At 45.8% G+C, this 111,138-nt stretch overlaps 1 protein-coding gene across 1 annotated transcript; it reads right to left on the reverse strand.

Annotated features, from left to right (window-relative positions):
• Window positions 1–12,449: 12,449 nt before the first annotated feature.
• FBLN5 (fibulin 5) lies at window positions 12,450–102,707 on the reverse strand. The gene is made up of 11 exons (XM_068991014.1): window positions 102,272–102,707; window positions 98,309–98,363; window positions 95,908–95,959; window positions 91,797–92,051; window positions 47,871–47,993; window positions 43,280–43,396; window positions 39,126–39,245; window positions 33,136–33,258; window positions 31,965–32,091; window positions 28,006–28,201; window positions 12,450–17,790 (listed from the first exon to the last, which is right to left on the reverse strand). The coding sequence occupies exons 1-11, from the start codon at window positions 102,286–102,288 to the stop codon at window positions 17,629–17,631; spliced, it is 1,347 nt and encodes a 448-aa protein (XP_068847115.1). The 5' UTR covers window positions 102,289–102,707; the 3' UTR covers window positions 12,450–17,628.
• Between the last annotated feature and the right edge of the window lie 8,431 nt (window positions 102,708–111,138).

Here is a 111,138-nt window from a genome sequence, read left to right on the forward strand (position 1 = left end):
GGCTAGAAATCTGGTCTTAAAAACACAGAGCAGTGTCTAAAAGGAATCAAACTGACATATCCAGAGCTCTCATTCCAACAAGAAAATGGCTAGGGCTTCCCTAGTGGCTCAGATGGTAAAGAATCTGCCTGCAATGCAGGAGACTTAGGTTCGTTCCCTGGGTCAGGAAGATCCCCTGAAAAAGGTCATGGCAACTCACTTCAGCATTCTTGCCTGGAGAATTCCATGGACAGAGGAGCCTGGCAGGCTTCAGTCCATGGAGTTGCAAAGAGTCGGACACGACTGAGTGGCTAACACATACACAGTCTAAATTAGGTGGATTTTTCCAGGCTAAGGCTCCAATTCACAACCACTTGAAGAAAGGCCATGACATTGGCAGGAAGGGCACTGGTCTGTGGTTTTGGGCAAGTTCTGTCACTTAAACACAGATGATCTTAGGCAATTTACTTTACTTCTAGGCTTGATTTTCCTTATATCCTATAAAAAATGAAGAGAACCACCACCCCACGGGTCTTAGAAATTTACAAGCATTTAAAAAAAATGAATAATAAGGGCGACAGAACATGTGAAAGCACTATTCCTATAGAAACATGGGAGAAGAGGAAATACATAGAGAGGAGGAGGAAATAGAATGCAAAATTATCATTAGAAGATGGGAGAGATCGAACAAGTTGAACAAAGCTTTTAAAGAAGAAAAGCCAAGCTTGGTCTTCCAGATTATTCTTCAGGGTGGGCTTGAATTCTTTTAGCATTTCCCCAAAGTGCCCAGGGCTTCCCTGGTGGCTTAGACAGTAAAGAATCCACCTGCAATGCAGGAGATCTGGGTTCAATTCCTGGGTTGGGAAGATCCCCTGGAGGAGGGTATGGCAACCCACTCTAGTATTCTGGCCTGGAGAGTCTCCATGGAAGAGGAGCCTGGTGGGCTATAATCCATGGGGTCGCAAAGAGTCAGACACTACTGAGCAACTTAGCGCAAACTGCCAAGGGCAGCAGCCACTGATGATAGATGTAACCATCCCTCTCAACGTTCACAGTCCATGAAGTGAAGTGAAGTGAAGTCACTCAGTCGTATCTGCCTCTTTGCAACCCCGTGGACTGTCCATGGGATTCTCCAGGCAAGAATACTGGAGTGGGTTACCATTTCCTTCTCCAGGGAATCTTCCCAACCCAGGGATTGAACCCAGGTCTCCCGCATCGGAGGCAGATGCTTTAACCTCTGAGCCACCAGGGAAGCCCATTCACAGTCCATACTCTGAGCATACTAAAGGGTGGGGTGAGGGTTAAGGCTGACAGGCTTAACCACCGGGTCTAACAGGCTGAAGGACAGGAAGTAAAGAAGAAACATGTCTTCTTAAAGGCGCACAGAAATCATTTTCAAAATCCACCTCTTTCTTCTAAGAGGGGCCAGTAGTCCCTACAAAGTGCTTTGTGCTGCTGAGCATTTGGAGGGGTTTCAGCCTGAATGGTGGGCTGGGAACTGAGCTTGAGAGTAAGCGTTCTATATCTTAGAGCAAGATGAATTTGGAATTTGTGGACTTTTTGGGAAGGAGGGACAAGGAACAAGTTGAACAGAAGAGAAAGAAGGCAGAGCGGGTGGGGTGGGGATGGGAGATGGCAGAGGAGCTTGTGAAACAGCAGAAATGGAGAACTGAAATGTAAATTACTCTCTGTCCTACCCTCTATTCTCAGATCCTCAGTAAAACTGACTACCTACCCAGTCACCACAAACTGGGTGGGTTAAAACAACAGAAATTTGTTCTCTCCCATTCTGGAGGATAGAATCCCCAAGCAAGGTGTCAGCAGGACTGTGAGCCCTCTGTGGCTCTGGGAAAGTAGCCTTCCTTGCCTTCACCCAGCTTCTGGAGGCTCCTGGAGTAGTATGATCTCAGCTTGATTGATTATATGTGCCAAGACCCTATTTCCAAAGAAGGTGAACTCAGATGTTCTGGGCAGATATGAATTTGGGGGGACACTATTCAATCCACTACCATGTTGTTTCATCTTTTTTTGTGTGTGAAAATCAAGTGCAAGGCAGTTTTATGTCAGAATCAACTGGCAAGGGACTGAGGGTTGGGGCGGGTGGGGGGGCATGTTGGTGGTCAAATGGCCTATGCACCAAGTGAATTAATTCAGAAAAGTTCAGAGTTTGAAGTTGGAGGTGACCACCTCCCACAAGAACATTCAGAAATCTAGAAAGACTTTGGAATTTTATAGGACATGAAATGAGGAGTTCCAGCCAGTATTACCTAGACCTCATGGGCCAGGAGACCACAGCTAACTTCTCTGCTTTAGTCCTTCAGTCATGTCCAACTCTTTGTGACCCCATGGACTGTAGCCTACCAGGCTCCTCTGTCCATGGGGTTTCTTCAGGCAACAATCCTGGAGTGGGTTGCCATGCACTCCTCCTGGACCCTTCCCAACCCAGAGATTGAACTCAAGTCTTCTGCATTGCAGGCAGATTCTTTACCATCTGAGCCCACCAGGGAAGCCCAAGAATACTGGAGTGCGTAGCCTATCCCTTCTCCAGCAGATCTTCCCAACCCAGGAATCAAACCGAGGTCTTGTGCATTACAGGTGGATTATTTATCAGCTGAGCTACCAGGGAAGCCCTCTGATTACCAATAAAAGAAAAAGGTCTGGAGCAGGGGAAGACAGAGAGGTAAAGAAGAAGAACAAAAGCAAAAAGGTGGGGAGATGAATAAGAAAGACGTACGAGTTTTTAAAGGGAGACCAAGGAAAAAGAAAGCAGGGTTAAGAATCTAAGGCAAGACCTGGCATATTTAAAGTGCCTAAGAGAAGTTTAGAGAAGAAAGAGAGGGAGGGAAGGTTAGGTGTGTGGGTAGCCTATCCTCTTCCTTATGTAATGTCACCAAAAGTTGCCTCCACAGTTACCCAGAGCTGTCCATACCACGGCGATGTGCTCATAACCTTGATCAGTTTCAAAGACCAGAGTGACATGTGGAAACCCTAGTTAGTTGCTTCTCTGTCTGTATCCGTGTTCTGTGGACTAAAGAGGCCAAAGTCCATTTTCCACCCAAGGCCCCTGACATCTTTTCTTTTCTGATGATGTATATTCTATTTCAACTCTAGTTTGAGGTACCGCATACTTCTTGTCTCTTTGTGGTTCTTGCTGTCCCTCACTGTGCCAGAGTTTATCTTACTGAATTCATGAAAGGACATACCACTGCTGCTGCTGCTAAGTTGCTTCAGTCGTGTCTGACTCTGTGCGACCCCATAGACGGCAGCCCACTAGGCTCCCCTGTCCCTGGGATTCTCCAGGCAAGAACACTGGAGTGGGTTGCCATTTCCTTCTCCGATGTGTGAAAGTGAAAGTGAAGTCCCTCAGTCATGTCCGACTCCCAGCAACCCCATGGACTGCAGCCTACCAGGCTCCTCCATCCATGGGATTTTCCAGGCAGGTGTATGACAATGGTCTAAATTAGTGAATGTCTTTCAGCACAGAAGGGCAAGGAGAACCCTTGTGGATTAAGCAAATAGCTTTCAGATCACTTGAGACACAGTTGAAATAGTTCAGGACAACAAAGATTCTGTGATTTGGGGAAAAGAGAACTACTAGACCTGGAATCAGGAGACCTCTATGCCAGTATACCACCAGGTTACCTGAAGGAAGTAAATCCCCTATTCCTAGCCTTGGATTCCTTATTGATGTCATGGCATGATTTCTAGATCCTTTTGGCTGTCATTGTTTGTGTAGAGGCATTATTAATAAATTTCAATTAAAATGACCTCCCTAGGACATCCATGGTGTATTGGGAGAATGAAGATGTTGCTAAAACCACATTCCCACTTGTAGAAAGTGAAGATGAAATGGACCTGATTTCAAGTCACAGAGTGAAATGAAATGCAATGGGATGAGAAGGAGACTGCTGAGCATATGCCAAGGGAAGTGAGGGCACTTCGGTCCTTCAAGTTCCGGGAACTGTTTATAAACTGAGTTATCACTTGGGTAAATGACTTGGATATTTGGAATATCTGAGGTGAAGAAAGTCAAGGGGCAGTTGCTTTTCTGCTAGGACAGTAGAGAAGAAAAACAGCAAGAATTTCTGCACACATCATCTTGTTTCTCAAAACAAGGAGGTGTCATTATCTCCATTTCATAGATGAGGAAACTAAGACTCAAAGAACCTAGGCAACTTATTCCAGGTTACAAACTAGTAAGTGGCAGAATAGGACCCAAATCCAGGTCCATTCAACTCCAATCCCAGTGTTCCCTCTGCCTCCCCAGATGGATGCTATTATACCCAGTTGTCTGAGTCAAAAAAAAAAAAATCCTATAAAGAAACTGAGGGGTGCATATCTCCCATTTTCATCCTGTAGCATAAAGAACTGGAGAAGGCGATGGCACCCCACTCCAGTCCTCTTGCCTGGAAAATTCCATGGATGGAGGAGCCTGGTGGGCTGCAGTCCATGGGTTCACAAAGAGTCAGACACAACTGAGCGACTTCACTTTCACTTTTCACCTTCATGCATTGGAGAAGGAAATGGCAACCCACTCCAGTGTTCTTGCCTGTAGAATCCCAGGGACGAGGAGCCTGGTGGGCTGCCGTCTATGGGGTCGCACAGAGTCGGACACGACTGAAGCGACTTCGCAGCAGCAGCAGCAGCAGCAGCAGAAAGAACATAGGCATGCTTTCGAATTGAGAGTGATGGCTAGCAGGTCAAAGCCAAGAACAAAGTAGAAACTTGAAACATATTTGTTGAGTTAAGTGAATACTGAGTTCAGAGTTAACCTTTTTTGCAGGTTACAAGAAAAATCTGAGATTCAGAGAGGCCAAGTGTCTTGCCTTAGGTCAAGAGACCTAGAAAAGTTCTCTCTTTTTCCAGAGAGAGCTGAGAAAGGAACCAAAGACGTCTAGACTTCCAGACTCAAGATATGCCTACCATATCACCATAACTCCTAAGGCCAATAGAATTTTTCTTACACGTTTAATTAAATACAGTATACTTTAGGAGGAAATGAATGCTAACCTCCAATCAAGAATATTTACTTGCCTAACGGGTTAATAAGAAAATGACTCTGCTGTTTCAGAAGCTAATAGATGGTATGGTTAGTATAATTTTCAGTTTTGATATGGGCTATGAGTCATCTTTGTTTTATCTTAGCATTTTTTCCTCAGGTGTGGTATGTACTGACCATAATTACTGGAAATAGGAGGCCTGTCACTCACTCAGAAAGTAATTGACAGACTTGCAGTGAGTGGATGACTGTTTTCATGAGTGTGTTTGGTCATTTAAGTCAAAAACTGGGTCCTTGGGGGATTTTGCTAGTCAGGTGGTTGACTGCACTTTCACTGCAGGGGATGCGGGTTCAACCCCTGGTTGGGGAACTAAGATTCCACATGCCACTAGCCAAAAAAGGAGGGGGGCAGTCCTCCAGAGTTTCTCCAATGAGCCACCTCATCTGCATCCCCAAGACCACATTGCAAAGGACCCCCAGAACTCAATCTCTAGGATGAAACTCTCTTGTCCAACACACACTTCTGAGCATCTTCAGAAGACCTGCACCTGGATGTGTCATAGACACCTCAAATTCAGCAGAGTCTACCTGTCCAAGGGTATCTAACTGTGGAATTAAGATATAGGCACTTCCCTGTATGTAAATTGTATGCCACAGAGAAATAAAAATAAAGAAGCAAGTTTAAAATGGAGTTCATCTTCCCCCATTCCCCAAACTCTCCTCCTGAGGTATTCCTTGACTTGGGTCAGGGTGTGCCTTAGTTCCATAAGCCTCCACACCCAGTAAGTCACCAAGACATATTGATTCCATCTACTACAGAGAACAAGGCTTCCCTTGTGGCTCAGCTGGTAAAGAATCTGCCCACAATGCGGGAGACCTGAGTTCGATCCCTGGGTTGGGAAGATCCCCTGGAGAAGGAAAAGGCTACCCACTCCAGTATTCTGGCCTGGAGAATTCCATGGACAGTATAGTCCATGGGTTCGCAAAGAGTTGGGCACAACTGAGCGACTTTCACTTCACTTCACTTCACTACAGTTCTCTATACTCTTTCCCCTCCTCTCCATTTTCTCTTGTCAATTCCCATCATCATATTCACCTGAATGACCCTGACCCCCTACTTTGGGCCAGACAGACACTATGCTAGCCCTTATGTCTATAATGACAAGCAACATGCATATCGTGTCTTGAAGGAGTTTGCATTTTAGAACTCCATGTGGGAATCACAACCACAGAAACACAGATAACACAGAAGGAGCATTCCATCTTACAAAGGAGTAGGGGTCAGAGTGAGCAGTGCAGTTCCAGGGCTTCAGGGATGGGTCTGGAAAGCTCAGAGAGGAGTTGACCTCTTAGGAGAAAACTGAGAGATGAATAGGCATCCAGCAAGTGGACAAAGAGAAGCGCTGCCAATGAGAAGAGCTCTAGCAAGAACAGCTGGAGGGAACATTTAAGCCTTTCAGGTTGGCTAAAGAAGTGGGGACATTGAGAATTTATTACAAATGAGAGGAAAGTGATAGGAGATGGAGCCCAACAGGTGGGCAGGAACCAGATCATTGGAAAGCTTTGTCAATTACATTTAAGAGTTTGAACTTTATTCTATGGAAAGAGGGTGGTCAGTAAAGACTTTTAAGCAATGGACTAAACAGCCTTCTCTCTAGAAAGATCAATTTAGATATAATGATCTCTTATGTGAACAACTCAGTATTTTTCTTGATGCCCATTTCTCTCATCTCCATAGACAACTTCCAAAGTGATCTTCCTAAAAATAAGACCATGTCCCTTCCCTAATTAAAAAGCAAAACAAAATAAACTAAAAACCCTACCATAGCTTCCTATAGCAGATGGCAGCAATTCCCAAACTCTAAGGAAAATTATCCCTGCAGATGTTGATGTTCTGGGGAAAAAACACAATTCCCTTGGAAATAAGTTTCATTCACTTTTATACAATAATTAAACAGTTGTCCTTTTCATTGTAGGGCTTCTCAGAGGCTTTAATTTTCAAGTGTCCATTGTGAATCTTTCTAAAAGGGATTCAGAATTCAGATTCCCAAATCTATTAAGCAGGCGATCTCTTCAGTCTTGGAGCTCTATTGGCATCTCCATGGACTGGTGTTCTGTGAAATTCTGGCCTCTACATAAAGTCTAAATTTATTTAGATGAGCAAGGCCATCAATGATGTAAAAAATTTCATAGCTGTCTGCCATACTGACACCCCTGAATCCTCTGCCCCAGCCACATTGGTCTTTTCAGTGTCCTTTCCTTCCTATGCTTGGGGATTTCTTGGTCATCCTTTATGCTGTTCAGCCCCTGAGTCACGTCTGGCTCTTTGCAATCCCCTAAACCACAACATGCCAGACTTCTCTGTCCTCCACAATCTGGAGTTTGCTCAAATTCATGTTGATTGAGTCAGTGATGCTAATCTAACCATCTCATCCTCTGCTGCTCCCTTCTCCTTTGGCCTTCAATCTTTCCTAGCATCAAGGTCTTTTCCAATGAGTCAGATCTTTGCATGAGATGGCCAAAGTATTGAAGCTTCAACTTCAGCATCAATCCTTCCAATGAATATTCAGGGTTGATTTCCTTTAGGACTGACTGGTTTGATCTCCTTGTAGTCCAAGGGATTCTCAAGGGTCTTCTCCAGCAACGCAATTTGTAAACATCAATTCTTTAGTGCTCAGTCTTTAGGGTCCAACTGTCACATCCATACATGACTACTGGAAAAACTATAACTTTGATTATACAGACCTTTGTCAACAAAGTGATGTCTCTGCTTTTTTAATATGTTGTCAAAGTTCATCAGAGCTTTCCTTGCAAGGAGTAAGTGTCTTTTAATTTCATGGCTGCAGTCACCATCCACAGTGATTTTGGAACCTAAGAAAAGAAAATCTGTCACTGCTTCCACTTTTCCCCCTTCTATTTACCATGAAGTGATGGGACCAGATGCCATGATCTTAGTTTTTTTTTAACTTGAATTTCAAGCCAGCTTTTTCGCTCTTGTCATTCACCTTAATCAAGAGAATCTTTAGTTCCTCTTCACTTTCTGCCATTAGAGTGGTATTATCTGCACGTCTGAGGTTGTTGGTATTTCTCCTGGAAATCTTAATTCTAGCTTGTGATTCATCCAGCCCAGCATTTCACACGATGTACTCAATATAGAAGTTAAATAAGCAGGTGAAAACATTCAGCCTTGATGTTACTTCTTTCCCAGTTTTGCACCAGTCTGTTGTTCCATGCCCGACTAGTTCTGACTGTTGCTTCTTGACCTGCATACAGGTTTCTCAGGAGACAGGTAAAGTAATCTGGTACTCCCATCTCTTAAGAATTTTCCACAGTTTGTTGTGATCCACACAGTCAAAGGCTTTAGCATAGTCAATGAAGCAGATGCTTTTCTGGAACTTCCCTTGCTTTCTCTATGATACAATGAATGTTGGCAATTTGATCTCTGGTTCCTCTGCCTTTTCTAAACCCAGTTTGTACATCTGGAAGTTCTTGGTTTGCATGTTGCTGAAGCCTAGCTTGAAGGATTTTGACCATAACCTTGCTAGCATATAAAATGAATGAAATTGGATGGCAGTTTGAACATTCTTTGGCATTGCCCTTCTTTAGGATTGCAATGAAAAACTGACCTTTTCCAGTTCTGTGGCCACTGCTGAGTTTTGCAAATTTGCCAACACATTGAGTGCAACACTTAAACAGCATTATCTTTTAGGATTTGAAATAGTTCAGATAGAATTCTGTCACCTCCACTAGCTTTGTTCATAATAATGCTTCCTAAGGTCAGGCTCTAGGTGAGTGACCATACTATCATAGTTATCCAGGTCATTAAGATATTTTTTGCATAGTTCTTTTATGTATTCCTGCCACCTTATTCTCTTCTGCTTCTGTTAGGTCCTTGACATTTCTGTCCTTTATTGTGCGCATCCTTGCATGAAATGTTCCCTTGATGTCTCCAGTTTTCTTGAAGAGATCTCTAGTCTTTCCCATTCTATTTTCCTCTATTTCTTTGCATTGTTCATTTAACAAGGCTACCTTATCTCTCCTTGCCATTCTCTGGAACTCTGCATTCAGTTGGATATATCTTTCCCTTTCTCCCTTGCCTTTTGCTTCTCTTCTTTACTCAGTTATTTGTAAAGCCTCTTCAGACAACCATTTTTCCTTCTTGCATTTCTATTTCTTTGGAATGGTTTTGGTTACTGCCTCCTGTACAATGTTACAAACTTGCATCCATAGTTCTTCCAGCACTCTATCAGATCTAATCCCTTGAATCTATTTGTCACTTTCACTGTATAATCATAAGGGATTTGATTTAGGTCATACCTAAATAGTCTAGTGGTTTCCCCTACTTTCTTCAACTTAAGCCTGAATTTTGCAATAAGGAGTTCATGATCTGGGCCACAGTCAGCTCCTGGTCTTGTTTTTGCTGACTGTATAGAGCTTCTCCATCTTCAGTTGCAAAGAACATAATCAATATGATTTTGGTATTGACCATCTGGTGATGTCCATGTGCAGAGTGGTCTCTCGGATTGTTGGGAAAGGGTATTTGCTATGACCAGCATGTTTTCTCAATAAAACTTTCCATTTTGTATGCCAAGGACAAACTTGCTTGTTATTCTGGGTATCTCTTGACTTCCTATTTTTGCATTCCTGTCCTCTATGGTGAAAAGGACATCTTTTGTCAGTGTTAGTTCTAGACGGTGTTGTGTGTCTTCATGTGTGTGTGTGTTAGTCATCCAGTTGTGTCTGACTCTTTGTGACCCCATGGACTGTAGCTCATCAGGCTCCTCTGTCCACAGAATTCTCCAGGCAAGAATACTGGAATGAGTACCCATTCTCTTCTCCAGGAGATCTTCCCGACCCAGGGGTTGAACCCAGGTCTCTCGCATTGCAGGCAGATTCTTCACCACCTGAGCCATTAGCAAAGTCCTGTAGGTCTTTGTAGAACCAGTCTTCTTTGGCATCGATGGCTTGGGTGTAGACTTGGATTACTGTGATGCTGAATGGTTTGCCTTGGAAGCAAGCCAAGATCATTTTGTCATTTTTGAGGTTGCACCAAGTACTGCATTTTGGACTCTTTTGTTGACTATGAGGGCTACTCCATTTCTTCCAAGGGATTCTTGCCCACAGTAGTAGATATAATGGTCATCTGAATTAAATTCACCCATTCCCTTCCGTTTTAGTTTACTGATTCCTAAGATGTCAGTGTTCACTCTTGCCATCTCCTGGGTGACTGTATCGAACTTACCTTGATTCATGGACCCAGCGTTCTTGGTTTTGATGCAGTATTGTTTTTTATAGCACTGGAGTTTACTTTTACCACCAGACACATCCACAGCTGAGAGTTGTTTCCACTTTGACCCAGATACTTCATTCTTTCTGGAGCTATTAGTAATTGCCTCCTGCTCATACTCAGTGATGTACTGGACACCTTCCATTCTGGGGGGCTCATCTTTCAGCTTCATATATTTTTGCCTTTTCATACTTTTCATGGGGTTCTCACAGCAAGAATACTGGAGTGTGTTGCCATTTCCTCTTCCAGTGGACCACGATTTGTCAGAACTCTTCGCTATGACCCATCCATCTTGGGTGGCCCTGCATGGCATGGCTCATAGCTTCATTGAGTTACACAAGCTCCTTCGCCATGACAAGGCTGTGATCCATGAAGGAGGTCCTCCTTTAAATCGCAGCTAAGTCTCAATCCACTGTGAAAAGGGGGTGTATGAGAAAAGTTTGCCAAGATATAGGTGGATCTGAGTAAAGGTTAGTGTCCATAAAACCACAGTATGTTCTTTATGAGAATAGTTTGGATGAATAATTCTATAAATTGTGAATCTATGAAAAGTGCTAAACTACATTTTACAAAGAATGTTGAGTTATTTGTTATGGGCGAAGAAACTCTGGTCTTTAGAGACAGTGCATTGTCCCGTGTTTAAACAGACTCCAGTTTTTCCCAGCCTCTGCTCCTGACTACATGAAGAATATAGGCACCATGACAAGATGGACTAGGGACAAAGAGAGTGCTGGAAAGATTTTTTTAAGTGAATTTCTGGGAATGAGTAGGGGTAGCCTGGCTCCTGACCAAGGGGTGTTGTTGGAATGAAGGAAGTCAAGCCTGGAAGGGAGAAACTGGAGGTCAGAAAAGATCCTGAGAATGACTCCTCATGAAGAACATCCACAGGGAAGACCCAGAATCAAATCACTGGATAAAAATTCTTTCTATTTTGAGCAGGGAAGACAGGAGAAAAACAAGCAAAGGGAAATCGTGGCTTTGCTCAGGAAAGGATGTTCCAGAGACTGGAGAGAGGTTCTGTGTGCTTGGGAGAGAAAAGGAAGGGAGGTGGACACAGAAGACGTCAAACTATATCCGTCATTTTATACTTTGCTGCTCGGACCCAGCTCTGCTTTCACTGGACAGGACCCTACAACCAACTTCCAACTTTGGGATGGAGATCAAGGGGTGGGAGTTAGGGGACAGTGTGGAAAAAGAAAGAACAGAGGGAAGAGAATAAAGAGAAGAAATGAGAGGAGAAGGAGGAGGGGAATGAAGGATTCTCCCAACCCCAAGCCCACAACCTTACTCAGAACTAAAACAAAGAAACGGAGTTCTTATTTGGGAGGAGGAACAAGAGAAGCCCCATCCTTGTCTCCATCCTTGCCCTCTTCTTCCCATCTCCCAGCCTTCAGCAGGTTGTTGAGGAATCAACAAAGGAGTGGAGCAGAGCTGAGTGAAATCTGGTGAAAGTTACAAACCAGAGCAGCCTTGAGGCAATCTCCCAAGATGGAAGCTTGCAGCTGGAGGGAGTGAGTATGACGAGCAGAGTATTTATTAGCTGAGTATTAGCAGTATGCTGGCTCGGGATTAGCTGGAAGAAGGAACTTACCTGCCCTTCCAGAGCCTACCCCATCTCTCCAGCTGCTCCAGAGGAGCAAACCGCTGCTTTTCCACGTGCCTTATAGTCACAAATTCTTGCAGCACACCTGCAAGCTCTTCACCACTTACTTGAGAAAAGTCCTGGCTTTTTATGATGGAAAATGATGCCATGAGTCTTTAAAAGTGGTACTGAGGGCTCTGAGAAGGTTATACATTCCAAATTTCCAACAGGAAAAAAGCAGGAAGCAAGACGGGCTAGCTCTCCCCACTCTGGCTAGATTCTGAGCTGAAAGGATCCTCTGGACTAACTGTGGTTTTACTGAAAAATGCCAAATATGATTTCAATAGTGCCTTTGCACATAAAAACGCTGCCTTTGCTGCAGTGTTACTGGCCCACAGCTCTGCTTTTCAGAAAGACTGGGAGGATACTCTGTGGAAATGCCCAGCTTGGAGTGGACACTTCTGTGGGGTCTCTTTCAATGTGGAACTAGAAGGAAACGAGACAAAGTAAGACAACAGAAAAATGTAAGGCTACAGGATCACTGTAAAGAGCTAATTTATTTGCAAATACCACAGCTTGGTTTAAATGATGGGTACTTTCTTGGTAAAAATTGTTATGAGCAGAGAATGAAGACTGTAAGAGCGATCTGTGCTCCTCTTTACCACAGGGGGTTCAACCTGGTGCGGCGCTCTGTGACAACCTAGGGGGTGGGGTGGGGTGGGGCAGGAGGGAGGCTCACAGGGGCGGGGATATACGTATAGCTATGACTGATTTGCGTTGTTGTACAGCAGAAACCAACACAACATTATAAAGCACTTATCCTCCAATGAAAAATAAACTTAAAAAAGAAAGGGGCAATCCAAAATAGGGTAAGTTATAAATGGTTTGTACATTAAAGCTCAGAACTCAAGGCACGTGTTTGAAAGTATAGTAGCTATCTTGTGATAGAAGCCAGTTCTGCGACATCAAATGTATTCTCAGTAGAAAGTAGGAGAGCAAGAATTAGAAAAAAGGCTCGGTTGAAACCAAAACAACCCTCCCCAAACAAAAATTACTTTAAAATGACATTCAGCAATCCAGTGACTCTCTGGTGGTCTTAAATCAGATTAATAAATTACCAACTTAAATCTTGATAGATATCATAAGGATCTTAATATTTGCATCTATGCACAATTTACACCTACATTCACCTTACATTATTGCTCAAGAATATTTCAAATTCCTGGGAAAAAAAGGACTGCTAGTCACCCCCTGTCAACATGTCTTTCCCTCTTTGAGAGGACACCAACAACAAAATAATAGATCATTCCTGTGTTGACACCTGTTTTCTCACCCCAACGATCAATTTCACTGATGGAAGCTGGCAAAAGCTCCTCACCAGGAATTATTAGCAAATCAAAGATTCTAACTAGATGCTGTCATTCCCCCACCCAGGGCCAAAAAAAAGAACAAAACACTACCAAAGTAATAAATCTTGTCTCAGTGCACTCCCTTTTGTCCTGAAGCTTCTTGGTTATTATTTTTTTTTTCTTATAAAACTTCTTTTAGTTATTTATGTCAGGGATTGTAATGAAGCTATCAGTGATCTGTTAAGTAAAGGCACTAAGAAATTTGAGAACAAAAACATCAACAAGAAGGAACAATGTGTATATCTGTGACAGGTGATGGGTATTGGCCAATTTCAAAACAATGCAGAGCTTTACTAAAAGTCTGCTTTTTTTCCCCTAGAGATGAAAACATTGCATTTCAAAGTGCATACCCACAGTATGTACCTCATATCCTAGAGAGAGAAAAAATCCATTCTCAGTATCCTAGAGAGAGAAAAATTTCAGCTAACATTGATTTTGTGTTTCCTTTCAGTGTATTTAGTAACTCCTAAGCAGAGGCTTTTGAACTGTGGTGTTGGAGAAGACCCTTGAGAGTCCCTTGGACTGCAAGGAGATCCAAGCAGTCCATCCTAAAGGAGATCAGTCCTGGGTGTTCATTGGAAGGACTCATGCTGAGGCTGAAACTCCAATACTTTGGCCACCTCATGCAAAGAGTTGGCTCATTGGAAAAGACCCTGATGCTGGGAGGGATTGGGGGCATGAAGAGAAGGGGATGACAGAGGATGAGATGGCTGGATGGCATCACCGACTCGATGGACATGAGTTTGGGTAAACTCCGGGAGTTGGTGATGGACAGGGAGGCCTGGTGTGCTGTGATTCATGGAGTCGCAAAGAGTCGGACACAACTGAGCGACTGAACTGAAGCAGAGGCATCTTAGTCTAAATTTTAAACATGTGCCTGAGGATGTTCATAAGAATTTTTGTTGTATGAAACAGGAATGTCTTAATAATTATGAAAATCTAATCCAAATCATTTTGTTCACAGCTAAACTGCATCCACCACGATGTATTTCAGTTAGTTTTGTCTTGGAGGCTGCATCAATCCTTAGATATTCATAAATTTCTTATCAGGACCTCTGTCTATCTTATTCATCTCTCTGAATCCAGAAACTGGCCCAACCCAAGTGGACTGGGTGGATGCTTAACCAAACTGTGTTCTCCTCTTACAATGAAGACTTTTTACAAACAAGATTTCAAGTGTTGAGAGGGGGAAAAAGAATAGTTGCTCTTCGGTCATGTCATCTCTTTCTGGGGGACCCTCAGGCCACCCTCTTGGGTTACGCAGATGAAGAGTTTGTACATATTACAGTAAACAATCAGTACACAAAAATACATTGAAACCACCAAATAAACGAAGTAATCAGACCAGCTGAAACATTTTCACCATCTGGGAAAATAACACTCCAAGCACCAAGACAGTTACCTAAGAAAATTTTTAAGTACATTACTCAGGCCTGAGAGGCAACAGGTAGGTGGATTCCATGCCAATTAGAAAGTGTTATGATTGGCAAACCGCTGTAAAACTCTAAAACTGCAGTTTAATGGAAACACTGGCTGTCATCCCCAAAGTACATTTCAAGGAATCGCAGAACTTTAGAATTAAAGGCAGCTGAATGGAAGTTTTCATCCATATTGAACCCAGAAGATCAGGTGGCAACACGAGAACTTTTACAGGTGTCCCAGTTCTTAATCTGGCATTTCTTCCACCACATAACCCTTCACTCTTCTGACAGAGCAGGGTTCATGTGCCAAGCTACCAGCCCAGCTGAGATCGGGTAGAGCTGATGGGGTAGAGGGTGGGGGGAACAGGCATGGAATGCCCTGATACCTCAAGGTCCAAGGGAACAGCTAGCCCCTGCAAACTCGAGCAGAGGGGGGCACAGTGCTGAGATTCGAAGAGCAGACTTAACTCCTAGTCTTGTGAAAACAGTAACACCCAACTATTCTCAAAGGGTGGCCGAAACCAACAGCTTTTTGGGTTCTGGGAGCCTCTGAAACTGTTTCCCAAATGTTTGGGGTTTAGCCCTACAGTACATACACGCTTTGCCCCAAGGCATCTTTCCCTTAATTTTTAGGCCCCAGTGTATTTTAAGGTAAATTGATCCCACATGCTTCTGATTCATTTACACTGAACTCATCAGGCTATGTTTGGAAAGAGCAATCGGAAGGCCAAGAAGCCCTTTGAGACTGCTTTTATGTGCCTTTTTTCTTAGAAACAGGAAGCCACATCTTGACATGAACAAATAGAATGCAAGTCCTTGAGACTCAGATCTGGTTCCAAAGGTGGCCCCTCTGAAACCCAAGGGTCCTCAAATCATCAAGACAAGGCTGCCCCTCCTACTTTTTCAGAAGTTAAAGGAAACCTTACCCTCGTGGTGTTATGAGCCTGAATCAGTCCATTCGGAGTGGCTTGGCGCAGAGCTCACGTAAGCCTTTGGTGTTCTAACTTCACACCCATTCCTGACACCTAGGACTCCAACATGCAAGGGGAGCCCCAGGCCCAGGGCCACCTCCTCTCTCTGCTCTGCGGAGCTGGGCCTGCAACCTGGCAAGTCGATAGGAAATTGCTCTTTTTATCTGAGCTGCAAAACTGGGCCGTTCAGTTGTTGATTTGTTGCTGGCATTACTGTTAACATCACTTGAACCTGACAGAAGGGGCACAGTGGGAAATGGTTCGGAAAGGGCTCCTTTTAGGGAGGAAGAAATTAACATATCCCCTCCAGCGGCTGACCAGAACCAGGAAATGTTTGACTTTGCTTCCTCTGCTTTTAGTATATAAGAAGCCTGAGGTCTAAGTCAGGCAAGATGGGTTTTGGGATACGTGTCAGAAGTCTCAGCCTGCAGACTTTTGAACAAAGTCGTCGTTCTTTGCCCCAACAATTGGTCTCTCAATTTACTGACCTGTAGTGAGGCCAGCAGTGTGAGCTTGGACTCGGTAACAAGTTTGACCTCTGGGATGGGACACAAAGGCAGCTGTCCCGGTCCGTCCTCCCATCTGTGACCTGCTCTGTTGACTCCCTTTAATCCTGCCTGGGGTTCCAAGACTGAAAGGAATCCAGGTCACTGACTAGGAAAAAGGCAACAAACTGTACAAGTAACTGAAAAGATGTTGAAGATAAAGTGGCCAGGGCTTCGTCCCATTTGTCTCCCTCTCTCTATACAATGCACTCTCAACTGCACCTACTCATGAAGTTTTTAAAATTCTTAGGCCCTACCTAAGAACAAGTAAATCAGAATCTCTGGGGGTAAGGCCCAGGAAGTCAAGTTTTTGTCTTGAAAACCCCACTGGTTATCCTACTACGCCGTCAGGGGTGCGGGCCACCGATTTAAAGCAACTTGAATACTTTCCTGTTCTGGAAAAGTACCTGGAAATAATCCACATCACAGAGGGTTTGATCATTGTCTTCTAATGAAATGAGCTAGGATTTGGGGTTGATGCTCTCCTCTCCCTCACTCCCATTTTGTTTATAATGATGATCATGCTCTCTGGAGAGCTTTTCAAGCCAGTACCCAATAAACTAAAGAGAATTAGAACCAACCCCAAAGGCTGAATCATCTCTCATGTCAAAATGAACCAAACACAAGATCTCTTCAAATATTTAATCAGTTTGGAGACCTCTGCCTTCCAACCCAGTTGGGTAAAAATTCAAAAGAAAGCATGATGAAGGGGTCTTCAAAGAAAACACTGGACTAAAATGGAGAGGAAGCTGGGTTTGGGAAGACAGAATATAACATGTGCCTTATGACCTTTTGAAGGCATTCTACCATGGATTAAAAATACTAATCATCATCAAAATGAACAAGAAAGGATTAAACAGTTATACAAATTTAAGGACAACTAAAACTTCTCTTATGGCTGAAAATACCAGACATGGCTTTGAAATAGACTCTTTAAAAACCTTTAGATCATTCTGTGGTTTCTTTCTATAGCCTTCTGTACATGCAAGAAGCAAGCTAGCTACACCTAGCATCCCCGGGAGCTTTGGGGGGCCTTGGCAAAGAAACAATCAGCGAGAGATAGAGAGAAGGCCTGGAGGAAGTGAGAGGAAGTGGTTCACAGTTTTTGAACGTGGACTCAGACCCCGCAAACCTAATCTATTTTCTTTGAAAACTATGGAAATAAACTGAAGGCCTTGAAAAACACCGTCGATCTCAGGTCAGTGTGCCAATGATAATGCTTTTCGATAACTGTGTCGTAGAAACTGGGGAAGTATGTCCTTCAAAGTGATGGGTCTGTAATAATAGAGGCGTGGTTGGGACTCATGCTGACTCCTCAGGAGACGTTCAGCCGAAAAGGCCTCCCATCTGTCTCACTCTCGAGCTCTCTCTGGTTTCTCCGCTTCTCTGTCCCTCGGTGCAGTTGGAGGCAGTGTCAGAGGCTGCGGCCCGGCGCTCAGAATGGGTACTGGGACACATATATCCGCAGTCGAATCACAGAGCTGCCTCTGAAGTTGATGACGGTGTTGACCGTGATCATTTCCAAGTCCAGTTGTATGTCCCGGGGCCCTTTGATGGGGCGAGTCATCACCAGGGTGGCACTGATGGGGCCCGTTTGCTGTGGATGGAACCGGGTATACTAGTTAGAGAAGGTCTGACTGGCTGAAGGAGCCAAGGGTAAGCTTGACTCTGGAAGCTGTCAAACAGCAGCAAATGGTACAGGTGAGCCTGTTTGCAGGAACAGAAATAGAGACGCAGAGGGTGGACACAGAGCGGGGAAGGGAGCCTGGGAGAAGTACTGATATATATATAGTATCATGTGTAGAATAGATAGCGAGAGGCTACTGTGTAGCACAGGGAACTCAGCTCGGTGCTCTGTGATGAACACCAAGGGTGCTCATGAGGGTGGTGGGAGGGAGGCTTGAGAGGGAGGGGATATATGTATACATAAAGCTGAATCATGTTGTACAGCAGAAACTAACACATTGTAAAGCAATTATACGCCAATAATAAAATTTTTAGAAAAAGAAAACAAATAATGGTAGAAAGAGTGAGGAAAGCCTTCAGGTGACATGGCCTCTGGGACAGTCACCAAAGCCAAAGGTCACTTCCTCAGAGGAGCTTCTCTGCTCTTCCCAATTTAATTCAGGTCCCTGTGACCCTCTGCCAGTACACCCCCTACTTTACCAAGGAAGAAGAGTGTTCATTATCATGCATCATCATCCACGCTGTTTACCAGGTCCATGTCTGATGTCTAGGTCCATGCTAGACTGGGGGTAGGTTTTCCACCGCTGAGCCCTCCAGAGCCCAGAATAATGCCTGGCACATGGTAAATGTTTAGCGACTGTGTCTTGAATGAAAGAACAAACAGTTGCCCGAACTATGTGACTCCAGGCTGTCATTTCACCTCTCTGGACCTCCTCTCTAAAAGGAGAGTTTGCACCAGATCAGTAGTTGCCAAGTAAACAGCTCCATAGCACCTGGGACACTTTTTAAACTAACAATTCCAGGGGCCCATTCCAAGATTTTCTGCTGTAGTGGATTTTTTTTGATGCTGCCTGGGAAAGTGTGACTTGTTTACCAGCCTCCAGGTGGTTCCGAGTGCAGCCTCGGCTGGAGCTTCTGGCTGTACACACCACACCCCCTGCCCTGCAGCTTCATCACTCTGTGAATCTCTCTCTGTCATCCTGATAACTTCATGTGAGCTTTTTTCCTCCACTGAATCTTTTCCTAAAGTTTTGAAGGTGGTGAGGAGAGAAGACTGACATAAATGAGCTTCTGCTATGTGTGAGCACTCTTCTGGCCACTTTTATGTACGTATTCTGATTTAATCACTATAAAAGCTCTGAAAGGCCTGGCTACTCAAAGTGTGGTCCTTGGACTAGCAGTATCAGCATCACCCAGGTACTTATGACCTCAGCACCCACCTAAGGCATACTAAGCCAGAATGTGTATCTTAATACAATCTGCAGGTGATCCATGGGCACATCAACAATTAAGGGGTGCTCATCTAAAAGCACAGGACCCAGTCTAGGGACCCTCGCTGTCATACTAAAGGTATGTCTCGTTATCCCCTTGTTTTGTTGTTCCTTGTGAACTGAGTCTCCGTAAGTTAAGTCACTGCTTAGGGTCACTAGACCACTTACGGGCAGGGACATGGGGTTGCATTCCAATGCTTTTGACCACAAACTCGAGGCCTTTTTCACTGTACAACAATCATCAGAAAAGACTGATATGTGTTTTATTTCGCCCTAGCACTGCCTTAAGGACAAATACTCAGAGGGCCAGTGCAATGGCCAGAGAGTAGGTCCCTGGGAAGGAAATAGCATAAGGGAACAGGACATGCTGGACAATCCCTTCCTACATGTTGCAGAGCCCAGCGCTATGTCCAGAAACAAAGCAACAAGCTCTGCAAGATCAAGAAACTTGGCTTGTTGAAATTTTATCTGTCTCCATGAAGGGAGAGCTCCCCATAAAGTTCTGGACATCCCCAAGAGCTGCCACAGGTATGACAAGGGCAGGGCAGGCAGACAGGTGCCACTCAGGTAGTGGGACCTCCCCTGTCCTCTGGGCTATCAGCAGCCTGACACCACACAACTTCCTCTTGGCATCAGCTCCCTCTGTTCCCATCAGCATCCGTGCAATTGGCACCCTCTCATACAGAGGATCGTTCCGACTTCCTTGTCAACTCTTGCAAAACCTTGGAGCCCTGGGCTAGGACTTCAGAGGGTTCAGCCATACAGGGAAATGCCCAGGGCATGTACAGATCTAAGTATCTCACCAGCTTTCACTGTTTGCACAAACAAAGGCCAGGGGTTGAGGACCCTGAGCTGTGGGCAGGCTTGGGCAAGCTGCAGAGAGTTGCAGAGCCAGGGACAGGGAGTGGGACAGCTGGAAACTTCCCAGTTGTTCTTTTGGACTGTCCTTGTAAATGTCTCCAGAGTGTGAGAGCATCACTGCCTCTTCTATTTGGAAGTAGTCTTAGAGGTCAACCAGTCTGATCCCCAGCAGGGTCAGATCTGCAGTAGCCTGAGAAAGGCCCACCCACAAGCATACGGAGGACTCAAGTGCCTGCCAAGTTTGCTGAGGACAGATATCACCACTCCTCACTAGGCTTTTAGGGCAGACCCAGGGCATTCATGAAATGGGCCCCCTTGAGAGGCTCTGGTCATTAGTGGACTTGGTGATCACTTGGTACAAAATGATGATGGTGATGGTGGTCATGGTTGATACTCAGCATTTGGCTAAGACTTGGGCTTCCCCGGTGGCTCAGATGGTAAAGACTCTGCCTGCAATGTGGAAGACTCAGGTTTGATCTCTGGGTCAGGAAGATTCCTTGGAGAGGGGAAGGGCTACCCACGTCAGCATTCTTGCCTGGAGAATCCCCTGGACAGAGGAGCCTGGTGAGCTACAGTCCATGGGATCGCAAAGAGTCAGACATGAGTGAGTGACTGACACTTTCCCTTTCTTTTGCATACATCTCCTTTTTAATCTTTATAACCCTACAAAGTAAGTAGGTTAAGTACATTAGCACATGGTACTAGAGCATCTGACTCCAAAAATCAAGCTTCTAGCCATTAAACTCAGGTAAGTTCTCAGTATCTCTCCATTTCCAGACCATCCCAGACACTTAGTCTACTTGAGAATCACTCCTTTGAATTGTAAATGTTTGCCTGGTTGTTTTTCCCTCCCCTCATAATGTGGATTCCTTAGGGCAGAAGCCAAGTGTTCCTAAACTCTCAGAGCTGCTTATGTAGTGGAGCTGAATTAACGTCAGTGACAGAAGGTGGAGTGAGTCACGATGCCAGTGAAGGACCCGCAGGGGAGTAGGTTGCAAACAGCCCACCTGACCGTGTGTCTTCTTGGGCCTACTCCCACACAGGCTCAGGTTTGTCCTGAGTCAACCAGTGAGATGGCATTGTCTGACGCAGGGCAAGCAGCCAGGCCACAGCAAGTCAGCTTCCCCTGGTCCCGTCACCTGATCTCCACGCCCTTTGGCACAGTTTGTGCCCCGTGACCATGCTCCTTCTTCCTGTCCTAACTGTCCCTAAGTCACCTGGCCAAAGCCAGTCACCAGTTGTCTGTCCAGGTCTCAGTGGGAGACAGAGTGCCAACGGGGGCTCATGAAAGGGATGTGTGTGTACGTGTGTGTACCTGTGTGTGTGCATGTGTGGATGTACCTGTGCACATGAGCAACTGTGTGAGTGTGTGTACATGTGTACGTACAGGCATGTGCGCATGTGTGTGTACATTTGTGGGTATGTATGTGTGTGGCTTGCCTGCTGTGTGAAATGAAGCTCTTCTTAGGAGACTGTAACACCATCAGTGACACTCAGGGTGGCAGAGCCTGAACAGCCATCAACACCCACCCCCGACAAGATGCTGCAGTCCCTTGGGCATCTCAAGCATCTCCAACCTCGCCAGGGCCCAGCAGCCCACAGCCTCCTAACAACAGTAGCAGCAGCCGCAGAAATGACTCTATCAATACAATCATAATCAGTGCTTATTGGACACTTTCTATTGTGATTAGACGTTAAAGGAGAGTTATCTGTTATCTCAATTTTGGCTGAGACCCCAAAGCTAGACAAGTACTCCATATCCTAAAGAGAAATTTGAGAGTATGTATAGATACTAGTGGCACACTGTCTGGGTTCTAATCCTGCGCTGGGATTTCCTAAGCTGTAAGATCTGGGGCAAGCTCCTTCACCTCTCGGTGTCTCAGTGCTCTCTGTAAAGTCAGGGAGAGCAAGCAAGCTCTAGCAGCGGTCCCCAACCTTCTGGGCACCAGGGACCGGTTTTGTGGAAGACCGGAAGGTGGGGGATGGTTTCAGGATGATTCAAGTGCATCACATTCATTGTGCACTTGATTTCTACTCTTAGTACATCAGCTCCACCTCAGATCAGGCAGTAGATCCCGGAGGCTGCGGACCCCTGCCCTAGAGAACAGGGCTGTGAAGATGAGAGCAGTGATATATGGAGAATACTTGGCGTACGTCCCGCACCGTACAGGATCAGCTGCCACCGCTCTTTGTGTAGTTGCTCCTGCTGTTGTCATTCAGGGCTTGAAGGCCATGGCCCAGCGCCAGATCTGTTTCTCTCTGTCACCTCCAGCCTGTGTAAGTGTATCAGACACACTTACCAGCCCCCAGATCAAGCTTTCAATGTGGCTCCTCTGAAGTTAAGGGTGCAGAGAGTGCACTGGACTCTCCCGGAGAAGAGAGCCCAGAGAGGCTGTGCACCACGCCGGGGGGAGGGGGCTGCGGGGAAGCTGGCTGTTGGTGTCCTGAAGGCCCAGTGCAAGGTCTGCCTGCCAGGGTGAGGCGACACCCACACATGCAAACTTTCTGAGAGAGCGGTTTGGGGTGGCAAGCAGCCAACCAGAGGCCCTCGCCCACACCTGGGAATGGTCAGTGCAAAGTCCTCAGGGAAGTCTCCAAAGAACCGACAAAGCATCCCATGAAAGCAAGAGCATTTGGGTCCCAGAAGAGAGCACCAGGTCCTGCCTACAATGGCAACAAGGGAGGAAGACCCTAGCCCCCCTCACCGCCTCCCTTCCACCATCTGTACCCCCAAAACCCCAGAGGAGGAGCAAGGTCAACACCATCAGTGAGGAAAGGGGAAGAGGAAGGCAGGAAAGAGGCCAAGCTGGCGGGGAGGGTGGGGGGAGGCGGGGACTTTACACCGAGAGACTCGGTGGTTGGCTTCTACCTAAAGCAGCTGGGACTTCTGATATGGGGGAGAGAGACAATTCAATAGTAACTGAGAGCATCTGTGAATCCGATGGGCTCCGGATGAGAGCTCACCCAGGTGTGTGCAGGTTCAAGATAGCCAGAGGAGAAATAGAAAGCTATTGAAAGTTTCATCCTGCTTGTTTGATAAAAAACAGCTGCTCTGTGCTCCAGGCACTGGGTTAAGTAGATGATCTCATCCAATCCCAGAGAAGATACTATCATTATCCCCTCTATACAGATAAGGATGGCTTCCCAGGTGGCACTAGGGGTACAGGACCTGCCTGCCAATGCAGGAGACATAAGACATGTGTGTTCGATCCCTGGGTTGGGAAGATCCCCTGGAGAAGGAAATGGCAACCCACTCCAGTATTCTTGCATGGAGAATCCCATGGTCAGAGGAGCCTGGCAGACTACAGACGATAGGGTTGCAAAGAGTCGGACACGACTGAAGTGACTTAGCATGCACAGATGAGGAAACTGAGCCTCAGAGAGGTTAGAGTGTGTGTCCAAGGCCATAGTGTTGGTAAGTTGTAGAAGGAAATGAGGTGGGTCGGCCTGGCTCCACAGCCCACAACTGCGTGGCCTCCTGAGGCGGGCACTGCTGCTTTGCACAGCGTGGGGAGGGAAACCCTATCTCCTCCTGCAGGGAGGCTGCCTGGCTTCACAGAGCCCCTACACCGGGCCTGTCTTCTCTTCCCAAGAGCAGCCTTTAGGACCTTTCCAACCAGGATCCAGCTTCCCATCCCTAAGTTACTTCAGCCATTCCCAGGGCAGGTCTATGTGCCCTCATCCCCTTTGTGTCATGGCAAAAGGTCAGTTTTCATTCCAATTCCAAGGAAAGCCAATGCAAAAGAATGCTCAAACTACCGCACAATTGCACTCATCTCACATGCTAGTAAAGTAATGCTCAAAATTCTCCAAGCCAGGCTTCAGCAATACGTGAACCGTGAACTCCCTGATGTTCAAGCTGGTTTTAGAAAAGGCAAAGGAACCAGAGATCAAATTGCCAACATCTGCTGGATCATGGAAAAACCAAGAGAGTTCCAGAAAAACACCTATTTCTGCTTTGTTGACTATGCCAAAGCCTTTGACTGTGTGGATCACAATAAACTGTGGAAAATTCTGAGAGAGATGGGAATACCAGACCACCTAACCTGCCTCTTGAGAAATCTGTATGCAGGCCAGGAAGCAACAGTTAGAACTGGACATGGAACAACAGACTGGTTCCAAATTGGAAAAGGAGTACATCAAGGCTGTATATTGTCACCCTGCTTATTTAACTTCTATGCAGAGTACATCATGAGAAACGCTGGGCTGGAGGAAACACAAGCTGGAATCAAGATTGCCGGGAGAAATATCAATCACCTCAGATATGCAGATAACACCACCCTTATGGCAGAAAGTGAAGAGGAGCTAAAAAGCCTCTTGATGAAAGTGAAAGAGGAGAGGGAAAAAGTTGGCTTAAAGCTCAACATTCAGAAAACGAAGATCATGGCATCTGGTCCCATCACTTCATGGGAAATAGATGGGGAAACAGTGGAAACAGTGTCAGACTTTATTTTTTTGGGCTCCAAGGTCACTGCAGATGGTGACTGCAGCCATGAAATTAAAAGACGCTTACTCCTTGGAAGAAAAGTTATGACCAACCTAGACAGCATATTCAAAAGCAGAGACATTACTTTGCCAACTAAGGTCTGTCTAGTCAAGGCTATGGTTTTTCCTGTGGTCATGTATGGATGTGAGAGTTGGACTGTGAAGAAGGCTGAGCAGCAAAGAATTGCTGCTTTTGAACTGTGGTGTTGGAGAAGATTCTTGAGGGTCCCTTGGACTGCAAGGAGATCCAACCAGTCCATTCTGAAGGAGATCAACCCTGGGATTTCTTTGGAAGGAATGATGCTAAAGCTGAAGCTCCAGTACTTTGGCCACCTCATGCGAAGAGTTGACTCATTGGAAAAGACTCTGATGCTGGGAGGGATTGGGGGCAGGAGGAGAAGGGGACAACAAAGGATGAGATGGCTGGATAGCATCATGGACTCGATGGACGTGAGTCTGAGTGAAGTCCGGGAGTTGGTGATGGACAGGGAGGCCTGGCGTGCTGTGATTCATGGCACCACAAAGAGTCGGACACGACTGAGAGACTGAACTGAATTGATCCTCAGTTGAATAAATGCTAACAAATTAGGGGCCTTCTCCATGTTCTCCAGAGAGAGAGAGCAAACCACATACAGCTCAAAGTTTTGTGAGTTTCAAGGGTCCCCTTGTCGCAGGAACAATCCAGGCACGGGAGGAAGCGCGCAGGAAGGGGCCCCCCTCCTGGTCACTCACCTGCAGAAGACGACCTTCCTCCCCCACCATCACGGGGCAACTCTTACAAGTCAGCTACACGGGGAACATTTGGATCAAGGGGATTTCAGTAGGTGGTGACCTGGCCAAGACAAGGCCACTTCCTACAGAGCTTCTATTCTGCTGGGGTAAAAACTAAAGCAGCTGACATAGGTGATGGTATTTTAAATCCCCGAGAGGGGCATCTTTGTACCCTATGATTGGGACCTGCTGTGTCTGTACGGACGACAGAGACCAGATTGGAGAGTGCTGGCAGGCTGGGCTTATGCTCAAGGGGGCAGCAAGCCCACAGGGGCGGGCAGAGGTGGGTTCTGCTGGATGTTCATGGCTGATGGGAACGCAGGAAGGACTGACAGAGACGCAGCTCCATCTGTTTCATCTTGAGAAGTTCCTCTACCCTCAACTCATTCCGTCTTTTTACAAAGCCCATGACCCCACTAAACTGTTCTACAGATGCTGGGTCCACAGGTGCGTTATCACATGTGACCTGGCCCTGTTAGAGTCTTGCCAAAAACATATTATTGAGGAAAAAGACATGATACTCGCTCCTGAGGCCTTTGCTAATCTGTTCTAATCCTGCTTCTGAAACCTCTCTGTTTTCAGATGGTCCCAGCCCCAGAGGCAAAGACTGGAAGACAGGGGCTTGGGAGAGGGCGAGGAGAGCTCAGACTCTTGGTTCTTTCACCAGCCCACAGGCTGAAGCTGTGAACTTCTGAGTCCTCCACACGGACCCTGGAGGATCACATACTGTGTTCTTTAGAAATGCAGATTCCCAAGGTGAATCATGGCCCCCAAGGGTATCAAGTCCTAATCTCTGGACCCTATAAATATTACCTTATATGGAAACAGGATCTTTGCAGATGGGATTAAGTTAAGGATCTCAACACAGGGGGATTATCCTGGATTATCTGGGTAGGCCCTAAATACAACGACAAGTGACATTCTAAGAGACAGGGAGATTTGATACACACAGAAGAGGAGGAGGGACTGTGACAACAGATGCAGAGATTGGAGTGGTGTGGTCACAAATCAAGAAAGACTGGAAGCGCCAGAAGCTGGAAGAGACAAGGAATGGATTCTCCTCTGTAGCCTCTGGAGGGAGTACGGCCCTGCTGACATCTTGATTTCAGCACGTGCGTGGGTGTGCTAAGTCACTTCAGTTGTGTCTGACTCTTTGACCCCATGGACTATAGCCTGCCAGGCTGCTCTGTCCATGGGATTCTCTAGGCAAGAATACTGGAGTGGGTTGCCATGCCCTCCTCCAGGGAATCTTCCTGACCCACGGATGGGACCCGCATCTCTTACATCTCCTGCATTGGCAGGCAGGTTCTTTACCACGAGCGCCACCTAGGAAGCCCAGAGCAGTGGGTGGATTCTAGCCCAGTGACAATGATTTCAGACTTCTGGCTTCCAGAATAAATTCTTGTTGTCCTAAGACACCAAGCTGGTGACAATTTGTTACAGCAGCCATCAGAAACCGATACACTAAGTCTTAGCCCCCATCTTCTGAAATAAATTCTCTAGAGAGGAAGTTCTGGGATTCACTTTTTCAACAAGCATCCAAATTCACGCTGAAATGTGAAAAACATAGCTGTAAGACAGTGGGCTCCAAAGACATGTGATCACTCCAGAGGCTGAGGGAAATGAAGCTCAATAATAGAAATGGTACAGTATCACATGTGTGTAACTTACAAATAGGCAAATACATTTGGGATGTGTGCTCTAAAATCTGTTCCTGATAAATCCACATCAATTTATCCTGATATGGCTAAATCGATGCCAGCCAACCAAACTTTCTACAGTGACAGAAATGTTCTATATCCAAGCTAATACAGCAGGCACACGTTGCTACTGAGCCCCTGAAATGTGGTTAGTGCAACGAAAGAACCTAATTTTTCATTTCGCTTATTTTACTTCATTTTCATTAGCTTAAATTGAAAGAACCATATGGCTACTGTGTTGGACAACACAGGTGGAGCCCACTTCTTTGAGGAATGCCTTTAAGTTCACAGCTATGTAAGTGCCATGAAGGCAGGGATTCGGGACCGTTTTGTTCATTGCTGTAGTCAGTTTCTAGAAGCAAATAGTAGGGACTTGATGCGTGTGTGAGTGTATGCTCAGTTGCTTCAGCCGTGTTGGACTCTTTTGTGACCTCATGGACTGTAGCCTACCAGGGTCCTCTGCCCATGGAATTTTCCAGACAAGAATACTGGAGTGGGTTTCCTCCTCCAGGGGATCTTCCTGTCCCAGGGATCGAACCTGTCTCCCCTACAGCTCCTGCATTAGTAGACAGATTCTTTACCACTGAGTCACCTGGGAAGCCCAGGGACTTGAAAGGATATACATATATAGACATAGATATAGATATGTCTGTACCTGTAAATATAACTGAATCACTTTGCTGTACACCTGAAACTAACACAACATTGTAAATTGTCTATACTTCAATTTTTTAAAAAATGGTTTAAAAAAATACAAAGAATTGCAGGAAGAAAGAGACCTACCATTGCACCTTGGCCTAATTTCTCATTGCATAGGTAAGGATCCTGAGGCTCACAGAGAGGGAGCAACTTTCTCAAGGTCACTCAGAAAGTGAGAGGAACCAGAACAGTGGAGTCCTGACTCCCATCCGCTTTCCCCTCCTGCCTCCACACCCACCCCTCCAAACTGCACTCTGGCCTGTTTCTAGAAGCACACTCCAGGCTAGACAAGAGAACACCTTGCGGAAGATGGTGACCGCCACTCAGACCCCCTCTTACCCGCATATAGAATTCTCTGCCCTCATTCCCAGACTTGATCTGGAAAATGTAATAAGCCCCAGGGTAGCGGGTCGTTGCTTGCATTTGGAAGATGTCAGCGGGAACAGAGCGTCCTGACACCACGTCCATATCCCGGTACAAGATGGTGAAGGGCTGGTCTCTGCAGCCAGGATTCTCCGCAGGACACATACAGCGGCTGTCAGGAAGGGAAATCATGTGAGAAAGTGGCAGATCCTTTCCAGATGCTGGTTGTACCTACCTCTGTGCTTGAAACATGGAAAAGGAGGACACCCCATTTCTACCATCCAAATGCTGTGACTGTGGGGGCCCTCTCCTTCTGTCTCTGGTCTAAAAACTCTCCAGCGTGTAGGTGAGCCCTCTGTTTCCTAGAGAACGGCCTGTTCTGGCCAATCAGATAGTCCTGCTACTAAAGCATAAACCTGAGTTGTCTGGTTTTCAGAACACTGGGACATCCTGAAATGTACTTCATGTTGGTCACATACTTAGTTGGCAAAAGTGTGCTGCGTAGCCCTTCACTTCCCAACCATCCATACTCATTGAGAAGCTTTAAAAGTGAGAAATCACAATAGATTGCTGGGTCTTGAGTGGTCTTCTTCACATTTTCTATTGTACTTACCCCAGTCTGTGTGGAATAGAATTGGGTATTTCCTTCTCTAAACAAAGCATCAGAACTCACTATATACAAGATACATTAGGACAGGACTTTCAGATGTTAGGACACTTATTGCAATGATAAATTTAATGATCTTAAGTTCACTCTTTAATAGGAGAAATAAATCATAGATGCAAATATGTCTGATACAACACATCTCATTTGAAACACTAGTAATAGCATAGTGTAACTATGTATATACTTAACATAGTATAACATAGTACAAAGTTGACTCATTACCAAGGTATGCATTTTACAGACACCCCTGGATTTATCCTGAATAACTGCCCACCCCCCCATCTCTCCCCTCATTCCTGAGATTCCCCCTAGGGGTCCGAGTGCATAACAGGATGAGGATATCTGTTGATCCATGCACTGGAGAAGGAAATGGCAACCCACTCCGGTGTTCTTGCCTGGAGAATCCCAGGGATGGGGGAGCCTGTGGGGCTGCCATCTATGGGGTCGCACAGAGTTGGACACAACTAAAGTGACTTAGCAGCAGCAGTATGCCTTGGTGGCCAAAACTGGGAGTAAGTTTTGCTGTTTCTGTCACTCTCCCCTGACTTCTAATCCATCTTCAAAATCTATCCATTCTATTTCTAAAATGTAGTCCAAATCCAGCTACTCCATCTCCGCTGTCCGTGCCCCGCCTCGCTGTCTCACCTGGACCTTGTGACAGCCTCCTTGATGGAACGGAAGGCTCTCCCACTCCAACCCATTACACCGCAGGCAGAGTGCCCTTCGTCAAACATAAATCAGATTATGTCTGTATCCCGCTTCAAAGGTTCTACAGTGGCACCCATTGCAACTTGGATAAAAACCAAACACATACTCTAGCCTCTAAATCCTCATGGGGTCTGGTCTCTGTTAGTTTCTCTCACTTCCTCACAGGTCACTGTCCATGTCATTGATGAGGCTGCAGCTTCTTCCTGTCCCTGAAGTCATCAAGGTCGCTCTTGTCTGATAGTCTTAAACACGCTGTTCCCACTGCTCTTCTGCTAACAGCGACTCACCTTTCCATTCCAGCTCAAGGGTCATTTACTCAGAGGGGCTTTTAGACTCCCCAGACTAGACCAAGTCCAGCCTACTCTTTCACTTTGTAAATTTCCATTCTTCCTGCTCACAGCCCCTACTACCATCGAGGATCATGGATTCATTACGTGACCATTTGTTCATTGTCTTTCTCCTCCACCAGCGTAAGAACAAACACCACAGCACCTGGCACTGGGCACAGACCAGGAGTTCGACTAACACTTAATAAGTGAGTGTATAAAAAGAATTTTTAGGGCCTTCCCTGGTGGCTCAGTGGTAAAGAATCTGCCTGCAGGAGAGGCTGGATCCACATGCAGGAAGTACAGGTTCTATCCCTCGTCTGGGAAGATCCCATATGCCAAAGAGCAATTAAGCCCATGTGCCAAGAGAAGCCACCACAATGAGAAACCCTCGTACTGCAAAGGAAGAGTAGCCCCTGCTAACCGCAGCTAAAGCAGAGCCCGAGAAGCAATGAAGACCCAGCACAGCCAAAAATAAACAAATAAATACAATTACTTTTTAAAAAGGACTTTTTAAAGTTTTGGGTTTTTTTAAGGCTCCATCCAAACAGCCAAGTCAAGATGTTCCGGGTGCCAAAATAGCCACATTAAAATGTCACGTGTCACACAGAAACTAATCGCTTTCTAAAAGAGATTTGGAGGAGGGAGAGATGGCTCCCAGCTGAAGAGGATCGCAAACAGCTGGGAGGTGGCATTGGCAGCCAGATCTGAAAGACGGGGCAGTTCTGTCCCTGTGGCAATGGCAGGAAAGCCTTCCATGTGCAGAAGATGTGTGCACAGAAGCCGGGAGGCGGGACATTCCGGGGTGTGGGTGAAGGTGAGAGCAGGTCACACTCAGGTTGGCAGGAATACAAGACACCTGAACAAGGAAATGAGCTGGATAAGGGCGGCTGGAGTGAAACTGGAATGGGGCCTGGAGGCAGGGTGCAGGAGTCTCCCAGGGCTCTCAGTGGCTCATCAGGGCCCCGCCAGTAACACCAGCTCAGGGCAGGTCCCTACCACAGACAAATGAGACCTGGAGAAACCCAGGGACAACCAGGAATGGGAGTCGGTGAGGGCAGAGTTCTGTTTTGCCACAAAGGGCCTTGGAACCAGAAATCAAAGAACGCTGTTCCACAGGGCTACTGAGAAGCACAGCACTTAGCAGCCAGCAAAGACTCCTTTAGGACCTGTCTGTTCCTGCTTTGTCCTCTTCTGTCAGCTTTTGATCAGAGCGGGAAGCACACTGGTAAGGCGTGAATTCCTCTTAGGAGCTGTGTCCTTAGAGGGCATGCACGATGGACGTGTCCATTCATCCCTGTATCCCAGTTGGGAGGGCTGGGAGCTGTGGGGGTGGTAAACAGGTGACTGGAAGGGAGGAGGGCAGAAGACATCCGTGTGTGTGTGTTTGTGTGTGTGCACGTGCGCGCACGTGCACCTGTTGCAATGCATGCAGGCTACAGTGGAACTAAGACAGTTAAATAGGAACCGAACAGTAAGAAGAGGAATTCCTAGTACACGGGGGCAGAAAACCACTGTTCTAGTGTGTTCACTCTGTAGAGGTTGTCTTCACTTCGGTTCTCACCTCAACTAAATATTTGCCATCTGGTGATTTCATTCAATCACTATTGTGACATCAAAAACTTGATTAGAGCAAGCTAGGTACCCTCAGTTAACGAGAACTCTCTAGTGACCTGTCCAGCCCCTCGCTACTCCCAACAAGGTCCAGAAAGACTGGATGCATCCATTTCACCTGGCGGCTTGTCTGCAAGGCCGAGTCTCACACCAGAGCAGGCCCATGGAATCAGAACTGGGCCACTAACAAGATCCCTAGGTGGTTTCTATGCACGTGATTGTTGAGAAGCCCAGCTCTAAAGACCCTGTATATCCACCAAAACAGCAACAACATCCAGGACAAAGTCATTAAAGGGAAAAGGAGATTCATGAACCCCACCTCGCCTCTTGATTAGCTTTCTAGAGAATCTCCATATCTGGCATGAGCGGGGGAACGGTAGAGAAGTGTGGCTGGGGAGGGAGGCACGTATGTGTTGTGCTCAGTTCAGTCGCTCAGTGGTGTCCAACTCTTTGCGACCCCATGGACTGCAGCACGCCAGGCTTCCCTTGTTGTGTAGGAGACAGTGGACCACATCTCCCATTACCCTGGCAGGTACTCTCTCCTTGACACCACACTGGCTGATCTCTGAAACAGGCTCCTCGTCCACATTCCCATCTCCCCAGGGGAAGCCGTGACTTACTTATCACTGATCCGCAGATAAGGCTCCTCACAGCGGATGGGGTCAATGCACTTGAAGCCCCCTTGCAAATTGTAACAGGTCTGCTGCAGGATGCACGTGTGGTTTCTGTGCTCACACTCGTTAATGTCTGAAATGCATGATAGACAAGAGGCTGAAGCCAGGCAGCACTTCCGAGGTGACGGTCCTGGGGCCAGACGGGTGGGAGTGGGGGTGGAGGCTGCCTGGGTCTTTCTGTAGAGCTACACTAGCCAGTACGGCAGCCTCCGGCCACACATGACCACTGAGCACTTGAAATGTGACTAGTCTAAACTGAGATGTGGAAAATACAGATCAGAGTCCAACAACTTAGTAAAGCCAAAGAATGTAAAACATCTTTAATTTTTATATTGAGTACATGGTAGACTGGTAATATTTTAGATATATAGCTCTAAATAAAATATGCTCTAAAATTAATTTTACCTGTTTCTATTGTTTTAATGTGACTACTAGGACATTTTTAATTACATATGTGGCTCACATTTATAGCTCACAATATATTTCTACTGCTTGGCACTGTTGTGTGGAGAATTCTTGCTTGGTGTTGGGATAAGGCAGGTCCAAGGAGCTGAAAATGAATCTGCTGCCCAGCTACAAGCCTCCTCCATCCGCCCCAGTAGGTGAGCATGGGCAGGAAATCATCTTGAGCAGCCAATCTTGGGGAGACACCACCCCCTTCACAACTGGGGGTCACAACCCTTTGAGGCAGGTGTCCCTTCACCTGTGTCCATTCTCTAGGAAGTGGGCAAACAAAGGCTGACCAGGCTGTGGTCCAGGGACCATGAAAAACCAGCTCATGGACCACGACCCGGCCATCAGAGGTCCTGGTGGGGTCTGGAGCCTTCCTCAGAGGGGTCACAGAGACCTGCCTGGGGAGGCAGGACCAGCTGTGTGTATCTGCAGAGGGCATTCCAGCAAGGAGACTGAACTTGTCCTTTCTGAAGCCAAAGGATGGGGTTGCAGGGCAGGAAGATACCAGCCCAGGCATCCTGCCCAGAGCCTGCCGCACTGGGAGTCACCAGCACCCGTTCATACCCTCACCCCTGCCACCTTCCCCAGGCAAAGACATCCAGGTGGCCCCCTGAGCCAGCCCCATCTCACACCTCCCCTAGCTGGGTCCCTCTAGCAGCCTCACCCTGGCAGCTCCGGTTGTCATCCAGCAGGATGTAGCCGGCTGGGCAGGAGCAGAAGTACGTGCCTGGCTGGTTCACACACTCATGCTGGCAGAGGAACTCAGAGAAGCTGCATTCATCCATATCTGGGGGAGACAAGTTATACATGCCATTTATAATCATAGCTACCTGGGCATGGGAACTTAGTGCTATTCTAGCTTTATTTATCCCAGCCTGCATACTCTCCTTGGTCAGCAAGGAGATCAAATCAATCAATCCTAAAGGAAATCAATCCTGAATATTTGTTGGAAGGACTAATGCTGAAGCTGAGGCTCCAATACTTTGGCCATCTGAAGCAAACAGCCGACTCACTGGAAAAGACCCTGATGCTCCGAAATATTGAGGCAGGAGAAGAGGATGAGAGAGGATGAAATGGTTGGATAGCATCACTGACTCAATGGACATGAGTCTGAGCATGATGAAGAGAGATGGGGAAGGACAGGGAAAAAGTCTGGCGTGCTGCAGTCCATGGAGTCGCAAAGAGTCAGACATGACTTAGCAACTGAACAAGAGTAACCACACACCCCTGACCCATAGGATAGCTTCTCTGCCAAGAAGTTTCCAATTCATTTTTGAACACTTCTGGTGATGGGGAGCTCACTACCTACCAAGGAAGCCCACTGATAATTGGGCAGTTCTAACTGGTAGAAAATTCTCTCCTTCATGAAGCTAAATTCTGTCTCCACCAAGCTTCCAACACCATTTTGCCTCTGGCTCAGCTACATCACCTACTCATCACTGTCTCATTTTGCCCTGTAGGTGAATCTACCCTCTATGTCTGGAGGTGAGATTTGTCTGCTGGAGTTTTCTGGGTGCAGAGCTCTTCCCCAGACCTAAAAACATTCACCGGACCTAGTCTTCTGAAAGGGCAACTTTACCAGTGCCTTGTGGTTATTTAGTCACTGAGTCATGTCTGACTCTTTGCAACCCCATGGACTGCAGCAGGCCAGACTCCTCTGTCCATGGGATTCTCTAGGCAAGAATACCGGAGTGGGTTGCCATGCCCTCCTCCAGGGGATTTTCCTGACCCAGGGATCAAACCCGCGTCTCTTATGTCTCCTGCATTGGCAGACAGGTTCTTTACCACTATTGCTTCCTGGGAAGCCCCAGTTACCAGTGCTAACTCCCCTCTAATCGCCCACAAGTTGAGAACCAATATTATTCCTAAAATCACAGCTAAAAGGGACATCTCCAGAAGGCCAGGGGGAGCGAATTTTATTAAAACGTCATAGTGTCCAAAAACCTCCCTGAGGGACTTCCCTGGTGGTCCAGTGGCTAAGACTCTGTCCTCCCAATGCAGGAGGCCCAGGTTCCATCACTGGTCCAGGAACTAGATCTCACATGTTGCAACTAAAGATGTCACATGCTGCAATGAAGATGGAAGAGTCTATGTGCTGCAACTAAGCCCTGGCACAGCCAAATAAATACATAAATATTAAAAAAAACTTTCTTGAAAGGGAAAACTCTGTGTGGCATGGGGTGGCCTGCCTGCCTCGGGTGGTCTGGGATGTGGGACCTGGCGCTGGGCCACTCTCCAGCCACAGAGGTGGGGACCTGAAGAGGGAGGTGTTGAACTTGTAGACTGTGGCCAGGGATACAAAAGCAGGCACTCCAGAAAAGCCAACTCTTCATCACACACAGCGTTTGGCAAGAGAACCCCCATCTGAGCCTCACGCGATAAGCACGCCAAAGAAAACATGTTTTTCTTTCATTTGTTGTGTTCCCGAAAACTTGCTTTCACTGGCTTCCCCATGTGACATGTCCTCGGATTGCTCTCTGGAATCACCCAGAGAGGGTGTCCGCACATGGGAGGCTGCTCCTCCACTATGCGATAATTTCTGTGTTACATGCCTGCTGTCTCTCACATTCGAGAAGGGAAAACTCCTTTCCTTCTCTCCCAGGGGCCTCCGGGCGATGGGTTATGAGCCAGCAGAACTGAGATGCTGCTTTGAAAAGTTAAAGCACGCTCAGTGAGTCAGATCTGCTCTGTCCTGCCCACTCCCGCTCCCTGGGGAGCCTTGTAGAGTCTGGTCTTGGCCCCAGCCGTCCTAACAGAGTATCCTGTTTATTTCTGTTAAGCGTGTAGATTCCATTCATACCTTTAGTAGAAGGCAGTGGTAAAACCTGTCATTTCCTGAGAGCTCGCTGTGTATCAAGCCCTGGGGTACATGCGCTACACACCTCATCTTATTCAATCCTCACCTCAGCCCTAGAAAGGGGTGCTATTACTAACCATACTTGACAGAGGGGAGATTGAGGCTCACAGAGATTAAGTAACTTTTTTTTTTTTTACTTTTTGGCCACACCATGCGGTATGTGGGATCTTAATTCCCCAACAAGGGATCAAATCTGCCCCCTGCATTGGAAGCACAGAGTCTTAATCACTGGACCACCAGGGAAGTCCCAAGGTTAGGGACTTTGACTAAATCTACAGGTAACAAGTAAGCAGTAGAGCTGGGCTTTGAACCTGGCCAGCCAGACTCTGGATTCTATACTCATCAACACAATGCCATAATGTCTCTGAGTAAATCCTGCCTGAATCAGACTCCACATTGGTGGATCTGGGGAGTCCTGGGCTTGGGAAGTGCCCTGGCTGGGGCTCGCCCCACTGCAGATGGAGAGATGGCAACCACCTCCACCTAACAGACCCCTCTGCTTATGTTAGAGTCACAACCCCAGACTTTACTAAGGATTGTGGCTCCATCCTCCACAAGCAGAAATACAATGGACCTAGAGAAAAAAGTTATGACAAACCTAGACTGCATATTAAAAAGCAGAGACATTACTTTGCCAATAAAGTTCCATCTAGTCAAAGCTATGGTTTTTCCAGTAGTCGTATGGATGTGAGAGTTGGATTGTAAAGAAGGCTGAGTGCCAAAGAATTGATGCTTTTGAACTGCAGTGTTGGAGAAGATGCTTGAGAGTCCCTTGGACTGCAAGGAGATCAAACCAATCCATCCTAAAGGAGATCAGTCCTGAATATTCATTGGAAGGACTGATGCTGAAGCTGAAGCTCCAGTACTTTGGCCACCTGATGTTATGTGAAGAGCCAACTCATTGGAAAAAACCCTGATGCTGGGAAAGATTGAGGGCAGGAGAGGGGGATGACAGAGAACGAGATGGGTAGATGGCATTCAATCCTCACCTCAGCCCTAGAAAGAGGTGCTATTACTAACCATACTCAACAGAGGGGAGATTGAGGCTCACAGAGGTTACCGATTCAATGGACATGAGTTTGAGCAAACTCAGGGAGATAGTGTAGGACAGGGAAGCCTGGTGTGCTACAGTCCATGGGTTCGGAGAGTCGGACACTACTGAGCAACTGAACAACAACAAATAAGTAAGTGAAGTAAGTCAGAAAGAAATATCATATGTTAATGCATCTATGTGGAATCTGGAAAAATGGTATGAATGATCTTATTTGGAGAGCAGAAATGGAGACAGACATAGAGAACAAATGTATGGATACCAAGGGAGGAAGATAGGGATGGGAAGAATTGGGAGACTGGGATTAATGTATATACACTACTATGTATAAAGTAAATAGCTTACGAGAACAGACTAGATAGCAGAGGGAACTCTGCTCAGTGCTCTGTGGTGGACCTAAATGGAAGGGAAGTCCAAAAGAGAGGGGATGTGTGTATACATATAGCTGGTTCACTTTGCCATACGGCAGAAATGAACACGACATTGTAAAGCAACTGGACGCCAATAAGAATTACTATTAAAGATTGAAGCAGGAATAAAAAAGAAATACAGGCCAGCTTCTGGCAAGGAGCACAGTTTCCAGCATCCACATGAGAATCCATTGTGGTTTCCTGGGTCAGCTCACGTAGCAAATCTCTAAGGGACATGGGGCTGCACGGAGGGGCCACAGCAGCTGGAGCAACACAGCGAAGGTCACAGTTCCCGGCCGGGAAACAAGCAGCACAGAAAGCGAGCAAGTAGGAAGGGACAGACAACAAGCTCCCGGCAAACATCCCTGCGAATCCTGTCTGACTCTCTGCGACCCCATGGACTGTAGCCCGCCAGGCTCCTCAACAGAGGGGAGGTTTGTCCTGTCCATGGGATTTTTCAGGTAAGAATATTGGAGTGGGTTGCCATTTTCCTCCTCCAGGGGATCTTCCTGACCCAGCGATCAAACCTGTGTCTCCTGTGTCTTGTGTTTTGCAGGCAGATTCTTTACCTGCTGAGCCATCAGGGAAGCCCAGGCCCACAGTGGACAAGGGTTACCTAAAGATTTCAGAATCTTGCAGAAGATTGCATCATCACGAATATGGGGAAAACAATGACCATTTTGGTTAAAGTGAGTCAACTAAAAATCTTTGCCAAAACACCAAGAATGGCTTCTTGAAAAACCAAAAGTTTCTTACACTTAGGCTTAGAGAAAGTAAGTTAACACAAATGACACTTAGGTCCCCCAGCTCATCTCATCTCTATGACTGCCGGTGAAGGTGTTTGTTAGTTGGTTTGTTTTTTTAACAAATGAGGAAACTGAGGCTCAGGAAGTGACTTGGCCAGGGAAAGTACTGAACGGGAGAGCTAGAATTTGAAATTGGCTCCATCTGACTCTTCAGTCAGTCTCTCACACCTTCTCTGCAGGTGGCCACATCTATGGATGTGCAGACAATTCTCCAAATATGAAGGACCCCATCCCGTAATGATAAACTTTTCACCTCTTAGTTCCTTAGCCCAGATTCCCCAAAGGAGTGCCACAGGAGGTGGCGAGAGACAGGGATTGAAATCTGGGAAGAAAGTGGCTTTTTATGCCTGGGTATATTTTACGGCTATTTCTGGGACTGACATTTAATCGGCCTAAGGCTCTCTGTAACTGCCTACTTGTGGCTGTGTCTTTCCTCGCCCTGGGGAGAAGAGCTCCTTTGTTTCAGAGAATTCCGTCCCCAAAACACTCTAGTCCTACCTGAAGCTATCACACAAGTTCCATTCATGGCCTGGGTCAGTTCTGGTTACAGTGAAATCCAGGATTAGGAAACTTTCTATTCTGGAGGACGAAAAGATTTTCACACTCTAGGATATGGCCCACTTGTTTTGAAAAATACAGTGAAGCATCATTAATTTGGACTGTGCTCTTTCACAATTGCTGATGATGCTAAAACTGAATAGAATGGAGTTTAAGTCAACATTAAAAAAAAAAAAACAGGAAAAGAAAGAAGAGAAGGAGAAATGGAGCAAAGAATGAATTATACATGGCCCTCTGCAGAATGCTACAGGAACAGATGGGAGTAAGAAGCAACTCCTATTCTCAAGGAGTTTACTGGAGTTTACAAGTTTCTAAGATAATTATAATAGAGTCCACAAGCTAGCATGAGCAAAGAGTCATAGCTTCCTGGGCTTGGAAAGAATTTACAAAAGGTCAACTGAGCCATCTGTGTTCTCACAATAAATTAACATTTTATTCATTCAACATCCAATCTTTCATTAGTTGATTTGAAAACTAGTTACTGCATGTTCATGATGGGCCAGGTCTAAAGTTAGGCACTGATTATAGAGATTTTAATAGTTTACATACATAATCTCATTCATTCAACACTCCCCCTCCCAACCCTACCCTGTGAGACTTGCTTTTATTCCTGCTATTATTCGATTAGTACTATCTGCCCTATTCCCATGACTTGACTCAGTGCTGGGTGAAGACAGATAATTCACACCAGCATGCAAAATTAGGCAATTCCTCTTCCTCTTCAACCCCATGTCAGATCCTAACAGTTAGCTCCGCTGATTTTTGCATTAAGGGTCAAATAACTAGGGACATGCAGTTGCGTGCCACCTTTGGGAAGTGACTCATCTCTGTTTTGTGTGGTTGTAACCCCGCTGCACTGGAAAATGTCCCAAACTGGAAATCTGTCTGGGAAATAAGAGGAAACACCTGTGAAGAAACCCCTGTCCCAGTGCCCCTAGGACAAGTGGAAGTCTCCAAAGCCAAGCTCATTACCACTGCAATGAACACCATCATCCTCAAGTTCATATCCTGGGTCACAGCGGCAGATGAAAGAGCCATAGGTGTTGACACAGGTTTGTACACAGGGATTCTCAGTTGCACACTCATTCACATCTGAAAAAAAACAAAAGCATATCACTAACCATTCCCACAAGAGAACTTTGTATTCACTCAGCAGAAGAATGTACCAGCAGCAAAATCTACTACCACCAGGAGACCAGACCCACAGATACCAAAGGATCTCCATCTAGGACCTGTCAGATGGAGAGCTCAGACCCCAAAGTGCTCCCTGAAGAAGCATGGGCTCCATCCATACATCCCCTCTGGGGTTGCAAGTTAGGAAGGGTGGAAACGGCGTGTATACATTTCATATACGTGTGTAGACATGTACACGTTTACACCTCCAAGGAAGTCTACTCTCCAAGGCTCGCCAACGGGAATTTCTAGGCTACATCTGCTCGTTCCCATCCCCAGTTAGCTCTTACCCCACCCCCACTGACTTTGAGGTTTCAGATAAAGAGGTAAATAAGCATGATAATTTACAAAAAAATAACTATTCACTATCGCTGTGGACTGAACTGTGTCCCCTCCAAAATTCATATGTTGAAACCCTCATCCCCACATGTGATGATATCTGGAGATGGGGCCTTTGGGAGGTAATTAAGGTTAAATGAACTCATAAAGGTGGGGTCCTTATGAAAAGAAGCACTAGAGCGCTTGCTCTTGCTCTTTCTGTTGTGTGAGGACAGGGAGAAGGTGGCCACCTACAAGCCAAGAGGCACCCAGGCAGCCAATCATGCTGGCAACTTCACCTTGGACTTTCAGCCTCCACAACTGAGAGAAAGTAAATTTATGTTGTCTAAGCCACCACGGTCTATGGTATAACATTTTATCATGGCAGCCTGAGCTGACTACGATAGATGGACATAAATAATGTCACTGATAATTACAGAAGGATCTCGTACTCACCGAATCCTTACAGCCTGGGCTCAGGACCATCACCCCATGCTACAAGTTCAGTAGGTTAAGGAGAGAACCACAAAAGGGCCCAAGGAAACTTTAAGGAGTGATGGGATATTCATTGGGCTTCCCAGGTGGCACTAATGGTAAAGAACTCACCTGCCAATGCAGGAGACATAAGAGATGAGGGTTTGATCCCAGGATCTGGAAGATTCCCTGGAGGAGGGCATGGCAACCCACTCCAGTATTTTCCCCTGGAGAAGCCCATGGACAGAGAAGCCTGACAGGCTACTGTCCATAGGGTTACAAAAAGTCGGACACAACCGAAGCGACTTAGCACACACACACGCGATATTCACTATCTTGAGGTGGCGATGGTTTTGTGGGAATATATGTATGTCAAAGTGCATGAAATCGTGTGCCTTTAACAGTGCAGTTCATCTTATGTCACTTATACATCAACAAAGATGTTTATCTTGGTTTTGAAGTTGACAGATGTGCCCAAGTCCCCAAGCTAGCAAGGGCACAGTTGAAAATGGGACGTGAGTCAGGGGTCTTTCCACAATATACAGGATTCATTCTGCAGAGCTCAGAGAAGGGGAGGCAAGAAGGGAGCCACTGGTACAATGGCACACTGGCTGACCCATTTTAAACTCCTCTCCCCAATACTCCATATGACAATGGCCAAAGTGCCAGCTGAGAAAATGTCTATCCCTTTCAAAGTCCAGGTAAACCTCTTCAGACTCTTAATAGAGATTTGAATGCTTTCAGAATTAAAAGGGAAGTGGCTGGAGAAGTTTTTCTTACAGAAGAGGGCAAGCCCATATCCATATAGCTCCCACTTCCTGGCATCTTTGACACTTTCAGAGGGGCAAAAAGAAATAGATGGCCATGCAGGGCGAGTCCAGGGAGATGCCAGTCTCCACCGGTGCAAAGGAAGTCTAGAGGCTGTCCACCCAGGAGGCCAGGAAAATGTGATGCCAGGCTGTCCAAGCAGGACAGCACCAAGGAGAAGGAGGGCTCGAGTCCTCGGCTTCCAGCCAGAGGCTGGCTGTGCAAGGAGAGCAAGCCCAAGACCCGCCCTCTTACAGCTTCAGCTACTTGCACTTCTGCCTCCAGGGCCCTGGCAGCCCTCTCTGGCCAGCCCTGCCCTCCACACCTGCCCAAGGGCTCTTCTGAATGCTGTGGGAGCGGACCCGCTCCCCACTCCAACCTGCTGGACAGGACGACTGGACTCTTGGGCTTTACGCTCCTTTCTGCCACCACCTAGCTGCGTGACTCTGGCCAAGTTGCTTAACCTCTTTGAAGCCTGATTTCCTCATCTGCCCTACCTACCTCACAAGGGTATTGTTGGGGCTCAGTGAAACGAACAAACGTGACAATCCTTTGACGAGGGCAAAGCCCTCTACCTTGCTTGAAGTGTTAGGAATACAAAAGCTTGCTGGAGTCTGTCACATCCTGTGTCGCCGTGGGCCCTGCTGTTGCGATATCCCAGTGGCCGAGTGCCTGCGTCCAGGCCTGGGTGCTGTGTCTGTCGCTTTATCACACTGCTGGACCCGGAGCCAGGTATGTTAACTGTTCCTTGTCAGAGGATGCTCTCCACGGGACACAAGGGCCTTTGGGCTTCTCTGTGCGTGGCTGTGCCTTAGGAGGGGCTGGCATCTCGAACCTCCAGCCCTGGCATGGAGAAGCTTGCATCTGTGCTAAGCCACTTATCACAGCAGCAAAGGAGCCAGGCGCCTGCTCCCCTGCCCAACCAGCTCCCTCAACCTCCCAGGCCAGCCTCTGCTCTCAGGAGAAAATGACATCTCCTGGCATGAGGAACACAGTCGAGACTTCTTGGAACAACAGCAGAACCAGCTTTGGAAGAGAGACTGACAAAGAATCCAGGATCCAGCTCTTTAACGCTGATGCCTTCCTGTTTACTCAATGATTTAGATACGATTAAACTAATGGAGACATAATATCCTCCAACTAGCTGGCCAGGAGCCTGCCAGCCAGACCTCGAGTGCTGTGACAAGGAAATGGATCCTGCAAAAGCTGGTGGCAGGCTCCAAACAAAGACCTCATTCTGAGTCTCTGGCGCTGTCTCCACCCTGGATGGGGCAGCTGCCAGGGACTGGCGGCCCAGGGCTGCGGGCTGGGGGTGGGGAGCTGGGGGCCAGGCAGGACTTGCGCTAATTCTTTGAGTCTTAAGTCCCCTGTTCACTTCCTGAGCAGAAGATACCTTCAGCTGGAAACTGCCATAAGCCTGGAACTTGTTTTTCTTACTTATCAGTATGTGACACGATCATGTGAAAGTCAGAAAACGCCTTTGTTTCATTCTGTTACTGCGGGGAATGTCGGGTTGTAAGGGAAGTTACCACTATCACCAATCTATTTCTCTTTAAAATAACAGGCCCTCCTAGCATGGACAAGGGAAAGCTATAATGACAGGCATCAAAGTTGCCTGTGGGGCTTCCCCTGGTGGCTCCGGGGTAAAGAATCTGCCTGCCAATGCAGGAGACAAGGGTTCCATCCCTGATCCAGGAAGATCCCTCTAAGCAACTCAGCCCGTGTGCCATAACTGCTGAAACCCCCAAGCCCTAGAGCACGCCCTCTGCATCAAGAGAAGCCACCACAATGAGAAGCCCATGCAGAGAGTAGCTCCTGCTTGCTGCAACTAGAGAAAGCCCATGCAGCAATGAAGACCCTGCACAGCCAAAAGTAAAATAAATAAAGAAAATTATTATTTTTTAAAAGCTGCCTGTGAAACCCTTGCATAAAATGTATGTGAATATCTCGCAATTCATCAGGAATCAGGAGCCCTCTCGCTTTATCCCTCTTTGGGCCTTGGGAATTGAACTCAGCCTAAGAGGACATATGAGAAAGCTTCTGACTGATCAAAAATGTTGGCAAGGCTACTTGTGGACAGCGGATACACAGAGAGAAGTAAAATCCATGAAATCGTAAGCTCCCAGCTGGTGGATGATGTGGTTCTAATCTCAGTAAATGCGCAGAGTACATCCTGACATGTTTCACATAAGCTCAGTTAGGATCTCAGGTTTCTGTAAGCACTGGCATGAGCGGGCAGTGAGTGGAAATACACTTTAACAACGGCGTTTCCCACCGACATAAGCTGTCAGACTCTGAAGAAGACAGCATCTAGGGTTTCACACTGTGTTCAAGCTATCATTCACGTCACATACCTTGGCAAGACCTTCCATCCTCGTTGAGGGTAAAACCAGGGTTGCATGTACAGGAATAAGATCCGGGAACATTCGCGCACAGCTGCTGGCAGTAGCCATAACGACATTCATCAATGTCTGGAAACAGAATTGCAAGCAAGGTAAGATATTTCTTCTCCATCACCGGTGCCACCCCCAGCATCATTACTGCCCGTCTTTTCTGGAACAGCATCACAAAGGGAAGCGAAAGGGGAGCTAATGCAAAGACAGCACCGACTAAGCCCCAGGGAAAGTGACAACCCTCTGGATTCCAGGCTCAATCTCCCCACCATCCTCCCTGACCTGTCTCAGTCTTGTGAACACCTGAACCTATCTTGAAAGCTGCAGAAAAAAATTTTTTGCTTAGAGAGGAACGTTGGTCCAGGTGACCTCTAGGATTTCACCCAAATCTAAGACTTAACACTAAGATGGATCCAACCCTGACAGTCGCTCTAAGATTCTATGGGAGCATGTCACTGCCCTGGGAATGGACAAGTTAAAGTGTAAAAGGATTCCATAGCGTGGTTCCTGTAGGCTCTTTGCCAGCTCCACTAATAATGAATATGGGGACCTTCCTGGTGATTCAGCGGTTAAGAATCTACCTGGTAATGCAGGGAACATGAGTTCAATCCCTGATCAGGGAACTAAGATCCCAAACATCATGGGGCAATTCAATGCGCACACCACAATTAGAGAAGTCACCACTCGCCACAACCAGCAGGCCTGCCTGCTTCAACGAAAGGCCCTGCATGATGCAACTAAGACCTGACACAACCAAATAAATAATTATTTCTTTAAAAATAATAATAAATAATGAATATGTCTGGCTGTTGGGAACAAGACTGAGTACAGGCTAGGCCAAGCTGGGGAGCACTGCAGTCTGGAGACCTGTGAACCCAGGAGCACAAGGATGCTGGAGTTCACCTTGAATCTCCTCTTTGTAGCACAGTAGCCATAAAACTCTGGATAAACACACTTTTTCAAACTACAACCAGTTTCTCTTGAGCAAGCAGCTATGTGGGTGAATGGTTCTTTTTAGCAGAGCCAGGCTGACATGTATCAGTCAATGGGGAGTCTGAGGTTATGGGAAAGCACTTCCCAACACCCCAGGCTGATGGGCTGGAGAAATCACTCCTGCAAGATAGGATGTTTTGAATGAAGCCTCCAGGTGGGGACTAAGCTCTCACTTGACTTATAGCTATAACGGGTCCCTATTTCATGCTCAACTCCTCCTAAATGTTCCCCCTCTGGTATCCCAGTTCCTTTGAAACCAGGGTCCATTCAGGGTTTTGAAGACCAGCTTAGAACTTTTCTCTGTGCCTGGCTTCTACCACCTACTGCCAGAAAGCAGTAGCCCCTCATTGGAAGGACTGATGCTGAAGCTCCAGTACTTTGATGCTGATGAGAAGAGCTGACTCATCGGAAAAGACTCTGACGCTGGGAAAGATTGAGGGCAGGAAGAGAAGGCGGTGACAGAGGATGAAATGGTTGGATGGCATCACCATCTCAATTGACATAAGTCTGAGCAAACTCCAGGAAAGAGTAAAGGATGGGAAAACCTGGTGAGCTGAAGTCCATAGGGTCACAAAGAATTGGACAAGACTGAATGACTGAACAACTGCCAGAAGGAACCCCACCTCCACATTACTCATTATTCAGCCCCCCTCAGAAGCTGTGCCCTGCCCTTGTCATTCTGTTTTATCTCTGAGTGGCAGCTACTTTTAACCCAGCTCACCCCACCGCTGAGAGGCATGCAGCTCCCACGTGGAAAGCACATTGACTTGTGCAGTTGCTGGTCCTGACTCTTACGTGGGTGCAGTTGGGTGCGTCCCCAAGCCCAGAGAGATAGCAGGGGGAAAAGAGGGCATCTTCTGCCTTAGGGGTGGCTTGGAGGAAAGGCAATCCCCTGGCCCTTCTTTTTCTGCAAAGGCAATGCCTCCAAAGTCATGCAGAAAGGGTGGTGGATGGCTATGGAATTTGCACCTTGAAAGCAAAAGAAGAGTTTGGCCAGGAGAAAGCACAAGTTTAGCCATATTGGGGAAAGGTCCTCACTTTGGATGCCAATTATAAGCAGACTGTGCGTGCAGCACCAATTAGGCCTCCAGGAGCATCCTTCCTAAAGCTTCATGCTCTGTGAATAAGAACAACCCTCCTGGGGGAGGAATGTCCCAGTTACTGTCCCCACTCAGACGGGGAGGGGTTTCCTGGCCCCAAGGTCTCTGCAATCTGGCCTGCGTGTCCCGGTCACCTGGTCTTCTCTAGCACCCCCTTGTGGAGGAAAAAACTGGACTGAAAAACAGGACGCAGATTTTAGACCCAACTAACTGTCCAACATGTCCCTCCTCTATGAGTCTCAGTTTCCAACTCTATAAAAGGTGGATGACATAATATATAACATCCCTTCCAGCTCTGAAATGCTACACATTGAGTTCCCATACAAATAACTCACACTGATCTGCTTATGTTCAAATCAGTGGCCTCAGATTTTCCATAATAGCTGAGGTTGGTTAAAATGCAAAGCAATCATCATATTCACATATGCCCATGTGCAGCCAGCTTTTCGGTGCCTGGAAAGGAGAACCAAGTGAGGTCCAAGCTGGCTTGTCAGACCTCTTTGGCCAGGGCTCTACAGGAGACCTCAACACAGTCTCAATCAAGAGAAAATGGGAAAAAAGAATCTTTTTGTCTGTTTGTTTCCATGATGTTGTTTGGATTTATTTCTTAGCACCTCCAGGACTGACTTTCAGCCACAGAACAGTGTCTTGAGACTTTAAACTAGAAGGGCTTTTCCAAGAAACAGGAAAGAAATCACACCCTAGGAAGAGAAATTGCAATGACAACTAGAGATTGCTATGAATGCATTCACTTGGCTAAACCAAAGACTAGAGGGGAAGAAAGGAAAATAGCCCTCCAGAAAAAATAAACAGAGGGATCATATAGCCGATGCCAACTGCAAGGGAGAAAATTCTCAATAGGTGCTGACTGACTTCTTAAAACAGACCAGAGCTAGAGGGGTGGGCATAGGGTGGGGGATTTGGTGGGGTATTGGAAGGAGATGATGTTAGATCTGAATCCCCTGATTCACATTTGAGACCTGGGACATTTCTGTGACAAAGCGAGCACTCCCTTCTCTTGGTAGGATTTCTAATTAGGGACAGAAGGCAATGGCACCCCACTCCAGTCCTCTTGCCTGGAAAATCCCATGGGCGGAGGAGCCTGGTAGGCTGCAGTCCATGGGGTCACGAAGAGTTGGACACGACTGAGCGACTTCCCTTTCATTTTTCACTTTCACGCATTGGAGGAGGAAATGGCAACCCACTCCAGTGTTCTTGCCTGGAGAATCCCAGGGACAGGGGAGCCTGGTGGGCTGCCGTCTATGGGGTCACACAGAGTCAGACACAACTGAAGCGACTTAGCAGCAGCAGCAACCCACACCTCTACCACTTCCTGCCTCTGTTATAAATTTCCAAAGGCAGAAAGAAGGTCTAGGTAAGACCAAATATGAACCTTTAAAAATTACATTAAAAAATTCTGATGATGGAGAGGCAGTGACGAAGGCCTGAAAAGCACCTTCCTATCCTGGCAGAGTCTTTATTAGACTCTATATAAACAGGGCAGCGAAAGGGAGGAAGACCTCAAGGCTCAGGGCCTGAAAAGCAGGGTAAGCAGCTGCAGCCATGATGGATTAATCCCAACTGTCAACAGCAGGGAGCCGGCTTCTGCAAGCTTGTCTGCATTTGGGACTGGACAAAAGCATGTTTTAGTGGTTCAGTGGTGAAGAATCTACCTTCAGTGGAGGAGATGCAGATCTGATCTGGGGGTTGGGAAGATCCCCTGGAGAAGGAAATGGCAACCCACTCCAATATTCTTGCCTGGGAAATCCCATGAACCTACGGGAACCTAGAAGGCCACAGTCCATTGGGTTGCAAGAGATACAACGTAGTGAGTAAACCACCACCACTGTCATAATAAAAATAAGAGAAAGTGAAAGTGGCTCAGTCATGTCCGACTCTTTGCGACCCCATGGACTGTACAGTCCATAGAATTCTCCAGGCCAGATACTGGAGTGAGTAGCCTTTCCCTTCTCTAGGGGATCTTCCCAACCCCGGGATCTAACCCAGGTCTCCCGCATTGCAGGCAGACTTTTTACCAGCTTAGCCATGAGGGAATACTGGATTGGGTAGATCCAAGAATACTAGAGTGGGTAGATCCAAGAATACTGGAGTGGGTAGATCCAAGAATACTGGAGTGGGTAGCCTAAGCCTTCCGCAGTGGATCTTCCTGACCCAGGAATCAAACTGGAGTCTCCTGCATTGTAGGCAGATTCTTTACCAACTGAGCAATCAGAGAAGCCCAAAAATAAGAAAGTGGGGGAAAGAAATCCCTGGTGGTGACATGCCGTGATGCGGTGACGGTGACAAGTGATCTTAAAGGGTGGTGCTCCATGTAAGCTCAACAGTCTTCTGCCACCCCCAGCCCCAAAGAAAAGCCCATTGCCCTTAGGCCACCCAGCCATGACCACAATTCACAATACCCCCAGGCAATCATTCACTTTCAAGAGTTTCTCTATTACCTAAGCACTGGCCTTCGAGCAGCCAGTAGCCATCCGTGCAGGAACAGGTGTAGCCTCCTTCGGTGTTGATGCAAATCTGGGTAGGGTTACACTGGTGGGAATCCGTTGCACACTCGTCCACATCTGTAACACAGACATATTCCAAAGAATGTCACCTACATCTGTTTAGAGCCCCTGGAGCCACCAGAGGTGCTAACTGCTTGCTTGTCTGGCTGGGAGGCAGTTGATTATGTCCCTGGATTACATCACCTCCCTAACAGGTACCACTAGGAGACCCTGGCTTTTCTGGAGGGGGCAGAGCTAATCTGCTCCCTGGAAAATCTACAAGGGAAATGGCCAAAAAGAAAACACATCCTTAAGCACTGTTCCACCATCCTGTCCAACATTCTCTGAAAGCAAGTTCACCTTGATGACAACCATTACTTGATTTAGAAATGTATTAGGCTTATCCATTCACATATAAACAGGTCTGTTGTGTACCTTCTGGGTGCACAGAGCCATGATAAACAATTCTGAGAACAATAACGGAAGGAAGAGAAACATCCCTTGCTAGAGGAAGACTGCGAGTCACTTGACGGCATCCACGTATGAAAATCTTTCAATTTGGGGCCCCTGCATCTTCAGAAAGCTTCTAGGAGCCCTCCAGCCTTCCCTCCTCCACTCCAGAGCTCTGGGGCTCACCTCCTGCTGCCCTCTGCTCAGATTGGGTTTCCCCATGCTGTCGTTACACATGCCGATCTGTTTGCTGCCGGGCAGGTACTTGTGCCAAGTCAGTCCCGTCTCCTTCATTGGGGCCGTCAAAGCGCAGAGACCAAGCTGTATTATGGCTGCGTCTCTCATCTGGTGTACACAGTACTCAGAACTGTTTCAGCTGAAACAAATCCTACTTTCTTTTCTCCCCACCCTGCACCTCAGGGAGTTCTGTAATGGGTGCTCCTGACACCCACCCTCACTTTGACAAAACTCCACAGGGATTCACCCGGCGCCCTTAATTCATCTGGACTTGCCCTGCCTCTCCCCTTCACTCCCACTTTCACCTGCCTGCACCCTCAGTAAGGCTCCTGCCTTTTGCCCTCTCATCAGGATTTGCTCATCTATGCCCTATCCCTCCAGAATGGACCATCGCACCATCAGGAATATCAAGTTGACAGAAAGTTTGTTAGGGTTTTGCCATAACAGCTTCCGAATAACCCAAACAAACATTTTGGCCAACCCAGGAGCATTAAAAGCTGCACTTCACTGAGACTGAGCGGTGCACCTGGCTCTTCATTTTCCTCTCACAGTTGCCCCATGCAGTGGGCTAGTGATTCCCATTTTACAGATGGGAAAATGGTGCCGAACATGCTGTAGCATCGAGCCCAGAGCGGAGCCCAGGCCTCCCTGCCTCCCAGCCCCCTCTGTCCAGGGATGACAGGGCTCATGCTGCCGGGCCCTGGCAGGTCAAGCAGAGGAGAGGGGGCTGAGCTTTTGCTGCCTTTTCCTGCCCCACCTGGGAAACTGTCTGCCTTTTAACATTGTAGATGGCAGACTGGGGGCAGGGGGCAGCGTTGGGGGCCCCGAAGACTCCAAAGTGTTAGCTCCATAGGTAGCTCAGGAAGCGAGCACAACTGATCCAGTGAAACAAACATTCAGCCAGGTAAGTGACGGTCTCCTGGGTCCAAGGACAACACCCACCACAATCCACCACCATGTGCCTCATCAGTCGACACCAAGGAGGCTGGTCAGTTCCCACCCCAGCCCCAGTGACCAGAGTCTGGAACCAGGCTCCAGCCTTCTCAACATGGACAACCTCCAAGAACCTACTTCCAGGCTGGCAGCCACCTCTGCTGCACCCCAACGATGTACAGCCTTGACGGCAAAGACCCAGGGCCGTTCTCAGCTGCAAGAGTTCCTGCCTTTGCCCCGGGCATCGCCTCCAGCCCCAGCTCTGCCCACCCAGCAGAGCCTCCCAGGGGAACCCGCAAATAATGCTTGGCCGGCAGCCGCTCCTGCTCAAATCCGTATCGAAGTCTAGGATAATAAATAACGGCACTATCAGCCAGCACATATTTACATCTTTCCGGCAGGAAGTGATGGATGACAATTGTACCCTGGGAACAACTCTGCCTTAGGAATGCGTGCTCTTTATCCTGCTTCGAGGGGAACGGAGGGTGAAGGAGCAGCAGAGCAGAGAGCCCTGGCGACAGCGAGTTCCCAGGGCTCTATGCTGCGTAACCTGCATGGAGACAACATGCCCCCAGTAGCCTGCGAGAGAGCCACCAAACTGGGGGAGGCCCAGACTGGGCTCAGAGGAGCGTGGGAGGCCTCAATGTGTAGGCACGTACGAACAATTCAAATCATCCAGAAACAAAATCTCTAAGGTTTATTTTTTTTAATCCACCATTTTTACTCAGTTAAAGTAACTCAGTTATACTGCATATCTATTGATGGACATTCAAAAAACTACTTGAATTGACTGATTGGATGACTTGCACGGGTTGAATTCATTGTCAATTGATTGACGTTGAACGGATGGTCAATCTAAATATGTTCTGAGAACTCAATAAGTCTAGGAGTCTCTGGGGGGAAGTATGTCCCATCTTTATATCCTCAAAATACACCTGGTTTAACTTGGGTCTACGCATGTGTTGAATCGTGTCTGATTCTTTGTGACCCTGTGGACTGTAGCCCACCAGGCTCCTCTTGTCCATTGGTTTTCCAGGCAAGAATACTGGAGTGGGTTGCCATTTCCTCCTCCAAGGGATCTTCCCTCCAGGGGATCTTCCTCCTCCAAGGGAATCTTCCCACCAGGGGATCCTCCTCCTCCAAGGGATCATCCCACAGGACGGAGCCCATGTCTCCAGCTTGCGTCTCCTGCATTGGCAGGCGGGTTCTTTATCACTTAAGCCACCTGGGAAGTCCCCACCTCGGGTCCATATAAATGTTCAATGAATGAATGAATGAACACGTGGGCAACACACATTAAGGCCTTTGAGTCCCCAGACAAGTTTTTCCAGCTGACAAGTGTGTAGACTTTAAAAACAACCACCCCCACCGAAAACCCCCATCAGCTTGCACACCTGAGGGGCTGGAACTGAGAATGTTCACGCCTTGGGTTCCGCACGAGGTGAAAAGACTCATCACACATTCCAGCTCACAGCTGAATTGCTTACATTAAATACCTTTAACTTAAATAACAGAAGGGGAAAAATATGTCGAACCACTCCCAAGGACATTCTTTGGCAAAGGGGCCTTTTCTGCACCAGTGGAAAAGCACAAGTTAGGGCAACCTAAGTAAGTGCCATTATCCTCAGATGTAAATTGTGCTGGATACCCCTTTCCTTTTCTGTGTAATGTTTAGGGAACATCCCTTTAGAGAAGAGGGTGCTGGGTTCATTCGATCATTCATGCCCTCATTCATCTACTAATCCTTTCTGTTCTACTGTGGCTCTGTGTGTGTGTGTGTGTGTGTGTGTCCTCCCAAATCTCCAGGCTGCTGAGAGAGCCACTGGGGAGCACAGTCCCTCCAACCATGTGACTCCCACAGTGTCCCTCCTGGGGCTGTAGTCCTGGGAAGCTGCCTGGGCCCTTTGAGGACTCCAGCACAGCAGCTGTGGCTCATCTCTCCTCCACCAGGACAACACCTACCCACTGTCCAGGCAACCAGCACCCTGGTAACTGGAGGACAGAGCTCCCTGACACCTCCAGAACCAGGTCACAGCCCAGCACTGCACCTGCTCAGGGAGAAATCATTCTCTGTGTTGAGCAGCACAACCCTGCTGCCCATTGCAGCTCTGAGCTGTCGTCCTTCCCTGCCTTTAATTACAACATTCTCGGGACTTCCCTGGTGGTCCCGTGGCTAAGACTCTGCACTCCCATTACAGGGGGCCCTGGTTCAATCCCTAGCCAGGAAACTAGATCCCACATGCTGTAGCTAAGAATCCACCTGCCAAGACTAAAAGATCTCACATGCGGCAACTAAAAAGAAAATCTTATGCTTCACCAAAGACTGAAGATCCTGTGTGCTGCAACTAAGACCTGGCACCCAATAAATAATAAAATAAATAAATACACGTGCATGCGTGTTAAGTCACTTCAGTTGTGTCTGACTCTTTGCGACCTTATTGTCCATAGCCCCCCTGCCAGGCTCCTCTGTCCATGGGATTCTAAAGGCAACGACACTGGAGTGGGTTGCCATGCCCTCCTCTAGGGGATCTTCCAGACCCAGGATTCGATCCCATGTCACTTACACCTCCTGCATTGGCAGACAGGTTCTTTACCACTAGTAGCACCTGCTGCTAAATGCATATAAAAATGATTTAAAAAGTACAGCAATCTCAAACAACAACTGCTCACTTAGAAAAGTTCTCAAAGCAGTCAACCTCATCTCCTTGACCTGCTTCCAGGAGGCAGAAGTGAGCTCCCGGCCTTGGTACAGCGGCCCACGTGTTAGACATACTCATTCAGGAGGTCATATCCATAGCTGTGTCCCATGTCCCCAGCTGGTGCACTAAGGCAGCAAGATTTCACAGGGGCACCAGATGGAGAAATTGGCCTCAAGACATCAGAATACATCTGCCCAACAAACCAGGACAATAAAAGAAGAGAATCTTCCAGGATGAGACCTTAATAAACATTTCTCTGAACAGAACATACAAGTGGCCATTAGGCACATGAAGAGATGCTCAACATCACAATTATTAGAGAAATGAAAATTAAAACTGCAATGAGGTACCACCTCATACCAATCAGAATGGGCATCATTAAAAAGTCTACAAATAAATGCTAGAGAGGGTGTGGAGCAAAAGGGACCCTTCTACACTGCTGGTGGGAATGTAAGTTGGTGAAGCCATTATGGAAAGCAGTGTGAAGTTCCTCAGAAAACTAAAAGTAGGATTACCATATAATCCAGCAATCTCACTCTGGAGCATATACCTGGACAAAACTATAATTTGAAAAGATCATGCACCCCTAGTTCATAGCAGCACTATTCACAATAGCCAAGACATGGAAACAACGTCAATGTCCACTGACCGACGAACAGACAAAGAAGATGTGATACTTACATACGATGGAATACTACTTGGCCATAAAAAGAATGCAATAATGCCATTTGCAGTAACATGGATGGACCTAGCGATTATCATATTTAGTACTAAGCATAAGTTCAGAAAGAGAAAGACAAATACCATATGATATCACTTACGTGTGGAATCTAAAGTATGACACAGATGATCTTATCTATGAAATAGAAAGAAAATCAAGGACACATAGAACAGACTGGTGGTTGCCAATGGGGATGGGAAATGGGGGAAGGATGGAGGGGGAGGTTGGGGTTAGCAAGTGTAAACTATTTTATGCAGAATGGATGGACAACAAGGTTCTACTCTACAGCACAGGGAACTATGCTGACAAGCCACAGTAGAAAAGAGCATGAATAAAGAATGTCTATATGTGCACAGCTGAGTCACTTGGCTGTACAGCAGAGATTGGCACAACATTGTAAATCAACTATACTTCAATAAAAAATATAAAATTAGAATCTTCCAGGCGGACTCAAGGGACAGCATGGGAAAAGGCCACAGTCTACAAAGCTGCTGGAAGGTTTAGCCCTTGGAGCCAGAGTCTGTGATGGAAGCAAGTAGCAATAGACAGGTCCCCCCGCCTTGTCAGATGGAGTTCTCACAGGGCATCTTGACTATCATGCTGCGGCTTTATGCCTCTTATACGTCCTTCCCTGGGAGTGAGTTAGTTCTCAGCATACAACCCACTTTCCCATTCCCTATAAAACTAATGGTTCCAAGTATAATCTTAGGGTTAACTCACAGTTTATTATATAAAAATCTCTACAGGTAGCTAAAATGGACAACATACCCCTATAAACATGCATAAACGTGTGTGTGCTTAGCTGCTCAGTTGTGTCCGACTCTTTGCAACCCCATGGACTGTAGCCCAGCAGGCTTCTCTGTCCATGGGATTCTCCAGGCAAGAATACTGGAGTGGGTTGCCATTTCCTTCTCCGGGGATCTTCCCAACCCAGGGATCAAATCTGTGTCTCCTGTATTGTAGGCAGATTATTTCTATCTGAGGCACCAGGGAAGCCCATGCATAGACATGTTTGAATACAAATAACATGCATACATAAGCCAGGTATTATTATATTTGAATGTCCATATTATACACCTACACTTCCCCAGTGGTGCAGATGGTAAAGCATCTGCCTACAATGCGGGAGACCTGGGTTCAATCCCTGGGTCGGAAAGATCTCCCGGAGAAGGAAATGGCAACCCACTCCAGTACTTTTGCCTGGAAAATCCCATGGACAGAGGAGCATGGTAGGCTACAGTCCATGGGGTCGCAAAGAGTTGGACACGACTGAGCAACTTCACTATTTACATTTCAGCATTTATTCCTAAAAGTTCAAGAGAAAATAGTTAAACTGTTCTCACAACACAAATTCTCATTGAAATAAGTGTCCCTTGAAAACCGTAAAACAAAGCAAACAAAAACAAAAACTAATGGTTCCCCCATGCCCACAGGGAAAAGATTTCCTAAGTCATGCTGCCCGTACCAAAGCTGAAGAGGAAAGAAAGACCAAAGGTCTGAGACCTCTCCAGAAAGGGCTACTGGGTTAAAAAAAAAAAAAAAATGTTGAGGGCAGGCAGAGCTGGGTGTGAATCCAGTTCTTGCACTTAAGAACTGAATATTACAGACAAGTTGATTAATCTGAGGGATGCTCAGATGCTCTGCAAAACAGAGCTGCAACAGCCTGCCTCCTCAGCTGCTAGGAGAGTTCACAAATAATTGTGTTTGCAGGTGCTATTGCCGCTACCTGGCACACAGGAGGTACTTGGGAAGTTTTAGTTTCCTTCCTTAGTGAGCTGCTGTTTCTAAGAGTTGTGAAAGATGGAGGAAGCTTGTCTTCTGCCAGCTGCAGGCTCTGTCCTGGGATTCAGAAGGCACGATGATGACAGCACTCGGTGGGCTGTGAGACACAGTTAGCTGATGGTTCAATCAACCACAGCCGCCAACCGTCCACGATTCTGTAACTGAGGATGTCCGAAAGCCTAAGGGCGCGTGCGTCTTACTGAAGTCCACAGCCAAATACCTTAACACCATGATTCTTCCCTTTTGATGTGTTTTCTCTTCTCCAGTACTGTGATTAAGGCAGGGCTGACTTTGTGAGCCTGAGTACACACCCTCAGCCGAGCGTCTCGGTTCTTGGGTGAGAATGGCCATCAGCCAAAGGGAAACATTCTCACTGGGTGACACCAGGAGAAAGTGTCCAACGTTTGGAAGGCTGCACCTTTCCAGAGGCCTCCACGAGTCCTTTTTTGGACACGGCCAAATCATTTCCTTGGTAGTAAATTTTTACCCAGTGAAACAACATGTTTTCCCAGCCCGTTTTTGTTCCTTCCTTGCTCAAGCTAATGGGGCTTGATAAGAAAGAAGAAAATAAAAATGGCACATTCCAATGCCTCCAATTGAAGCCAGTTTCAGGCCTGCTGCTGGGCTGGATCGGGGCCATTTTTCAGCGAGATGAGCTCAGCCAAGGCTGGAAGCTACACAGGACCGACTTCCCAAACACCTGCTTAATTAAAGATCTCAGCGTTTGAGAACTCTCTTGTTGAATTCCCAGGACATCTGCATTCCATGTGTCTTATGGGTCTGGGGCAGTCATCAGAAGCCAGCTCTTTCTGTGTTTACAGCACTTTTCCCAAAGCTTGATATTAAGCTTAGAACACAAAGCCTGCTCGTTTCGTGCCTCTAATTAAGCAACAAATATGTGGTCCATTTTCCAAACGACAAAAAATCCTCTTGGATGAAACCAGCTGGGCTGAAGCTTCCAACTTCTCCGTGGATTCTATTTTTCTATCCATAAAGCAAGAGCGTGGAGGAGAGCTCTAAAAGGCCCTTCTAGCCCTGACCTTCTACAGAAACAAACTATGCAACTAATGGGGATCACATTGTTTGGTTCTTGGCTAATTTTTTTCATCCAGAGTGCTTCGTAAACATCAGCTGACTTTAGCTGCTCTGAAACTGGGCAGTGAATTGGCCAAGCTCATTCAAGTTTTGACAACGTGTGCATGATCACTGAAGGTTCAGGCATGGGGGTGGGAGTGAGGAAGGGACTCATATGTTCCTTCTTGAGTGTCACGCACCAATAGTCCTGAGAGGTCTCTTCACTGTAGAGTTAATTACATAATGTATTTATTAATAATGAATATAAAGTATTTCGTAGAAATATACTGTAAGATTCTTTTTGATAACATTATCATTGGCATTCTTCAGATTTACGTTCTCTAAGAATCTAGGTATCCCCCAAATCATTAACTACCTGAAGATTTAAAAAAATTATAAACTTACAGCAATGAAAAATATTTCATACTTGGGAGCACATTACACAAAATAATGTGAATAAATTTCTTTTACTAGGCTTAAAAATTGTCCTGAGCGTAAAGGGACAAGGCTGCTTGTTGACAAGGTAGACAACGGTCTTTTTCAAGAGGGCACAGGACTTTAGCTATTATTGTGATTATAAAGCAAACAAACGTGGAGCTCAAACTAGATTTCCGTTTGCCAAGATTCTTGCCATTTGTCCATCAACAGGGAAGGATTCTTGCAAGCGTACAAGTCAGTGGTTCGCAAACCTAGCTGCCCAAGAGAATTACCAGGCTAACACAGAGAGTCTGGGGTGGAGGCTTGAAAACCTTTTTAGAGTGACCTAAATGATTCCAGTGTAAAACCGTATCTGGAGCTTGCCGTGCCAGACTAAAACTTCTTAAACTTTAATGTGCACGTGAGTCAGTGAGGATCTTGTTGAAACGCAGGCTCCAATTTGGTCGACTCTGCATTTCTAATAAGCTCCCAGGTGATGCCAGCGCTGCTGGCTCCAGGACCTCACTCCACGAGGCAAGGTGCTGGATTATTGAGAGTGGTGTTTGGTTCTGTATCCACGCAACCTGCTCAGAGTTTAAGAAGCTGTTCAAAAGAGTCTGGGAGGGAATTAAGTGTTCACAAATCAAACTGGCAATCCCTAGCCAGATTCTTCTCTAAGATCAAACCTGTTAGTTATAACAGTATTGTGATTTTTAGAGCCTCATTTAAAAAGTTCTCAGCACAGTCAAAACCACAGTCTAAAAATGCTTTCCTGGGGGTACAAACAACAGCTATTACTCACATCCACCTGCAGTGGTTGTGAGCCCTGTGTACCTACAAAAGGTTCTCCTCCTTTCAATATGCTGATGGTGTTTTGATTTCCTAAGAGTTAACTCAGTTCCCTGAATCTTAACTAAGTTCTTAGAAATACTGCCCCCAAAGTGATGACAAAAAGTGCAAAAGATTTCAATTAGGAGAAAAGACAGGATTTTTCCTTCAGCGCAGACCATCCCTTGTTCAGGAACACAGTCTATAAATACTTCAGCTCTTAAACTGTGTCATCTCCACTGCACCTCCCCTAGGCTCCATCTCCCAGTTCCTTCTGGGCTATTCCTCCCCCACACCCTCAGCTCAACGTCACCCACAGTGCCCCAGGCTTCCCAGCCTTATCCCAGCTTCTCCTTATCCCTGATCCCCACACCCTCCTCTCTGTTTTGCAGAACCCCAGGCTAAAAAGCTCATACTTCCTTAAATCCTTTCCCCCACCCAGGACTCTCACACAGTTCTCCTTCTGGAAATCTTGCAAATTCTTTCTTACCATCCCTTATACCCTAAAATTCCAAGGCCTCACTGTCTTTTCTCTCAACGACTGGAATAACTCCATACTAGTCTGCAGGCCTCCAGCCTCTCCCCCTGAAAGCAAGCAAAACACAACCTCCAGAACCATCCAAGACACAGGAATGTGTGGCCCCTACTACTCAACACTGTATATCGCCTCCTTAGAAACGTCACAACTTTCTTTTTACGTCTTGGCAAAGCACACAATGTGATGTGATGTAATTAGGCACATCAGGTTTTACAGCATCTTACACCGTATTATATAATTAGCTGTGGAGGGCTCCATCTCCTTCCACTAAACTGTGAGTTTCTTGAAAACAAAAAGTGGGTCTTATTCCCATTTGTGTTCTAAGCAGATAGAGGACATCTGGGGACTGTGCTTGCCCAGCAGACCTCAGGCCCCTGCCTGAGATGTGTCCTAACCCTTGTCCAGTCTTCACCGAGGGCTGATTTGAAAGTGTCTACTTTCAAACTGCGGTGCTAGAGAAGACTCTTGAGAGTCCCTTGAACTTCAAGGAGACCAAACCAGTCAATCCTAAAGAAAATCAGCTCTGAACTCTCATTGGAAGGACTGATGCTGAAACTCTGATATTTTGGTCACCTGATGCAAAGAGCTGACTCATTGGAAAAGCCCCTGTTGCTGGGAAAGACTGAAGGCAGGAGGAGAAGGGGTTGACAGAGGATGAGATGGTTGAATGTCATCACCGACTCGATGGACATGAGTTTGAGCATACTCTAGGAGATAGTGAAGGACAGGGAAGCCTGGAATGCTGCAGTCCATGGAGTCGCAGAGTCAGACATGACTTAGTGACTGAACAACCAACTTCCAAAGGCTTTGACACACCATGTGCTTGGCTCGATGGAGTGAGTTATATTTCCTCTTTCCTCCTAAAGAGCCAGGCAACCTAGACAAGCAAAAAGTTTATGTTCAACATTCACAGGAGGGAGGGACATCAGAGGAGAGAAAAGATACACCTTTTCCTGGCCTAAAAATGGGCACCAACAGGAACTTGTAGGGCACAACCAGGAAACCCAATCCACTTTGCAGATCCTCAGTCTGGTGCCGGCCGTGAGAATACTCAGGTGTGCAAATTCACCCCAAGAAATCAATCATCCTGTTGTCAGGATCAAACACTCCCTGCCAATCCCTCCCAGAGCACAAGAAAGGAATCTGCATAGGCCTCCCCACACAGGGGATCAGAAACTCTGCTACCACCTCTGACTCCATCACTAACTAACCAGCATGCCCGTGTGTATGCCATTGGCCTGCCTGTGCTTCCCTGTCTTGGAAATGGGGCCTCAGAGGACCTGTAGGTCAGTGGGGAAGACAGGTGGTGAACAGAAATGAGGAGTGCACTGAGGAAGGCTATGGGAACACACAACAGTAAGTGTCCCACACCTGGGAGGTGAGGGCAGGCTTTGACCCAGACAGCGACATAGGGGAATGCTTCCTCCATATACACCCATTCCCGGAGCCCTAAGACAAGGGAGGGGAGAGACAGATGGCTCTTTCGACATAAGTTACAAGCAGCAGGCCAGTAGGTGATTAAGGATATAGATATTCCATCCTGAGACTTCCCTGGTGATTCAGACTGCAATGCGGGAGACCTGGGTTCAATCCCTGGGTCAAGAAGATCCCCTGGAGGAAGGCATGGTAACCCACTCCAGTATTCTTGCCTGGAGAATTCCATGGACAGAGGAGCCTGACAGGCTACAGTCCATGGGGTAACATAAGAGTCAGACATGACTGTGGAGAAGGCGACGGCACCCCACTCCAGTACTCTTGCCTGGAAAATCCCATGGATGGAGGAGCCTGGGTAGGCTGCGGTCCATGGGCTCACAAAGAGTCGGACACGATTGAGCGACTTCACTTTCACTTTTCACTTTCATGCATTGGAGAAGGAAATGGCAACCCACTCCAGTGTTCTTGCCTGGAGAATCCCAGGGACGGGGGAGCCTGGTGGGCTGCCGTCTATGGGGTCAGACAGAGTCGGACACTACTGAAGTAACTTAGCAGCAGCAGCAGCAGCAGCAGCAGCAGCAGCAGCAGCAGACATGACTGAGGGACTGACACTTTCACTTTTCTTTCATCCTGAGATCACCGCTCTGATGGTCTCCTCTCCTGCCCCCCACTCCCTACTCTGCTGTGGTCCAAAGTCCCCTGTTCCTCATCTCCAGCCGATGACCTCAGCACTTCAGAGAGTAACTGTTGAGGCTACAACTCAAGAGGAGGTGAAACCTCATAGGATGGGAGGAAGAGGTCAAAGGCAGAGAGGGACTCTGAGGTTAGGGGAGAGGATGCCAGAAAGAGAGAGAGTCTGTCTGGTGACTGAGGGGTTGCTTGTCCTGAGGGTCTCGAGGGAGAGCCCCACCCCAAATGGCACAGGACTGCAACAGCCACACCTGCTCCACACAACCCTTTGGACTTCGTAAGCCTTGGATTGTATCACTTAAACCTAAAATAAATATTTGAACTGATTAAATACTTCCCAGGATTGTGTATTTACCTAACTGATGGAGTAGGGGCTGCTCTCTTCCATTCCCCCTCTGGGGTCACTAGCAGATGTCTGGATTTCTCTTCTTCAGAAGGCAGGGAGGTGAAGGAGCAATATTTGAGGGCAATCAAGTAGGTGACCTGCCAACCAGGCTAGCCCTCCCTCCAACCATCAAGAGCACAGCACCAAAGACCCAGGGCCTGTAATACAGCTATTCAGGATTCATTTATGCAACAGACATTCACCGTGAGCCAACAATGCTATAGGTACTAGGGAGTCAAAGATAAATGACACATGGGCCATGTCTGTTTACAGTCTAGCAGGCAACGGATAAGAGACCAGATAATCCCAATTCAGTATGGTAAGCGCAGTGCTGGAGAAAAGAACGTGGGCACTTCCAGGAGGAAGAGATGTCTTGGAATAGGGGATGGATTCCTGGAATAGGACGTTGGGGTGAATCTAGACGGATGATGTGGAAGAGGCTACCCCAATTGGACATAGTCTTCCGATATCCATTCTACCAACTAAAGACTGCATTTTTCATTTTCCTTCACAGTGATATGTGGCTATGTGATGAAACTCTGGCCACAGGGATATAAGTAAAAATAAGTGGTTCCCTTGTCACCTCTCTCCTCCCTCTGGCTGAGATGAAGGTATGATGGCAAGAGCTGGAGCAGCTATTTTGGATTCAGAGGTGAAAGTCACACATTGAGCTTGGTCTAGCCAGCCTCTAGCCCTGAACTGCATGCTTCTGGACTGTACTATGAGAGAGAATTTTAATTCTCTCCTATCTAAACCAGTTGTGTTGAAAGTCTCTTTGTTATTAACTTGTTTCTCAAGTAAGCCAAAAGAATGGCATGTGCAAAGGCACTGAGGCATAAAAGCCACAGAACATTTAGACAGCCAAGCGCAGTTAACACAAGCAAACACATATGGGTCAGTGCAGGGGAGGGAAGGGAAGATAGGAGCCCATTTGTAAAATGATTGTGTACCAAGCTAAGGATGCTGGAGAAGGGGGAAGAGAAGACAAGCAGAAAGAACAGGAAGGGAGAAAATAAAATGAAAAAATGAAGAGATGATAAGGAGGGCAAAGGAGGAGTGAGAGGAAGGATAAAAAAAAAAGCCATAGTCATGCTTTCCTGCATGTGGGAACTTGCATTGGTTCTCAGTTAACACCACAAAAGTCCTAGCCCTTTGTGGTTCTGCAACAATTAGCATTAAGCTTCATGTTTTAATGAGCTCTCTGAGTGTTTTAATGAGCCTCAGTCAGAAAATTTTGACATGAATTTTTTAAATAACACAGTAAGATGAACCCTCCAAAATGTAGTTACTGATTCTAAATGGTTGGGTTAACAGTATGCTCAGTTGAGTTTGTAATAAATGCTGTTTTGATTAATAGTAGCGGTAGTGAAGGAAATGGTAACAAAAACACATGATCCAATGCAACTCCCCTGTGACCACCGAATTTCTCTGGGTCCCTCTGCCACAGTCTTCCTGGAAGTAACTGTCTACAGTCACTGCTCTGCCTTCCCACCTCCCACTCTCTCTAACCTGATACAATCAGACTTCCATCTTTTTGATTTTACTATAGCCTTTCTCTTCCAGGTCACAAATGATTTCCACAAGGTCAAGAATGATTTTCACAAGATCAAATCCAAAGATGTAGTCTTTATCCTTCACTACTTCCCTTCAGCATTTGGCACAGTCATCCTTTCCTTTCTTCTTTCAGGACTTTCCTCGTTAGACTTTCATGATCCCACCTTTCTCTGGTTTGGGTTCTCTCCTAAGGGTACTCTGGTAGTCAGTACGGGTGGGTCAGGACATATTATGGGTAGTCAGCATGGGTGGATTGTTACAGCATTAATCACAATAGCCAAGAGATGGAAGCAACCCTACTATCCATCGATGGATGAATGAATAAACAAAATGTGGTCTATACATACAGTGGAATATTATTTGGCATTTAAAAGAAAGGAATTTCTGACATGCAACAGCATGAAAGAACCCAGAGAGACATTATACTAAGTGAAATAAGCCGGTCACAAACAGACTAATATTAATGATTCCACTTATATGAAGTATCTAAAAGTAGCCAAATCATAGAAAACATAAAGTAGAATGGTGCTTACCAGGGGTTGAGGGGAAGGGTAAAAAGGGAGTGACTCTTCGATGGGTACAGAGTTCTAGATTTGCAAGATGACAAAGTTCTGGAGATCTATTTCACAATAATGTGAAAGTCCTTAACAGTATTCAACTCTATTCTTAGAAATGGTCCAGATGGTAAATTTCATGTTATGTGTTTTTTCCCCCAATAAAGTTAGTATTTGTAAATCAAAACACATTCATTGACTTCGACTCTAAATTTTATCGATTATTCCTACTGGAAGACATAATTGACCTGTGATCTGAAATAAAATCCCAGAGAAGAGGCAGACAGTAGCATCCTGTGCTCCTGACGAGCTTACCTCCCTGCCTATCTCCTTCACAGCTTACCTCCCTGCCTATCTCCTTCACAGCTCCCTTCTCCACAAAGGAATCAAGACTTGGGTATCCTTGGATGGGAGCAGAGAATCAGGAAAACAAGGATGGAGGGGGAGAATGATGAAGGCATAGAAGGGAGGGGAGTGGAACAGGAGCAGAGAGCTGTACTAGGGCATGGGCCATCTCACCCTTCTGCGCACTAGGTTCAAAGGACAACAGAGGTCGCTGGGAATATGGGCTTTGGAGTCAGACCTGTTTCAAATCCTATGGCTATGTGATTTTAAGCAAGTCTTTTCTTGTTTTTTGCTGATTTGTTTTCACCCCTAAAAGCCTTGGTTTTCCTCATTTGCAAAAGGAGTTGGTGACGATACACAACTCCTGGTGTTTTGTGAGGATCCCATATAAGTAAAGCCTGTAAATCAGTGCCCAACACAGAAATGGCCCTCAGCCAAGGCTGATTATTCCAGCTTCATGTCAAAAAGTAGGAGGAAGAAGGGGAGGAAAGGGATGGGAGGGGAGCTCACCTTCTAAAAGAAGAGAAAAAACAAGGGACTGAAAGCCAGATCCTAGTCCAGAACCTTCCACTAGCTCAATGGTGGCCCCAGGCAAGTCTTTCCCAGCCTTTCCTCCTCTGAAAAACGAGATCTGGGGTCTCCTTCATCTGGAAAGTTTGATACATCTGAATCCTCTCTGCTCCGGAGGAGTTTCCTACTCTCATCACGCACTTTACACCTCTTACCTATGCAGGGCTAAGGAGGCCCTCTAGAGGACACAAGAGGAAAAGACATAAACATGGCTCGGGGCTCACAATTTGACTCTGCACACAAAGAAAGGACAGGATCTTGTAGAACAGACTATTACAAGGTTGGGGGAAGACACAGGATAAGAGAGAGACCTAAATGGGGAAGGGCTTCTTATCTGATACTCTTGGGGAGCACAACTAAGTTAACTTCTACTTTCTGGTTGGCTCCATGTCAAGTGTCTATTACAATATATAAACATTGTTATCAGGTATGACTCTGCCAAAGCCTCTGACTGTGTGGATCACAATAAACTGTGGAAAATTCTGAAAGAGATGGGAATACCAGACCACCTGACCTGCCTCTTGAGAAATCTGTATGCAGGTCAGGAAGCAACAGTTAGAACTGGACATGGAACAACAGACTGGTTCCAAATTGGAAAAGGAGTACATCAAGGCTGTATATTGTCCCCCTGCTTATTTAACTTCTATGCAGAGTACATCATGAGAAACGCTGGGCTGGAAGAAGCACAAGCTGGAATCAAGATTGCCAGGAGAAATATCAATAACCTCAGATATGCAGATGACACCACCCTTATGGCAGAAAGTGAAGAGGAACTAAAAAGCCTCTTGATGAAAGTGAAAGAGGAGAGTGAAAAAGTTGGCTTAAAGCTCAACATTCAGAAAATGAAGATCATGGCATCCGGTCCCATCACTTCATGGGAAATAGATGGGGAAACAGTGGAAACAGTGACAGTCTTTATTTTGGGGGGCTCCAAAATCACTTTAGATGGTGATTGCAGCCATGAAATTAAAAGACACTTACTCCTTGGAAGAAAAGTTATGACCAACCTAGACAGCAGATTAAAAAGCAGAGACATTACTTTGCCAACAAAAGTCCATCTAGTCAAGGCTATGGTTTTTCCAGTGGTCATGTATGGATGTGAGAGTTGGACTGTGAAGAAAGCTGAGCGCCAAAGAATTGATGCTTTTGAACTGTGGTGTTGGAGAAGACTCCTGAGAGTCCCTTGGACTGCAAGGAGATCCAACCAGTCCATCCTGAAGGAGACCAGTCCTGGGTGTTCATTGGAAGGACTGATGTTGAAGCTGAAACTCCAATACTTTGGCCACCTCATATGAAGAGTGATGCTGGGAGAGGTTGGGGGCGGGAGAAGGGGACGACAGAGGATGAGATGGCTGGATGGCATCACCGACTCGATGGACATGAGTTTGGGTAAACTCCGGGAATTGGTGATGGACAGGGAGGCCTGGCGTGCTGCAATTCATGGGGTCACAAAGAGTCGGACACGACAGAGCGACTGAACTGAACTAAACTGAATGACCATTGTTACAGTATATGGATATTATCATAATATGATGCAAGTATTGTTACAATATATGAGTCCTGTTTTGATGTATAAACATTGCCATCTTCCCTGAGATACATTCTGAAAGAAGAATGGTCTCATATTTCCCTCTGGAACTCTTTTAAGACCTGTTGAATAGGCATTTTCAGAAGGCCCTTCTCAGGGGCTTAGGAAAAGACAGAGAAGCTTCTAATTAAGTAGTTTCTCCTTTATATTCCAGCTTCACACTCTCTAGGTTTATGTCAGTGTTTCTGTTTTTTAAATGGGTGTATCATGCCTAACTACTTTCAGGGATTCAGTGAAATACGAGTTTCCTTTGGAAGAAATGCCAACTCATACATATTTTAGAGACTATTACCATTATAGAGGAAATATTTTTCTCCAGAAATAAGTGTAAAGCAGTTATCTAATTCTATTACATTGAAGACCGGGTCTGACGGTCTCACACTATCAGTCTTGCAAGCAACCTCTCACTCACCCACTCAGTGTCTATTTCTCAGGCCAAAGGAGGAAGGGTGTGAACAGGAGAGGAGACAGCTTTGGCAGGCCATTATATTCCTAGTGCGCATTTGCAAGGGTATTTTGGAATAAGATGTAGCTGGCAGGATTGGACAACTTGGCTGAGTAGACAGAGCTAATTCCTCTAAAGCCTGGTCACTAGACATTCATTCATCTGTCATTCATTAGATCAGAAAACATTTACCAAACAACTTCCACATTCTTGGCATTAGGCTAGGCACTGTGGATACAAAGTGAGTAAATCATGTTCCAAGCAAATCTCACAGTATCACACAAATCATATTCCCTGATGACAGTGCAATTAAGTGGAAATCAATAACAAAAAAGATAACCCCCATAAATACATAAAATTTAAAAACTCACCACTAAGTAAATCATAGACCACAAGAAGTAGTCACAATAAATCAGAAAATCCCTAGAACTTAATGGCAATTAAAATACTACATATCCAAATTTGTACAACACAAAGAAAAAATATATAGTCTTCAATATTAGGAAAGAAAGAAGGTTTAAAATTAATGAGCTAAGTATCCAGCAAAAGAAATTAGAAGGGGAACAAAGAAATATTTTAAAAATTAGAAAGAAGATACTAAGGATAAGAGCAGAAAAATAACGAAATAGAAAGCAAAAAGTAAAAAAAAATCCACAAAGCCGAAAACTGTTTCTTTGAAAATGACTAATAAAATAGATATGACTTTAGCATATTTTTAAAAGAGCACTAAAATCCTGGGAATGAAAAATAGCAACAGAACTACAGAATAGCAACAGATTCAGCAGAGATTTAAAAGAAAATAGAAAGAATGCTATGCAAAAGCTCATGCAAATTAATTTGAAAACTTAAAATAGACAAATTCTTAGAAAAACATAACTTTGCAAAACTGACTTAAGAAAGAGTAAAAAGTCCAAAGTCCTATAACTGTTAAAGAAATTATATCAGTAGCTAAAAATCCTCACACACACATAAAATCAGACCTCAATGATCTTATAGAAAAATTCCAGTAACTTTCCATGAATCATTCTAGCCTTCCAGAGAAAAGAAAAGAGAGAGTATCACACTATCAAGATATCAAACACAGCAAGAGTAATTTATAAAAAGAAATACAAGTCATTTTAATACATAGACAGTAATGAAAAAAGTCTAAACAAAATATGAGCCAAACAAATTCAGCAGTTTATTTGAAACAAATTATACTGTATCATAAAAAAGGTGGTTATACTAAGAATGAATAAAAGGTGGATTAATAAGAAAATCTGTCATTGTAATTCCCCACAAAAGCAGATTTCAAAAGCATATAATTATCTCATAGTTGTAGAAAAAGCATTTGATAAAATTCAATAACCATTAATTATTTAAAAGAAAAGAAAATATTCTTAATGAGGAAAAACAATAGACACAGTCCTTTCACCATCAGAAAGGCCCAAGAATTCCACTGTCAACACCTATGTCCTATATTATTCTAAAGGTGGTACCGTAAGACATAAAAACAAAGAAAAGGTATTAAAAATTAGAGAAGAAACAAAATTCTCATTTGTCATAGATAGTGCAGTTGTCAAAATCACCCAAAAGATTCTACAAAGTATTGGAAAGAATATGAGAATTTCACAAGCTATCTAGATATAAGATCAATATTTTAAAATAAACTGTTTCTACACACTAGCAACAAAAGAAACACGGAATTTTTTAAGATATCATAAATATAACAACAAAAATATGTTTTATATATACACAGACACATATATATGTGTGTACACTTCCAAGAAATCAATCTAGACAAAAGATGTGCAAAAAGGGAAGAGATTTAACGTATACAGATAAAGAGATACGGTAAAATGAAGACGGCAGTTCTCTTCAAATGCATCTAGAAACTCACTGAATTACAACCACAATCTCAAAAAGCTTTTTTTAAGGCACTTGACCTAAGAATATCCCAGACACTCCTGAAAAAGGAGCCTGCCTTATTAGATAGTAAGACTTATTATGAGCTATAATAATTACCACTGAGAGGTACTGGTGCAAAAGCTGACAACAGAGGAGAGTGACAAGAACACAGAAAGAACACAAGTGTAGATACTTGACAGGCAAGTGGGGTCACCCCAGAGCAACGGGCAGAGGAGGCGCTCCTCAGTAACAGGTGATGGGGTAGTCAGTGATCGTCCACGTGGAGAAAAGTGAAGCTGGATCTGTACTGTTCACCATATACACTAGTAGGTTCCAAATGGATTGAAGGTTTATATGTGAAAAGCAAAGCTTTAAAACTTTCAAAAGATAATATAAGAAAACATATTTATGATCTTAGGGTTGGGAAAGATTTTTCAGGCAAGCCTCCACAAAAACATTTGACTACATTAAAATTGGGAATGTCTGTTCTTCAAAATACTCCATGAAGATACTGAAGAGATAAGTCATAAATTGGGAGAAGTCAATTGCAACTCATACAATTAAAAAAGGATAAGTATCTAGATATACAGATTCATACAAATCACAAGTACAAAAAGGAAAAAAAATCCAATAGGAAGACAGGCAAAATATACGATCAGACAATTACACAAAAGAAGAAATACACATGGCCAATAAACATATTAAAATATGATTAAGCTCATGAACAAGCTAGGAAATGCAATTTAGAACACAAAAAATACCATTTTACAACTACTAGAGTGGTAAAAAGTTAGGAAGTATATCATACCAAATGTTGGTGAGATTGAAGATCAACAGAAAATCTTAATCACTGCTAATTAGTATGTAAACTGGTCTAACTATCTTAGAAAACAATAAAGCATTGCTTTGTAAAATTGAAATTTCTATACCTTCTTGGATATGTGTCTTAAGACACATATTCAAAGTCACACAGCTAGCGAGATCTGGGGTCAGGCCCAAATATCCTGGTCCTGGCTCTAAGGTCTTCCTATAGATGCTTCTCCATTAAATACTTGGAGGGAATATTCTAGTCTACTTCTGACATCTCAGGACTATGCCCTGAGCGTAACTCAGGTCCTTTTCCAGAAAAGCAGTATTCAATTGCTTCAGATTTTCTTTCTCAGTCATGGGGCAGTGGTGTATCCCTGGACCCTCATTCCAGTTCAAAAGCTCTTAGAAGCTATCCTTACTCTGTAAGTGATCAATGGGGCTTTTCTTTAGGACAGAAGTTAATTACTCTAATGAAACAAGTCTTAGGGAATATATGGCTACCTAGAGCTATGCTTCTTACTTATTCTAACATCACGTACTTTGTATACATTCTTTTAATCCTCACAGAAAAACATAAGATAGGCATTATCCTTATTTTATAGTTAAGAAAACCAAGGCCATTCCCAAGATTTACCATGATAAGGGGCCAGGAGATAAAGAAGAATCAAAAACTCTGTCCATGTGAGTAGAGGCAATTAACGTACACAAACAACGTATCAGTGCTAGTGAATGCTAAGTCTCTTCAAACATGTCCGACTCTTTGTGACTCTATGGACTATAGCTCACCAGGCTCCTCTGTCCATGGGATTCTCCAGGCAAGAACACTGGAGTGGGTTGCCATGCCCTTCTCCAGGGGATCTTCCCGAACCAGGGATCAAACCCATGTCTCTTGGGTCTCCTGCATTGGCAGGTGGATTCTTTACCACTAGTGCCACCTGGGAAGCCCAGAATTAATGTATCACCACCATTAAAATAAAAATGGAATCAGAGACACACAGGTTCCTAAGACTCATTTGACTTCAAACTCCAGGATATCTGGCTCTAGGTGAATGACCACACCATTGTGGTTATCTGGGTCATTAAGACCTTTTTGTATATTAATACACTGAATGTAATCAAATTGCCCTACAACTTTAATGAACCATAGAGTCCTAATGTTGGCTTGCACTTTGTCCAAAGTCAGAGCACCAAAAGTAATAAGTGAATGTATTTCACTTTAAAAGGTAAATACTGGGAAACCTGCTCAGTGATCCTAGACATCTCTGCAGAACACATCAGTCTAAAGCAGTCCTCACCAACCTTTTCCATTTGGAGGCATACGTAGAAAATTCTAAAAGTGTATAAGGCACAATGGAGAGAACCAAGGCAACTGGTCCAAGGACTCAAAGCATCCCAAAGCCCTGGAAACCATCCCAGGAGCTGAAGGGATTGATATCCAGGTATACCTACCCTCCGGGAACCAGGTAGGAAGCTTTATTAGAAGAAAGTAGAGGAAGGAGGGGAGGGGACATGTTTCAGAGCAAGTCCTCCAAGGAGTCTTCTCTTAACAAGACGGGTGACCTCCCTTATCTAATAGAACATTCCTCATCCTCTGTACACCATTCTGAAATAGTGATTTTAAATTATCAGCATTGTTTTTCAGAATCAGCCTGCCAAAACCCAGCTGTTTTTTGCACAGTCAGGCTTTCTGGGCTATGTGGCTCTGGGTCCGTGGGAAGGACCCTCACTCTCCCGAAACTGCCTCTGCTCTCAACAGCAGACCCAGACGCTCAGCCAAGAAACAAGGGGACAGAAGGTCACAGGACTGGGGGCGGAGGGAGGAGCATCCACAGAGTCAGGCCAAATGAATGCCATCATTCAAGCCATGATTGAAGCGCTTCTTCAAGAACGGCCAGAGGAGTCATTCTCTTTGAACTCTGGGGGTTTAAGAATGCTGAGAACCCAGATGGCAGACTTCTCTGTTGACCCTTGTGGTCAAACAAGGATAGAAGGGTGGAAAGAGCTTCTTTTTTTGATAAACCCAAGAGCTCAACTTTGTCCATGAGTGCAAAGACTCTGAGGAAAGGCATGTTGCTATGGCTGTTTTATTAATAGCTGCATCTTCCTGTTTATCCAGCACTTATTACCCAACTTCCTTGGACAGCCGGACCATCAACAAGCCAACAAATATTACCAAACCTGCTCCATATGCAAGACAGGAGGTGGTGGGCTATGAGAGAGACACAAAGATGCCGAAGACTCGAGGCTTCAGTAAATCAGAAGTACAGACACATTTCTAATGAAGTCTAAGGGAGATGATGATAAATGGCTCAACAGAGGTACCAGCTAAGTGTCTGAGGAACTCAAGGGATGGTGGGGAGGGAATCCAATGGGCTTGGGATGGAGCGGTAAAGATCTAAGAAGGCTTCCTGGGGGAAATCACCTAACAGCTGGGTCATTAAGGATAAGATCAAAAACCGGCTTTCCCAATGGCCTTTGATGTCACAAGGGTCCCCAACCATCTCCCTCCCCCCCCCCCCCCGGGAGAAAAAGGACTGTGTCCTGTGTTTCGGGCAGAATTGTGCTCCCCCCAAAATTCATATGTTGAAGTCAAACTGTGTCTCTTGAAATTCATTTGTTGAAGTTCTGAGCCCTGGGACCTCAGAATGTGACTGTATTTGAAGGTAGGGTTTTTAAAGAAGGGATTAATTAAAATGAGGTTATTAGGGTGGATCTTAGTCCAGTGTGACTGGAGTCCTCACAAGATGGGGGAATTTAGACACAGAGATGTACACAGAAGGAAGATGATGTGAAGATGACTTTTTGCAAGCCAAGGAGAGAAGTCTAGAACAGACCCCTCCCTTCAGGCGCTCAGAGGAATCTGGCTCTGCTGGAACCTTGACCTTGGACTTCCAGCCTTCAAAACTGTGAGAAAACAAATGTTGTCCTAGCCCTCTAGTCTGTGGTGCTTGTTACAGCAGCCTGAGTGCCCTCGGACCTTCTGCGTGCTTCCTCGTGGCCCCAAACACCTCCCTCCCTGGAGCCTGTCCCCAGACTCCCAGAGGGACGCGACGGCTCACCCTCCCTTCTCCTCCGCCCGGTCTCAGGGTTCTTACTGTGCGTGTGGCTCACTGGACTCGACTCGAACCCCACACACACTTCCTCAAGGCCAGTAGGCTGCCCTGGAATGCGATCCTGGCAAGCCTGCCCTCCTCATGAGAGCTAAAAGCCAAGTCACACTATCTCCTGCTGTCTTATAATCGCTCTCTATTTTATTAACTCTTTTGTGACTCATTTGCTTCTGAAGTACCAGGGTCTCCTGCCACCTTTTATATTTTCTTTTTTTTCATCTTCAGAGGGAGATCATGCTAACAGTCAAATTTATTCCATTTACAGCACTCTTTTCCAAATTGGATTTTTTTTAACTGCTTATTTGGCTTTTGTTGTTGCTGTTGTTCTTCAAGCTCTTCTGCTTGTGGGACGTTAGTTCCCCAGCCAGGGATTGAACCCACACCCCCTGCATCGGCAGTGCAGAGCCTTGACTACTGGACGTTCAGGGAAGTCCCCCCTTTATAACTCTTTATGGAGCTTGAACATGGAAAGAACAGAGCTGTATGACTCACAAAGAAGATTCAGCTCAGCCTGTCCACGCAGCTGGGTTGGGGCAGAATTCCCGTGAAACCAGACTCTAGTGAAAGCAACTGTGGCCAACGCAATGAGTCTGCTTTAGAAAGACAGTTGTGTTTATGCCCTGACTCACCTTATCCTGACAAACACTAGCTTGCCCAAACCGCTTAGAATATAAAAGTTAACACGGGCGCCAGAACCAGAGCTCCCTGGTCTGTCCATCTGAGATCGTATGATGTTCATCTCTTATCCCCACAGGGAGTGAGGGCCTAAACTAACCCTACAGATCACTGTCCTCTGTGAGGCCCACAGACAAGAAGGGACTTGTTCAAGGTCACTCAGCTTCAAATCCAGTCTCTTTCCACAGTACCACATGGTTTTCTGGAATCAGGAATCCAGTGAGTTTAGGCTCTCTCGCTCCTCTGCAAATGACAGGTAAGGTGACTTTGGGAAAATTATGTCTCACCCCTGGTCTCCACGTTCCCATCTAAACTATGCCTGTCCCTTCTCTGGGTAGACTTCTTGACTCTCTTGGGCAGAGGTAGTTGCCCCTGTAATGTGTATTCCAGAGCAGCCATGTGGTTTGCAAACCCATCCCTTTTTGTGCAGGCACATGTGTGTGCACACGTACACACACCCACTCTCTCTCTCTATTTCCCAGGGGTCCTTGAAGGAGTCCTGCCCACAACTGGAAGATGAAGTGTGGGCCATCTTGGCCCCAACCTCCGCTCAGCACTCCATAAACATCTCAGACCTCATCTTCCACTCCACTTTGACCAGGAAAATCAAATTTTACCTTTAAAACCCAATTCCAGTCTGGCAAAATCTCAACTTTTTTCTCTTGAAACCACAGGGTAGGAGAGGCTTCAGACACTTGAGGTTCTGAAAGTACCACTCTGGGAATTAGAAGTGTCCCATGCAAGCCAGTCCTAAAATTTGAATTCACTCGCCCAGAAAGTTCCCAAGAGGTTTAGAGCTGTGATATCTGGGCTGGGTCCTAGTTTGTTTGAACAAAATGCTAACAAGCCCAAGGTGAAGGTTTCTTCCTGTAATTTCAATCTGCTCATCACAGAGGAAAACCCTGAGCCATGACCACAGCCTGCACGCCCCCAATCCATCACAACCACAGCTGGCTTGCCAGTCATTTGTCCCAAGTGGGAAGAGTGAGGATGTGTGCACTCTTCCCTGTGGACAGTGAGGTGAGGTGAGTATCAAAGTATAAGTACAGCACAGAGACGTGGCAGACTCAGGGAGCCACACTTGGCTGGATATCCTGGTTGGACTTTGGACAGCCCTCCTTCAACCCAGATAGCCTCATTCATTCATCTGGAATTTCATTAAAATTGTCCATGAAAACTATATACCAATTTAATAATAATCCTTAGAACAACAAACTAGTGAATTCAACAAAAAAAGAAGCAGACTCACAGATATAGAGAATGAAATAGCAGCTACCAGTGGGGAGAGGAAGTGGGGAGGGGCAAGATAGAGATAGGGGACCAAGAGGTACAAACTATTGTGCATAAAATAAGCTATAAGGATATAATGCACAGCACAGGGAATATAGCCAATATTTTATAATAGCTATAAATGGAATATAACCTTTCAAATGGTGAATCACTATGTGGTACACGTAAAAACATATATTTTTGTATATCATCTATAATTCAATTACAGTAATAATAACCCTCAGAAAAAGCTTAAGAGTGAAAAAGTGAAAGAAAATGGTAACAGAGAGAAGAGATCAGACCAAATAACTCCATGTTTCTGTTAATGTTCCACCTTCCTTCTTAGGTGTGGGATGACAACAAAATAATGGAGTTCATCTGAGTCTCCAGTCAACACTCATTTGACAAATACTTATCAGGCACCAATGATGGACCAGGCATAAACAAGGATACAGTAAAAACAAGACAAGAGATTGAACAGACAATAAACAAACAAGCACTGCCAAGATATGGAAACAACTCACATGTCCATCAGTGGATGAATGGATAAGGAAATCCTCCATAAAAAGGGAAATCTTGCTGCTTGCTACAACATGGAAGGGCCACGAAGGCATTATGCTAAATGAAATAAGTCAGAGAAAGACAAATTCCTTAGATCTCACTTACACATGGAATCAAGGGAGAAAAGCTCCCATATACAAGAATAGACTGGTGGTTGCCAGAGTCAGCACTGGGAGGGCGGACAAAATTGTTGAAGGGAGTCAAAGGGTACAAATACCCAGTTCTAAAACAAATAAGTCATAGGGATGTAATATAACTCATGGTGACTAGAGTTAATAATACTGTGTTGCATGTTTGAAAGTTGTTGAGTGTATATCTTAAAAGTCCTCATCATAAGAAAAAACATTTTTTTAAATTGTGTGTGGTGATGGATGGTAACTAAACTCACTGTGGGGATGCAATAGATTTTGATACTGTGCTTGAAGTCCTCCAGGTGATTTTAAACCTGCTCCATTTCAAGACAAACAGCATGGACCTAACAGAAGCAGAAGAGATTAAGAAGAGGTGGCAAGAATATACAAAAGAACTATACAAAAAAGATCTTAATGACCCAGATAACCACAGTGCTATGATCACTCACCTAGAACCAGACATCCTGGAGTGTGAAGTCAAGTGGGCCTTAGGAAGCGTCACTACAAACAAAGTTAGCGGAGGTGATGGAATTCCAGCTGAGCTATTTCAAATCCTAAAAGACGATGTTGTTAAAGTGTTCCACTTAATATGTCAGCAAATGTGGAAAATTCATCAGTGGCCACAGGACTGGAAAAGGTCAGTTTTCATTCCAGTCACAAAGAAGGCCAATGCCAAAGAATATTCAAACTACTGCACAATTGCACTCATTTCACATGCTAGCAAAATAATGCTCAAAATTCTCCAAGCCAGGCTTAAACAGTGTGTGAACCAAGAACTTCCAGATGTACAAGCTGCATTTAGAAAGTGTAGAGAAACCAGAGGTCAAATTGCCAACATCCACTGGATCAAGGAAAAAGCAAGAGAATTCCAGAAAAACATCTACTTCTGCTTCATTGACTATGCTAAAGTCTTTGATTGTGTGGATCACAACAAAGTGTGGAAAACTCTTAAAAAGATGGGAATACCAGACTACCTTACCTGCCTTCTTAGTAATCTGTATGCAGTTCAAGAAGCAACAGTTAGAACTGGACACAGAACAACTGGTTTCTAAGGAAAGGAGGATGATAAGGCTGCATGTTGTCACCCTGCTTATTTAACTGTTATGCAGAGCACATCATGCAAAATGCCAGGATGGATGAACCACAAGCTGGAATCAAGATTGCCAAGAGAAATATCAATAACCTCAGATATGCAGAAGACACCACCCTTATGGCAGAAAGTGAAGAATAATTAAAGAGCCTCTGAAAGAGGAGAGTGAAAAAGCTGGCTTAAAACTCAAAAAATGAAGATCATGGCATCCAGTCTTATCACTTCATGGCAAGCAGATGGAAAAACAGTGGAAACAGTGAGAAACTTGTTTTCTTGGGCTCAAAAATCATGAGGACAGTGACTGCAGTCATGAAATTAAAAGACGCTTGCTCCTTGGAAGAAAAGCTATGACAAACCTAGACAGCGTATTAAAAAAGCAGAGATATTACTTTGCCTACAAAGGTCTGTATAATCAAAGCTCTGGTTTTTCCAGCAGTCATGTATGGATGTGAGAGCTGGACAATAAAAAAGGCTGAACACTGAAGAATTGATGCTTTTGAACGGCAGTGCTGGAAAAGACTCTTGAGAGTCCCTTGGTCTGCAAGGAGATCCTAAAGGAATAAAGGAAATCAACCCTGAATATTCATAGGAAGGACTGATGCTGAAGCTGAAGCTCCAATACTTTGGCTACCTGATGTGAAGAGCTGACTCACTGGAAAAGACCCTGATGCTGGGAAAGATTGAAGGCAGGAGGAGAACAGGAAGACAGAGGATGAGATGGTTGGATGGCATCACCAACTCAGTGGACATGAATTTGAGCAAAATCCAGGAAATGGTGAAGGAGAGGGAAGCCTGGCATGCTGCAGTCCACGGGGTCACAAAGAGTTGGACACGACTGAGCGACTGAACAGCAACACAATGGCAAGTTCAGAGCAAATAATGATAAGAATTGTTTCAGAGAATGACAGCAGGGTGACTTTGGAAAGGGTAGAGAGGAACGGGCTTGTTAAGAAGACATCTACTGAGCTGAAGCCTGGAAAGGGGGAATGAGCCAGGGAGCGTTCCAAACAGAAGGATTTGCAAATGTAAAGGCTCTGAGGTAGGAAAGAGCCTGCTCTGTTTGAGAAGACAAAGGAGGCCAATGTAGTGAGCATATGTCTCATGTAGTGAGCATATATCTTATGGGAGGAGCTGGGTCTGAAGATCAGCAAGCCTACACTCTGGTTGGCCTCTCCCATGGACAAACTGTGAGATGTTGCAACAGTCATGCAGCCCTTCAAAGTCATCCTTCTGAAATGGGGACATGATTCTGAGGCTGCCTACTGGTCTGTTTGAAAATTCAGTGAGTTATTGGATGTGAAAGCACTTAGAAAATGGAGAGGCAGTGTTCAAGTGGGAATTATTACAATGAAGGGAGTCACTTAAGGATGTAACCACAGGATTGAGCTTCCCACAGTGAGTGGCCATCAGACCACAGGCCAGCACCACCTGGTCCTTGGCCAACTCCTGCTCTCTGCAGCTGAATGAGATTGAGATGATCCTTTAAAAGGGTCTGTTTAGAAGAACTGAGTGGGGGTGGGGATTTCCCTGAAAGACGGGCTTGTAGAACTCTTACATTCTTAGCCCGTTGGTCAATCTCAGAAGAGTCTTGGCTCTGTAAGGAATCTGTGTTTTGCTCCAGCTGCTTGTAGACTCTCCCCAGGTGTTATAAAGGCAATGCCAGATTTATTACAGAACTAGGCCATGTGCTATCATCACAGTCAAAGCCAATTTCATCACCATCCACTGATGGCCTTTTCCTGGAGGTACTCAAAAAGGACTCATCTCTGCCTCAAGCTTAAAAGAAGGCTCCACAATATCACTGATGAACATAGATGCAAAAATCCTCAACAAAATTCTAGCATACAGAATGCAACAACATATTAAAAAGATCATACATCATGACCAAGTGAAATATAGTGAAAGTGAGTATACTACCCAAAGCAATCTATAGATTCAATGCAATCCCTATCAAGCTACCAACGGTATTTTTCACAGAGCTAGAACAAATAATTTCACAATTTGTATGAAAATACAAAAAACCTCAAATAGCCAAAGCAATCTTGAGAAAGAAGAATGGAACTGGAGGAATCAACCTGCCTGACTTCAGACTATATTACAAAGCTACAGTCATCAAGACACAAAGACAGAAATATAGCTCAATGGAACAAAATAGAAAGCCCAAAGATAAATCCACACACCTATGGACACCTTATCTTTGGCAAAGGAGGCAAGAATATACAATGGAGAAAAGATAATCTCTTTAACAAGTGGTGCTAGGAAAACTGGTCAACCACCTGTAAAAGAATGAGACTAGAACACTTTCTAACACCATACACAAAAATAAACTCAAAATGGATTAAAGATCTAAACATAAGACCAGAAACTATAAAACTCCTAGAGGAAAACATATGCAAAACACACTCCGACATACATCACAGCAGGATCCTTTATAACTCACCTCCCAGAGGAATGGAAATAAAAGCAAAAATAAACAAATGGGACCTAATTAAACTTAAAAGCTTTTGCAGAACAAAGGACAAGGTGAAAAGACAGCCTTCAGAATGGGAGAAAATAATAGCAAACAAAGCAACTGACAAAGAATTAGTCTCAAAAATATACCAGCAGCTCATGCAGCTCAATACCAGAAAAATAAATGACCCAATCAAAAAAATGGGCCAAAGAACTAAACAGACATTTCTCCAAAGAAGACATACAGATGGCTAATAACACATGAAAAGATGCTCAACATCACTCATTATCAGGGAAATGCAAATCAAAACCACAATGAAGTACAATCTCATGCTGGTCAGAATGGCTGCTATCGAAAAGTCTACAAGCAATAAATGCTGGAGAGGGTGTGGAGAAAAGGGAACCCTCTTACACTGTCAATGGGAATGCAAACTAGTACAGCCACTATGAAGAACAGTGTGAAGAGTCCTTAAAAAACTGGAAATAGAACTGCCATATGACCCAGCAATCCCACTGCTGGGCATACACACCGAGGAAACCAGAACTGAAATTGTACTCCAGTTGAAGGGTACTCCAATGTTCATCGCAGCACTGTAACAGCTAGGACATGGAAGCAACCTAGAGGTCCGTTGGTAGACAAATGGATAAGAAAGCTGTGGTACATATACACAGTGGATTATTACTCAGCTAGTAAAAAGAAGGCATTTGTATCAGTTCTAATGCACCTCTAATGAGGTGGATGAAACTGGAGCCTATTATACAGAGTGAACTAAGTCAGAAAGAAAAATATCAATACAGTATATTAACGCATGCATATGGAATTTAGAAAGATGGTAACGATGACCCTATATGTGAGACAGCAAAAGAGACACAGATATAAAGAACAGACTTTTGGACTCTGTGGGAGAAGGTGAGGGTGGGATGATTTGAAAGAATAGCATTGAAACATGTATATTGCCATATGTGAAAAAGATCACCAGCCCAGGTTCAATGCATGAAACAGCACACTCAAAGCCGGTGCACTGGGACAACCCTGAGGGATGGGATGGGGAGGGAGGTGGGAGGGGGGTTCAGGATGGCGTACACATGTACACCCATGGCTGATTCATGTCAATGTATGGCAAAACCACTACAATACTGTAAAGTAATTAGCCTCCCATTAAAATAAATTAATTAATTTTAATAAAAGAAGGCTCCAACCAGGACTCTGTGGAGCATGGAGGTGATATCATTGGAGGTGGTCCAATAATTAACCCCCAGAGTTTAGAGTCACTGCAAAATCACTGCCTCCAATAAAAAGATACCACCTCTAAGTCTACCTCCCCCCAGAAGCTAGTTTCCACTTAGTTGTCACAATCATGTCCACATCCCGAGCAGTCAGGGCTGGAGGGAGCCTTGGAGACGGTGGTCCAGCCCCATTGTATAGACAGGGAAATGGAGCCTAGAAAGAGAAGGTTTAGGAGCCACCACACCTTCTACCCCAAGCTTGTGCAGTAATGGGATTAAAACAAGACTCCAGTCCACTGGGTTCCTAAGCCAGGAATCTTCAAATGGATATCAAGACATTACTCCTCCACTTAAAAACCAGTGTTCATAGAACAAAGCCCAAGAGATTATCATGGCATACATGATAGTTCCTGCCAAATTGCTTAGCCTCGTCTGTCACTCTGTGCCTGTTCCCCTGCCCCAGCTCATTTCCACACAGCAGCCATACACTGGGTATCACAAATGGGCAAGTGACCAATGGGCTCATGACCACGGCTGGCCCTCACCAGTATTCTTCAACATGTCAAGAAGTTTCTTGCCTCCACATCTTTGTCCAGGCTGTTCCCTCAACTCAGAAAGCCCTTCCCCATCTCCACATGAAAATCCTACTCAAGCCTCCAAAGATGGACTCAAATGCCATTGTATTCATTGCCAGGGGCTTCCCAGGTGGCTCGGTAATGAAGAATCCACCTGCCAAGCAGAAGATATGGGTTCACTTCCTTGGTCCAGGAAGATATCCTGGAAAAGGAAATGGCACTCACTCCAGCATTCTTGCCTGGAAACTCCCATGGACAGAGGAGCCTGGCGGGATACACTCCATGGGATCACAGAAGAGTTGGACACGACTACACAACAACAATCCATTGCCAGAGCAGAATCCCTATTCCTTGTGGGCACTCCTACAGCACTTGGTCATACTGCGCTCACCACCTCCCACACTCAAGCTCACGGAAAGACTCTGATGGGTTATATGCATCCACCCCTCCCCAGCTCCCACTCACATCTGCTCAGCTGTGAGATCCTGAGGGCAGGGATGAGTCTTATTCATCTTTAGATTCCCTCTTAGATCCCCTCTCAGAACTTGGCAATATCTAACACAGAGACATACTCAGTGAATATCTGTTTAATCCAATGAACGTGCAGATGTGTAACACCTGTCCTTGTGGAAGGATGCTGCAACCACTCCAGCCAGGACCAACAGAGAATCTCATACCTGCTTTGACTGCTGTCCCATTTCCTTGAGCTGTAATTGTGTATGTGTTGGGTTCCCTACCTCCTACCAACCTACCCCAACTCCTGGCAAGAGAACAGACCTCTCCAGAGCAGCGATGATGCCTGATTCACCTTTCTGTGCACAGCACAGCTCCCAGCACGAAAATGATACATAAATAAAGTCCATTAATGATAATAAGTTAACCCATGTGGTTAATTTTTTATTGAGAAGTAATCAATTTCTCTGGCTCATTTGACTCTATAAATACAATTCACCTCTATACCTATTAGTAAATACAATTCACCTCTATACATAATTCTGCTTATTAAGCAAATATTTTGTTGCTGTTGTTTAGTCACTAAGTTGTGTCTGACTCTTTGAGACCCCATGGACTGCAGCATGCCAGGTTCTTCTGTCCTTCACTATCTCCTGGAATTTGCTCAAATTTATGTTCATTGAGCTGTGATGCTATCTAACCCTCTCATCCTCTGGTGCCCTCTTCTCCTTCTGCCTTCAATCTTTCCCAGCATCAGGGTCTTTTCCAATGAGTTGGCTCTTTGCATCAGGTGCCCAAGTATTGCAGCTTCAGCTTCAACATCAGTCCTCCCAATGAATATTCAGGGTTGATCTCCCTTAGGGATGACTGGTTTGATCTCCTTGCAGTCCAAGAAACTCTCAAGAGTCTTCTCCAGTACCACAATTCAAAAGCACCAGTTCTTCATTGCTCAGCCTTCCTTATGGTCCAACTCTCACATCTATACATGATTACCAGAAAAACCATAGTTTTGACTACAAGGACCTTTGTAAGTAATGTGATGCTTTTACTTTTTAATATGTTATCTAGGTTTGTCACAGCTTTCCTTCCAAGGAGCAGGCGTCATTTAATTTCATGACTGCAGTCACCATTCCGCAGTGATTTTGGAGCCTAAGAAAATAAAATCAGTCACTGCTTCTACTTTTTCCCCTTCTATTTGCCGTGAAGTGATGGGACCAGACACCACAGTCTTAGTTTTTTGAATGTTGAGTTTTAAGCAAATATTTATCAAGCAATAAAAATACAAGGTGAACAGGACAGAAAGTTCCTGCTGGACATAGAGATGTTAAATACATAATCACAAATATCTATTTATCACAGTTATGGAGCATGCACCAGACACAGTGCGGGAGGCTGTGGTCACTGCGGTTGGCACTGAGTTCATCGTCTGCCATGGCGCCGGCATCCCATCATGCTTCACTTTGCTCACAGTGGCCCCGGCAGAGGTGGCCACCCCTCACCCAGCTCAGATGCAGAAAACAGATGATTGTCTTTCTCCCCAGTGGGAATGAAGCTGAGTCTGGGATTTTTGTGCCTTTGCATTATTAATATAATCTCCCTTAAATTATTATCCCCTGCTTCCCACGGGAACTGTTGAAGATGCCAATTTCATACTGATTCCGGATGCAAAGTCTGTTCTGTCTGACCTCATTGATTCCTGGGGGATGTGTTAAGATCTGTGAAATATGTGGGGCTCATAAATCAACTCTGGCTGGGTTTCTGCAAACGTTTTAGTTTGAAGGAAAGTCAGTTCACACTGACAAGTCCCCCACGCCTCACCGCCTCCCAGCCTCGACCCACCCGCCGTCCCCTGGAGCCTGTCGATGCTGGCTGCCTGGGGCAGGGCCCAGCACTGGCTGTCCCCATCTCCCCTCTGGCCCAGCTCCGACAAGCCGAGGGGAATGGGAGGTCAGTCCTTAACATCCAGTCTGATGTCTGAGGCCCTCTGGAGGGAAGGAATCCTGTGAATGTCCTTTCCCTGCCAGCCCCCAAGGAGATGGCCCGGGGACCCTTCCCCAAGCATGCACCTCTGTTTCCAAGACAAATAGGAGCCTCCCGCTGCTTGTTGGGCTCCAGAGGATGCCAATGGCAGGGCCGCACAATTGAATGGCGCCCCTTGGAGTTGTGCGAGGAGCTGATCCTGGCTGGAAGTGGATCCCTGAAAGCCAGTCCCTCCCAGGGCAGAGAAACAAAGCCCTGGCTCCAAGGAGAGCACAGCTTATCACAGATTTTTCCTAGCATAGCCCAGGGCAGAAAGGATGGTAGAGGTAAGCTCTCTTGGTAAGTCAATCTGAGCAGATGATTCTTCACAAGCATCTTTTCCCATCAGCCCCTCAGCTACAGTGTAAATTCAATTCAGTTCAATGCTTGCCAAGTGCCAGTGGTCCAGTGAAGCATGCTGGGTGGGGGCACACACCGTGAACACGGTGCTGGCACTCAAGGGACAGAGACGCTTGGTCATCCTGGTTCCCCTTTGGCATCCAGCACAGTGGGAGCCATTCAAGGGGCGTGCTTTGAGGGGGTGATGAGAGACCAAATGTGGAAGCGAGTGAAGGTTCCCCCAGTCACCTGGGTTGAACGGTGCCCACACTTTCCTTCTATTCATCCCGTCACTCATCCATTCACTAGTTGCCAATAGCTTGTTGAGAGAGGAGGGCATAGCAACCCACTCCAGTGCTCTTGCCTGGAGAATCCCCATGGACAGAAGAGCCTGGCGGGCTACAGTCCATGAGGTCGCAAAGGGTCAGACATGACTGAGTGACTAAGCACAGCACAGCTTGTTGAGAATTCACACTGCCAGATGCTGAGGGTAAACAGTGGATGCTGGTGCAGTGGTTGTATCCAAGGAAGCCCCGACACTGTCTCAACTTCCAACACCCATGTCCTGGTGAGAGCACGTGGACTCCTGCCTGCCCTCTGTCGCATATCTGGAGGCTGCCAGGAAGCCTAGCCTTTCTGGCCTTAAGCAGGAGACCACCCAGCCTGCTCGAAGATCATCTGACTCAGGGGTCTCTAGGTGATGGGTCAGCCCAGCCCACCAGCACTGCCTAGTCACCGCCTCCCGGGGCAGTGTGGTCTGGAGTCTGTCTTTCTGTCAGCGTGTCCACGTGTCCAGAGAGGCTGGCAGCCGAAGAAAGAGAACGAGTATACCCATCTGGCCCCTCGGCACCCCCAGAGGTAAGAGAGCCCCAGAGAATGACTCAAGGGCAGCCTCTTTGGCTGAGCAGGGATCAGAGTGGAGCTGGGAAGAAGCATCAGCACATGGTTACAAATGCAAAGGCGGTTTCCCTCCCTTTCCCTCCTGACAGCTGCCCACTTGGGATAAGCCGCCAGCGAGCAGGGGCCACTTGCCTGTCCGTGTGCTGGGCAGGGATTGGCTAGAGGTGATGTGACAGATGGGCTGCTCCTCTGTGGAGAGGGTGGTGGGAGTGACAGACAGCAGCAATTGTTTGGGGGGGCGTAGACAGCACATCCTTTGCTAAAACCAACTCCACAGGGTAACCACTCCCGTCCCATCTGGAGGAGAGGTCTCTCAAAGGGTTTATAGCCAGGCACCTGCGCTGGGGGTGGCATTTGAACTCCAGCATCTCTGAATCGAAAGCCCACACTTTCCCCACACATCACACTGCCCTCCATCACCCCCCAGCCTGTCACCCAGTCCCTCCAGGCCTCTGAGAACACAAAGATCCCCTTTCTTGGCATAACAGCAGATGTAACTCGGGCCTATCAGACGGTATTTACATGAGGATGCTGCTGTCGGCAGCATTAAACGTTATTCCTCCCTTATGGCTTGAATCAGTTTCCTTGTACACATGCATACACTCTCCGCAACACGAATTCTTTGCTTTCATATGGCATTTTCCCTTCTTTATTTCATCTGATCCATCCCTAACAGCACAAAGAGTTCCCAGCTCGCTGTTTGTTGCATCACACTGGGTGTCGGAGCCGCACACATGCCCTGTGGACCCCGCCCACACACACAGATCAGAGCCACACAGAGCTCCGGCAGAAGCTGCGAGGCGAGCAGAGAACCTCTGCGAGCAGCTCTGCTCCCGGGTGTCCAGCGGTGTGCTCACCCCACTTCATCAGAGGCATCTTTGCAAAGAAATCTACAACCTGCCTCGACGACGAAAGAGGAGGTACAATCATCTTTCTACATATCGGGAACCGCTGAACTTCTTTGAGAACCACAGTACCAGGCACCTCCTACTAATTTCAAACACATGTGGCTAAACAGGCTGCAATGGTCCACTCGGCCCTGGCCCCAGAAGGTGACTGCAACCTCGTGCCCTCCTGCCCTGCAGCAGGGCTCGCTGGAGACCTGGCCTTACACTCGCTTTCGCCAGAAACAGCCACAGCGGGGCTGGAGCTGCTGCGGCTCAGAGTTTCTCCATCCTCCTGCAACACCGCCTGCTCTTCACACACAACTGGCTAATCCCAGAATGGAACATGATGAAAAGGAACAGGACCAGACCAAGGAACATAAGGTGAGAGCCAAGAAAAAGTTGTGGTTCATTGAGAAAATGGCCATGCTAGGCAGCAGGGAAGTGCCTACCACACACACAAAGGCCCGGAGAGTTCCCGTCCAGCCCCAAGGCTAGCCACTGCCCTGACCTCACTGCAGTCAGGGTGAGGTCCCATAGGCCTCACCTAGGCCAGTCCCTGCAGCCAGCTCCAGCTGTGGGTAGGTCGGGCTTCCTCACAAATGGAGGACTGGGATGGTCCCAGCAGAAGATGTCACTGAGTATGTGGGCTGGTTGAAACATACAAGTAGAGAAGGACCGCGTTACAAGCAATCCAGGTGGGAACGAGTTAACAGAAAACCCAGGCTGTCTGGACATAACCATCATCTTCCCTAAGGACCAGGGATTGGAGAAATCATCTGGCCTAGGACATGTGTTTTGCAGACCAGTGAAGCCGTGGACCCGTTTCTCAGAGTAATGCTTTTAATTGTATAAATTATATTCATAGGATTATGAAAGAAACCAATAATACTGAAAGTTATCAAAATATTTTTTAAACAAATGTATAATATATCTTAGAAATGACAAGGTTGGGCAGTAGGTCTAGTATCTCCCACAATTTTGCAGTGATGGCAAGTGGGACTATTTCAAAATACATCAAGATCTTCAAAGTGTGTCAGAATAACTGGTACTGCTCTAATGTGATGTATAAATATCTCTGTTTCTCTTGTCAGTACTGCCACAGGTATTGTTAAGTGTTCTGTGGTTTATTGCCTATATAAAGGCAGAAAATGTTAAATTTCACAGATCCCATAGTAAGACCCCTAATCCCTGCTTTTTACAGATAATAAACCTTAGGTCAGAGAAGCCAAGTGACTTTCTTAATATCACACAGCTAATACATAGCTGATCTGGGATCAGAGAACATTTCTTACCGATGTCCTAACTTTACCGCTACAACATGATGCTTCAATTCAAGCTTTAAAAACATTTCTTTGGGGCTTTTTGTTTTTGTTTTTCAACAAAAATAAAACATTCTTCTAACAAATTTGAACAATATGGGAATTACATTAAAAATAAAGTTTCTACCTTTCTTTCAATGCAGGCCTATCTAAGGGTAGACAGATGGATGGTAGCTTCCCTGGACCAGCAGCATCTCATCATCCAGGAGCTTCTGCAAAATGCGGGGCCTCAGGCCCCAGAGTAGACCTGCCAAGTCAGATTTTCCCCATAGGTGACTCTGGGGCACATTTGTATGCGAGAAGAGCTGTCCTGGACATCCTCCTGGAGTCTCTTCTCTGCTGAATTCCCCTTGGAAGCACAAGTAATGCCAATTCCTGCCACCGAAAGTGGCAAGAATTCAACCCTCCATGCTCTAAAAGGCCTGTACTCTTTTCTTGCTGTCGCTGTTTCTGCTGCATAACGGAGTGAACCCGCTCTGCATATACACATGTCCCTTCCCTCTTGAGCCTCCCTTCCACCACCACTCTCCCCATCTCACCCCTCTAGGTCATCACAGAGCACCAAGCTGACCTCTCTGTGCTATACAACAGCTCCCCACTAGCTATATATTTTCTGCATGGTAGGGTATAAATGTCAACACTACTCTCCCAGTTCATCCCACCCTTTCCTTCCCCTACTGTTTACATGCCCATTTCTCTACACCGGCATCTCTATTCCTGCTTGTAAGTCTAACTCCCAGAGGAAAGAATAAACAATAGCAGAATAACAAGACTAGGAATATGGAGTAGCAGAATTCATCACAGAATGATAAGATCTGACGCACCCAAAACAGTATAACAACTGTTATTAACCTTTACAGAAAGCCAGCCTCCATGCTAAACAAGTTATGTGAACTATCTCAGTGAAATCTCACAAATATCCTATACTAATAGTTGATACTGTCATCCCAGTTTACAGATGGAAAAACAGGTTCAGAGAGGTGACAATGCTTGCTCACTATCCCAGCCAGTGACTAGGAAAGATTTGAAGCAAGATGGGACAACCTGAGTGCAGGGGCTGCACATAAACAGGCTTCCTAAGGCCCAGTTCACAGGGACATCTGAACAAATCTGTGTCCTGCTTCCATCTGGGTCCCCTCCTCCCTGGGCCTGCCTGGTCTGGTCTCAATTCAGCAGCTAAAAAGCCCAGTGGTCTCAGCTTCCTGTGCTTCCCTCCTGGTCTCATCCTGAGGACTTGGTTTCAAACCTGTATTTTTGAAAATATGAAGAAAAGCCTGCAGGAGCTGCCCCATCCAAGCTCTCCTGCCCTTGTCTTATCAGCTGGGTAGTTTGTTTTGTTTCACAATTCAATAAATTCAGGGTTCACCAGCATCTCAAAGCACAATCTGACTGAAGTCTCATAAAGTGCTAAACTGGGCAAAGCCCAATAAGGTCTGCAAGGTGAGTGAGTACCAAGCTCAGTTTTAGGTCATTTTAAAGGTTTTCAAGAATTAGGACCTTGGGTCTTCCCTGGTGGTCCAGTGGTTAAGACTTCTCCTTTAACCACTGAGTACAGATTCAATCCCTGATCGGGGAACTAAGATCCTGCATGCCACACACAGCCTGGCCTAAGACATTAAATAAATTAAGTTATAAAGATTAAAGCTTCCTTGGAAAAGAAAAAAGAAGACCAGATATCAATTAAAAAAAAAAAAAAGGCACTTAATACATTTTCAGACTTGATGACTCTCTATAAGTTATCATCTCAAGACCTGAGAATCTTTCTTTTCTCAATTAACATTTACCGAGTGATACTCTATGCAGACACTGGGTGAGATATTTTCACATGTTATCTGTGAAATAGGCATTGTTGTACCCATTTTACAGATGAAGAAACTGAGGCCCCAGTCTCATAGCTAGGAAGTAGCCAAACCAAGGTGAGTATCAAGGCCTGACTGGCTTCCAAGTCCCAGCCCTCTCCACTCCAGGAAACAGAGCCTTTTCCTGTCTCTGCCTTCTCTTCGAAAAATCTCAGGAACCTATCAGAGGCCGCCAAGTATTTCAGCTGCTTGTTCCGTGACTAATCTCCCTTCCTTGACGCTAAGCTCTGAAGACAGTCCCATGGCTGTGCCCAGACTCCCTGCCCCCCTCAGCGCCTAAGCCAGAGCCTGGCACCGAAGAGGTGTTCTATAAACAGGGATTGACTACATGTTGGCTGACTTTCAGGAAAAATAACTCAAGAGAACGCTTCAGGCCAATGCCATTCATCTTCCCAAAGGATCCATATGTGTTCCTCTCTGCCTGCTCAGGCGCTTTGATCAATGAGAAAACCCTGGGCCAGAAGGAAGAATAAAGATATTGCTTGTAACTCCACAAATGACCAGAGGAATTCCTGTAGTCCCTGGGGCAGTGTGGTTCTAGTAAAAGGCTGCTTTCTCAATTGCGAAACGTCTCATGAGCATTAGTTATTGGTGGAGTCCCTAGTTTGGCCACAGAGCCAAGTTGATTAGCAAAGCCAGAATGAAGAATGTCCACCCAGAGAGGTGACAAGTTAAGCCTCAAAGGAAACAGATACGCCTAAAAGAGCGGCATCAACATGAGGGACCTTAGCCAAAAGTCCTATTCTCAGAGGCAGCGTGATGGTAGAAAGGTTCCTGAGTGGGGGTTCATATTCTGGGTGCCCCAACCACTCAGCTTAGCTCACCCCTCCCTGAGCCCTCAGCATCAACCCTGTTAGCCCCACAGCATCCTGCCTTTCATGCACCAGTTCCATCCTCCTTGCCGATTAACCAAGTCCATCTGGTTCTCCAATATCTGAGATGCTGACCATCAGCTCCCCCAAGGGGCCAGGATCCAAGAGACACACTTAACCAGCCACAGGTCCCACTACCCTCATAGAGGCTGCCCTGGTGCTGAGCATCTCCAAGCCAAGATATCGGTTTTCTGGATGACACAACACTTTCTTGGTTCATGTAATTCTTGTGTCACTGTTCACTCAGCCTACAAAAGTCCTGAGTGATCCAGGTTTACATCTAGGGGCCTGTGGACTCAAACCTGAGGCCAAACTTTGTTCCAGAAGGAGCAGGGTCTAGGGATCTCCCAAGTAGAACCGAAAACAGAGGGGTCAAGAAGGCAGCTCAGAGACTTAGGGGACCTGGGCTCCGGATCTGGCCCTGCCCAGCCTGCAGAGACAGAGGACCAGGAGGGAAATCACTGTCTTGGAAGTGGGTCCAAAACCCAGAAGGAGCAAACCTCAGTGAAAGTGTCCACTTGCTTCTTTAAGCCGGACTTACTTACAGTTTATGTGCAGAAACCTGGACATGGAAAGAAGAGCAAGGACAGTACCTAGAAAACAACTGGCCCAAAATTTAAACTTAAATTGGATCAAACCTCTAGGTCTAACTATTACCAGTTTACAGAAAAATAGACAGGATGAAGAAATATGCTAAATACCACTCCAAGAACACAACAAGCAAAATCTCAAATGCAGGAAATTCTACAGGACAGACGACTCAGCCTCTTCAACAAATAAGTGCGAAAGAGACAAAAAAGATTAAGAAGCCATTAAGAGACTTGTTAATCAAATGTAATTTGTAGACCTTACTTGGATCTGATTCTAAAAAAAAAAGAAAAAAAGGACATTTATGAAAGAATCACAAAAATATGAACTCTATCTGGATATTAAATGATAAAAAGGAATTCTTGTTAATTTTTGTAGGTTTACAATGGTATTGTGGCTATTATTTTTTAAAGAAGCTTTATCTCTTAGAGATAGATACATTCTAAAGTATTTAAGGATAGAACGATTTGATACCTGATATTTGCTTTAAATTGATCCACTTGGTCAGGGTAAAGAAGAAACAAGAGTGGGTCTATACTGACAATTCCCAAACTGAGTGACAAGTAGGTAAGTGTTCACTATGTTTTCTCTGCTTTTGTCTAGGTTCAAAGTTTTACAGAACAAAAATTTATTTACCAAAAAAAAAAAAAAGGCAAGAGAAAGTCCTAGTTTTTCATCAGGGCTCCAGGACTGACTCCTGTGAGGCTTGAACCTTGACCTTGTTCAGCCTCAGTTTCCTCATCCAGAGCCTGAATGGATTCAAACCCTGGGTCAGCCCCCACCTGCTGTATGACCTTAGACAGGTTCTTAACCTCTCTGAGCCTCAGGGCCACGAGAATAACAACAGTCCTGCTGTACAGGGTTGTGGTGAGGATTCAACATGTTCATTCCGGTAAGAATCCTAGCACACAGCATCATGTGCTTGCTATTATTACTACTGCTGCTGCTGTTACTGTTGTTGAGCATTTTCTGTGTTGAGGAGGAGAGGCCCCTTGGAGATGTGGTCCTCCTCTCCCACAACATCCAAGTTTGAAAAACAATAGATACCTGCACACCTGAAACTATCACAACATGGTTAATCAACTACAATCCAATATAAAAGCTAAAAAAAAAAAGAGGGATTCCTTGGTGGTCCAGTGGCTAAGACTCTGCTCCCAATGTTCCATTCCTGGTCAAGGAACTAGATGCCACACGTCGCAACTAAGAGTTTGCATGCCGCAGCTTAACGTCCATGCTTGCTGCAGTTAAGACCCTGCTAAGCCAAAGAAATAAAAACATTAAAAAAAAAAAAAATACCCAAGTTTCAGAAACACTTTCCAATTCTCCACATCACACGCCACTCACTCTAGCTTCCTCCACAGGATCAGACCTACATTCACCCCCTCACCTCCTCTTTTCCCAGCAATATCCCCCTCTGGGTTCCTTCGGTTCCTTCCCACCTACCCCCACCCCCACCCACACCCCCACCCACACCCCCGCCCCCGCCCCCATCCCCGCCCCCGCCCCAGCCAAGCTGCTTCCCTGTGCCTGTTCCCAGGCCCCGCCTCTCTCATCCCTCCTGGGGCCTCCTCCCTCTGACGTCCCCTCTCACAATGCCCAGAAGAACCAGTGTAAACCAGGAAAGGCGGGGTGGGGTGAAGGGAGGCGGGGAGGAACCCGGGACTTATGAATACATAAGGCTGAACTTTTGGACGTGGACGGCCCGGTGCCAGTCCTCGCTAGGGTTCCTGGATTGTATTCTCCTTACAAAAGGGCCATTATGAGGCTCCGCATCTCCCGTGAGACAGGTTGGAGGCCGTAAAAGTGCCTGACGTCACAGGGACCGGGAGATGAATAGGGTTCCCAGCCGCGTGCTTACTCTCCAGTGCTGGGATCCTGGGAAGAGGGCTGTGAGGGGAGGGGTCGCATTGGAGTTCCCAGCTGTTCCCCAGAAGGGGTTTGCGGGACTGCCACTCGAGACCTGCCCCGCCCTGAAATCCTGGAGTGACTCACAGGGTCCTGACAACCCCTTCCTCACTTCAAGATGTGCACGTGGTCTCGCCGCTTCTCCAGCCCCACAGGACATCCTGAAGAGCAGCTCCCCACCCCCCAACTCTCTTTCTCTGCCTTTTCTTCCAGATCATTCCTTTTCTACCAAATGAGAGCAGTCACGTAGGCGAGTGACGAAAATGTAGGCTGGCCGTCAGCAGAGCAGGACCTCCACGCTACCTTCGTAATTACCTCTCTTGGTGGAGTCCACATCCCCATTTTTATAGAATGAAGGGGCTGTGGGTAAGGATTGTTCAAGTCCCTTTCAGTTACAATCGTCTATTGTCCTAGTAGTCATAAGGAAGTACATTACTATCTTCCCCACCAGCACTTCAGTCTGTGACTTGATTGGGTCCTGTGTTCTTTTTCCTTGAACACTCATCTATATTCAACGTGACCATCAGTCAGCTCCTTGTCCCTCTCTCTCTCACACACACATACACATCTTGAGATCAGTAAGAATAGAGAAGTCTGGACAAGGCGTATCCAATTTTCCCTTTTGCTCTGAAAGACACTGTGTTTGCATATTATTTCCATGTAGTCAAATGAAAATGCACACTCATTTGCATGGTCATATAGAAGACACGACAAAATCACCAACACAACCTCCCCAGCAGTAGGTTACAACACCACCTTCAGAGCCCTGGAATGGGACCAACATCAATCTCATTAAGTATCCTGATGGTCTCGCAAACTTTCAGGGCACAGGAAGGAAATATTAGAATTTCAATTCATATTTTATTTTGATCACATTCTTTAAAATTTTCTACGTTTCACATATGCTTTACACTCCTCAAACCATATGACACTAACAGGATGTGTATGCAATTCTTAAACATGCATGTAATAAGGGTCCAGGTTCAAAAAGATTTTGCAGATGGAGCATATGATCAAAAAACTTTGGAGTGATCATCACTCTAGACCCACCTTCCAATGCTGGAAGCAGTTGCAAAGTTTTGGTCCAACCAAAGCTTAAGCGATGAGTGGGGATACTGGGTAACCCTCCACGAAAGCCACATTGGCCCACAGAGCTCCAGCACTCCCCCCAGGCACCATCACAACACTTACCAACAGCCTGGGGACCTCATGGCATATGGCATCTTCTTCCCCAGGATCCACTCACACTATCAGCTCCCATCTACAAGGTTCGGTTGGTCAAAAGACTGGTCCCCACCCAAGGAACCCACTTTCTTTCCAGAACAATTGGCCTTGTCCCTCAAGGCTTCTTTTCTTTCAGGAGCAAACATTCCACTCAAGGGTGTGTGATGCCGAAGGCTCTAGAAAGCTGGTCCTTTTTAGATCTTGAGATCCTCTCTCTGGGATTCACTTAGTATGTTTGACCGAATATATTTGTTATTGAACAGAGAAAAAACATGAGCTTGGTCTTCAAACAGATAGATGTTAGATACAATTGAAAGACAGATAGATAATAAATACGTAGATGATAGATAAGATAGATAGGTGAATACACAGATGAACATAAAGCAAAGACAAAGTGGCTTTCTGGAGACGACCTTGGGCTGGACTTGCTGGACAGGAACGTGGCTTTGCCAGCACAGAGGAAGCCTAGGACGCTGGGCTACTCACCCACACACTGGTTGCTTTCATCCATCTGATATCCAAAGCGGCATATAAGAGGCCTGGAGATGGTGGGGTAGTTTGGAGCTGACAGCGGGGGTGCAGCTGCTGGGTAAGAAGCTGAGTAGGGGTTGGAGTAGGGGTTGGAGTAGGGCCCTCGGTACACGGGGTTCGTTCTGGGGATGCACAAATACCCGCCGTTTTGGTTGACACACATCATGTCTCCTCGGCAGGCCTCAGGGATGGTCCGGCACTCGTCAACATCTGCAAGGCCACAGAAAGGACAGGTGTTAGCAGCCCCTCAGCCACATGGTGCAAACTGAAGCAGAGCTCTGTACTGACAGCACCAGGAAGGACCCCAACCATGATTTACCAGCATCTGCTCCCAAATACGTAGGGCAGTGCCTGGCTCATCACCATCAGGTACTACCCAAATATTAGCTGAATTGAATCAAATTGACAAGTCATCAAATACCCCCTTCACGATGTCTGGGCTGTAGCTACTACAGCCTGGACTGTCACATACTTGATCCAATTAACCAATCCATCCTGTGTTCGGTCCTGTCCAACTCTTTGCAACCCCATGGACTGTAAACCGCCAGGCTCCTCCGTCCGCGGGATGTCCCAGGCAAGAACACCAGAGTGGGTTACCATTTCCTCCTCCAGGGGATCTTCCTGACTCAGGGATCGAACCCACATCTCCTGCGTCTTCTGCACTGCAGGCAGATTCTTACTGACTCATCAGGGAAGCCCCACATGCTTTACACTTTTCTCTAAATGAATCCACATTGTAAACCCAAGGGAGCATATGTTTTTCATCTTTACATGATGACAGCAAATGGAAAAAAAACACTATCAATTATGAAAAGTAGAAGGTAAGAATAAAAATAAAATATAAAACTATTAAAATAAAGAGTGTTTTTCTGTGGATGTATCACCCAAAAGCATCTCAGGTACTCTGGTGTGTCCATACGACACTCAGGAAACACTAGGATGGCCCTCATCATTGTACTCAATTCTCCTCCAAATAACAGCTAGGCAGGGAGAATGAGGCCCTTGCGTCCAGAAAGACAAGGCTTGGCCAAGAGTGAGTTACTTGTTAGGAAAGTGGAGACTTACTTGAGAGTCAGCTCACGCAGTGCCAGCAAACAGGGCCCGTTTCCAGCCAGGCTGGTGCTGTGTTTGTTGTGTCTGGAGTTGGGGGTGGGGTTTGGGGCGGGGGTAGGTTCTCTAGAAAATCAGCCTTGCTGGGCCGGGGACAGAGGAGGCCTGGACTGGGTTCCCAGCAGGAGCAGCTGACCTGACCCCACACACTGGGGCTTCTCAACAACCTTGGGGAGTCTGTTCTCCGTGGGACCAGAGGCTGTGGGGGAGGGCCCTGAATCCTGACAGCTCACCCCTGCCACCTCCTCTGAGAGACTCATGCCAAGTACCCCCTCAGGAAAGGGAAACATGGAGCTCCATTTTCTAGCTGTAAGCCTGAAGTCACCATTAAAACTGGGGGGCCAGGGAAGACAGCTGTCGTCCTGCTCTGCATCCATTGGCGCATCCTCACGCCCCTTCACCTTAAGTCAAAGTGGGAGCCTGGAGCTTGCAAGTTATGGTTTTGTTCCTCACCACCCATCATTCTTTTCAACCCTGAGCTCAGAGATTACAAATGATTTGGCCTAAAGCAAATATAATTTAAAAGGTAAATATCCCCCAAGGTGGGAGCCGTGTTCTTTATACGCTATGCCTCGTCCACAGCATGCTGTCCTATGCTCTGACTGTCTCCCTGGTCTTTGCTGATGCTGTTCCTACCACTTGGGATGCTATTTCTCGGGATCTTGTTCATCCTTCAACACCCGACTCAAATGTGACCTCCATGAAGGCTTTCTTTATTGGCCGCAGACAGAAGGCATCACTCTCTCCCCTACTTCTGCAGAGATCACCTCATCTTGACAATGACTTTATTCCACTCTGGACAGTTCACTCTGCCTAGGTCGACCACCCCCACTAGATGGCGTGCAAGGAGAAGAGCCCTGAATTGTCCTCCTCCTTGGAACCCGTGTCCCTGCTGTTGGCTCAGCTGGTGAAGAATCTGCCCGTAATGCGGGAGACCTGGGTTTGATCCCTGGGTTGGGAAGATCCCCTGGAGAAGGGAAAGGCTACCCACTCCAGTATTCTGGTCTAGAGAATTCCATGGACTGTATAGTCCATGGGGTTGCAAAGAGTCAGACACAACTGAGCGACTTCCACTCACTCACTTGGAACCTGTGACTAAATTAGGTTACAGGACAAAGAGGAATTAGGCATGGATGGAGTGAATTTAAGGGTTTCCCAGGTGGCTCAATGGTAAAAGAATCTGCCTGTTAACGCAGGAGACTCAGAAGATGTGGGTTCAATCCCTGGGTCATAAGGATCCCCTGGAGGAGGAAATGGCAATCCACTCCAGTACTCTTGGCTGGAAAATTCCATGGATAGAGGAGCCTGGAGGGCTATAGTCCACAGAGCTGCAATTCCAAGGAGTCACACACAACTGAGTGACTGAGCGTGCATGTACTCACAGAATGGATTTAAAGCTAATCAGAAGACCTTGAGACGAGAGGATTATCTGGGATTATCTGGGTGGGCCCAGGGAAATCATACAAATCCTTAAAAGTGGAAGAAGAGGAAGAAGGATTGGTCAGTGAGATGAGGCAACAGAAAGAGATGTGATTAGAAACATGTGAGGGACTTAACTTGTTGGCGAAGAGGCCAAGGAAGAAGGTGGCCTCTAGAAACTGAGAGAGGCCTTCAGCTGACAGCCAGCAAGGAAACAGGACCATCAGTCCTACAGCCGCAAGAAATGGAATTCTGCGGAATGTAAATCAGTGCAGCCACTGTGGAATACAGTGTGGAGGTCCCTCCAAAAATTAGAACTAGAAATACCATACAATCCAGCAATTCCAACTTTGGGTATATATCCAAAGGAAATGAAAATAGAATCTTAAAGAGATATCTGTACTGCTATGTTGATTGAAGCATTTATTCAGGATAGCCAAATTATGGAAACACCCAAAACGCACATCAATGGATAAAGTTCATAACAGATAGATGTGTTATTATTATTATCAATTAATATTATCATCATATGAATAATATATTAATAATAATCATATGAAATATTATTCAGTCATGGGGAAGAAGGAAAAGCTGCCATTTGCCACAACATGGATGGACCTTGAGGGCATTATGCTACATGAATTTAGGCAAACAGAGAAAGACAAATGCTACAAGATATCACTTATATGTAGAATCCAGAAAAGCCAAACTTACAGAAACAGAGAGTAGGATGGGGCTACTCTCAGGGGCTTAGGGGTGGGAGAGATGAGATGTAAATGGTACAAACTTCCAGCTAGAAGATAAGTTCTAAGGAACTAATGCACAGTATTGTATTATGAACAATACCATATTGTATACTCGAAAAATGCTGAAAATAAATCCTGAATGTTCTCACCACACACACAAAAAAGGTAATTATGTGACAGAAGGGAGGTGTGAGCTCTAAGCTACGATGGTCATCACACTGGAATACATAAGTGGATCGAGTCAACACACCGTACACCTTAAACTTGGACGCTATCGTATGTCAATTATATCGCAATCAAAATAAAAGAAAAAAGAAACTGAATTCTGCCAGCACCGTGCATGGGCAGGAAAATGGATTCTTCGCTCAAGTCTCCAGAAAGGAACAAGGCCCTGCCAACACTTCAGTGTTAGCCTGGTAGAAGCCCCCATCAGGCTTTTGATCTTACATCTGTAAGATCATATAGTTGTACCGTGTAAGCCCCTAAGTTTGTGGCAATTTGTAAAGGCAGTCTGGGGAAACTGACGCAGATCGAGAGCTCCTTGAGGACAGCAGTAAAGTCTTCCTCATCTTTGCCCTGTCGCACAGGGCTTACCAGTGCTGGGCACAAAGAAGGTGACCAGCGGAAGACGGTCATTGATTTCAACCATCCTGTGGCACTGTTTCTGCCCATTTCTGTGGGCAAGGCTGATACAGACTTGCCAATACTGAACAACAGCTGAGAGAGAAACGGCCCTGCGCTGGAGCTGCGGCTGCACCCCCACCCAGCGAAGGACCTGCAGGGCCTCATACCTAAACACTGTCCTGACGAGCGGTCCAGGTCAAAGCCATTCGTGCATTGTTGCTGCGGGAAGGAAGAGAAAAAGGACAGGTCATTTCACTTACTTTTTTTTTTTTTAACTATAGAAGTATTCTAACTGTATCACAGAAAGTACAGGAAATGGGTAAAGAAACAAGGCATTTGTAATACCAACATCTGTGTTATAACCGCTTTTTGTCCCTTTTTAGGTATTCTTTTTTAATAATCATTTTACACCTAGCATCACTTTTTAAGCTCCTGCATCATTGTGTCAAAATGCCCATTTTTAGCAAACGGTTATTGGGGCTTTTTCCTGCTCTAGTTAATGAAGAGCAATACTAATCACATCTGATGTGCCCAGCGAGGCTTGCCCTGTACTCACCCCTTCCTGGGAGAGAATATTATTGCTTTAAGGGCAACTACTCTCTTTCTTCGGGGGCTATTTAACTCCTTTCCAGTGCCCAGCACGAGTTTTTTGGCCCCTCTGGAATCTTATACCTGATTACAGGGTCTGTGTATAAAATAAATCTATACAGTGATGTAGTCAGTTTTCTAAGAGAAACAAAATTGGGGAAATTCTTCCATTTTAACCTCAGGAAGACAATTACACAAAGATGCTTCCAGAGATAGCCAGGTCTCAACAGCCCCCGAGGGTTACAGGCTTCACATACAACTTGAGTTACAACTTCATCCATTTAGAAAAATCTCATGGGCTCAACAATCAGCCTCTAGAGCTGACATGTTACAGGAATAAGTCAAGGAGGTGTGGTTTTGCCTATGAGGGCTTCTTCCCTAGCCTTCCCTATGGTTTGGGGGGAGTTAAACTTCCCTGAGCTATGCGTTGATGTGTGAAGATGATAGATTCAGCTGCATTCCTGGGAGTGGGTTCAGGTGTTTTAGGGCCTTGGGGCAAAAGAAATGGAATGAATGACCCAGGAGGCTGTGCCATAAAGTTAAGTCTCAACCCTCGTTTGCTAAGTGCAGGTATGGGTTTGAGTCTACTGACTGGCTTCCAAGTTTCACTCCAGCCCCTACTCACTGCATAACTTTTCTATGCCTCAGTTTTCTCATCTGTAAAATGGGGATGATAGTACTTACATCTGAGTGGTTGTAAAGACTAAATTATTAATGTGCCTAACGTGCCTATAATTCAACAAACACTATATTATAAACACGGCCCTCTCTGGATCTAGATGTCAACTGTCACTACAGAGCTATACTGGAGATTGCCAAGGCCTTTCCAAGGCCTGAAAGTCTTTGGTGGGACTTCCCTGGTGGTCCAGTGGTTGGGGCCTTGCCTTCCAAGACAGGCCGTGTGGGTTTATTTCCTGGTCAGGGAGCCAAGTTCCCATATGCCTTGTGGCCGAAAAAAATGAAACATAAAACAGAAACAATACTATAACAAATCCAATAAAGACTTTTAAAAAATGGCCCACATAAAAAAATTAAATCTTTGCTACTTTTCTCAAGGTTCTTTCCACCACCAATGAAATCTATTTCAAAATTCTAAATTTTGAAAAAACATTTAAAGGATGTGATCAAAACAAATGTGAATTGAAATTCTAAGATCTCCTTTCTAGACCCTGAAAGTCTGGGAGAGCATCCGTCTGCTCAGTGAGAGTTTGGTTGGTCCCGTTTCAGGGCTCTGGTGTACACAGCTGTAACCAACAGTTAGAGGAGCTGTGTTGGTGATTTTGTCCCATCTTCTATATGTTTGTGCACATGTATGTGCATTTCCACTTGACTACGTGGCCCCTCAGCCCTGCTCAGAGGTGGGGCTTCTCTCATTTCTGAGCTGGAGATGCAGAAAGGCTGCCCCGAGCTCCTTAGGAGGGATCTGCCCACATTTTTCAAGGGGTGATACAAACATCACTTTGTAAAGTCAGGGATGGTGCAGGCTTCTCCACATAGCCCCCCACGAGCTTAAGATTCCCTTCACACTCTTCCCAGGGGTCTGGGCCAGAGCCGGGTCTTCACTGGCTGGGAGCTGAGTCACCCTTCCTCTGCCCACCTCCTCCAGGAAGGACACATACACACACACGGGCAACACGGGGAGAACAGAGAAGCACCACTGCCCAGAAACACTGGAACATGCTTGAGTTTTTAGCACTTGCAATAACTCAAGACCCCCCAGCGAACACAAATGAGGCAGCATGATCTGCTTATAAGAGTCTTGGATGGAAAATCAGGACACCAAGGTCCCAGCCCTGCCACTTATAAACTGCACCAGCTGGGGCAAGTCTCAGCTTCCCTGAGCCCCAGCCTTAACCTCTGTACAATGAAGAGCTTGGTTCAGGTAAACGACAAGATCCTAGGATTCTAAAATGCATGGCTGGACACCCTCAGCCTGCTTTTTAACATACTTCATGACAAGTAACGAAATAAAAATCTTACCTGTGCATTCCCAGGACTTGGAAGACAAAGAGCCAGAATGGTCACGGTGAGTATCCTGTGGGAAGTAAGAAGTTGATGTAAATGCCCGAGACACTTTCAGCATCCGGGTCTGGGGTTACATATGCATCTTGTGCTGCCTGTGTGTTTACAATGGTGACTTCACCTTGTGCTTGTATCTGGAGGGTGAGGGGCGTGCTTCAGAGTAGCCGGGGACATGCCAGAGGTCCCAACCATCCCGAAGAGAACTGCGCCCCTTCCACTGGTTTCATATCAACATATCAACACAATATAATGTGTTAGGTGGCATTTTCTAAACAATTGAAAACAATTTTAATGACATGATTGATTTAAAACATTGTGTTAATTTCTGCAGTATAGCAAAGTGATTCAATTATACTTATATATGTTCTTTTTCATATTCTTTTCGATTATAGTTTATCACCAGATATTGAATATAGCTCCCTGTGCTATATTGGGTTTTTTTGTTTGTTTGCCATGGTGTATGACTTCATGTGGCATTAAAAAAAAAAAAAAAATCAGGGCTTCCCTGATAGCTCAGTTGGTAAAGAATTCGCCTGCAATGCAGGAGACCGCGGTTTGATACCTGGGTCAGGAAGATCTGCTGGAGAAGGAATAGGCTACCCACTCCAGTATTCTTGGGCTTCCCTTGTGGCTCAGCTGGTAAAGAATCCACCTGCAATGTGGAAGACCTGGGTTCGATCCCTGGGTTGGGAAGACCCCCTGGAGCACGGAAAGGCTACCCACTCCAGTATTCTGGCCTGGAGAATTCCATGGACTATAGTCCATGGGGTTGCAAAGAGTCAGACACAACTGAGAAACTCTCACTTCACTTTAAAAATAAACAGTTTGACTGCTTCAAAGAACAAATCTAAAACCCACCACTGTGATATTAATAATGTATTCACCACTGCTTGACCTTCACTCCTGACCCAAGGGGACTTGCCTGAGTTTTGAACATCTTCACTCTGAAATGACTGCAGCATGAAGGAGCCGTTGTGCCCCCGGATGATGAAAGTACAAACGTGAAGCATGTGAGTTCCACGGAATGGAGGTATCACAGGGAACACACATGCTCCCAGAGTGCACCTCACACAGACCCAGATGGAGGACAGGTCATGGGGACCCAGGCAGCCCCAAGAAAAAGGAACACAGTGGACACTTAGAAGGAGGTGCCAAGAAACTGTGTATCCACTTTATATCCATCAGGTGGCTATAACCAAAAAAGCTCAAAGCTAGTAAGGCTGTGGAGAAACTAGAGCACTTGGGCACTGTTGCTGGGAAGGTATGCTGATGCAGCCACTAGGAAAGCAGTCTAGAGGTTCCTCAAAAAATTAAAAATGGAACACTATATGATCCAGGAATCCCATGTCTGGGTATACATACAAAAGAACTGAAAACAGAATCTCAAAGAGACTTTTGTACACCCCTGTTCACAGCAGCGTTATTCACAATAGCCAAAAGGTGGAAGCAACCCAAGTGTCCATCACCAGGTGAATAAACAATGTGTTACACACATAAATGGAATACTATCAGCCTTAAAAAGGAAGGGAATTCTGACAAGTGCGACAATATAGATGAATCTCAAGGATCTTATGCTAGGTGAAGCAAGCCAATCACAGAAAGACAAATACTGTTTGATTCCATTTATATGAGGGACCAAGAGCAATCAAAATCATAGACAGAAAGCAGAATGGTGGGCGTCAGGGGCTGGAGAGAGGAAGGATTAGGGAGTTGTTTGTTGTTTGTGGGTACAGAATTTCAGTTTTGCAAGATGGAAAGAGTTCTGGAGATTGACTGCACAACAGTGTGAATGTACTTAATACTACTGAACTGGACACTTAAAAATTGTTAAAATGGTTTTTAAAATAATCTATGCAAATACAGAGCTTTATTTGGTGCTATTATTACTGAGTTCAATAGAGGGTTTATCTGAGCAACTACTACTTGCAGGCAGAAAAACCACAAAACTATGACACAGACGCTGCTCTGGAAAGCGGGTTGAGGGGCCACCTGAAACAATAACATCTAGACACTTTGGTTAGGGCATGGATAGAAACACCCAATGAGCACCAGGAGAGCCAGGCTGGGGCTAGAGAAGGTCAGGGAAGACTTCCTGGAAGAGGGGACCTCAAAGGCTTCTTCAGTAAAGCAGTGGACCTGGGACCTGCTTCAATTTAGTGACCTGTTACTATCAATATACACCTTCACTTTACAATCCCTCCCTTTAGAAAAAGAGAGTTCAAAAGACTACAAAGCTCACTCAATCCATGACATAAGTTCATAGGAACCAGCAACGCTGGGCTACTTGGAGAGCCCCAGAATTAAGGTGAGGTTCAGAGGAAACAGGATCCTGATGTGGTGCTAGAAGAGGCAAGCCCACTCCCTTCATCTAATCCTCAATCTGAAGAATAATGACCCTAAGAGTCCACAAGCTTTCGTTTCATCTGAGCGCCTGCACGAGACAGGTTCTAGAACGCTGGAGACAGCTCTGACCTTATAAAGCGCAGAGCCAAATCCCAGGGCTTTTTGATATTTGCAAAGGCCAGATTTATATCTGGAAGGAATGAAAGAACAATAACAAATTTATTTTCCAGGCTGTATATTATGAATTTCAATGTTTTCCTGTTTCTTCACATGAAGTTTCCTTTCGGTTGGCTATAAAACCCTGTCTCATTTTTGTTGGAGACTGAACAGGCTGACTTCACATAGTGGACTTCAAGACCTAGTAGAAAAGGCATGCTAACCCCATGTCTCCCCTACCCCTGACTTCCCCGTTCCCTTTGGCCAGAGGGCAGTCCCAGGACAGGTCTCCCCTGAGAGATCCCGCCCCAAGCCCAGCCTCCTGGAAGAGCCCCAGCTGGGGCCTGGGGGCCAAGTAAGCTCCAGGCTAATTGAGACAGTTTTCCAAAAATGAAATAACATCCAAGCATCCCTGCTCTGACAGTGTCACAAACAGTTATGTTTGTCATGAAAAACTCCAGAAAACTCCAAGATAAATTAACTACAGGAAACCTGGGGATCCTCTGATGCTCATAACGGGTCCCGGGACTTTCAAAAACAGGTGGGTCCACCTATTTTGTGTTCCATCCTCAACTGGGAGGAAAGCCAAGAGGGACCAACCGAATTTCAAATCTCAGGACTGTCTGTCAGAGAAGTTCTGGTCCCCGATCCAGGATGACAGGATTACAGTTCCGTTTTCAGCATGCACACACACACACAGACACACACACACACAGACACACACACACACACACACACACACACTGTCTAAAGTAGTTACGTTCTCAAGAGTTCCCTGGATAAAAACTGCAGATGTAATCCAGATAAAGTTCTTCAAGGTTGAAGGATCACTTGACTAGAACAGCAATTTCCTTAAAGAATATAAAAATGTTTGCTTACATGCGTTTCTGTCTGCAGTCCCCACTTTTCATTGGCTCGAGACTTCTGGGTCGCATGCCCTTTGTGAATCCCACACCGACATAGAGCAAATCCAGCCCTGGGAGGTGCAGCTAGCTTGTTCGCTGGTCCAACAGCCGATGCAGCAAAATAATTGCTAGTGAACTAGTAACTGATCTCTCAAATTAAGAAAAAAATTTTTTTCTCTTTTTTACATTAAAAAAAGAAAAAAAAAAGGCACACAAATCTGCGGCCCTTTCGGAAAAGAAAGAGGAAAATCAAGCTCTGAGATTTTTGCTGTCCTCTGTCTGATGCTGGCTTCTGAAACTGTCTTATAAAATACCCACTCCCAGAAGAAGACTTCAAGATGGAAATTACAGAGGCGCAGCTTTTTATAATTAACAATATCATTGCATCACTAGCTAATGCCTTTTCCAATATCCTGACACAGCCTGAATCACGGCCATAGCCATTTTCCACCCATCGGATTTTGAGTAAAGTTTCCAGACCCTGGAGGAAAAAAAAAATCCGGAGCAGAGAACGTACCTTTTGAATCCTGGCATGTCCAAGATGCGTGGGCAGGAGAAGCAGCTGGTGGGGAAAAAGAGGAAGAGCTCTCAGCGCCCGCGGGACCCCCGGAGGAGCAGTTCCTGAACTTCGGCCTCCTCTGGGCCTGTGGGGCTCGCCGAGACTTTTATTCCAGGGGGGCCGAGCCGAGGCGTGGAGAGGAACAAGGGGAGAGCCTGGGTCCTCCGAGCCACTGGAGAGCCTACAGAGAAAGCACCTGGTTTTGCTTAGCCCTCTTCAGTAATTCAGCATTAAACCAATTGGAGGAGGAATGTTAAAAATGAACACTTCATTTTCTAAGTATGTTAAACAATGCAAATGGGGCCTCAGTCTGGACACAGCTGGTTCAGATTACAGCGCTCACCAACTGGCTAGACTCCTCACAACAATCTTGGGGCGTCTGCCAGGACCAAGTGCTCAGCGCTGGGAGGAGAGCCCTTTCCCGGCGGAGCAGTCGCCCTCGCTTGGGCTCCCAGCATCTCTGTGGAGGCGATTGGCGGGCAAGTGCAGGAGGGTGGGGTGCCGGGGGGTAGGTGGGCGGGTGGCTGGGAGGGCCCGTTGACCCTTTACTTCCCACCGGGGAGGAGGTCCCCGGGGCTGGGCAGTCGTGGGCCGAGGCGGGGGCGGGATCCAGGGCATCAGCATTTCGCCGAGCCTTTGGGACACCCGGAAAAGTGACTCCCTCCCTGGGAGAGGACTAACTCGAACTCGTGACAAACAGCGACAGGGACTAGAGTCTTTCGATTTGTTGGGAAACCAGACCCAACGAAGCACAGGCTTGGGGTAAGCGGCCGGAGACTCAACGATTTTCCAGAAGAAGGGGTGGGGAGCTTGAGGGAGTGGGAGAGAGGAGGAGGATGGAAACTGGCTGACACTAACTCCAGACGTCAGCTTGTGCAATGCAGACCTCGGGGAGGACACACTCAGGCCCGGCCTCATCCTGGGATTCTCAGGGCCATGTTCTTGCTTGAATCAAAATTTGTCCCTGTACCAAATCAATGATTTGTACACCTTAAAGGTACACAGTGTTGTATGTCAATTACATCTCAGTAAATCTGGGAAACCATTTTTAATTGAAAGAAGGTGTCCCTTGGCTTGAAAGTGATTTTAACAAGTAACCAGGTGATTTGAAGAGAAAGTCAGGGTAAAGCAGAATGATGGCTAATAATAATAATAAAAGCACTGCTCCGAGTCCTTTACATTGATTACATTGGTGGTTTCATACTATTTCTTTTTTTTTCTTTTCCTTTGTTTTCTTATGCATTGTCTGTGGATCTGTGCCCTCAGTCATGTCCGACTCTTTTTCGACCCCGGACACGGTGGCCTGCCAGGCTCCTCTGTCCATGAGATCTCCCAGGCAAGGATACTGGAGTGGGTTGCCATTTCTTCCTCCAGGGCATCTTCACGACCCAGGGATCGAACTGCATGTCCTACGTCTCCTGCATTGGCAGGCGGGTTCTTTACCAACTGTGCCACCTGGGAATTCCTTCTGAAGCATTAGATTCTTTTTTATCAAATGAAATTTTACTCAAGACCCTATTCTTTTCTTTCCTGTCTTTTGGCTGCACCACATGGCATGTGGGATCTTAGTTCCCCAATCAGGGATAGAATTTGAATCCCCTGCCTTGGTAGCATGGAGTCTCAACCACGGGACCACCAGGGAAGTCTCAGTCTCTATTCTTTACAAGATGAAAATGGATTGGTAGTGGTCCAAGCCCTCCTTCCCCACCTGCCTCTTCCCTTGGGCCCCTCAACACAGCCCTACCTCCAGCTGAGAAAGCACTGATGAGGTCCTTTTTTCTCTTTATAAGTCTGTGCATGGGCACTATTATCTCCACTGTATTGGCTGAGTGCTGAAGAATTGATGCTTTTGAACTGTGGTGTTGGAGAAGACTCTTGAGAGTCCCTTGGACTGCAAGGAGATCCAACCAGTCCATTCTGAAGGAGATCAGCCCTGGGATTTCTTTGGAAGGAATGATGCTAAAGCTGAAACTCCAGTACTTTGGCCACCTCATGCGAAGAGTTGACTCATTGGGAAAGACTTTGATGCTGGGAGGGATTGGGGGCAGGAGGAGAAGGGGACGACAGAGGATGAGATGGCTGGATGGCATCATGGACTCGATGGACGTGAGTCAGTGAACTCCGGGAGTTGGTGATGGACAGGGAGGCCTGGTGTGCTGCAATTGATGGGGTCGCAAAGAGTCGGATATGACTGAGCAACTGAACTGAACTGAACTGAACTGAAAAGAGGTTAGTTTACTTCCCTATAACACAGCTATTGATACCACTGAGACTCCAAAGACTGCATTTTTAACCTTTTTAAAGGGCTTGTTTTTTTTGGTTAGTAAATGGAGTCCTCCTCATGAAAATACATTTGACAAGAAAGGCAAAATTGTGATGGTTGTGGAAGCTGAGTGTCCATTAAACTATTCTATTTGCTTTATATGTGTTGGACATTTCCCATAGTAAAGTATTTTTTAAATATATTTACAAAGTGATTCATTGCTCCCATTGCTTGGAATAGCAAAAAGTATAAGGAAACATATCATCAATCAATTAGGTATCAATAGGGTTAAATAATATGCAACCAATAGAAAAATAGAAACCAATAGAGAAAAGTGGACATATAAGAATACATACTGGATGACAACTTTAACATGGAATTCACAATGAGGTAGTAACTGGGAGCGGGCACAAGGGAACTACTCCACGCTGGTTATATTTTAATTAGTCGTCTAGATGCTGGCTCCATGGGAGTGGGCACACTTAAGATTTGTGAAATCTTTGATTTGTGAAGTTCATTAATATTAAAAAAGAAAAAAAGATTTGTGAAGTCTTATGTATGTTGCACTTTATTTTAAAAAAGAAAAAGACTGAAACATCTCCTTATGGAACTGTTAGTCCTTAGTCATTACGGACTAATAATGAAAGGTTTCCAATAAATTTTGTAGATCAAAATGGAAGAATATCAGTAATTTCACATAGATCAAACTAATATGTGAATAAGTATATCAATACATTGTAGAACTGTGTGTAAAGCATGTCACTATTTGATAAAAATGTATATACACAAGTTCTTGCTTGTATATGTATAGAAAAGACTACTCTAAAGGGATATAGGAAGAACTGTTAGCGTTTTTTGTCTCCTAGGAAGGAAATTGTGTAGGCAGCTGGGAAGGAGATAGAAGAATTAGCCCTTTCCTGCTCACCTTCTGCTATAATTTGAATTGTGTAGCATGTACCATATTTTGTACCTATTTAAAAAAGGCTAATTTAATAGTATATGGTATTTGTGTAGGGCTCTTTGGTGGGGTAGAAAGAGGTTTAAATGACTTAGTCCATTACCTCAGTTATACTGTCAACACTTCTGAAGGATAAGGAGAGAGAGGAAATCAGTATGACTGCTTTCTACATGAGCAAAAGGAGTCTTGAAGGCAAAACTGCTCAGAGATCCATCTTGGACCAGAGATCGTTCCCGCCTTAAAACTGTAGGATTGGAAGAAGGGCGAGAATAAGCATTCCAATAAAAGTCTGAGTCTTGATTTTTGCTGATTATCTGATGGGTGACCTTGGACAAGTCACTTAACATCTCGGTTTCCTCATCTGTAAAATGGAGATACTATTTCTGTCTCAGGGTGGCTGTGGGAATGAAAGAAAGTGTTAGTCATTCAATCGTGCCCAACTCTTTGTGACCCCATGGACTGCAGCCCACAAGGCTCCTCTGTCCATGGGATTCTCCAGGCGAGAATACTGGAGTGGGTTGCCATTTCCTTCTCCAGGGGATCCTCCCAACCCAGGGATCGAACCTGGGTCTCCTTCACTGCAGGCAGATTCTTTAGGACTAAGTGAGAAGGGAAGCCCTTTACCCTCATGATGTTCACTGTATCTAAATTCCCACCCATACACACTGCTCTCCAGTTATCTTTAATAACTAGTAAGTTATCCACTTCCACGGGTGAAGCAGCCCCACTCACTACTGACCAGGTCAAATTGCTAGAAAGTTCTATCTTGCCTGGAATCCAAGTCTGGAAAAGACCCTGATGCTGAGAAAGCAAGGAGAAAAGGGGGTGACAGAGGGCAAGATGGTTGGATGGCATCACCAACTTAATGGACATGAGTCTGAGCAAACTCCAGGAGACCGTGAAGGACAGGGAAGCCTGGTGTGCTGCAGTTCAGGGTTGCAAAGAGTCAAGAGACTGAACAACAGCAATGGGTTACTATTTTCCATGGATTCTATTAATAATTCTCCCCTCTGCAGCCATGGGCTATTCCCTCTTCTATGTAACCCACTTCCTTTTCGTGAAAACAACTCCCCCCCTTGCCCCTACTGGTATCCTCTTCCCCAGGCTGAACGACACCCTCCCCACCAACCCCTGCCCCATGTCATGACCCTGCAGCAGCTGAGTCTGTCTCCTCCCTGGGCTGCATCGCCTCTTGGTTTGCACTGAACTTGCACCAGTGAAACAACCTGCGGTCCACAGACTGTTCAACACCGTCTCCTCCATCCCACACTTGCTAATTTTTTTAAGGAAGACAAGCTCTGCACGCATCTCTATTAAGTTTTCATCCATTGTTCAGGATCTTTTTTCAAAATGACTTCTCCTGTCTGAAGTATTAAGTATCACTCTCAGCTTTAACAACTATAGATACGTTGATCTTGACTGTCATGACTTTATCAGCATTATCAATAAAAATTTGACTGGGACAGGCGCTGGAGTGAAGCCCTCAGTCCAGGTTGGCACAGGTCCACTTATTTTGTCAACATTTTGGGGCCACTGCTGATTGTCTAATTTGGGGTGCCACCAACTCCTCTCACTCAGCTTACATTTCTGCAACCTGTCCACAGACACTGGGTGAGGGACTTTGTCAGATGTCCTGCTAAGATCAAAATTCACTTTTTTTTTAAATCACATTTCCTGATTTAGCAATTTTATTTTAAAAAAGAAAATGAGATTTGTTGAGCATGAACTGCCAAGTGATTGTGGTTGGTTTCTCAGAACTTCCTTTTCTGAGAGTTCTTTGTTTGTTTTTGGTTTTTCATTACAAAATAAGCATCCGAACCTCTGCCCCACCTCCCATCATCAGAATCAAATACATCACAACTAGAGAACAACATACAACATGTAAACTGTAGTATAAATGTAAATGGTTATCACCTGCTGAATGGAACTTTCCTGGCTCCAATGGAGCTCAGTTTGTTCACAAGGCCATGGGTTGGAAGACGGATGGACTTTTTTTTTTTTTTTTAAGATAATACTTTAGGACTTTCCTGGCAGTCCAGTGGTTAAGGCTTCACCTTCCAATGCAGGGGGTGCAGGTTCGATCCCTGGTCAGGGAGAGAAGATCCCACATGCCTCATGGCCACAAAATGTAAAACAGAAACAACATATTGTAACAAATTCAATACGGACTTTAAAAACAGTCCACATTAAAAAAAGCTTTTTTTTTTTTTTAAAAAGATAATGCTTCAAATTGGTGGTGCGGGATTCACAAAATTAGACATTCAATGATATATTTTGATGATTAATACTAAATTATTTATTGTTTCACTGTCAAAAAAAAAAACTACATTGCAATGTCTTTCTAGGAACAAATTCAAAGTGGGGAAGGGAGTAATATTAAATGTCCACAGTTGTGCTGGGCTTTCCACACACCCTCTCCTTTGACCCCCACAATAACTCTGTCAAATAGGAAAACTCTTCTTTTTGCAGAAGGGAAAACAAACCCAGAGAGATCAGAGCCACACAGGTAATAAAGAGTCCAGATTCAAGCCAAAATCGAGCCAGGTGGTTCTAGAACCAACATTGCCTCCGGCTGACCAAGCCTTGCTTCCCCTGACTTTGCTCTCATACGGCTGGCTCCTACCCTTCGCCCTAGCTCCTCAGGAACACCCGGAACTCCCTGGGCTCATCTATCATTACCATTTGTTTCTATTTTCTTAGCACCAATATAGTCTTTTGCTTTTCATGTTGTCCAAACTTGGTCCCAAACAACACAAAAACTAAAATGACAGCCAGTGTTGAAGAATGGCATTGGGCGGCAGCCCACTCCACAGGTCCTCCTACCCTGGGAGGCGGGAAGGTGTTGTCCTGATGCCCCCGTGGCTTCCGCTCTCCTCCTCCCTCCAGCAGACTTCTCAGCCAGTCACCTCTTCACCAGCTAGTCCCGACTTAACCCTCTGAAACCTCACCATGTCCCACCAGTTCTCCCAAGTGGTGCTCCCTAAGTCTCCTAGAGATCTCACGGCCAAAACAGTGACCTTTACTCCATTCTAATATTCCTTTGTCTCTTTTGTTGCAGGAAAGAGAATGGGGCGTGAGAGAATGGCCACTTCCCAGATTACGTCTGAGTCCCTGGGACTGCCACCAAGTGTGGGTTCTTGGCTTCTTGAAGGAAAGAGTTCATGAAAGAGCCACAGTGAAGCAGCAGAAGGTCTACTCAGGGAGGAAACACACTCCGTAAACAGAGTGTGGGGCATCTCAGAGGGTAAGGGTAGCACCAGGGTATGGGGTTGTCAGGTTTTATAGGGATGGGTAATTACATAGGCTAATGAGTGGGATGAGTATTCCAGCTGTTTCGGGGGGATGGGGTGGGGACTTCCAGGAATTTTATTAGTTCATGGGAGTGAACTTTTGACCTCTACAGTCTGAGTGCCTGTGGGTGTGTCATTAAGCACGCTGATGTGTTACAGTGAGCAAATAATGAGGCTCAAGGTCTAGTGAAAGACAACTCGCCCGCCATCTTGGACCTAGTTGGCTTTAATCAGTTTATGTCATGTCCTTGGGGCTATGCCATTCTTTTAAAGGATGTGCCCCTTTCCTGTCTCACTCTGAAGTGTTTGACGGTTGATGACCCATTTTCTCTCTAAGTTACCCTGGTTTTCCTCATGTGACCCTGACTACACTTTCTCCAGACACAGCCCCTTTTATCTCCTCCTCCGTAATAAGCAAAAAGTCCCAAAAAGTTAGATCCAGCCTCTCTACTCTTTGGTATTACCCTGTTGTCCTGGGATCACAGTTCCCATAGCTATTATAGGACCTAGGTCTCATAAACTGCCAGCATTTCACACACAACTCTAAATAAATACCTCTCGCATCCCTGACTTGTCTCTTGCTCTGCAGACCCAAATGTTCAACTATTTGTGGAGTATTTCCTCCAATCCATTTCTACTCCTGACTTAGTGGACACGTCTCCTGTCTTATCAGACACGTATTAGTTTACTCCCATGAACTAATAAAAATATCAAAATGATTCCACCCTACTGGTGGTTTTTGGTTTGGGGGGAACGGCTACCCACTCCAGCATTCTGGCCTGGAAAATTCCATGGGGTCACAAAGAGTCGGACACGACTAAACAACTTTCACTTCACTTTGAAGGGTGGTGGTTTGTGTTTTCTTTTTTTTTCTTAATAGAAATAGCTCAATATTATGTTTGCTGGTAAAATGACACATGTTCTCATATTATGCTCTATAGTTTGTAGTGCAAATATTTTCCTCAGTTTGTCTTTTGCCTTTTAACCTTCTTTATGATATTTTTGCGAACACGTTTTGCATTTTTAAGTATTTAGATGACTTCATCCCATCCTTCATGGTTTCTTCCCTCCTTGTCATGCTAATGTTAAACATACAATGACCTTTAAAAGTATTGGTTCTGTTCTCTGGAGAGGCTGGACCAATACAGGACTCTAAGCTAAAGTTTTTAACCTTGCTGAGCTTCAGGTTCTCAGCTGTAAATGGGTCCAGTGGTTAAGATCCAACACTTCCAAAGCAGGGTGCATGGGCGATTCCCTGGTTGTGAACTCAGATCCCACATGCCTCATAGGGCAGTGAAAAAAAAGGGGCGGGGAGCAAAAGCATATCACAGTATTGTAAAGGAGATAGTGTTCATAAAGCACCTAGCAGATGCCGAGGCACAGTAGGCCCTTGGAAAAGGTTAGTTCTTTCTCTCTCTCCTTCTCTCTCCCTCTTTCTCTTTCCCATGAGGCACTGATTGGTCAACAGTGCAAGTACTGTTGACCCACCAGTCTTGCGAATGTTAAAAAAGAACATTGCCTTGAGGAGGCGACCAAGTCCTGAACCTTATAACTCGTTTACTCTAGTCAAGGCTATGGTTTTTCCTGTGGTCATGTATGGATGTGAGAGTTGGACTGTGAAGAAGGCTGAGCGCCGAAGAATTGATGCGTTTGAACTGTGGTGTTGGACAAGACTCTTGAGGGTCCCTTGGACTGCAAGGAGATCCAACCAGTCCATTCTGAAGGAGATCAACCCTGGGATTTCTTTGGAAGGAATGATGCTAAAGCTGAAGCTCCAGTACTTTGGCCACCTCATGCGAAGAGTTGACTCATTGGAAAAGACTCTGATGCTGGGAGGGATTGGGGGGCAGGAGGAGAAGGGGACGACCCAGGATGAGATGGCTGGATGGCATCACAGACTCGATGGACGTGAGTCTGAATGAACTCCCGGAGATGGTAACGGACAGGGAGGCCTGGCGTGCTGCGATTCATGGGGTCACAAAGAGTTGGACACGACTGAGCGAATGAACTGAACTGAACTGAACTGTAACCCCCTAATTTTAAAAATGTGAAAACTAAGGCCCAGAGAGACGAATTGATCCAATTTTACCCAAGTTCATATCATTAGAAGCAGAATAGGGACTGGAACACAGGTTTCTGAACTTTTGCTCCAAGATTTCTTCTCCTGATACATGTGGTCTCATGTGTACTTTAATGTAACCAACTTTTCAAGGATGTCAGGATTTTTTGCACATACTTGGAATTCTCAGGAAATTCAGCAAATCATGAAAATATTTGGACTTTTCTCATGAATTGTTTTAACTGATTGTGGTTT

Source organism: Capricornis sumatraensis, chromosome 19, assembly GCF_032405125.1.
Source record: "Capricornis sumatraensis isolate serow.1 chromosome 19, serow.2, whole genome shotgun sequence".
NCBI classification, from domain to species: Eukaryota; Metazoa; Chordata; class Mammalia; order Artiodactyla; family Bovidae; genus Capricornis; species Capricornis sumatraensis.

Excerpts from the sequence above, each read along its gene's own strand:
- FBLN5 (XM_068991014.1), bottom strand. Across the intron at positions 39,246-43,279 it reads GGATGGAAGGTCTTGCCAAG|ATGTGAATGAGTGTGCAACT; the intron begins GTATGTGACGTG and ends GTTTTTTTTCAG. Across the intron at positions 33,259-39,125 it reads TGATGGTGTTCATTGCAGTG|ATATGGATGAATGCAGCTTC; the intron begins GTAATGAGCTTG and ends TGTCTCCCCCAG.